Raw genomic sequence first — 144,179 nt, forward strand, 5'->3', positions numbered from 1 at the left:
AATAAAACACTGGTGAAAGAAATCAAAGAGGACACTAATAGATGGAGAAATATGCCATGCTCATGGATCGGAAGAATCAATATAGTGAAAATGAGAATACTACCCAAAACAATCTATAGGTTCAATGCAATCCCTATCAAGCTACCAATGGTATTTTTCACAGAGCTGCTGCTGCTGCTGCTAAGTCGCTTCAGTCATGTCCGACTCTGTGCGACCCCATAGATGGCAGCTCACCAGGCTCCCTTGTCCCTGGGATTCTCCAGGCAAGAACAGTGGAGTGGGTTGCCATTTGCTTCTCCAATGCATGAAGGTGAAAAGTGAAAGTGAATTTGCTCAGTCGTGTCCGACTCTTAGCAACCCCATGGAATGCAGCCTACCAGGCTTCTCTGTCCATAGGATTTCCAGGCAAGAGTACTAGAGTGGGGTGCCATTGCTTCTTCATTTCACAGAGCTAGAACAAATAATTTCACAATTTGTATTGAAATACAATAAACCTCAAATGGCTTAAGCAATCTTGAGAAAGAAGAATAGAAGTGAAGGAATCAACCTGCCTGACTTCAGGCTTTACTACAAAGGCACAGACACCAAGACAGTATGGTACTGTCACAAAGACAGAAATATAGATCAATGGAACAAAATAGAAAGCCCAGATGAACATATGGACACTTTATGTTTGACAAAGGAAGCAAGAATATACAGTGGAGAAAAGACAATCTCTTTAACAAGTGGTGCTGGGAAAACTGGTCAACCACTTGTGAAAGAATGAAACTAGAAGACTTTCTAACACCATATACAAAAATAAACTCAAAACGGATTAAAGATCTAAATGTAAGACCAGAAACTATAAAACTCTTAGAAGAGAACATAGGCAAAACACTCTCCAACATAAATCACAGCAGGATCCTCTATGACCCACCTCCCAGAATATCACAAATTAAAGCAAAAATAAACAAATGGGGCCTTATTAAAATTAAAAGCTTCTGCACAACAAAGGGAACTATAAGCAAGGTGAAAAGACGGCCTTCAAAATCGGAGAAAATAATAGCAAATGAAACAATCGATAAAGAACTAATCTCAAAAATATACAAGCAACTCATGCAGCTCAATTCCAGAAAAATAAATGACCCAATCAAAAAATGGGCCAAAGAACTAAACAGACATTTCTCTAAAGAAGACATACAGATGGCTAACAAACAAATAAAGAGATGCTCAATATCACTCATTATCAGAGAAAGGCAAATCAAAACCACAATGAGGTACCATTTCATGCCAATCAGAACGGCTGCTATCCAAAAGCCTACAAGCAATAAATGCTGGAGAGGGTGTGGAGAAAAAGGAACCTTCTCACACTGTTGGTGGGAATGCAAACTAGTACAGCCACTGTGGAGAACAGTGTGGAGATTCCTTAAAAAACTGAACTGAAATAGAACTGCCTTATGATCCAGCAATCCCACTGCTGGGCATACACACCAACGCAACCAGAATTGAAAGAGACACATGTACCCCAATGTTCATCGCAGCACTGTTTATAATAGCCAGGACATGGAAGCAACGTAGATGTCCTTCAGCAGATGAATGGATAAGAAAGCTGTGGTACATATATACAATGGAGTGTTACTTAGCCATTAAAAATAATCTGTTTGAATCAGTTCTAATGAGGTGGATGAAACTGGAGCCTATTATACAGAGTGAAGTAAGCCAGAAAGAAAAACACCAATACAGTATACTAACACATATATATGGAATTTAGAAAGATGGTCATGATTACCCTGTATGTGAGACAGCAAAAGAGACACAGATGTATAGAACAGTCTTTTGGACTCTATGGGAGAGGGTGGGATGATTTGGGGAATGGCACTGAAACATGTATAATATCATATAAGAATCGAATCACCAGTCCAGGTTTGATACAGGATACTTGGGGCTGGTGCACTGGGATGACCCAGAGGGATGGTGTGGGGAGGGAGGTGGGAGGGAGGTTCAGGATGGGGAACATGCATACGCCTGTGGTGGATTCATGTTGATGTGTGGCAGAACCAATACAATATTGTAAATTCAAAAAAAATTAAACAATAAATAAAGAATCTATGAAATAAACTAGACTGTAATAAGTATTACCTCTATTTAAGTATCTCTCCCTCTTCCTTACTCATAAAATTTTTCTTTGCCATCATTATTACCTCATGTGCCTCTATATCTTTGTACTCATGGGAAGTTTCTATTCTATTGTTTCCAGGTTAGGTTCTGAAATCAGACATCTCTGCTTTGGAGTTTGGCTGCATCATATGCTAGATATTAACTTTGGACAAGTGCATCACTTTGCCTTAGTTTCATCATCTGTATTGTGGAATATCTGTATTGTAAAATTTCTGTGTGATGATACTTGTAAAACACTAAGAAAGATGTCTAGTGTGTAGAAAGTGTTCAATAAATATTAGTTATTATCACAATTATTCTTCAAAGTCTTTCTTTCCACACATTCCTTAAATCTTTTCACAACTATTTATAGCTCGGAGTTGCAACTTAAAATTCTTCACACCCTTCAAATGCAATTATATTTAAATATACCTAATATAAGTTCTATTATTTGGTTTCTCCAGTACCCTCTTGTAGTATAAATACTTTTTGTACTATGACTACTCTATTGTTGTTCTTTAGTCATTGAATCCTATTTGTGAACTCATGGACTGAAGCATGCCAGGCTTCTCTGTCCTACACTATCTCTTGCAGTTTGCTCAAATTCATGTCCATTGAATTTGAGTCACTGGGTCCCATCTGACATTTTGTGAACTCATGGACTGCAGCACACCAGGCTGCTCTGTCTTACACTATCTCCTGGAGTTTGCTCAAATTCATGTCCTTTGAGTTGGTGAAACTATCTACCCATTTCATTCTCTGCCACCCCCTTCTCCTTTGCCCTTCAATCTTTCCCAGCATTAGAGTATTTTCCAATGCATCTGCTCCATGCAACAGGTGGCCAAAGTATTGGAGTTTCACCTTCAGCATCAGTTCTTTCAATAAATATTCAGGGTTCATTTCTTTTTGCACTGACTGGTTTGATCTCCTTTCTGTCCAAGAAGCTTGCAAGTGTATTCTCCAGCACCACAATTCAGCCTTTTTATGATTCAACTCTCACATCTGTACATGACTACTGGAAAAAACATAGCTTTGATTATACCGAATTTTGTCCATAAAGTGATGTCTCTGCTTTTTAATACACTGTCTAGGTTTGTCATAGATTTCCCTCTAAGGAACAAACATATTTTAATTCTGTAGCTGCAGTCACTGTCTGCAGTGATTTTGGAGTCCAAGAAAATAAACTCTGTCACTGTTTCCACGTTTCTCCCTTTTATTTGCCATGAAGTGGTGGGAGTGGACGTCATGATCTTAGTTTCCTGAATGTTGAGTTTCAAGCCACCTTTCTCACTCTCTTTCACCTTCATCCATGGCCTTCTTAACTCCTCTTCACTTTCTGCCATTAGAGTGGTATCATCTACATATTTGAGATTGTTAATATTTCTCCCAGGAATCTTCATTCCAGCTTGTGATTCATCCAACTCATTATTTTGCCTGATGTACACTGCATAGAAGTTAAATAAGCAGGGTAGTGATATACATCATTGTGGTACTTCTTTCCCAATTTTTAACCAGTCAGTTCTTCCATGTACAGTTCTAACTGCTGCTTCTTGACTTGCATTCAGGTTTCTCAGGAGACAGATAAGGTGGTATAATACCTCTATCTTTGTAAGAATTTTCCACATTTTGGTTTTATTCACACAAAGTCTTCATCATAGTCAATGAAGCAGAAGTACATTATTTTCTGGAACACCCTTGCTTTCTCCATGATACAACGAATGTTGGTAATTTGATCTCTGGTTCCTCTGCTTCTTCGAAATTCAGCTTGTATATTTGTAAGTTCTTGGTTCACATACTGCTGAAGCCTACATTGAAAGATTTTGTGCATAACCTTGTTAGCATGTGAAATGAGCACAATTGTATGGTAGTTTGAACATTTTTTTGCATTGCTCTTCCTTGGGACTGGAATGAAAACTGATTTTTCCAGTCCTGTGGTCACTGCTAAATTTTCCAGACTTGCTGATGTATTGGGTGCAGCACTTTAACAGCGTCAATTTTAAGATTTGAAATAGCTTAGCTGGAATCCCATCACATTCACTAGCTTTGCTTGTAGTAATGCTTCCTAAGGCCAACTTGACTTTACACTGCAAGATGTCCAGCTCTAGCTGAGTGACCAAACCATCATGCTTATTCAGGTCATTAAGACTTTACCTTTGTAGTTCTTCTGTGTATTCTTGCTTCTTCTTAATCTCTTCTGCTTCTGTTAGGTCCTTACCATTTACATCCTTTATCATTCCCATCCTCAAATAAAATGTTCACTTGGTATCTCCAATTTTCTAGAAGTTATCTCTAGTCTTTCCCATTCTGTTATCGCCCTCTATTTCTTTGTATTGTTCATTTAAGAAAGTCTTCTTATCTCTCCTTTCTGTTCTCTGGAACACTATATTCAGTTGGATAAATCTTTCCCTTTCTCACTTGCCTTTCACTTCTCTTTTTTCTTCAGCTATTTGTAAAGACTATTCAGACAAACACTTTGTCTTCTTGCATTTCTTTTTCTTTGGGATGGTTTTGGTCATTGCCTCCTATACAAAGTTACAAACTTCAGTCTGTAGTTCTTCTTCAGGCACTCTGCTTACCAGATCTAATCCCTTGAATCTACTTATCATCCCCACTGTAAAATCATAAGGGATTTGATTTAGGTCATACCTGAATAACCTCAGATATCCAGATGACACCACCCTTATGGCAGAAAGTAAAAAGGAACTCTAAAGCCTCTTGATGAAAGTGAAAGCGGAGAGTGTAAAAGTTGGTCTAAAGCTCAACATTCAGAAAACGAAGATCATGGCATACAGTCCCATCACTTCATGGGAAATAGATGGGGAAACAGTGGAAACAGTGTCAGACTTTATTTTGGGGGGCTCCAAAATCACTGCAGATGGTGACTGCAGCCATGAAATTAAAAGACACTTACTCCTTGGAAGAAAAGTTGTGACCAACCTAGATAGCATATTCAAAAGCAGAGACATTACTTTGCCAACTAAGGTCCGTCTAGTCAAGGCTATGGTTTTTCCTGTGGTCAGGTATGGATATGAGAGTTGGACTGTGAAGAAGGCTGAGCACCGAATAATTGATGCATTTGAACTGTGGTGTTGGAAAAGACTCTTGAGAGTCCCTTGGACTGCAAGGAGATCCAACCAGTCCATTCTGAAGGAGATCAACCCTGGGATTTCTTTGGAAGGAATGATGCTAAAGCTGAAGCTCCAGTCCTTTGGCCACCTCATGAAAACAGTTGACTCATTGGAAAAGACTCTGATGCTGTGAGGGATTGGGGGCAGGAGGAGAAGGGGACGACCGAGGATGAGATGGCTGGATGGCATCACTGACTTGATGGACGTGAGTCTGAATGAACTCTGGGAGTTGGTGACGGACAGGGAGGCCTGGTGTGCTGTGATTCATGGGGTCACCAAGAGTCGGACATGACTGAGCCACTGAACTGAACTGAACTGAACTGAATCGCCTTTGGTCTGCAAAGATCAATCTAGTCAGTCCTCAAGGAAATCAGTCCTGAATGGTCATTGGAAGAACTGATGCTGAAGTTGAAACTCCAATACTTTGGCCACCTGATGTGAAGAACTGACTCATTGGAAAAGACCCTGATGCTGGGAAAGATTGAAGGTAGGAGGGGAAGGGGACGATAGAGAATGAGATGGTTAGATGGCATCCCCACTCAATAGACATGAGTTTGAGCAAGATTCAGGGGTTAGTGATGGACATGGAAGCCTTGTGTGCTGCAGTTCATGGGGTCCCAAATAGTAAGACATGACTGAGCTACTGAACTGAACTGAACTGCCTGATGGTTTTCCCTACTTTCCTCAGTTTAAGCCTGAATAAGGCGTTCATGATTCAAGACACAGTCAGCTCCTAGTTTTCTTTGTACTCACTGTATAGGGCTTCTCCATCTTTGGCTGCAAAGAACATAATCAAATTTCACTATTGACCATCTGATGATGGCCATGTGTAGAGTCATTCTTGGTTTGTTGTAAAAGGATGTTTAGTATGACTAGAGGGTTTTCGTTTGTTGTTTTTGTTTGTTCATTTGTTTGTTTTTACAAAACTCTGTTAGCCTTTCTCCTGCTTCATTTTGCATTCCAGGGCCAAACTTGCCTTTTATTCCAGGTATCTCTTGACTTTCTACTTTACCATTCAGATCCTCTATGATGAAAAGGGTATCCTTTTTTGGTGTTAGTTCTAGAAAGTCTTGTAGCTCTTCATAGAATCAGTCAACTCCAGCTTCTTTGGCATCCATGGTTGTCACATTTACTTGATTACTGTCATGTCAAATGCTTTGCTTTTAAAACAAATGGAGATTAGTCTGTTGTTTTTGAGATTGTGCCCAAATTCTGCAATTTCAGACTCTTGCTGACTATGAGGGCTTATCCATTTTGATTCTGGCCCTGAGCAGTAGATAAAATGCTCATCTGAATTAAATTTGCCTATTACTGTCCATTTTAGTTCACTGATTCCTAAGATGTCAATGTTCAATCTTGTCATCTTCTGACTGACCATGTCCAATTTACTTGATTCATGAACCTAACATTCCAGTTCCCTAGGCAATATTGTTCTTACAGCATCGTACTTACTTGCACCACCAGACATATCCACAGGGGAACATCATTTACAATTTGGCCCAGTAGTACATTCTTTCTGAAACTATGCCTAATTGTCTTCACTGTTCCCCAGTAGCATATTGGATACCTTCTGACAGGGTGCTCCTCTTCCAGTGTCATACATTTTTGCCTTTTCATACTGTCCATGGGGTTCTCCAGGCAAGAATACTGGAGTAGATTGGCATTTCCTCCCCCAGTGAAACACATTTTGTCAGAAATCTTCACTATGACTCATCCATTTTGGGCGGACTTTCACAGATTGGCTAACAGCTTCACTGAGTTAGACAAAAGCCTTTGTCATGAGAAGACAGTGGTCCAAGGTAGGGAGGAGAGTAAAACCCAAATAGTGATACAGAAGAGGTAGGAAGAAAGTAAGATTTCATTATCTTTCTCACAATATTTATAGTGCAATAGAGTATGAATACTTATTTTATACTCTGTTACACTATGAATATTGTGAGAAAAAAATGTTGAAGGTCTTATTTTCTTTCTACCTGGGCTTTCCTGTCCTTGCTATCTGTAATGTACACTCTCTCCTCATCATTTTTCTAAATCTTCATCCAAATATTTAACTTCCACAAAAATGCCTTCCCTGCACATGCTAACTTGCACCAATACTTCATTTCACTAGCACATAGTTTAATTTCTGCCTGTATCCATCACTTGTCAGTTATTTACTGCTTCATGCTCCATATTACTGACTCCTTTGGTGGCTCAGATGATAAAGAATCTGCCTGCAATGAAAGAAACGCAGGTTAGATGCATGGGTTGGGAAGATCCCCTGCATAAGGGCATGGCGATACACTCCAGTAACCTTGCCTGGAGAATGCCATGAATAGGAGGAGCCTGGTGGCTACAGTCCATGGGGTTGTGAAGAGTCAGGCACGACTGACCATTAACACTTTTATGCTTCATATAACCCACACTATAAAAATACTCCTCAAAAATAGTTAAGTAGAGGACTTCTCTAGGTACATACATTTAAGAATCAGTTCAGTTCGGTTCAGTCACTCAGTCATGTCCAACTCTTTCCGACCCCATGAATCGCAGCACACCAGGCCTCCCTGTCCATCACCATCTCCTGGAATTCACTCAGACTCACGACCATTGAGTCAGTGATGCCATCAAGCCATCTCATCCTCGGTCGTCCCCTTCTCCTCCTGCCCCCAATCCCTCACAGCATCAGAGTCTTTTCCAATGAGTCAACTCTTCGCATGAGGTGGCCAAAGTATTGGAGCTTCAGCTTCAGCATCGTTCCTTCCAAAGAAATCCCAGAGTTGATCTCCTTCAGAAATGGACTGGGTGGATATCCTTGCAGTCCAAGGGACTCTCAAGAGTGTTCTCCAACACCACGGTTCAAACGCATAAATTCTTTGGTGCTCAGCCTTCTTCACAGTCCAACTCTCACATTCATACATGACCACAGGAAAAATCATAGCCTTGACTAGACAGACCTTTGTCGGCAAAGTAATGTCTCTGCATTCGAATATACTATCTAGGTTGGTCATAGATTTTCTTCCAAGGAGTAAGCATCTCTTAATTTCATGGCTGCAGTCACCATCTGCAGTGATTTTGGAGCCCCCCAAAAATTAAGTCTGACACTGTTTCCACTGTTTCCCCATCTATTTCCCATGAAGTGATGGGACTGGATGCCATGATCTTCGTTTTCTGAATGTTGAGCTTTAAGGCAACTTTTTTGCTCTCCTCTTTCACTTTCATCAAATGGCTTTTTAGCTCCTCTTTACTTTCTGCCATAAGGGTGGTGTCATCTGCATATCTGAGGTTATTGATATTTCTCCTGGCAATCCTGATTCCAGCTTGTGTTTCTTCCAGTCCAGCGTTTCTCGTGATGTACTCTTCCTATAAGTTAAATAAGCAGGGTGACAATATACAGCCTTGACGTTCTCTTTTTCCTATTTGGAACCAGTCTGTTGTTCCATGTCCATTTCTAACTGTTGCTTCCTGACCTGCATACAAATTTCTCAAGAGGCAGGTTAGGTGGTCTGGTATTCCCATCTCTTTCAGAATTTTCCACAGTTTCTGGTGATCCACACAGTCAAAGGCTTTGGCATAGTCAATAAAGCAGAAATAGATGTTTTTCTGGAACTGTCTTGCTTTATCCATGATCCAGCGGATGTTGGCAATTTGATCTCTGGTTCCTCTACATTTTCTAAAACAAGGTTGAACATGAGGGAGTTCACGGTTCACATATTGCTGAAGCCTGGCTTGGAGAATTTTGAGCATTACTTTACTAGCATGTGAGATGAGTGCAATTGTGTGGTAGTTTGAGCATTCTTCGGCATTGCCTTTCTTTGGAATTGGAATGAAAACTCACCTTTTCTAGGCCTGTGGCCACTGCTGAGTTTTCCAAATTTGTTGGCATATTGAGTGCAGCACTTTCACAGCATCATCTTTCAGGATTTGAAACAGCTCTACTGGAATTCCATCCCCTCCACTAGCTTTGTTCGTAGTGATGCTTTCTAAGGCCCACTTGACTTCACATTCCAGGATGTCTGCCTCTAGATGAGTGATCACATCATCATGATTATCAGGGTCATGAAGATCTTTTTTGTACAGTTCTTCTGTGTATTCTTGCCACCTCTTCTTTTTTTAAAAATTTTTTAAATTAAATTTTTTTTTGTACTTTATTTTACTTTACAATACTCTATTTGTTTTGCCATACATTGACATGAATACACCAGTCGTGTTCATGCGTTCCCAAATATGAATCCCCCTCTCACCTCCCTCCCCATAACATCTCTCTGGGTCATCCCCGTGCAACAGCCCCAAGCATCCTATATCCTGCATCGGACATAGACTGGAAATTCGTATCTTACATGATAGTATACATGTTTCAGTGCCATTCTCCCAAATCATCCCACCCTCTCCCTCTCCCTCTGAGTCCAAAGTCCGCTCTACCTATCTGTGTCTCTTTTGCTGTCTCGCATACAGGGTCATCATTGCCATCTTTTTAAATTCCATATATATGTGTTAGTATACTATATTGGTGTTTTTCTTTCTGGCTTACTTCACTCTGTATAATCAGCTCCAGTTTCTTCCATCTCATTAGAACTGATTCAAATGTATTCTTTTTAATGACTGAGGAATACTCCATTGTGTATATGTACCACAGCTTTCTTATCCATTCATCTGCTGATGGACATCTAGGTTGTTTCCATGTTCTGGCTATTATAAACAGTGCTACGATGAACATTGGGGTACATGTGTCTCTTTCAATTCTGGTTTCCTCGGTGTGTATGCCCAGCAGTGGGATTGCTGGGTCATAAGGCAGATCTATTTGCAATTTTTTAAGGAATCTCCACAATGTTCTCCATAGTGGCTGTACTAGTTTGCATTCCCACCAACAGTGTAGGAGGGTTCCCTTTTCTCCACACCCTCTCCAGCATTTATTGCTTGCTGACTTTTGAATTGCAGACAATCTGACTTGTGTGAAATGGTACCTCATTGTGGTTTTGATTTGCATTTCTCTAATAATAAGTGATGTTGAGCATCTTTTCATGTGTTTGTTAGCCATCCATATGTCTTCTTTGGAGAAATGTTTACTTAGTTCTTTGGCCCATTTTTTGATTGGGTCGTTTATTTTTCTGGAATTGAGCTACATAAGTTGCTTGTATATTTTTGAGATTAGTTGTTTGTCAGTTGCTTCATTTGGTATTATTTTCTCCCATTCTGAAGGCTGTCTTTTCACCTTGCTTATAGTTTCCTTTGTTGTGCAGAAGCTTTTAATTTTAATTAGATTTCATTTGTTTATTTTTGCTTTTATTTCCAATATTCTGGGAGGTGTATCATAGAGGATCCTGCTGTGATTTATGTCGGAGATTGTTTTGCCTATGTTCTCCTCTAGGAGTTTTATAGTCTCTGGTCTTACATTTAGATCGTTTATTCATTTTGAGTTTATTTTCACGTGTGGTGTTAGAAAGTGATCTACTTTCATTCTTTTACAACTGGTTGACCAGTTTTCCCAGCACCACTTGTTAAAGAGATTGTCTTTACTCTATTGTATATTCTTTCTTCCTTTGTCAAAGATAAGGTGTCCATATGTGTGTGGGTTTATCTCTGGGCTTTCTATTTTGTTCCATTGATCTATATTTCTGTCTTTGTGCCAGTACCATACTGTCTTGATGACTGTTTCTTTGTAGTAGACCCTGAAGTCAGGCAAGTTGATTCCTCCAGTTCCATTCTTCTTTCTCAAGATTGCTTTGGCTATCTGAGGTTTTTTGTATTTCCATACAAATCTTGAAATTATTTGTTCTAGTTCTGTGAAAAATATCACTGATAGCTTGATAGGGATTGCATTGAATTTGTAGATTGCTTTGCATAGTATACTCATTTTCACCATATTGATTCTGCCAATCCATGAACATGTTCTATTTCTCCATCTATTAGTGTCCTCTTTGATTTCTTTCAGCAGTGTTTTATTGTTTTCTATATATAGGTCTTTAGTTTCTTTAGGTAGATTTATTCCTAAGTATTTTATTTTTTTCATTGCAATGGTGAATGGAATTGTTTATTTAATTTCTTTTTCCACTTTCTCATTATTAGTGTATAGGAATGCAAGGGATGTCTGTGTGTTGATTTTATATCCTGCAACTTTACTATATTCATTGATGAGCTCTAGTAATTTTCTGGTGGAGTCTTTAGGGTTTTCTATGTAGAGAATCATGTCATCTGCAAACAGTGAGAGTTTTACTTCTTCTTTTCCACTTTGGATTCCTTTTATTTCTTTTTCTGCTCTGATTGCTGTGGCCAAAACTTCCAGAACTATGTTGAATAGTAGTGGTGAAAGTGGGCACCCTTGTCTTGTTCCTGACTTTAGGGGAAATGCTTTCAATTTTTCACCATTGAGGATAATGTTTGCTGTGGATTTGTCATATATAGCTTTCATTATGTTGAGGTATGTTCCTTCTATTCCTGCTTTCTGGAGATTTTTTATCATAAATGGATGTTGAATTTTGTCAAAGGCCTTCTCTGCATCTATTGAGATAATCATATGGCTTTTATTTTTCAATTTGTTAATGTGGTGGATTACATTGTTTGATTTGTGGATATTGAAGAATCCTTGCATCCCTGAGATAAAGCCCACTTGGTCATGGTGTATGATCTTTTTAATGTGTCATTGGATTCTGATTGCTAGAATTTTGTTAAGGATTTTTGCATCTATGTTCATCAGTGATATTGGCCTGTAGTTTTCTTTTTTTGTAGCATCTTTGTCAGGTTTTGGTATTAGGGTGATGGTGGCCTCATAGAATGAGTTTGGAAGTTTACCTTCCTCTGCAATTTTCTGGAAGAGTTTGAGTACGATAGATGTTAGCTCTTCTCTAAATTTTTGGTGGAATTCAGCTGTGAAGCCTTCTGGACCTGGGCTTTTGTTTTCTGGAAGATTTCTGATTACAGTTTCAATTTCCGTGCTTGTGATGGGTCTATTAAGATTTTTATTTCTTCTGGGTTCAGTTTTGGAAAGTTCTTCTTTTCTAAGAATTTTTTCATTTCTTCCACATTGTCCATTTTATTGGCATAAAATTGCTGATAGTAGTCTCTTATGATCCTCTACATTTCTGTGTTTTCTGTTGTGATCTCTCCATTTTCATTTCTAATTTTATTGATTTGATTTTTCTCTCTTTGTTTCTTGATGAGTCTGGCTAATGGTTTGTCAATTTTATTTATCCTTTCAAAGAACCAGCTTTTGGCTTCGCTGATTTTTGCTATGGTCTCTTTTGTTTTGTTTGTTTTGCATTTATTTCTGCCCTAATTTTTAAGATATCTTTCTTTCTACTAACTCTGGGGTTCCCCATTCCTTCCTTTTCTAGTTTTTTTAGGTGTAGAGTTAGGTTATTTATTTTACTTTTTTCTTGTTTCTTGAGGTATGCCTGTATTGCTATGAACTTTCCTCTTAGCACTGCTTTTACAGTGTCCCACAGGTTTTGAGTTGTTGTGTTTTCATGTTCATTAGTTTCTATGCATATTTTTATTTCTTTTTTGATTTCTTCTGTGATTTGTTGGTTATTCAGAAGCGTGTTGTTCAGCCTCCCTATGTTGGAATTTTTAATAGTTTTTCTCCTGTAATTGAGATCTAATCTTAATGCATTATGGTCAGAAAAGATGCTTGGAATGATTTCGATTTTTTCAAATTTATCAAGGTTAGATTTATGGCCCAGGATGTGGTCTATCCTAGAGAAGGTTCCGTGAGCACTTGAGAAAAAGGTGAAATTCATTGTTTTGGGGTGAAATGCCCTATAGATATCAATTAGTTCAACTGGTCTATTGTATCATTTAAGGTTTGTGTTTCTTTGTTAATTTTCTGTTTAGTTGATCTGTTCATAGGAGTGAGTGGGGTATTAAAGTCTCCCACTATTATTGTGTTACTGTTAATTTCCCCTTTCATACTTGTTAGCATTTTTCTTACATATTGTGGTGTTCCTATGTTGGGTGCATATATATTTATAATTGTTATATCTTCTTCTTGGATTGATACTTTGATCATTATGTAGTGGCCTTCTTTGTCTCTTTTCACAGCCTTTGTTTTAAAGTCTATTTTATCAGATATGAGTATTGCCACGCCTGCTTTCTTTTGGTCTCTATTTGCGTGGAATATCTTTTTCCAGACCTTTACTTTCAGTCTGTATGTGTCCCTTGCTTTGAGGTGGGTCTCTTGTAAGCAGCATATAGAGGGGTCTTGTTTTCGTATCCATTCAGCCAGTCTTTGCCTTTTGGTTGGGGCATTAAACCCATTTACGTTTAAGGGAATTATTAATAAGTATGATCCCATTACCATTATTTTATTGTTTTGGGTTCGGGTTTATACACCCTTTTTGTGTTTCCTGTCTAGAGAATATCTTTTAGAATTTGTTGGAGAGCTGGTTTGGTGGTGCTGAATTCTCTCAGCTTTTGCTTGTCTGTAAAGCTTTTGATTTCTCCTTCATATCTGAATGAGATCCTTGCTGGCTACAGTAATCTGGGCTGTAGGTTATTTTCTTTCATCACTTTAAGTATGTCCTGCCATTCCCTCCTGGCCTGAAGAGTTTCTATTGAAAGATCAGCTGTTATCCTTATGGGATTCCCCTTCTGTGTTATTTATTGTTTTCCCCTTGCTGCTTTTAATATTTGTTCTTTGTGTTTGATCTTTGTTAATCTGATTAATATGTGTCTTGGGGTGTTTCACCTTGGGTTTATCCTAGTTGGAACTCTCTGTGTTTCTTGGACTTGGGTGATTATCTCCTTCCCCATTTTAGGGAAGCTTTCAACTATTATCTCCTCAAGGATTTTCTCATGGTCTTTCTTTTTGTCTTCTTCTTCTGGGACTCCTATAATTCCAATGTTGGAGCGTTTCATAATGTCCTGGAGGTCTCTGAGATTATCCTCATTTTTTTAAATTCATTTTTGTTTTTTCCTCTCTGATTCATTTATTTCTACCATCCTATCTTTTATTTCACTAATCCTATCTTCTGCCTCTGTTATTCTACTATTTGTTGCCTCCAGAGTGTTTCTGATCTCATTTATTGCGTTATTCATTATATATTGACTCTTTTTTATTTCTTCTAGGTCCTTGTTAAACCTTTCTTGCATCTTCTCAATCCTTGTCTCTAGGCTATTTATCTGTGATTCCATTTTGATTTCAAGATTTTGGATCATTTTCACTATCAATATTCAGAATTCTTTCTCAGGTAGATTCCCTATCTCTTCCTCTTTTGTTTGGTTTGGTGGGCATTTCTCCTGTTCTTTTACTTGCTGAGTATTCCTCTGTCTCTTCATCTTGGTTATATTGCTGCGTTTGGGGTGGTCTTTCTATATTCTGGGAATTTGTGGAGTTCTCTTTATTATGGATCTTTCTCACTGTGGGTGGGGTTGTATCAGTGGCTTGTCAAGGTTTCCTGGTTAGGGAGGCTTGTGTTGGAGTTCTGGTGAGTGGAGCTGCGTTTCTTCTCTCTGGAGTGCAGTGGAGTGACCAGTAATGGGTTATGAGTTGTCAATGGTTTTGGAGTAACTTTGAGCTGCCTGTATATTGAAGTTCAGAGGTGTGTTCCTGTGTTGCTGGAGAATTTGTGTGATATGTCTTACACTGGAACTTGTTGGCCCTTGGGTGGAATTTTGTTTCAGTGTAGGTATGCAGGTGTTTGACGAGTTCCTATTGTTTATTGTTCCCTGAATTCAGGAGTTCTCTGATGTTCTCAGGCTTTGGACTTAAACCTCCTGTTTCTGGTTTTCAGTTTTATTTTTACAGTAGCGTCTAGACTTCTCCATCTATACAGCACAGGTGATAAAACATCTAGGTTAAAGATGAAAAGTTTCTCCACATTGAGGGACACCCAGAGAGGTTCACTGAGTTACATGGAGAAGAGAAGAGGGAGGGGGTAGTTAGAGGTGACTGGAATGAGATGAGGTGGGATCAAAAGAGGAGAGAGCAAGCTAGCCAGTAATCCCTTCCATATATGTGCTCCACAGTCTGGACAGCTCAGAGGTATTCACAGATTTATACAGGGAAGAGGAGAGGGAGGAAGTAGACAGAGGTGGCCAGGAGGATAAAAGAGGGAAATGAAAAGGACAGAGACAAATCTAGCCGGTAACCAGTTCCTTAGGTGTTCTCTACCGTCTGGAACACACAGAGATTTACAGAGTTGGATAGAGAAGAGAAGGGGGAGGGAAGAGACAGCGGCCACCTGGTGGAGAAAAAGGAGAATGCAAAGGAGAAGAGAGTGGTCAAGCCAGTAATCTCGGTCTCAGGTAAAATTGGGTAGCGATGTTTGGGTTTTTAAATGTACAAAATCAACAACAAAAATCAAAAAGCAAAGATTAAAAATCTAGAGTAGAGGTTGGATTTTCAAAAATACAATATTAAAGAAAAGAAGAAGAGGGAAAAAAGAAAAAAAAAACAAAACAAGAAAACCAAAAACAAAAAACAAAAACAAAGCCACAAGAATTATTAAAAAAAAAAAAACAACAACAACAACCACACAAAGACTATATATGGTGTTTGCTTTAAAAAAAAAATAGTATTTTTTTTTGAAAATAATAGTAGGTTATAGAAATAAAAATTAGAGGAGAAATAGGGGACTTAACAGTTTTTAAAAGTTGGGGGAAAAAAAGAGAAGAATAAAAAAAAAAAAGAAATAACAACCCCACAACAGCATCAAGAAAAAACAAACAAAAATATAAATAAATAAAGGAAAAAAAAATAAAAGGAATGATTGTAAAAATAGTAAAGATATATCTGGCTCTTTCTCTGGTGTTGTGGGCAGTGTGCGGTCACTTCCAAGGCAGTTCCCTCTGTTTAACTTCTGTTTGCTGGCCTCTTCAGTGTCTGATTTCCATCCTGACACAGGGGGGCGGTGGTGGACACTTTTTTTTTGGGGGGGGGGGCTCACTTGTTCAGTCGCACTGTGAGGAGGGAAGGATGCTACAAACAAATAGCACTGTCCTGTGCACACAGTGTCTCAGCCCCGCTGGGCCTGTCCCTGCTCGCGGTGCACAAACCACTCTGGCTCTACGTTGCTCAGCTGGGAACCGTCTGAGTCCGGGCCTAGGCTGCGTGCACCTCCCCTGTCTAAGCCGCTCAGGCTGGGCACTCTGATAGCCCTCAGAGGCACTGATAGCCCTCAGAGGCACAGATTCGGTTGGGACTGCTTTTTGTGCCCTTCCCAGGTCCAAGTAGCTCAGGTGTTTGGCAAGTGCGGTCGCTGCGACTTGTCGCCTTTCCTGTCTCTGCTGCTCCGTTTTCTGGGTGTACCGCTGGCACCCCTTGTGAGGCAGATGGTGACTGTCTAGCACCCCCAGAAGTCTTAGCAAAGAAGCCTGCTTGCAGTTTGGAAGGTAAAGTCTCTCTGGGGCTGCAATTGCCCCTTTCCAGCCCTTACGGCTCTGGCTGCCTGTGAAGGGTTAATAGGGTAGCAGAGATGTGCCTGCAAATGGGTCTCTCTGCTCAGGCTTAGCGTCCTTGCATACGAGGCGTTCTGCCAAAGAGTCTGGACACAGCCTTGAGTTTAATGGTCCCTTGCAAACAAGGGAGCATTGCCTTCTTGAGATAAGAAGGAGATGAGGGCTTTGTGCAGACTCTGCAGTAGACAGAGATTTCACTCCCCTTTGCTGTACGATAACATGTATGCACCTGCACTGTACTGAAAAGGCTTATTCTTACAGTCTGGAATTCTGCCTAAGGAGGGCTTTATAATAATAAATGGCAATTAGTTTGCCCAGTTCTTGTCCCTCTGGCCAGAGTGTATGTCTCTTGTGTGTGTCTTGTATGTCTTGTATGTTCTGTTTCATTTCACTCATAGTAACCAACATCTGGCACCCAACGGATGGGGCTCGAGTGAAACCGAAATAGGTAAGAAACCCTGGGGGGATTTTAGATCCATAGCAGGGGAGCTTTCGGAAACATGGGGAATTCGTCACCCTAGCGGAAAAAATTGCTAGGTGAATTCTTGTACATAATCATGGGGAATTCTTCACCCTAGCAGATGGGAACTTTCAAAAGTTCATGGTTCAAAAAACCATGGGGAAATCCTGCTAGGAAGAAATAAATGTTCATTACGGACACAATATGTGAATTTATATATTGAATCATGTTATAGAATTTATGTAATGCTATAACACAAGCTTTGATTTTGCTATCTACTGATAATGAGACTAAATCTAATGCTTTAATGAAGGAAGAGGCAATTTATGAGGATATGCCAAATGTTGGTGTAATTTCTGCATTGCCTGAAAGTAAGGATATAAATAAGCCTCCTTCTGGAAATGGTGAAACATCTGATAGTTCAGAATCAAATTCGGAGGCTTCTTCGGTTTCGTCAGAGGAGGGCAAAGAGATTAAAGAAATGACCCATCTATTCCAGGAATGGTGGAGATCCCGTAAGGAGGAGAAAAAATCTACACCTCTGCTCCTCCTTGTGCTTCTCTTTTCCCCACTGCGGTTGATCGGCCCGACGTGGGCAGGGAACATTATCTGTTCTCCTTTCCTTTGTCTTTGCTTCATGATGATGACCTGTCTGCTCCCCCCTGGTGGGTTTATCGACCCTCCACAATTGTTTCCCATCCAGAGACAACAAGATGGCAATGTGATAAATGTTCAATATGCTCCTTTGGAATATAAATTTTTTAAAGATCTTAAAGCTGCAGTAGCGCAGTATGGTCCTCAATCTCCCTTTGTTTTGGCTATGTTGAAATCATTGGAAAAAGGCAAATTAATCATTCCATTAGATTGAGAATCTATTGCCCAAGCTGTCTTGAAGGGCTCTCAATGGTTGCAACTTCGTAGCTAGTAGGAAGAAGAAGCTAGAAAGCAAGCTCAGATTAATGAGGGACAAACCCCCCCCCCCCCCCCCCCCGGGCCTCACGAGGACAAATTAATGGGAGAGGGCCAATATCGGGCTTTAAGAGAACAGGCTCAATATTCTGATCAGGACTTACAACAAGTCCGCCAAGTCTTTTTATGGGCATGGCGCCATGCGGTGCCTACTGGCCAAGCCCAGCCCTCCTTTGTTAAAACAATGCAAGGCCCTAATGAGCCATATACTGATTTTCTAGCAAGATTGAGGGTAACTGTGGAACGGGCTATAGGGAAGGATGAAATTTCAGAGATATTATTACAAACTTTAGCATTTGAAAATGCAAATCCTAAATGCAAGCATATACTGGGACCTTTAAAGGGACAGGGTGCATCTATAGCTGAATATATCAGAGCCTGCTCGGGAGTAGGAGAAACTGAGCATTAGGCTAATGTCTTTGCTACAGCCTTGGCCAAGGTTATGAGACCACCAAAGGGAGGTAACTGCTTTCATTGTAAAAAACCTGGTCATATTAAAAAAAAAAAAAAAAAGAGTGTCAAAAATTAAAAGCTGATCAAGGTGCAATTCCTAAAGACAGATCTCTTGCTGGGAAAAATAAGACTCCTCCTGGACTTTGCCATCGGTGTGGGAAGGGGTTTCATTGGACTAATGAATGCAAATCTAAAACAGATAAAATGGGCAACCCGATACTGGGAAACTATCCTCCGGGCCTGAGTCTTTGGGGCCCAGGAACAATACCGGGGACTTCTCCTCCTTGCCCTCCTGCCATTCCATCTGTCCAGTTAAAAAGACCTCAGATGATGATTTCGGACTTACGGTCTGCTCCTTCAGGGGGTGCTGCTGCTGATTTGCCACTAGCTGATAATGTTCTTTTGTCACCAGGGGGAGGAATTTATAAATTAAAAACAAATGTATTTGGACCACTGCCTAAAGGCCCTTTTGGCTTGATATTAGGCCATAGCAGCACGGCTTTGAGAGGTTTAACCATATTTTCTGGGGTAATAGACTCTGATTATGTTGGGGAAATTTTAATTATGGTCTCTACTTCTACCACGCTTTCATTGTTAGCTAGAGAACGTATTGCCCAAATACTTCTCCTACCTTATCACCCCTTTTTGGCTCTTCCTAATAAACGAACAGGGGGATTTGGAAGTACTGGGCAACATATATTTTGGGAAATGCTTATCAGAGATTCTCGCCCTGTTCTCTCCTTGATTATATAAGGAAACAACTTTGAGGGACTAGTAGATACAGGGGCGGATATTTCAGTCATTTCTTCTCAACAATGGCCCCGAGGGGGGAAAAAAAAAAAAAAAAAAAAAAACCTTAAATGCTAACGGGACTGGGCTCCATTGCAGATGTCTGGAAGAGTACCCATCCCTTGCAATGTCAATTCCATAATAAAAGATCAGTGTTTGTTAACTTTTATATTGTAAATATACCTATTAATATATGGGGGAGAGATCTTCTCTCTCCTTTGGGGGCTTCTGTAACCATTTCATCGGAAAACTAGTAGCCACTGCTCAAATTCCTTGAGCACTCCCATTAAAATGGTTAACTAATACTCCAAAATGGGTTTAGCAATGGCCATTACCACAAATGAAGCTCGAGGTGTTAGAACAATTAGTACAAGAACAACTCCAACTTGGTCATATAGAGCCTTCTACCTCCCCCTGGAATTCTCCTGTTTTTGTTATAAAAAAAAAATCTGGAAAATGGAGAATGTTAACTGATTTATGAGAAGTTAATAAATGTATTAAACCTATGGGAGCATTGCAATTGAGACTCCCCTCTCCAGCTCTTATTCCTCAGAATTGGTCCTTAATGGTGCTAGATCTCAAAGACTGTTTTGTTTTTTTTTTTTTTTTTTTTTTTTACCATTCCTCTACAATTGCAAGACAGAGATAAATTTGCTTTTACAGTTCCTATTCTTAATCATGCTCAGCCTGTTAAGCGTTATCAATGGACAGTCTTACCACAAGGAATGATAAATAGTCCTACCTTATGCCCAAAACTCTTAGCTCGCTCTTTACAATCCCTTCGTCAAAAATACCCCAATTATATTCTATATCATTATATGGATGATCTCCTATTGGCAGCTCCTAGTATTGCTGAACGTGATGAATTCTTTTTAAAAGTACAAGAGGCTTTAAGACTATACAATTTGCAAATAGCCCCAGAAAAAATTCAAAAAGACTTTCCTATTTCATATTTAGAGACAATATTAAAACAACATAAAATTAGGCCCCAAAAGTTGCAAATTAAAAGAGATCATCTCAAAACCTTAAATGATTTTCAAAAGTTATTGGTAGATATTAACTGGCTACGCCCAGTACTTGGGATTCCTACTTATCAATTAGGACATTTGTTTTCTACTTTAAAAGGAAATGCAGCTCTGGATAGCTCCCGGACCTTAACCCCATCGGATTTACAGGAACTTCATTTTGTTGAACAACGACTGAATGACGGTTTTTTGACTGACTTACATGCATCTCAACCTATTTCTCTTATCATATTTCATACCCCTTATTCCCCATCTTGTGTAATTGCTCAAGAAGAAGGATTAATAGAATGGGTTTTCTTACCTAACAGTTTTTCCAAAAAATTGACTATATATATGGATAAATTAGCCTTCCTTATACAGAAAGGTCGCTATCGTATTTTACAACTATCAGGATGTAAACCACACCAGATTGTTACTCAGTTAACAACTGCTCAAATATCTCGATGTTTACAATTTAAAGAAAACTGGCAAATTTCTCTTGCTTCATATCCTGGCTCATTTTCTAATCATTATCCATCATCTAAATTGATTGACTTTCTCCGGACTAACACTATGATATCTCTTTCCCCAATTGCAGATGTTCCAGTTAAGGGACCCACTATTTTTACAGATGCAAATAAAAATACTGCTGGATATTGGACCCCGGAAAATTCCAAGGTTTCCCCCACTCATTTTCTTCTGTACAGCCTGCTGAATTGTGGGCTATCTATTTAGTTTTACAAGATTTTCCCCAACTTCCTATTAACATTGTTTCAGATTCTCGATATGCTGTTCTCTCTTGCCTACAGCTGCCTCATGTCTCCCTTCCACTGACTCTTAAAACAGTTATTGATAAATTGTTTTACCAAATACAACAATTGTTTTTGCAGCGTTCAGAGTTAATTTTCTTTACTCACATCCGTGCACATTCTGCCCTTCCTGGACCCTTATCATTCGGAAATGCTACAATTGATGTCTTACTTAATCCTATAGAAGCAGCAAAGCAAGAACATCTCTTACAACATACCAACTCCAAAGGGTTACAAAAGCTCACACTATTACTTGAAAACAAGCTCAAAATATTGTTTATTCTTGTTCCATATGTGCACCCTTTGCTTTGCTCTTTTCCCCACCAGGTGTCAACGTAAGAGGACAACAAGCAAATCAGATATGGCAAATAAATGTAATTTACATTTCTTCTTTCGGACAACAAAAATGTGTGCATCATACTATAGACACTTGCACACATTTTCAATGGGCCACTGCATTACATGCTAAAAAGGCTGACACTGTTATTACTCATTTGTTATCTTATTTTGCAGTTATGGGGTTACCAGTTGAGTTGAAAACTGATAATGCACCTGCTTACCAATCCGCAAAATTAGCTCACTTTTTATCTCAATACCATATAACTCACACTTTTGGTATTCCTTACAATAGTCAAGGGCAAGCTATCATTAAAAGAGCTAATCGTACCTTGTGTGATTATCTTGAAAAAATAAAAAAAGGGGAACAAGAGAGATTTATGAAACCTAAAGACATTCTGAATAAAACCTTACTTACCCTAAATTTTTTAAATGTTTGGAGCAAGGGAAATCTATCAGCACCAGAATTGCATTTTCAAGGGAAAGAAGAGGATAAGAAGATCTTGATTACGCCTATTTGGTATAAATATAAAGAGAAAGGTTGGATCCCAGCATCCTTAATATATTTGGGACGAGGGTATGCTTTCATTTCTGTTGATAATTACAGGTTTTGGACCCTAGCAAGATTGATCAAAATCAACAATGGCTGATCCCCGTGTTCAAAAATTAGAAGAGCTTACTATGCAGAGAAGCCTTACCTCCCGTACAAGGGAAGCAACACCTCCTACATGGGGTCAAATGAAGAGATTGACTCAGAAAGCAGAAAAGACATTAGTGAAGGCGGGGCAACCTCTGAATCCTACCAATCTTTTGCTTGCCATGATGGTGGTTGTGACATGTCAGGTAATTGGTGTATTGGCAGGTAATCATACATATTGGGCATATATACCTAATCCCCCATTAGTAAGAACAGTTTCCTGGGGGGAACCAGAAGTGCAGGTATATACTAATGAGACTGCCTTCTTTCCCCTGCCAGCTTGTGGGGGACTAGAACAACTATCTCATCATAAACAATAATATAATATTAATAATTTGACCATGCAGTGGAAGGTATTCCTTTATGTATAGGGGGACACCCTTTTTGTCTATCCACTAAGGAACGTTCTCATCATTCTTATAATACAAGGGGGGGAAAGTATAATAATTACCATTTTGCTACTTTTACTGTGCTTGTTTCCACCAGGGGATTTAACACCTCAACAAAACTGATAGATATTCATAATGGAAAACACATGTCGCTATGTCCTGTTAACTTTTTTGTTCCTTCTCTAGAATCTTTGGAGTGGGAACATTGCCGAGGTCATCGACCCTTTACGGTCATGAATTATTCTGGGCCCATCATTGTAGATTGGAGTCCAGATTATGGACAATTCTTAGAAAAATGGTCAAATAAACCTTTTAGGTGGCATTGTGCAAATACCACTTTGATGGGTAATGGTAACGAAACAGTTAAATGGCAGCAATTTGCACTTGTCCCTCCTCAATTACAATTGCAAGGATATCCGTACATTCAAGGAGATATTTAAAAACTATGGGTGGTTTCTGGTAATCTCACTATCTGGTCAGGAAATTATACTTTGGACAGTGGTGACTCTTCGGGTCCATTCTATGTTAATTTACATGTTAATAAATCTTATTCCACAATGGCACATGTAAAATGTCCTTTGGCATTGTTATATGGGAATTGGACCTAGAATGATACTGTGGGGTCTATGTTATGTGACTATTGTAATTTAACTCAATGTGTAAATGTCTTGGTAGGAAAAATTTGAAAGACAAGCCTTTAACTCCAATTTCTCGCTAGTAATTGTTAAAGCTCAGACAGAAGTATGGTTGCCTACAAATCTGACTCGGCCGTGGTCAGATTTTTTTGCTGTTTCTCATCTAGTAACCGCTGTACAGACTTTGCTACACCGATCTCAACGTATGCTTGCTGTGGTCATTGCTTCGATTCTCGCAGTCGCATCAGTAACTGCAACAGCAGCTGTAGCAGGCCTTGCGTTACACCAAGGAATTCAAACAGCTGATTTTGTTCGGGACTGGCAAAAAGACTCTCATTTGTTATGGCAACAACAGCGAGATTTGGATGCACAACTTGCTACCGACGTGCTCAATCTTCAAACACACCGTTTCCTGGCTTGGAGATCAATTGGCTGTTTTATCTACACGAAGTGTGTTGAAATGTGATTGGAATTCTTCTGTTTTGTATAACACCTGTACCGTTTAACATGAGCCCTTCAAGGGATTAACCGAGACATATAAATAAAAAGAGTTCTAGATGCCCATCATCTAGAGAGATTCCATCTAGCCCCCAAGAGGTGGCTGGATAGCCAATGACGGGTAAGACCCTCAGAGGAGGGCAACCTAAGACAGGCACAGCCGCAAGAGAGGCTAGCGAGGCTGGAGGTTGGCCGCCTACAGCTTTATGCCTTCCTCTACAAAACATCAATACAAATGTCTCGAGGGCTTAAATAAAATAAAAAAGGGGGAGATGAAGGGTTAATAGGGTAGCAGAGATGTGCCTGCAAACGGGTATCTCTGCTCTGGCTTAGCGTCCTTGCATACGAGGCGTTCTGCCAAAGAGTCTGGACACAGCCTTGAGTTTAATGGTTCCTTGCAAACAAGGGAACATTGCCTTCTTGAGATAAGGAGATGAGGGCTTTGTGCAGACTCTGCAGTAGACAGAGATTTCACTCCCCTTTGCTGTACAATAACATGTATGCACCTGCACTGTACTGAAAAGGCTTATTCTTACAGTCTGGAATTCTGCCTAAGGAGGGCTTTATAATAATAAATGGCAATTAGTTTGCCCAGTTCTTGTCCCTCTGGCCAGAGTGTATGTCTCTTGTGTGTGTCTTGTATGTCTTGTATGTTCTGTGTCATTTCACTCGTAGTAACCAACATGCCTGTCCCTGGCGGGGGATGGTCTGCAGCCGGCTATTTCTGTTCCTTCCTTTGTTCTGTGTGCGGTCCTGGCAGTGTCTTATATTTGAGCTTTTCACGTGGTAGCTATCCCACAGTCTGGTTTGCTAGCCCAAGTTAGTTCGTTCTGGTTACGTGCAGGGCATTCCTGCCTGATTCTTACAAATCTCTGCAGCCCACACCTCCCGTGCTTCCCTGCCCTGCCCCCACTTGTTAGTGGTGGATGCAGGCGTCTGTGCTGCTTTTCTGCTGGGGAAGTTACTGTTGGGCTTGTAATCTGTTGGTTTAAATTATTTATTTATTTTTCCTTCCTGTTATGTTGCCCTCTGTGCTTCCAAGGCTCACCACAGACTCGGCAGGGAGAGTGTTTCCTGGTGTTTGGAAACCTCTCTTCTTAAAATTCCCTTCCCAGGACAGGCTTCCCTTCCTGGGATGGAGCTCCCTCCCCACCTCCTATGTCTCTTTTTTCATCTTTTATATTTTTTCCTACCTGTTTTTGAAGACAATGATCTGCTTTTCTGGGTGCCTGATGTCCTCTGCCAGCATTCAGAAGTTGTTTTGTGGTTTGCTCAGTGTTGAAATGTTCTTTTGAGGAATTTGTGAGGGACAAAGTGCTCTCCCCGTCCTATTCCTCTGCCATCTTAGGACCACCCCTCACCACCTCTTCTTAATATCTTCTGCTTCTGTTAGGTCCAGATCATTTCTGTCCTTTATTGAGCCCATCTTTGCATGAAATGTTTCCTAGGTATCTCTAATTTTCTTGAAGAGATCTCTAGTCTTTCCCATTCAGTTATTTTCCTCTATTTATTTGCATTGATCACTGAAGAAGGCTTTCTTATCTCTTCTTGCTATTTTCTGGAACTCTGCATTCAGATGCCTATATCTTTCCTTTTCTCCTTTGCTTTTCGCCCCTCTTGTTTTCACAGCTATTTGTAAGGCCTCCCCAGACAGCCATTTTGCTTTTTTTGCATTTGTTTTCCATGGGGATGCTCTTCATCCCTGTCTCCTGTACAAGGATTCATGGTCCTGACATTCCAGGTTTCTATGCAATATTACTCTTTATAGCCTCAGACCTTACTTCTATCACCAGTCACATCCAAAACTGGGTATTGTTTTCACTTTGGCTCCATCCCTTTATTCTTTCTAGAGTTATTTCTCCACTGATCTCCAGTAACATATTGGGCACTTGCTGACCAGGGGAATTCCTCTTTCAGTATCCTATCATTTTGCCTTTTCATATTGTTCGTGTGTTTCTCGAGGCAAGAATACTGAATAGTTTGCCATTCCCTTCTCCAGTAGACCACATTCTGTCAGACCTCTCCACCATGGCACACCCGTCTTGGGTTGCCCTGCAGGCATGGCTTAGTTTCATTGAGTTAGACAAGGCTGTCGTCCTAGTGTGATTAGATTGACTAGTTTTCTGTGAGTATGGTTTCAGTGTGTCTGCCCTCTGATGGCCTCTTGCAACACCTACCATCTTACTCGGGTTTCTCTTATCTTGGGCGTGAGGTGTCTCTTCATGGCTGCTCCAGCAAAGTACAGCTGCTGTTCCTTACCTTGGACGAGGGGTATCTCCTTACCGCCACTGTTCCTGACCTTCAAAATGGGATAGCTCCTCTAGGCCCTCCTGTGCCTGCTCAGCCACCGCTCCTCGGGTTGTGCGTCCCAGCCTCTGGCCCTGGCCTCAGGCGTGGGTTGCTCCTCCCAGCTGCTGCCCCTGGCCTTGAGCTCGGGGTGGCTCCTCAGGGTCACTGCCCCTGGCCTCGGGCACGAGGTGGCTTCTCCCGGCCGCCCCTGACCTCGGACATGGGGTGTCTCCTCCTGGCCGCCACTGGCCTCGGATGCTGGGTAGCTCCTCCTGGCCGCCGCTATGACCTCGGACACGGGGTAGCTCCTCTTGGCCGCTGCCCCTGACCTTGGGTGTGGGGTGGCTCCTCCCGGCCGTTCCTGCACCATCACAGCCTGACACTCTAGGCCGCTCTCCCTGACTTCAGACGTGGGGTAGCTCTCAGCCACGCTTAGTGTGCTGGCCTGCCGCCGCTGCCTGGCCTTAGTGCACTGGCCTGCCGCTGCCACCTGTGCTTAAGCATTATTTAAACTCAGTATTGTATTATACATTACATGAGGCACATAACATTAGGCATCTACCCTAAAGCAATTCAGTGGACAAATAAGACTCTATGAAAGGCGATAAAATTTAGTATGAATCTTGAGAAGTATAAATATTTTTCAAAGGCAGAGAGGAGAGAATGCTGTTTTAGGCAGAGTAATTATGATGTACTAAGCGTGGAGAGAGATGAAAATGAATTCACAAATGTACATAAGTATATATTATCTGCAATTATTTTGGATTTTAGTAAATACTGAACACTTCTTGTGGGAAAACAAATTGGTACACATATAAGGTAAAATAGTTTTTCAATATGTACAGGGTCATTAAAGTATATATATATGATATTTAGAAAAATATCATATACATAATATATGATATTATATATATATATAAAATAATCTGTAAAACACACAAAACTTTGCACACCTCAAAAATTTGTCTCCTCTTTTGTTTCCTCCACAACTCATAAGACCTATTGGTTCTACTACATGATATGAGTATTATAGGTACATATAATTTACATATCATATATTAAAATTATTTTCCATTCTCTATCCCCACTCTCTAGTCCAAACCACCATAAACTTTACCTTAGACAATTCTAATAGTTTCCTAATAGGTTTCTCTGCTTTTTTTCTATTTTCAACCAATTCACTACACTATAGTGGAATTTTTTTTTTTTTTTTTTTTTTTTTTTTTTTGCTGTAGAAGTCAGATGATGTTACTCTTCTTATTAAAAGTCTTCAATAATGTTTCATCACACTAGGAAAAATACATACTCCTTAATAGGACTTATAAAACCACACTTGACCTAACATTTGCTTACCTTGTCAATTTTATTTCAAGTTTCTCTCCCCACAAGTACCTAAGCTTTACCTATACTATGTCTTTGACTCTCTCAAACTTACAAGTTCTTTATCACCTTTAAGGTCTTCATGTAATGTTTCTTTTTCTCACAAAATTCTTATCTACACACCAACCACTCTGTTCCTTGAAACACACACACACACATACATACATTGTTCCCAAGTCTAACTCCTTCTCATCATTCAAATCTAGGTGTAAATATTACCTCCTCATAATGGCTTCCTTAACTATCTTAGTTAAAGCAGTCCTACTACCAATTCCTTGGTCTACATAAGTCTGGTCCTTTTCTTTATAAGACTCATTACATTTTAAAATTGTGTATTTATTTCTTTACTTAGTTATTGTCTATCCCTACAGAAGGGAACTGGCATGATTTGTACACCAACTTTTACCCATGGATTGTACATGAATCTTATACATAGTAAGCACTCAGTAAGAAATTGTTTCATGAAATAATATACAAGAACATTTATTGTTGAAATATGTATAATATCATATGTGAAACAGAAAAAAAAATACAAAAAAGAAATAGAAAAAAAATGTCCAATGATAAAAAAAAAAACTGCTTAATGAACTATGAAATTGAAGAAAGTGGAGAAAACCACTAGACCATTCAAGTATGACCTAAAGCAAATCACTTAGGACTATACAGTGGAAGCGAGAAATAGATTTAAGGGACTAGATCTGATAGACTAAGTGCGTGATGAATTATAGATGGAGGTTTGTGACATTGTACAGGAGACAGGAATAAAGACCATCCCAAAGAAAAATAAATGATAAAAAGCAAAATGGTTGTCTGAGGAGGCCTTACAAATAGCTGTGAAAAGAAGAGAAGCAAAAAGCAAAAGAGTAAGGGAAAGATATACCCATTTGAATGCAAAGTTCCAAACAAGAGCAAGGAGAGATAGGAAAGACTTCCTCAGTGATCAATGCAAATAATAGATGAAAACAACAGAATGGGAAAGACTAGAGAACTCTTCAAGAAAATTAGAGATACCAAGGGAACATTTCATGCAAAGATGGGCTCAATAAAGGACAGAAATGGTATGGACCTTACAGAAGCAGAAGATATTAGGAAGAGGTGGTAAGAATATACAGAAGAACTGTATGAATAAGATCATCACATCCCAGATAATCACTATGGTGTGATCACACACCTAGAGCCAGACATCCTGGAATGTGAAGTCAAGTGGGCCTTAGGAAACATCAGTACTAACAAAGCTAGTGGAGGTGATGAAATTCCAGGTGAGCTATTTCAAATCCTGAAAGATGATGCTGTGAAAGTGCTGCACTCAATATGCCAGCAAATCTGGACAACTCAGCAGTGGCCACAGGACTGGAAAAGGTCAGTTTTCATTCCAATCCCAAAGAAAGGCAATGCCAAAGAATGCTCAAGCTACCACACAATTGCACTCATCTCACATGCTAGTAAAATAATGCTCAAAATTCTCCAAGCCAGACTTCAGCAATACGTGAACTGTGAACTTCCAGATGTTCAAGCTCGTTTTAGAAAGGGCAGAGGAATAAAAGATCAAGTTGCTAACATCTGCTGGATCATGGAAAAAGCAAGAGCGTTCCAGAAAAAAAAAAACAAAAACACAACATATATTTCTGCTTTATTGACTATGCCAAAGCCTTTGATCGTGTGGATCACAATAAACTGTGGAAAATTCTGAAACAGATGGGAATACCAGACCACTTGACCTTCCTCTTGAGAAATCTGTATTCAGATCAAGAAGCAACAGTTAGAGATGGACATGGAACAACAGACTGGTTCCAAATAGGAAAAGGAGTACGTCAAGGCTGTATATGGTCACCCTGCTTATTTAACTTATATGCAGAGTACATCATGAGAAACTCTGGGCTGGAAGAAGCACAAGCTGGAATCAAGATTGCAAAGACAAATATCAATAACCTCAGATATGCAGATAACACCAACTTTATGGCAGAAAGTGAAGAACTAAAGAACCTCTTGATGAAAGTGAAAGAGAAGAGTGAAAAAGTTGGCTTAAAGCTCAGCATTCATAAAACTAAGATTATGGCATCTGGTCCCATCAATTCATGGCAAATAGATGGGGGAAACAGTGGAAAAAATGGCTGACTTTATTTTTCATGGCTCCAATATCACTGCAGATGGTGATTGCAGCCATGAAATTTAAAGACCCTTACTCCTCTGAAGGAAAGTTATGACCAGCTTAGACAGAATATTAAAAAGGAGGGACATTATTTTGTCAACAACGGTCTGTCTAGTCAAGGCTATGGTTTTTCCAGTGGTCATGTGTGGATGTGAGAGTTGGACTATAAGGAAAGCTGAGGGCAGAAGAATTTATGCTTTTGAACTGTGGTGTTGGAGAAGACTCTTGAGATTTCCTTGGACTGCAAGGATATCCAACAAGTCCATCCTAAAGGAGATTAGTTCTGGGTGTTCATTGGAAGGACTGATGTTGAAGCTGAACCTCCAATACTTTGGCAAACTGATGCAAAGAGCTAACTCATTGGAAAAGACCCTGATGCTGGGAAAGATTGAGGGCAGGAGGAGAAGGGGACGACCGAGGATGAGATGGCTGGCTGGCATCACTGACTCGATGGACGTGAGTCTGAGTGAACTCCGGAAGTTGGTGATGGACAGGGAGGCCTGGCGTGCTGCGATTCATGGGGTCGGAAAGAGTCGGACATGACTGTGCAACTGAACTGAACTGAACTGACCTGCATGAATTATGCTATAAATATAAGGTAAAATATGTGCAGTTATTAAAACATAGCTCCTCTACGCTTTCCTGTGCCTGTGCAGCCACCGCTTCTCTGGTTGCTCCTCCCGGCTGCTGGCTCTGGCCTCAGGCGTGGGTGGCTCCTCCCAGCTGCTGCCCCTGACCTCAGGCTCGGGGTGGCTCCTCAGGGTCACTGCCCCTGGCCTTGGGCGCGAGGTGGCTTCTCCCGGCCACCCCTGACCTCGGACGTGGGGTGTCTCCTCCCATCTGCTGCCCCTGACCTCGGACATGGGGTGTATCCACCAGGCTGCCCCTGAGCTCGGACGCAGGGGTATCTCATCCCGGCCACTGCCCTTGACCTCGGACGTGGAGTATCTCCTCCCGGCCGCAGCCCCTGACCTCGGACACGGGGTAACTCCTCCCGGGCGCCACTGACACACACAGGGTAGCTCCTCTCAGCCACCGCCCATGACCTTGGACACTGGGTAGCTCCTCTTGGCTGTTCCTGTACCGTCGCAGCCTGGCACTCTAGGCCGCTGCCCCTGACCTCGAACGTAGGGTAGCTCCTCTCGGCCATGTTTCTGCGCTTAAGTGTGCGGGCTCACAACTGCCTGCAGCCTTTGGATATGGAATGAAGCAGGGCAAAGACTAATAGAGTTTTGCCAAGAAAATGCAATGGTCATAGCAAACACCCTCTTCCAACAACACAAGAGAAGACTCTACACTTGGACTTCACCAGACGGTCAAAACTGAAATCAGATTGATTATATTTTTTGCAGCCAAAGATGGAGAAGCTCTATACAGTCTACAAAAACAAGACTGGGAGCTGACTGTGGCTCAGATCATGAACTCCTTATTACCAAATTCAGACTCAAATAGAAGAAAGTAGGGAAAACTGCTAGACCATTCAGGTATGACCTAAATCAAATCCCTTATGATTATACAGTGGAAGTGAGAAATAGATTTAAGGGCCTAGATCTGATAGACAGAGTGCCTGGTGAACTCTGGAATGAGGTTCACGACATTGTACAGGAGACAGGGATCAAGACCATCCCCATGGAAAAGAAATGCAAAAAAACAAAATGGCTGTCTGGGGAGGCCTTACAAATAGCTGTGAAAAGAAGAGAAGTGAAAAGCAAAAGAATAAGGGAAAGATATACCCATTTGAATGCAGAGATGCAAAGAATAGCAAGAAGAGATAAGAAAGCCTTCTTCAGAGATCAATGCAAAGAAATATAGGAAAACAACAGAATGGGAAAGACTAGAGATCTCTTCAAGAAAATTAGAGATACCAAGGGAACATTTCATGCAAAGATGGGCTTGATAAAGGACAGAAATGGTCTGGACCTAACAGAAGCAGAAGATATTAAGAAGACGTGGCAAGAATACACGGAAGAACTGTACAACAAAGATCTTCACTACCCAGATAATCATGATGATGTGATCACTAATCTAGAGACATCTTGGAATGTGACGAAGAGTGGGGCTTAGAAAACATCACTACAAACAAAGCTAGTGTAGGTGATGGAATGCCAGTTGAGCTCTTTCAAATCCTGAAAGATGATGCTGTGAAAATGCTGCATTCATATGCCAGCAAATTTGGAACACTCAGCAGTGGCCACAGGACTGGAAAAGGTCAGTTTTCATTGCAATCCCAAAAAAAGGCAATGTAAAAGAATGCTCAAACTACCGCACAATTGCACTCATCTCACATGCTAGTAAAGTAATACATAAAATTCTCCAAACCAGGCTTCAGCAATACATGAACCATGAAATTCCATATGTTCAAGCTGGTTTTAGAAAAGGCAGAGGAACCAAAGATCAAATTGCCAACATCCGCTGGATCATGGAAAAAGCAAGAGTGTTCCAGAAAAACATCTATTTCTGCTTTATTGACTATGCCAAAGCCTTTGACTGTGTGGATCACAATAAACTGTGGAAAACTCTGAAAGTGATGTGAATACCAGCCCACCTAACCTGCCTCTTGAGAAATCTGTATGCAGGTCAGGAAGCAACAGTTAGAACTGGACATGGAACAACAGACTGGTTCCAAATAGGAAAAGGAGTATGTCAAGGCTGTATATTGTCACCTTGCTTATTTAACTTCTATGCAGAGTACATCATGAGAAACGCTGGACTGGAAGAAACACAAGCTGGAATCAAGATTGCGGGGAGAAATATCAATCACCTCAGATATGCAGATGACACCACCCTCATGGCAGAAAGTGAAGAGGAACTCAAAAGCCTCTTGATAAAAGTGAAAGAGGACAGCGAAAGAGTTGACTTAAAGCTCAACATTCAGAAAACGAAGATCATGGCATCTGGTCCCATCATTTCATGGGAAATAGATGGGGAAACAGTGGAATCAGTGGCAGACTTTATTTTTTTAGGCTCCAAAATCACTGCAGATGGTGACTGCAGCCATGAAATGAAAAGACACTTACTCCTTGGAAGAAAAGTTATGACCAACCTAGATAGCTTATTCAAAAGCAGAGACATTACTTTGCCGACTAAGTTCTGTCTAGTCAAGGCTATGTTTTTCCCTGTGGTCATGTATGGATGTGAGAGTTGGACTGTGAAGAAGGCTGAGCGCCGAAAAATTGATGCTTTTGAACTGTGGTGTTGGAGAATACTCTCGAGAGTCCCTTGGACTGCAAGGATATCCACCCAGTCCATTCTGAAGGAGATCAGCCCTGGGATTTCTTCAGAAGGAATGATGCTAAAGCTGAAGCTCCAGTCCTTTGGACACCTCATGCGAACAGTTGACTCATTGGAAAAGACTCTGATGCTGGGAGGGATTGGGGGCAGGAGGAGAAGGGGACGACTGAGGATGAGATGGCTGGCTGGCATCACTGACTCGATGGACGTGAGTCTGAGTGAACTCCGGGAGTTGGTGATGGAGAGGGAGGCCTGGCGTGCTGCAATTCATGGGGTCGCAAAGAGTTGGACACAACTGCATGACTGAACTGAACTGAACTGATAACCATATATATGCACAAAACTGTCATAGCGACAGTCCCTTCTTAGGGGCAGTTTGAGCCCTCATTAAAGTCCAGAGCATAAAATCGCCCCAAATACAATTAAACTTCTAGAGCAGCCTGGCAAGGACTTTAAAATAAGTATTCTGAGGATTCTCAGCAAGAGCTCTGAAGAAACAGTATTCATAAAAAATCAAACAATAAAATATTTCTCATTAGCTTATAAAAAAATAAAAAAAAATAAAACTATGGGTAAAACTTTAAACCAACTGCATTATTTTTCCTGAGTTAGCTTATACAGATGGCTCTTATTAATGTCATTAGCCTTTTTAACTTTTTTTGAAGATTGGGGTCTCCAGGAACAATGTGATTGCTATTTTAATCCTAGAGCTTTTGACACCTCTTGAGTTACAGCAGCTTTAAAGATGGATCCACTGTAACTCTGAATTTTAAAGTTTAAGATCCCACTTACATCATGAGAAATCAGTACAGTAAGATCTGTTCAATTTCTGAACTTCAGGCTTTAGTGGATACTTCTTTAGATGTGGAAATAGGTGAATGTCTTTGAGCTTGATAATGACAGGAACAGCATTTTGTGTTTTACCCACAGTTTTTACATCAGTCCACACTCTAGGATTTGCAGTTTGTTTAACTAATGGGAGAGAAAGAGAAGGCTCCATATTCATAAAAAACAGGCCTGGACCTTGATCAGTATATCCCTCCCCAGAAGGGGTGAGGGAGACTCTGGCATGATCAGAAACTTGTCTGAAAATAGCACAGAGTCCCAGTTGCAGCTTTAAGGACAACTGAAATAATAGCGTTTGGCTCAGCCAGACAGTTCCATTATGGTAGTGGACTAGGGGGAAAGTGGATCAGGGGCTTCAGTGAGCACAGAGAAAGTTGTCCCCGTGTCCAAAAAAAACAACTGATTGGCCCCCCAGAGTTGTTAATACTCTGGATTCTCACGTGTAATTAGGATGGGAGCTTTTGTGGGGACCCCCAGGCACTTCAGTCCTGATTGCCTTCAGAGTCCAACCCCTGGGGCCTATTCCTTGGAGGGCAGTCTCTCCTCAGGTATGGTCCTTTACAAACTGGACATGGAGCCGGGAGCGGCTTAGATGCCTGAGGACAATCCTGCTAGAGATGCCCATCCTTTCCACGGTAAAAACAAGTCCCTCCCTTTTCACCTGGGTCCCTTGGGACTCTTTTCCTCAGGCTGTTTCAGAGCCAATTGAGCAGCAGTGCTGAGTTTCAGTCTTTTGCCTGGTTCTTTGTTTTTGTTTTTGTATATTTTCATCCTAATATTCTCTACCATAATATACTGTCCAAGCCAGCTGCTAAGAGTTGTTTTTTTTTTTTTTTTTTAAGACTGATTTGGTACAAACACCTGTTTTCATAACTCATGGCAGATATCCGGAGCCTACTGAGTGAGAAATCTATCTTTTGAGATCATCCCTCCCTCTATAATTTCAGGATCAACATCAGGAAACTCTCAGAGAGCCTCCCATAGTCTATACTAGGGATCTATCAGGAGCTTTCTTCTCTCCCTTTTCTATGTCAGCCAACTTAGCATAGTTTAAAGTTTTAATGATCACTCACTTGAGTCCTTCAAGAATCCATCTGACAAAGCAGCTCTGCTATGGGAACTGCTTGGCTCCCAGTACGGAGGACTATGTCTTGTTCCCTCTTTCCCCTTGTCTCACATTCAAGCCATTCATGTCCAAAAATAGTAGCTTCCCCCAAAACTCAAGTTTTTGAGTCAGGAGTTAGCATGTGTTTCAAGACATACATTATGTCTCTCCAAGTAAGGTAATAAAATATTTAGTCCTGTCAAGGCTTCTATGTACTTTTTGGGTCCTCTAAATAGTCTTGACCACAATTGGGACTGTTATAATTTCTACTGAGACTGAGGCAACCCATTCTGGAAGGGTGCCCTAATTCTCAGTCTGTTCAGTTGGGAACCCTGAATACAGGGGCAAAGTAAGAGGACAGAAGGGAGCTGAAGGTTTCATATCCAAATCTCACCCCTAGGACATAAATCTGGCATGTCTTGCAGAGAGATAAAGAGCAACACATATCTCACTTCTACCAATTTTGCTTATTTTCTACAGAACTTCTCTGGTTGTAAAGCTGTATTGTAATTAAGACACCCTTCAGCTGGCCAGCGTCCCCCATCTTCCAAAGGATACTGTGGCCATTCAGTATCACAGAAGAAGATCAGGCATGTCTTTTTTAACTCTAGGGGTCATACTTGTCCCAGTTTTTGTTGTTGTTGTTGTTTAATATATCTTAAAGTAGTGGTTCTGAAACTGTTAGCTCCCATCTGTAAGAGAGAAAAAAGTGGCATCCACAGCCATAGTGTTTTTTTTTTTTTTTTTTCCACCAGAGGCATCCCTTCCTGCTCTGTATGGGGGTGTAGACAGACTTTCCACCAAAGCTTTCCTTCCCTGGTCGGACTTAGTCTGTTTCTTAGTGATGCAAGTGCATTTCTCATCCCTCCCAGTTCTACCACTGAGGCAAGGTGGAGATGCACCAAGGGTAGACCTGATGACATCTCAGACTGATTTATTTCCATACCACCAAGACCTTTGTTTGATTTGCCCTTTTTCTCTGATGTCACCCAGCGTGGAGTACAGTAGCTTTCCCAGGATATTTCCAAGCTAGGACTACTAGGGGAAGCATCTGTGTTCCATGTGCCTGTGCACGTTTCCAAGTACAGTCCTGACTGCAATAGAAGCATTGAGTTATAAAGGGATGAACAAAAATAACAACAACAACAAAAACCCAAGGTGTTTCCTCTAAGTGTCGTCACACCAGTATATGTGATACCAAAAGGGTCAGTCAGCGAGCAGGAAAGTGATTTTTGCCTTTCAGCTACTAGGGCCAATCCTTGCAGTTCATTCCCACACAGATTCCACAAAGGAATATTTAAGGAGTTGAGAAAAAAAGCCATCAGAGAGCCTCCTCTGATCCAGTAACAGCACTACAAAAGGAAGAAGCCCACTGTACTTCCAATCTAACCAGATTCTGAAATTGACCACCTCATGAGAAGGGTTGACTCATTGGAAAACACTCTGATGCTGGGAGGGATTGGGAGCAGGAGGAGAAGGTGACGACCGAGGATGAGATGGCTGGATGGCATCACGGATTCGATGGGCGTGAGTCTGAGTGAACTCCTGGAGATGGTGATGAACAGGGTGGCCTGGCATGCTGCGATTCATGGGGTCGCAAAGAGTCAGACACGACTGAGTGACTGAATTGAACTGATCCTCAAAAACATCATGGTCACCAGAAATGCTTCTATCCACATAGATCAGAGACATAGCCTTGCATGAGACTCATTTTCAGGTTTCTGGTCGTAGAGGCAGACAGCCAAGAGAGTGACCTTTAATTTGAGAGACGTTCCTAGAGCTAGGGCTCCACATTGCTCTGAAACATGCTTTTGTAACTTTCGGGTCCTAGCAAGGCTAGGTCCTTCCATACATAGGGTCTAAGTAAAAATTCATAGTAAGAGCATGGATCACTTTCCCTTGAAAGTCTGTAATATGATAGATTATGTTCAGTTCAGTTCACTCACTCAGTCGTGTTGGACTCCTTGCGACCCCATGAATCACAGCACGCCAGGCCTCCCTGTCAATCACCAACTCCAGGAGTTCACTCAGACTCACGCCCATCGAGTCCGTGATGCCATCCAGCGATCTCATCCTCGGTCGTCCCCTTCTCCTCCTGCCCCTAATCCCTCCCAGCATCAGAGTCTTTTCCAATGAGTCAACTCTTTGCATGAGTTGGCCAAAGTACTGGAGTTTCAGCTTCAACATCATTCCCTCCAAAGAAATCCCAGGGTTGATCTCCTTCAGAATGGACTGGTTGGATCTCCTTGCAGTCCAAGGGATTCTTAAGAGTCTTCTCCAACACCACAGTTGAAAAGCATCAATTCTTCGGCGCTCAGCCTTCTTCACAGTCCAACTCTCACATCCATACATGACTACTGGAAAAATCATAGCCTTGACTAGATGGATCTTAGTCGGCAAAGTAATGTCTCTGCTTTTGAATATACGATCTAAGTTGGTCATAACTTTTTTTCCAAGGAGCAAGCGTGTTTTAATTTCATGGCTTCCATCACCATCTGCAGTGATTTTGGAGCCCTCCCCCCCAAAAAATAAAGTCTGCCACTGATTCCACTGTTTCCCCATCTATTTCCCATGAAGTGAGGGGACCGGATGCCATGATCTTCGTTTTCTGAATGTTGACCTTTAAGCCAACTTTTCCATTCTCCTCTTTCACTTTCATCAAGAGGCTTTTTAGTTCCTCTTCACTTTCTGCCATAATGGTGGTGTCATCTGCATATCTGAGGTGATTGATATTTCTCCTGGCAATCTTGATTCCAGCTTGTGTTTCATCCAGTCCAGCGTTTCTCATAATGTACTCTGCATAGAAGTTAAATAAGCAAGGTGACAATATACAGCCTTGACATACTCCTTTTCCTATTTGGAACCCGTCTGTTGTTCCATGTCCAGTTCTAACTGTTGCTTCCTGACATACATACGGATTTCTCAAGAGTCAGGTTAGGTGGTTTGTTATTCCCATCTCTCTCAAAATCTTCCACAGTTTACTGTGATCCATGCAGTCAAAGGCTTTGGCATAGTCAATAAAGCAGAAATAGATTTTTTTTTTTTTGGAACTCTCTTGCTTTTTTCCATGATCCAGCAGATGTTGGCAATTTGATCTCTGGTTCCTCTGCATTTTCTAAAACCAGCTTGAAAATCAGGAAGTTCACAGTTCACATATTGCTGAAGCCTGGCTTGGAGAATTTTGAGCATCACTTTACTAGAATGTGAGATGAGTGCAATTGTGGGGTAGTTTGAGCATTTTTTCGCATTGCCTTTCTTTGGGATTGCAATGAAAACTGACCTTTTCCAGTCCTGTGGCCACTACTGAGTTTTCCAGAATGCTGGTATATTGAGTGCAGCACTTTCACAGCATCATCTTTCAGGATTGGAAACACCTCAACTGGAATTCCATCACCTCCACTAGCTTGATTGATAGTGTTGCTTTGTAAGGCCCACTTGACTTCACATTTCAAGATGTCTGCCTCTAGATGAGTGATCACACCATCATGATTATCTGGGTCGTAAAGATTTTTTTGTACAGTTCTTCTGTGTATTCTTGACACCTCTTCTCAATATCTTCTGCTTCTGTTAGGTCCAGACCATTTCTGTCGTTTATCAAGCTCATCTTTGCATGAAATGTTCCCTTGGTATCTCTAATTTTCTTGAAGAGATCTCTAGTCTTTCCCATTCTGTTGTTTTCCTATATTTCTTTGCATTGATCCCTGAAGAAGGCTTTCTTATCTCTTCTTGCTATTTTCTGGAACTCTACATTCAGATGCTTATATTTTTCCTTTTCTCCGTTGCTTTTCACCTCTCTTCTTTTCACAGCTATTTGTAAGGCCTCCCCAGACAGCCATTTTGCTTTTTTGCATTTATTTTCCATGGGGATGGCTTGATCCCTGTCTCCTGTACAATGTCATGAACCTCATTCCAGAGTCCATCAGGCACTCTGTCTATCAGATCTAGGCCCTTAAATCTATTTCTCACTTCCACTGTATAATCATAAGGGGTCTGATTTAGGTCATACCTGAATGATCTAGTGGTTTTCCCTGCTTTCTTCAATTTGAGTCTGAATTTGGTAATAAGGAGTTCATGATCTGAGCCACAGTCAGCTACAGGTCTTGTTTTTGTTGGCTGTATATAGTTTCTCCATCTTTGGCTGCAAAGAATATAATCAATCTGATTTCAGTGTTGACTATCTGGTGATGTTCATGTGTAAAGTCTTCTCTTGTGTTGTTGGAAGAGGGTGTTTGCTATGACCAGTGCATTTTCTTGGCAAAACTCTATTAGTCTTTGCCCTGCTTCATTCCACATTCCAAGGCCAAATTTGCCTGTTACTCCAGGTGTTTCTTGACTTCCTACTTTTGCATTCCAGTCCCCTATAATGAAAAGGACATATTTTCTGGGTGTTAGTTCTGAAAGGTCTTGTAGCTCTTCATAAAACTGTTCAAATTCAGCTTCTTCAACATTACTGGTTGGAACATAGACTTAGAAAACTGTGAAATTGAATGGTTTGCCTTGGAGACAAACAGAGATTATTCTGTCATTTTTGAGATTGCATCCAAGTACTGCATTTCGGACTCTCTTGTTGACCATGATGTCTACTCCATTTCTTCTGAGGGATTCCTGCCCGCAGTAGTAGATGTAATGGTCATCTGAGTTAAATTCACCCATTCCAGTCCATTTTAGTTCACTGATTCTTAGAATGTCAACGTTCACTCTTGCTATCTCTTTTTTGACCACTTCCAATTTGCCTTGATTCATGGACCTGACATTCCAGGTTCCTATGCAATATTGCTCTTTACAGCATTGGACCTTTCTTCTATCAGCAGTCACATCCACAGCTGGGTATTGTTTTTGCTTTGACTTCATCCCTTCATTCTTTCTGGAGTTATTTTTCCACTATCTCTAGTAGCATATTGGGCACCTATTGACCTGGGGAGTTCCTCTTTCAGTATCCTATCATTTTGCCTTTTCATACTGTTCATGGGGTTCTTGAGGCAAGAATACTGAAATGGTTTGCCATTCCCTTCTCCAGTGGACAACATTCTGCCAGACCTCTCCACCATGACCCGCCTGTCTTGGGTTGCCCTGCAGGCACAGCTTGGTTTCATTGAGTTAGACAAGGCTGTGGTCCTAGTGTGATTAGTTTGACCAGTTCTCTGTGAGTATGGTTTCAGTGTGTCTGCCCTCTGATGCCCTCTTGCAATGCCTACTTTCTTACTCGGGTTTCTCTTACCTTGGGTGTGGGATATCTCTTCATGGCTGCTCCAGTAAAGTACAGCTGCTGCTCCTTACCTTGGACGAGGGGTATCTCCTTACCACCACTGTTCCTGACCTTCAATGTGGGATAGCTCCTCTATGCCCTCCTGTGCCCGCGCAGCCACCGTTCCTCGGGTTGCTCCTCCTGGCCTCCACCCCTGGCCTGCAGCATGGGTGGCTCCCTGGCCTGCAGCATGGGTGGCTCCCTCCGCCCGCCCCCCCCCCCCCGCCCCCCGCCGACCTCGGGCTCAGGGTGGCTCCTCAGGGCCACTGTCTCGGGCGCAAGGTGCCTTCTCCAGCCGCCCCTGATCTCGGAAGCGGGGTAGCCCCTCTCGGCCACCACCCCTGTCCTCAGACGCAGGGTAGCTCCTCTCAGCCGCCGCCCCTGACCTCGGACGCTGGGTGTCTCCTCCCGGCTGCCACTGCCCTCAACATGGGGAGGCTCCTCTCAGCCGCTGCCCCTGACCTCGGACGTGGGGTGTCTCCTACCAGCTGCCACTGACCTCCAACGCAGGGTATCTCCTCTCGGCCGCCACCCCTGGCCCTTGAGCGAGGTAGCTCCTCCCAGCCTCAGCCCTTGACATCGGACTTGGGTAGCTCCTCTGGGCTGTTCCTGCGCCATCGCAGCCTGGCACTCTCGGCCAGTGCCCCTGACCTTGGACATGGGGTAACTCCTCTCGGGCGCGCTTAGTGCGCTGGGTCACAGCCGCCCGCACTTAGTGCACTGGGTCGCAGCACTCTTGTTTGTCTGCCATTGGAAATCTGGGTTTCTTGCATGTCCTGGCTATTGTAAACAGTGTTGCGATGAACACTGGGATACATGTGTCTCTTTCAATTCTGGTTTCCTTGGTGTGTATGCAGAACAGTGGGATTACTGGGGCGTATGGCTGTTATGTTTCCAGATTTTTAAGGAATCTCCACACTGTTCTCCATAGTGGCTGTACTAGATTGCATTCCCACCAACACTGTAACACTTTTCTCCACACCCTCGCCAGCATTTACTGTTTGTAAACATTTTGATAGCGGCCATTCTTACCAGCATGAGATGGTATCTCATTGTGTTTTTGATTTGCATTTCTCTAATAATGAGTGATGTTGAGCATCTTTTCATGTGTTTTTTAGCCATCTGTATGACTTCTTTGGAGAAATGCCTGTTTAGTTCTTTGGCCCATTTTCTGATTGGGTAGTTTATATTTCTGGAATTGAGTTGCAGGTGTTGCTTGTATATTTTTGAGATTAGATGTCAGTTGCTTCATTTGTTATTATTTTCTCCCATTCTGGAGGCTGTCTTTTCACCTTGCTTATAGCTTCCTTCATTGTGCAAAAGCTTTTAAGTTTAATTAGGTCCCATTTGCTCATTTTTGCTTTTATTTCCATTACTCTGGGAGGTGTGTCATAGAGGATCCTGTGGTGGTTTATGTCAGAGAGTGTTTTTCCTGTGTTTTCCTTTAGAAGTTTTACAGTTTCTGGTCTTACATTTAGATATTTAATCCATTTTAAATTTATTTCTGCATATGGTGTTAGAAAGTGTTCTAGTTTCATTCTTTTACAAGTGGTTGACCAGTTTTCCCAGGACCCCTTGTTAAAGAGACTGTCTTTGCTCCATTGTATATTCTTGCCTCCTTTGTCAAATATAAGGTGTCCATAGGTGCATGGATTTATCTCTGGGCTTTCTATTTTCTTCCATTGATCTATATTTCTGTTTTTGTGCCATTACCATTGTGTCTTAATGACTGTAGCTTTGTAGTATAGTCTGAAGTCAGGCAGGTTGATTCCTCCAGTTTCATTCTTACTCAAGATTGCTTTGACTATTCGAGGTTTGTTGTATTTCCATGCAAATTAGGAAATTATTTATTCTAGTTCTGTGAAAAATACCATTGGTAGTTTGATAGGAGTTATATTGAATCTATAAATTGCTTTGGGTAGTATACTCATTTTCACTATATTGATTCTTCTGATTCATGAACATGGTATATTTCTCCATCTATTTGTGTCATCTTTGATTTCTTTCATCAGTGTTTTATAGTTTTATATATATATAAATATATATATATATAATGTCTTCTGTTTCCTTAGGTAGATTTCTTGCTATGTATTTTATTCTTTTTGTTGCAATGGTGAGTGGAATTGTTTCCTTACTTTCTCTTTCTGTTTTCTCATTGTTAGTATATAGAAATGCAAGGGATTTCTGTGTGTTAATTTTATATCCTGCAACTTTACTATATTCATTGATTAGCTCTAGTAATTTTCTGGTGAAGTCTTTAGGGTTTCCTATGTAAAGGATTATGTCATGTGCAAAGAGTTTGAGTTTAGTTCTTCTTTTCCAATCTGGATTCCTTTTATTTATTTTTTTCTGTTTTTCTTGCCAAAACTATGTTGAATAATAGTGGTGAGAGTGGCCACCCTTGTCTTGTTCTTGACTTTAGGGGAAATGCTTTTACTTTTTCATCATTTAGGATAATATTTGCTGTGGGTTTATCATATATGGCTTTTATTATGTCGAGGTTTGTTCCTTTTATGGCTGCTTTCTTGAGGGTTTTTATCATAAGTGGATGTTGAATTTTGTCATATGCTTGCTTGGCATCTATTGAGATAATCATAAGTTTTTTATCTTTCAAATTGTTAATGTGGTGTATCACGTTTTTTGATTTGCAAATAATGAAGAATCCTTGCATCCCTGGTGTAAAGCCCACTTGGTCGTAATGTATGATCTTTTTAATATGTTGTTGGACTTTGTTTGCTAGAATTTTCTTAAGGACTTTTGCATCTATGTTCTTCAGGGATATTTGCTTGTAGTTTTTTTTTTTGTTTTTTAAACAAGAAAATTTTAACAGACAAGTACTTAGTTAAAAGGGACCGTCCCAAGATGGCAGATGAATAGAGCGAGGAGACCACTTTCTCTCACACAGATTCATCAAAAGATCATTTGAATATGGAACAACTTCCAGAAAACAACCTCTGAATGCTAGCTGAGGCCACCAGCTACCCAGAAAGGCAGCCCAATCTCTTCAAAAAAAGGTAGGATAAAATATAAAAGACAAAATGGAGACAAAATATTTAGCGACAGAGATCTGTCCTGGGGAGGAAGTCATAAAGTAAGAGAAGTCTCCACATAGTAGGAAACCCTCTCATAGGCATGTCTGTGGGGAGTTTTGGAACCTCAGAGGGCAACATCACCAGGAGGAAGCACACACACACAGAATATGTGCCTAACTGCAACTGCCAGCAGAGAAGTGGCCCAGATGCTTGTGTCCACCACCAATGAGTTGGGGCTAGGCATAGGGGTTCAGGCTGCATCATCAGTCTTTAGGGTAAAGATCAGGCCAGAATGCCCTGAGGAAATCCTGAGGGAGCTAATGTGAGACAGCAACCCCAACCATGATATCTCCAGAGAGAAAAGAGAGAGAGAGAGAGACCTTTTCTGTGAAGGCTCTAATGCCTCATTGTGACCCCCAGTCCACTCACAGAATAAAGAATTGAGAGATTACCAAAGCAGAGCAAGCCAGCTGACATATAGGGCCCTTCCTCCCCAGAGACAGAGAGGCAGGCCTGAGATAACCAGAGTTGGAAGGTAAGTGACTGCTTCAATCTGGGCCCCAGAGATTGCATGTTACACCAATCTATGAGCACTTTCCCAGTTGCTAACCTTGTCTTCCTGGGATCCTGAAATATTGACATCTGCCAGGAGTGTCACAGACTGATATCTTCTCCTCAGAGGAGACATACGGCACGCCTGGGAATCTGAGTGGCCAGGACCAGGGAGATGAGTAAAATGCATGATCCACCTGAAACAGTGCACTCACCAAGCACCTGGTCACCTGAGCTGCTCAGACCTGGGAAGGACACACAACACACAGTCCATCTGGGTCTGTGCCCCTGTAGAGCACCTGAGAACCTGAATGGCTTAAATATAGGAAGTGCATGAAACACAGGTCACACCTGGGACAGTGCCCTTGCAGATCACCTTGGAGCCTGAGAAGTATAGACTTTGGAAGTACACACCACCTTGGGCTGTGGCAACCCAGTGTAGTCCCTCTACTGTGATCACTTCTCACACATACCAGCACTATTCATATGTAGTGTCACTCCCTCCCCACAAATAACTGAACAGGTGAGCCTAAATAAGTGGACACCTTCGCCCCCATGTGTCAGGGTGGAAATTAGATACTGAAGAGACTTGCAAACAGAGAAAGTAAAAATAAACAAAGAAGGGGGAACCGCTCTGGAAGTTACATGCACAGCAGATTAAAACACTGCATTTAATATACTGGAGACATTTAAGGGGCACGTATAGACTTTGAGAAAAAGTACAAGCAGGAACACGGGACTATATGACACTGAAATGACCCCACATTGTCCACAACAGCTCCAGAGAAATTCCTAGATATATTTTTACCATAACACTTTTATAATTGAAAAAATAGTTATTACTCCTTTAACTTTCATTTCTATAGCCTACTATTACCTTTTCAAAAACATTCATTTTTATAACAAATTCCATATGTTTTTAATTATTGTGATTGATTATATTTTGTATTTTTATATTGTATTTTTGAGAGTCTAATCTCTGTTCTAGGTTTTTAATCTTTCCTCTTTGATATTTGTTATCAACTTTGTACCTCTAAGAATCTAATCTTCACTATCCATTTTCACTTAGAAATTTGATTACCAGCTTGATTACTCTCTCTCTCCTTTTGACTCTCTCTTTTTTCCCCCAGGTCACCTCTATCTCCTACCTCCTCCTCCTCTCTTCCACACGACTCTGTGAAACTCTCTGGGTGTTCCATACTGTGGAGAGCACTTATGGTTTAGATTACTAGCTAGATTGTTCTCTCCACTTGTGGCTTCCCTTTTCTCCTCCTGGTCACCTCTATCTCCCTCCTCTCTCCTCTATTCTCTATATAACTCTGTGAAAGTCTCTGGGAGTTCCTGGCTATAGAGAGTTGTTTCACCAATAAACCTACGTGTTTTAACTTCTATGCTGAATGGATGGAGAAGTCTTAAGGCTACTGTAAGAGAAGGACCAAAAGCCAGAGGCAGGAGGCTTAACTTCAAAACTTTAGAACATCAGAGAACTTCTGACTACAGGGAACATTAATAGACAAGAGCTCACACAAAGTTTCTCCATCTAGACAGAATCCAAGCTTCACGCAAGAGACAACAAGATGCAGTGCAAGACACACCATGCAAATTCTCTGGTAACACTGGAACACAAACCTGAACATTAAAAGACAGGCTGCTCAAATCCATGGCAAACACATACATACCCGAAAACTCACAACTGGACAGTTCATTGCACTCCAGAGATAATAGATATAGTTACACCCATTAGAACACAGATACATGCTCCCTGAACCAGGAAACCTTGACAAGCCATTACTACAATCCCACCCACACTGAGCAGACTCCACAATTAAGAGGAACCACCAACTTTCAGCCTATAGAAAGGGCACCCCAAACATAGCAATTTAAATAAAATGAAAAGGCAGAGAAACATTCAGTACATGAAGGAACATGATAAAGAACCAGTAAACCAAATAAAAAATGAGGAGATAAGGAGCCTACCTGAAAAAGAAATCAAAATAATGATAGTAAAGATAATTCAAAATCTTGAAAACAAAATGGAGTTACAGATAAATAGACTGTGGACAAGGATTGGGATGATCCAAGAAATGTTTAATAATGATCTAGAAGAAATAAAAAGGCATCAATCAATAATGCAATAACTGACATCAAAAGCACTCTGGAGGGAACCAACAGCAGAATAGCTGAGGCAGAAGAGAGGATAAATGAGGTGGAAGATAGAAGAGTGCAAATAAGTGAAGCAGAGAGGATAAAAGAAAAATAATTAAAATAAATGATGACAACCTCAGAGACATTTGGGACAATGTTAGACACCCGTTCATTCAAATCATAGGTGTCCCAGACAAAGAAGACAAAAAGAAAGAGCTTGAGAAAATACTTGAGGAAATAATATTCAAAAAAGTCCTTAACTGGGGAAGGTACTAACTACCCAAGTCCAAGAAACCCAGAGAGTCCCAAACAGAATAAATTCCCAAAGACACATATTAATCAAACTGAAAAAAGATCAAACACAAAGAAAATATATTAAAAACAGCAAGGGAAAAGCAACAAATACCACACAAAAGGATCTCCATTAGGATAACAGTTGATCTTTCAATAGAAACTCTTCAGGTCAGAAGGGAATGGCAGGACATACTTAAAGTGTTGAAAGACAAAGCCTACAACCCAGGTTATTATACAAAGCAAGGATCTCATTCAGATATGAGGGAAAAATCAAAAGCTTTACCACAAGCAAAAGCTGAGAGAATTCAGCACCATCAAACCATCTCTTCAACAAATGTGAAAGAATTTTCTCTAGACAGGAAACACAGAAATGGTTTATAAACACAAAACCAAAACAACAAAGCAAATGGTAACAAGATCATACTTATCAATAATTACGCTAAATGTTAATGGGTTAAATGCTCCAACCAAAAGAAAAAGACTGGCCAAACGGATACAAAAACAAGACAGCTGTATACGCTGTCTACAAGACCCACCTCAAACCTAGGGACACAGACAGACTGAAAGTGAAAGGATGGAAAAAGCTATTTCATGCAAATGGAGACCAAAGGAAAGCAAGAGTAGCAATAGTCATATCAGATAAAATAGATTTTTAAATAAAGATTATGGTAAGAGACAAAGAAGGAAACTACATAATGACCAAAGGATCCAAGAAGAGGGAACAATTATAAATGTATATACACCCAACATCGTAGCACCACAATATGTAAGGAAAATGCTAATAAGTATGAAAGGGGAAATTAGCAGTAACACAATAATAGTGGAGGACAATAATACTCCACTCACACTTATGGATAGATCATTCGAACAGAAAATTAGCAAAGAATCACAAGCTCTAAATGATACCATGGGACAGTTAGACCTAACTGATATCTATAATGCATTTCTCGAAAAAAAAAAAAAAAAAAAAAAACAGAATTCACCTTTTATTCAAGTGAAAACAGAACGTTCTCCAAAATAGATCACATCCTGGGCCATAAATCTGTCCTTGGTAAATTCAAAAAAAATGAAATCATTTCAAGCATCTTTTCTGATCACAGTGTGGTAAGATTAGATATCAACTAAGGATAAAACTATTAAAAATACAAACATATGGAGGCTGAACAACACACTTCTGAATAACCAACAGATCACAAAAGAAATAAAAAATGAAATAAATATATGCATAGAAATAACTGGAAGTGAAAATACAACAACCCCAAACCTATGGGACTCAGTAAAAGCAGTGCTAAGAGAAAGGAGATTCATAGCAATACAAGCCTACCTCAAGAAACAAGAGAAACATCAAATAAACAACCTAACTTTACATTTAAAGAAGCTAGGAAAAGAAGAAAAGAAGAAACACAAAGTTAGTAAAAGGAAAAAAATCATAAAAATCAGAGCAGAAATATATGATAAAGAAACCAAGGAGATTAAAGCAAAAGTAAATAAAACTAAAAGCTGGTACTTTGAGAAGATAAATGACATAGACAAATCATTACCACATTCATCACGAAATAAATGGGGAAAAATCAAATCAGTAAAGTTGGAAATGAAAATGGAGAAATCACAACAGACAACACAGAAATATAAAAGTTCATAAGAGACAACTATGAGCAATTACATACCAATAAAATGGACAACTTGGAAGACATGGACAAATTCTTAGAAAATTATAGCTTTCAAAACTGAACCAGGAAGAAAAAGAAAATCTTAATAGATCGATCACAAGCACGGAAATCGAAACTGTAATAAAAATATCTTCCAACAAGCAAAAGTCCAGGACCAGATGACTTCACAGGTGAATTCTACCAAAAATATAAAGAGCTAACACCTATGCTACTCAAACTCTTCCAGAAAATTTCAGATGAAAGTAAACTCCCAAACTCATTCTATGAGGCCACCATCACCGTGATACCAAAACCAGAGAAAGATGCCATGAAGAAAAGAAAACAGCAGGCCAGTTTTCACTGATAAACATAGATGCAATAATCCTCAACAAACTTCTGGCAAACAGAACCCAACAATATATTTAAAAGATAATGCACCATTACCAAGTGGTCTTTATCCCAGGGATGCAAGGATTCTTCAATATTCTCAAATCAATCAATGGGCTACACCATATTAACAAGTTGAAAAATAAAAACGGTATGATTATCTCAATAGATGCAGGGAAAGACTTTGATAAAATTCAACACCCATTTATAATAAAAGCAGGCATAGAAGGAATATACCTTAACATAATAAAAGCCATATACATCAAACCCACATCAAATACTATCCTGAATAGTGAAAAACTGAAAGCATTTCCTCTAAATCAGGAACAAGACAAGGTTCCCCACTCTCATCACTACAATTCAATATAGTTTTGGAAATCCTAGCCACAGTAATCAGAGAAATACAAGAAATAAAAGCAATCCAGATTGGAAACCAAGTATAACTCTGACTGTTTGCAGATGACAAGATTCTCTTCATAGAAAACCCTAAAGATACCACAAGAAAATTACCAGAGTTAATCAATGAGTATAATAAAGTTGCAAGATATAAAATTAATACACAGAAATCACTTACATTCCTATACACTAAAAATGAGAAAACAGGAAGTGAATGCAAGGAAACAATCCCATTCACCATTGTAACAAAAAGAATAAAGTACTTAGGAATAAAATTACCTAAAGAAACAAAAGACCCATATATTAGAAAACTATAAAACACTGGTGAAAGAAATCAAAGATGACACAGATAGATGGAAAAAATATACCATGTTTATGGATTGGGAGAATCAGTATAGTGAAAATGAGTATACTATCCAAAGCAATCTATAGTTTCAATGCAATTCCTATCAAGCTACCAACAGTATTCTTCACAGAACTAGAACAAATAACTTCACAATTTGGATGAAAACACAAGAAAACCTCGAATAGCCAAAGCAATCCTGAGAGAGAAGAATGGAACTGGAGGAATCAACTTGTCTGACTTCAGACTATATTACAAAGCTGCAGTCATCAGGACAGTATGGTACTCGCACAAAGACAGAAATATAGATCAATGGAACAAAATAGAAAGCCCAGAGATAAATCCATGCACCTATGGACACCTTATCTTTGATAAAGTAGGCAAAAATATACAGTAGAGAAAGGACAATCTCTTTAACAAGTGGTGATGGGAAAAGAGGTCAACCGCCTCTAAGAGAGTAAAATTAGAACACTTTCTAACACCATACACAAAAATAAACTTAAAATGAATTAAAGATCTAAATGTAGGACCAGAAGCTATAAAATTCTTAGAGGAAAACATAGGCAGAACACTCTCTGACATAAACCACAGCAGGATCCTTTATGACCCAACTTCCAAAGTAATGGAAATAAATACAAAAATAAGCAAATAGGACCTAATTAAACTTAAAAGCTTTTGCACAATGAAGGAAGCTATAAGCAAGGTGAAAAGACAGCCTTCAGAATGGGAGAAAATAATAGCAAACTAACAGATGACAAATAATTAATCCTCAAAATATACAAGCAGATCATGTAGCTCAATACCAGAAAAATAAATGACCCCAATCAAAAAACGGGCTAAAGAATTGAACAGATATTTCTCCAGAGAAGACATACAGATGGCTAACAAACATATCCACAAATGCTCAACATCAGTCATTATAAAGGAAATGCAAATCAAACCCACAATGAGGTACCAGCTCTCGCCAGTCAGAATGTTTGCCATAAAAAATTCTATGAATAATAGATTTTCAAGAGAGTGTGGAGAAAGGGAACCTTCTTACACTGTTGTTGGGAGAATGCGAATTGTATAGCCACTATGGAGAACAGTGTAGAGATTCCTTTAAAAACTGGAAACAGAACTTTCATATGAACCAGCAATTCCACTGCTGGGCATACACTGAGGAAACCAGAACTGAAAGAGACACATGTACCCCAATATTCACTGAAGCGCTATTTACAATAGCTAAGACATGAAAGCCACATCAATGTCCACTGGCAGATGAATGGATAAGGAAGCTTTGGTACATATACACAATAGAATATTACTCAGCTATATAAAAAAAAATTACACATTTGAATCAGTTCTAATGAGGTGGATGAAACTGGAGCGCATCATATATAGTGAAGCAAGCCAGGAAGAGAAACAGCAGTACAGTATATTAATTTATATGGAATTTAGAAAGACAGTAAGGATGACCCTATAAGCACAACACAAAAAGAAACACAGATGTAAAGAACAGACTTTTGTATTCCATGGGAGGAGGCAAGGGTAGGACGATATGAGAGAATAGCATTGCCATATGTAAAACAGATGACCAGTGCAAGCTCAATGCATGAAGTAGGGCACTCAAAGGTGGTGGTCTGGACCAACCCAGAAGGATGAGATGGGGAAGGATGAGGGAGGGGGTTCAAGATTGTGGAACACATGTAGACCCATGGCTGACTCAGGTTGATAAGTACCAAAAAGAACCACAATATTGTAAAGTAATTAGATTTCAATTAAAATTAATTAATTAAAAATTTTTAAAAATAACAAATGCAAAAGCTATTTGACATTTTGAGAAAATTTGTGGCTATAAATTAAGATTGAATTTATGAACCAGTCAAATTCTTTTATACACAAAACAACTGTACATGCTCTAGCTCTATAACAAAAATATAGGATTGTTTACTTTTCTATTATGCTGAAGCATAGAAAAAATATATCGAGCTGTGAAAGAGCCTATTTGCATTGTTAATTTGATGATATATATATATAACATTTTTTTTTCTGATCTATAAACTGTATTTTTATATGCAGTTCAGTTCAGTCAAGCAGTCGTGTCCGACTCTTTGTGATCCCATGAATTGCAGCACACCAGGCCTCTCTGTGCATCACCAAATCCCGGAGTCCACACAAACACATGTCAATCGAGTCAATGATGCCATCCAAACATCTCATCCTCTGTCGTCCCTTTCTCCTCCTGACTTCAATCTTTCCCAGGATCAGTGAGTCAGCTCTTCGCATCAGTTGGCCAAAGTATTGGAGTTTCAGCTTCAACATCAGTCCTTCCAATGAACACCCAGGACTGATCTCCCTTAGGATGGATTGGTTGGATCTCCTTGGAGGCCAAGGGACTCTCAAGATTCTTTTCCAACACCACAGTTCAAAAGCATCAATTCTTCTGCACTCAGCTTTCTTTATAGTCCAATTCTCACATCCATACATGATAACTGGAAAAACCATAGCCATGACTAGATGGACCTTTGTTGACAAAGTAATGTCTCTACTTTTTAATATGCTGTCTAGGTTGGCCATAACTTTCCTTCCAAGGAGTAAGCGTCTTTTAAGTTCATGGCTGCAGTCACCATCTAAAGTGATTTTGGAGCCCAGAAATATAAACTCAGCCAGTTTCCACTCTTTCCCCGTCTATTTGCCATGAAGTTATGGGTCCAGATGCCATGATCCTCGTTTTCTGAATGTTGAGCTTTAAGCCAACATTTTCACTCTTCTCTTTCACTTTCATCAAAAGGCTCTTTAGCTCCTCTTCACTTTCGGCCATAAGGGTGGTGCCATCTGCATATCTGAGGTTATTGATATTTCTCCTGGCAATCTTGATTCCAGCTTGGACTTCCTCCAGCCCAGCATTTCTTATGATGTATTCTGCTTATAAGTTAAATAAGCAGGGTGGCAATATACAGCCTTGATGTACTCTTTAGCCCATTTGAACCAGTCTGTTGTTCCAAGTCCAGTTCTTACTGTTGCTTCCTGACCTGAATATAGGTTTCTCAAGAGGCAGGTCAGGTGGTCTGGTATTCCCATCTCTTTCAGAACCTTCCAGAGTTTATTGTGATCCACACAGTCAAAGGCTTTGGCATAGTCAATAAAGCAGAAATCGATGTTTTTCTGGAACTCGTTTGCTTTTTTGATGATCCAGCAGATGTTGGCAATTTGATCTCTGGTTCCTTTGCCTTTTCTAAACCAACTTAAACATCTGAAAGTTCACAGTTCACGTATTGCTGAAGCCTGGCTTGTAGCATTTTAAGCATTACTTTACTAGCATGTGAGATGTGTGCAATTGTGCAGTAGTTTGAGCATTCGTTGGCATTGCCTTTCTTTGGGATTGGAATGAAAACTGACCTTTTCTAGGCCTGTGGCCACTGCTGAGTTTTCCAAATTTGCTGACATACTGAGTGCAGCACTTTCACAGCATCATCTTTTTTGGGATTTGAAATAGCTCCACTGGAATTCCACCACCTCCACTAGCTTTGTTCATAGTGATGCGTTCTAAGGCCCACTTGACTTCACATTCCAGGATTTCTGGCTCTAGGTGAGTGATCACACCATCGTGATTATCTTGATCATGAAGATCTTTTTTATACAGTTCTTCTGCTTCTGTTAGGTCCCTGCCATTTCTGGAGAAAACCACTAGACCATTCAGGTATGACCTAAATCAAATCCCTTATGACTATACTGTGGAAGTGAGAAATAGATTTAAGGGACTAGATCTGATAGACAGCTTGCCTGATGAACTATGGATGGAGGTTTGTGACATTGTACTGGAGACAGGAATTAAGACCGTCCCCAAGAAAAAGAAATGCAGAAAAGTAAAACCGCTGTCTGAGTAGGCCTTACAAATAGCTGTGAAAAGAAGGGAAGTGAATAGGAAAGAAGGAAAGGAAAGATACACCCATTTGAATGCAGAGTTCCAAAGAATAGCAAGGAGAGATTAGAAAGCCTTGCTCAGCGATCAATGAAAAGAAATGGAGGAAAACAATAGAATGGGAAAGACTAGAAATCTCTTCAAGAAAATTACCTAAAGTAATATCAACTTAAATATAAATCTCTCATACTGAGCAGTTTAGTCAATAAAAAATGGAGGAGATTCTAAATATTTATATCTGTCATCTAGTTATTTAGAACTCTAGTACTTTGGTTACCTGATACAAAGAACTGACTCATTAGAAAAGACCTTGATGCTGGGACAGATTGAAGGCAGGAGGAGAAGAGGATGACAGAGGATGAGATGATTTGATGGCATCACTTATTCAATGGACATGAGTTTTAGCAAGCTCTGAGAGTTGGTGATGGACAAGGAAATTTTGCATGCTGCAGTCCATGATGTCACAAATAGTTGGACATGACTGAGCAACTGAACTGGGCTCAGTTCAGTTTAGAAGGAAAATATCAATAGCCAATATTTTAGAAATAAGTACTTTAATTGTTAAATATAAAGTTTCTACAACTCAGATAGGGGGAAAGTTCACATATATATGATAAGAAAATACCTTTTTTTTGCAATTTTTGTATCAAAGATGCAGGCTCAGTTTACCAGTAGTCCCTCATTTACATTATATTTCTTTTGATAACAATTTCTTTTCATGTAAATGGTCTATAAACACAAACATGCACACACTTACTCTTGTACATTCTTGCATGAACATAAACATGCACAAATATACACACAGCTTTCTTATTAGTAATATGTCCCAATGAGGTAATGTGATGACTTATCTGATATCATCAGGAAGCCACCTCCAACTTTGTAACATGCAGCACTGGTGAAGAGCATACCATACACCAACAGAAATTCCCCAGCCAGACCAGAATCAACACCTGGTATAATATAATCCAGAAGCCTATGTACACTAGAGAGTGAGAAGCAAAATTAATATGTTAAGAAATAATTTATAAAGCTAGTAATAAGCTTTGGAATCAATCCATCATTATTGATAGATATTGTTTGATTTATGGTTATTTGAATAAATGAGATATTCTTTTGCATTGATTTCACCTCTCACCTACACAACTTTCAAAGCACAATTCAGATAAATAATCCTTACTTGAAGTCTTCTCTTACTACTATAGTATGGGTTAGAAGTTCCTTCCATTTTCTATCATAGCATCCTTTGCTTATCTTTATAAAGGACACTGGTTTGAGCTCTCTGAGTCATACAGCAAATTCTCACTGACTATCTATTTTACATATGGTAGTGAATATGTTTCCATGCTACTCTATCCATTTTCTTCAACCTCTCCTTGTCCTATGTGACAAGCTAGAGGTGTGGGATGGGGTGGGAGATGTGAGGAGACATATGTATATCTATGGCTGATTTATATTGATGTATGGCAGAAACCAACACAATATTGTAAGTGATTATCCTTCAATTAAAAATAAATTTTAAAAAATGAAAAAAAAAGAAATATGTCTTATTAGACTGGTGTCCATTTTCTATATCCTTCAATAGGCTTTTCTATATCCTCAAATAGGCTTAAATTTTATTGATGGCAAGCATTCATTTTTATCTATTCAAAGAGTATGTCAAGGCTGTATATTGTCACCCTGCTTATTTAACTTATATGCAGAGTACATCATGAGAAACGCTGGACTGGAAGAAACACAGGCTGGAATCAAGATTGCCAGGAGAAATATCAATAACCTCAGATATGCAGATGACACCACCATTATGGCAGAAAGTGAAGAGGAATGAAAAAGCCTCTTGATGAAAGTGAAAGTGGAGAGTGAAAAAGTTTGCTTAAAGCTCAACATTCAGAAAACGAAGATCATGGCATAGGTCCCATCACTTCATGGGAAATAGATGGGAAAACAGTGGAAACAGTGTCAGACTTTATTTTTTGGGCTCCCAAATCACTGCAGATGGTGACTGCAGCCCTGAAATTAAAAGACGCTTACTCCTTGGAAGAAAAGTTATGACCAACCTAGATAGCATATTCAAAAGCAGAGACATTACTTTGCCGACGAAGGTCCGTCTAGTCAAGGCTATGGTTTTTCCTGTGGTCATGTGTGGATGTGAGTGTTGGACTGTGAAGAAGGCTGAGGGCCGAAGAATTGATGTTTTTAAGCTGTGGTGTTGGAGAAGACTCTTGAGAGTTCCTTGGACTTCAAGGAGATCCAACCAGTCCATTCTGAAGGAGATCAACCCTGGGGTTTCTTTGGAAGGAATGATGCTAAAGCTGAAACTCCAGTCCTTTGGCCACCTCATGCGAAGAGTTGACTCATTAGAAAAGACTCTGATGCTGGGAGGGATTGGGGGCAGGAGAAGAAGGGGACGACCAAGGATGAGATGGCTGGATGGCATCATGGACTCAATGGACGTGAGTCTGAGTAACTCCGGGAGATGGTGATGGATAGGGAGGCCTGGCGTACTGCGATTCATGGGGTTGCAAAGAGTCAGACATGACTGAGCGACTGAACTGAACTGAACTGAACTGTGTTCCTGTGCAGGTGGGATATGTGAGCAGATGGAACTTCTCTCACAAATATTTCATATATGTAAGCACATTCTTAAAATGCATCATGTTATTCTTTATTTTCCTGAAACACCAAAGCAAAAGACTGTGGAGCTCAGGACTGCATATATTTTACCATTGTTAGGGAGGTCCTTGGAGAAGGCAATGGCACCCCACTCCAGTACTCTTGCTTGGAAAACCCCATGGATGGAGGAGCCTGGTAGGCTACAGTCCGTGGGGTCGTTAAGAGTCGGACAGCACTGAGCGACTTCACATTCACTTTTCACTTTCATGTGTTTCTTGCCTGGAGAATCCCAGGGAAGGGGAGCCTGGTGGGCTGCCATCTATGGGGTTGCACAGAGTCGGACTTAGCAGCAGAAGCAGCAGCAGGGAGGTCCTTATGTATCGCCTGAAAAAGAAATTCTACACGATTGTTCCTAATATATATTAATTGCAGTGGAATATTGAAAGCAAGTAACTGAATTGTGAAATGAAACAAATAATACTTTTCTTTGAACGACCTAGGTCATTCAGAAAATACAGTGAAATGTGAGCTTTAATTTCTCCAGAAAGTCTTTCAATTCTTTAAACAAGTAAACACATTTTAACTACAATTTTTAAAACATATTCTTCTGTCTTATCACTTTAGTGTTTTACCCAAGAACTGAAATGACTTTCAGATACTCTCTTTATCTTTACAAACCCTAGTAACTCTGAGCTTTGAAGTGTGTTTTGAATCAAGAGACACCAGCCTAAGAGACTGCCTTGGGGAAGATAAGGAAGTGAAACTGGTATGTAGAGTAGCTGACAATAACTTCTCTACCTTGCATTTATGCAGAACCTTAAACTTCTTTTCAAAGAATTTGCACAATCCAGCCTCTACTGTTTTTAGAGAAAGTGCTTTGAAGTTCCTGGTAGTATGAAACATAGGTTCATATTAAAGGTTATAGTTAGCTTTTTGCTTGACTGTAAGTGACAGCAATATCTTCATTTTAAAGTATGCAACTCTCTGAAGTAGACATATAAGCAGCAGAAAGAGGCAGTAGTTTCCTCAAACACTGCAACTAAGAAATCAGTATATCTTCAGTCCATCTTCCATGAAAAGGCAGTGATTTTCCCTAAGAAAATGGTCAACATGTTTGCTTATTCACCTCCCTAAGGTTCCCAGGATGAAAGGAGATATAAATATTATATATATATACATATATATATAATATATTTATTAGAATTAAATATATAATTGATAGGATATTTGTTTCATTCTAACTGAAGAATTAAATATTCAAATGTCAGCTCCAGTAAAAGAACAATTACTGTTTAGTTGCTAAGTCATGTATGACTCTTTTGTGACCCCATGGACTGTAGACCACCAGGTTCCTCTGTCCATGGGATTTATATATAATATAAATATTATATATAACATATTTATTAGAATTAAATATATAATTGATAGGATATTTGTTTCATTCTAACTGAAGAATTAAATATTCAAATGTCAGCTCCAGTAAAAGAACAATTGATGTTTAGTTGCTAAGTCATGTATGACTCTTTTGTGACCCCATGGACTGTAGACCACCAGGTTCCTCTGTCCATGGGATTTCTTAGACAAGAATACTGGAATAGGTTGTCATTTACTTCTCCAGGGGATCTTCCTGACCCAGGGACAGAACCCACATCTTTTACATTACAGGCATTGGCAGGCAGATTCCTTACCCCTGAGCCACTAGGGAAGGCCTTAATTCAGTTCAGTTCAGTTAAGTTGCTCAGTTGTGTCCTACTCTTTGCGACCTCATGAACTGCAGCACGCCAGGCCTCCTTGTTCATCACCAACTCCCGGAGTTCACTCAAACTCACCTATGTAAGAGCAAATACTATATAAAATTTCTTGTGTATGAGGATATAATGCCCACACAAATATTATTTATTGTGCTTTTCTTTGGTGGTCATGATGCCTTTTGTGAATTTTTTTTACATGCCACTGAATGTACAGTTACCACCAAGCTAAGAAGCCTGTAGTAATTTACTTAGCTTTTCTCAGTCTCAGAAGTAAAGGGGGATAATAACTCAGGGTAATGGTGATGCTGGAATCATAAGTTTTATGTAAGAACATACTGTTTAATAAGTGATAGCTTATTATTGTTATTTCAATAGTAATATCATTTCATGTATTTCTTTTGGAGCTCAAAACCATAAACTATGCCCCTCTCAGAAAAAAACAAAACAAAACAAACTGCTAGGTAGTTAGAATAGAAAAGGAGTCCAAGATGGTGGCTAGAGAAAATGGTAACTAGAAGAACCTTGATAAGAGCAAACACAGACACAGACACAGACACAGACACAGACACAGACACACACACACACACACACACACACACACACACACACAAGCCATGAAAAAGGAAGTCAAGGTCAAGTGTGAGAATGTCTGGCAGGAAACTATGCCCATACATGCCACTTTCCCTGATTGACCTTGAGCATATGCCCTACTTGCACCCCCTTCCTGATTGGTGGCAGATACAAGCTCTATTTTTCATGGGCAGATTTAATCAGGTCCCAGGAACTGCCAAGGAGAGGAGACAAAAAATATTATATAAAAAGGGAAATCAACAAGAGTCAGGGTACTTCAGAGGGGTTGGCCTACTCTCACATCTTGGAAATGTACTATCTGTTGCCTGCTTATTAAATCTTGCATGCTTGAGTTGTAACTAGCCTACCATTTCAGATCTTTGCTATGATGAGACAAAGATCAAGGGAAAAAGGAACCAACCTGACATTTTGGTGCAATGACTCAGATCACTGACTGCCTTTAGACAAGGGTCCTTGCCCCTATGATTGGAAGGACCTTGACTTCCTCTAAAGCCTTTTCTATGATTTCTTGCTTCTTGTCTCCTTGAACCCTCTGTGAATAGGCAAGCACCTGTGGATGCAATTGAGGAGCTCTGGTTAGGGACTGGTGAATATTTCAAGATATAGATATCATAAATGAGGCTGTAGCCCCCTTCCTCCCACAGTTCCCAACCCCTATGTAATCCTGTAAGAAATACCACACACTGCCAAGGGTTATAGCATCCTGGAAGTTAAGGCCAAGTTCTTTTGCATACCACTGGTTAAGGAGTACCCAAACCTTTTTGCCTTCTAGTGGGAAGCACCAGGAGAAAAATACCAACAAATGACCTGGACAGTATTACCTCAAGGATTCAGAGGTAGTCCCCACTTGCTAAGACAGGCTCTTAGGTGGGATCTTCTGGACCTGAGACCAAATAGAAAAATATTACAATACAAAGGTGGTCTAGTAATCTGCTCCACAGATAAGAGAGAAGCCCAATGACATGCGATTCAGCTTCTAAACTTTTTGGCAGAATGGGGATATAAAATCTCTCCTGCCAAGGTACTGATGGTCCAGACAAATACCATTTACCTGGGAGTTCAAATTACACACATGTCCAAGAGACTGCCCTCTGATCAGGTACAAGGAATCCTCCAGTTGCCTTTCTCCATAACTCAGAAATAATTGCAAGCTTTTCTGGGGCTAATCGAATATTGTAGAATCTGGAAAATCATCTATGGCCTAATCACCCAGTCTTTATGTGAAAGCCTAAAAGGAGGGGTGATTTGATCCCATTGACGTGGGGACTTCCTCAAAATGAGACAGAGGTTATACCAAAACAGGCTTTAGTCCTGGCACCAGCTTTGAGGTCACTGGACCCAGAGAAAATGTTCCAAACATATGTCCACTAGGAGAAGGGATAGCTTTGGGAATGTTAACTCAAAGGTCAGGACTTGAACCCCAACCAGTGGCTTACTTATCCAAAAGGCTCAACCAAACTGCCCAAGGAAGGGTGACCTCCCTTCTTTTGAAACCTTGAAGCTACTGAAGCCCTCACAGAAGATGACTTAAAACTCTCTCTTGGGGGTATGCTAACTAGTTTTTACCAGCCACCAAGTGAAATAACTTCTGAAAGGGAAAGGCCATTTGTGAATATTGTGCACACCAGGACCCAGGAGAAAGGAGCTGTGACCCCACAAAAGACTGACCCTGTGAGTGTCCAGGAGTACCTGGTGGAGGCATGGATTGGCAATAGCCTGCTGCAGAGTTGGGGGCACTGGGTGCTATAGTGTGTGCACTGGAAATTTTGAAGGAGGTCGGCATTCTCTTCATTAGCTCCATCATAGTTTGGTCTCAGGTCGAACAATAGGGAGAGAGCACAGCACCACACATCAACAGGAAAATCGGATTAAAGATTTGCTGAGCATGGCCCCGCCCATCAGAACAAGACCCAGTTTCCCCCACAGTCAGTCTCTCCCATCAGGTAGCTTCCATAAGTCTCTTATCCTTATGCATCAGAGGACTGCTGCTGCTGCTAAGTCACTTCAGTCGTATCCGACTCTGTGTGACCCCATAGACGGTAGCCCACCAGATTCCTCCACCCCTGGGGTTCTCCAGGCAAGAACACTGGAGTGGGTTGCCATTGCTTTCTCCAATGCATGAAAGTGAAAAGTGAAAATGAAGTTGCTCAGTTGTATCTGACTCCTAGCGACCTCATGGACTGCAGCCCACCAGGCTCCTCCATCCATGGGATTTTCCAGGCAAGAGTACTGGAGTGGGTTGCCATTGCCTTCTGAAAATCACCATCACAGAAAGCTAATCAGACTGATCACATGGACCACAGCCTTGTCTAACTCAATGAAACTATGAGCCATGCCATATAGAGCCACCCAAAACAGACAGGGAATGTGGAGAATTCTGACAAAAGTTGGTCCACTTGAGGAGAGAATGGCAAACTACTTAGTATTCTTGCCTTAAGAACCCCATGAGCAGTATGCAAAAGCAAAAAGATAGGACCCTGAAAGATGAACTCCCTGTCAGTAGGTGCCCACTATGCTACTGGAGAAGAGTGGAGAAATAACTCCTGAAAGAATGAAGATATGGAGACAAAGTAAAAACAGTGCCCAGTTGTGGATGTGACTGGTGAAGGAAGTAAAGTCTGATGCTGTAAAGAGCAATATTGCATAGGAACCTGGAATGTTAAGTCTATGAATCAAGGTAAATTGGAAGTAGTCATGAAGGAGATGGCAAGAGGGAACATTGATGTTTTAGGAGTCAATGAAATAAAATGGACTGAAAAGAGTGAATTTAATTCAGATATCCATTATAGCTACTACTGAGAACAAGAATCCCTTAGAAGAAATGAAGTACCCTCATAGTCAACAAAAGAGTCCAAAATGCAGTACGTGGTGAAATCTCAAAAAAAAAAAAAAAAAAAAAACAAACAAACAACAAAACAGAGTGATCTCTGTTTGTTTCCAAGCAAATCATTCAATATCGTAGTATCCAAGCCTATGCCCCAACCACTAATGATAAAGAAGCTGAAGTTGAATGGTTATGAAGACCTACAAAACCTTCTAGAACTAACACCCCCAAAAGATGTCCTTTTCATCATAGGGGACTGGAATTCAAAGGTAGGAAGTCAGGAGACACCTGGAATGACAAGCAAGTTTGGCCTTGCAGTACAAAATGGGGATGGGCAAGGGCTAACGGAGTTTTTCCAAGATAACGCACTGATCATAGCAAACACCCTCTTCCAACAACACAAGAGAAGACTCTACACATGGATATCACCAGATGGTATCCAATACCAAAATCAGATTTATTATAATCTTTGCAGGTGAAGATGAAGATTCTCTATAAAGTCAGCAAAAACAAGACAAGGAGCTGACTATACCTCACATCATGAACTCCTTATTGTAAATTCACACTTAAATTGAAGAAAATAGGGAAAACCACTAAACCATTCAGGTATAACCTGAATCAAATTCCTTACAATTATAGAGTGGAAATGACAAATATATTGAAGGGAATATAGATAGACAGTGTGCCTGAAGAATGATGGACGGAGGTTTGTGACATTGTACAGGAGGCAGAGATTAAGACCATCCCCAAGAAAAAGAAATGCAAAAGGCAAAATAATTGTCGGAGGAGGCCTTACAAATAGCTGAGAAAAGAAGAGAGGCAAAAAGGAAAGGAGAAAAAGAAAGAGATACTCATTTGAATGCAGAGTTCCAAAGAATAGCAAGGAGAGATAAGAAAGTCTTCCTCAATGATCAGTGCAAAGAAATAGAGGAAAACAATGAGATGGGAAAGACTAGAGATCTCTTCAAGAAAATTAGAGATACCAAAGTAAATTTTCATGCAAAGATGGACACAATAAAGGATAGAAATGGTATGGGCATAATAGAAGCAGAAGATATTAAAAATAGGTGGAAAGAACACGCAGAAAAACTACACAAAAAAATCTTAATGACCCAGATAACCATGATGGTGAGATCACTCACCTAGAGCCAGACATCCTGGAATGTGAAGTCAAGTGGGCCTTAGGAAGCATCACTACTAACAAAGCTAGTGGAGGTGATGGAATTCCAGTTGAGTTATTTCAAATCCAAAAGACAATGCTATGAAAGCACTGCACTCAATCTGCCAGCCAATTTGGAAAACTCAGCAGTGGCCACAGGACAGGAAATGGTCAGTTTTCATTTCAATCCCAAATAAAGGCAATGCCAAAGAATGTTGTAACTACTGCACAATTGCATTCATCTCACACTCTAGCAAAGCAATGCTCAAAATTCTCCAAGCCAGGCTTTAACAGTATATGAATTGTGAATGTCCAGATGTTCAAGTTGGTTTTTAAAAAAGGCAGAAGAAACAGAGATCAAATTGCCAAAATTCGTTGGATCATCAACAAAGCAAGAGAGTTCCAAAAAAAATCTACTTCTGCTTATTGACTATGCCAAAGCCTTTGACTATGTGGATCACAACAAACCGTCGAAAATTCTTCAAGAGATGGGAATACCAGACCACCTGATGTGCCTCTTGAGAAATCTATATGCAGGTCAAGAAGCAACAGTTAGAAGCAGACATGGGAAAACAGACTGGTGTTAAATTGGGAAAGGAGTAGATCAAGGCTGTATATTGTCACCCTGTTTATTTAATTTATATGCAGAATACAACATGTGAAATGCTGGGCTGGGTGAAGCACAAGCTGGAATCAAGACTGCCAGGAGAAATATCAATAACCTCAGATATGCAGATGACACCATCCTTAAAGCAGAAGGGTAAGAGGAACTAAAGAGCCTCTTGATGAAAGTGAAAAAAGAGGAGAGTGAAAACGTCGGCTTAAAATTCAACATTCAGAAAACCAAGATCATGGCATCTGGTCCCATCACTTCATGGCAAATAGATGGGGAAACAATGAAAACACTAATAGACTATTTTTTGGGGTTCCAATACCACCGAAGATTGGTACTGCAGCCATGAAATTAAAAGGAACTTGCTCCTTGGGAGAAAAGCAATGACCAACCTAGACAGCATATTAAAATAGCAGAGACATTTCTTTGCTGACAAAATTCCATCTAGTCAAAGCTATGATTTTTACAGTAGTTGTGTATGGACCTGAGATTTGGACTATAAAGACAGCTGAGCACCAAAAAATTGATGCTTTTGAACTGTGGTGTTGGAGAAAATTCTTGAGAATCCCTTGGACTGCAAGTTCAAACCAGTCAATCCTGAGGGAAATCGTTCCTGAGTATTCATTTGAAGGACTGATGCTGAAGCTGAAACTCCAAAATTTTGTCCACCTGATGTGAAGAACTGACTTATTGGAGAAGTCCCTAATTCTGGGAAAGATTGAAGGCAGGAGGAGAAGAGAACAACATGGATGAAATTGTTGTATGGCATCACTGACTTGATGGACATGAGTTTGAGCAATTCCAGTAGCTGGTGATAGACAGGGAAGTCTAGCTTGGTGCAGTCCATGGAGTCACAAAGAGTTGGACATGACTGAGTGACTGATGTGACTGGTGATAGAACCAAGATCCTATGCTGTAAAGAGAAATATTGCATAGAAACCGGGAATGTCAGGTCCATGAATCAAGGCAAATTGGAAGTGGTCAAATAAGAGATGGCAAGGGTGAATGTCGACATTCTAGGAATCAGTGAACTAAAATGGACGGGAATGGGTGAATTTAACTCAGATGACCATTACATCTACTACTGCGGGCAGGAATCCCTCAGAAGAAATGGAGTAGCCATCATGGTCAACAAAACAGTCCGAAATGCAGTACTTGGATGCAATCTCAAAAATGACAGAATGATCTCTGTTCGTCTCCAAGGCAAACCATTCAATATCACAGTTATCCAAGTCTATGCCCCAACCAGTAATGCTAAAGAAACTGAAGTTGAATGGTTTTATGAAGACCCAAAAGATCTTTTAGAACTAACACCCAAAAAAGATGTCTGTTTCATTATAGGGGACTGGAATGCAAAAGTAGGAAGTCAAGAAACACCTGGAGTAACAGGCAAATTTTGCCTTGGAATGCGGAATGAAGCAGGGCAAAGACTACTAGAGTTTTGCCAAGAAAATGCACTGGTCATAGCAAACACCCTCTTCCAACAACACAAGAGAAGACTCTACACATGGACATCACAAGATGGTCAACACCAATATCAGATTGATTATATTCTTTGCAGCCAAAGATGGAAGAGCTCTATACAGTCAACAAAAACAAGACCGGGAACTGACTGTGGCTCAGATCATGAACTCCTTATTGCCAAATTCAGCCTCAAATTGAAGAAAGTAGGGAAAACCGCTAGACCATTCAGGTATGACCTAAATCAAATACCTTATGATTATACAGCAGAAGTGTGAAATAGATTTAAGGGTCTAGATCTGATAGATAGAGTGTTTGATGAACTATGGAATGAGGTTCGTGACATTGTACAGGAGACAGGGATCAAGACCATCCCCATGGAAAAGAAATGCAAAAAACAAAATGGCTGTCTGGGGAGGCCTTACAAATAGCTGTGAAAAGAAGAGAGGCAAAAAGCAAAGGAGAAAAGGAAAGATATAAGCATCTGAATACAGAGTTCCAGAAAATAGCAAGAAGAGATAAGAAAGTCTTCTTCCACGATCAATGCAAAGAAATAGAGGAAAACAACAGAATGGGAAAGACTAGAGATCTCTTCAAGAAAATTAGAGATACCAAGGGAACATTTCATGCAAAGATGGGCTCGATAAAGGACAGAAATTGTAAGGACCTAACAGAAGCAGAAGATATTAAGAAGAGGTGGCAAGAATACACGGAAGAACTGTACAACGAAGATCTTCATGACGCAGATAATCATGATGATGTGATCCCTCATCTAGAGCCAGACATCCTGGAATGTGAAGTCAAGTGTGCCTTAGAAAGCATCACTATGAATAAAGCTAGTGTAGGTGATGGAATTCCAGTTGAGCTCTTTCAAATCCTAAAAGATGATGCTATGAAAGTGCTGCACTCAATATGCCAGCAAATCTGGAAAACTCAGCAGTGGCCACAGGACTGGAAAAGGTCAGTTTACATTCCAATTCCAAAGAAAGGCAATGCAAAAGAATGCTCAAACCACCGCACAATTGCACTCATCTCACATGCTAGTAAAGTAATGCTCAAAATTCTCCAAGCAGACTTTAGCAATACATGAACTGTGAACTCCCTGATGTTCAAGCTGGTTTGAGGAAAAGCAGAGGAACTAGAGATGAAATTGCCAACATCCGTTGGATCATGGAAAAAGCAAGAGAGTTCCAGAAAAACATATATTTCTGCTTTCTTGACTATGCCAAAGCCTTTGACTGTGTGGATCACAATAAACTGTGGAAAATTCTGATAGAGATGGGAATACCAGGCCACCTCTCCTGCCTCCTGAGAAATCTGTATGCAGGTCAGGAAGAAACAGTTAGAACTGGACATGGAACAACAGACTGGTTCCAAATTGGAAAAGGAGTATGTCAAGGATGTATATTGTCACCCTGCTTATTTAACTTATATGCAAAGTACATCATGAGAAACGCTGGGCTGGAAGAAGCACAAGCTGGAATCAAGATTGCCGGGAGAAATATCAATCACCTCAGATACGCAGATGACACCACCCTCATGGCAGAAAGTGAAGAGGAACGAAAAAGCCTCTTGATGAAAGTGAAAGAGGAGAGTGAAAAAGGTGGCTTAAAGCTCAACATTCAGAAAATGAAGATTATGGCATCTGTCCCATCACTTCATGGGAAATATATGGGGAAATAGTGGAAACAGTGTCAGACTTTATTTTTTTGGGCTCCAAAATCACTGCAGATGGTGACTGCAGCCATGAAATTAAAAGACACTTACTCCTTTAAAGAAAAGTTATGACCAACCTAGACAGTATAGTCAAAAGCAGAGACATTACTTTGCCGACTAAGGTCCGTCTAGTCAAGGCTATGATTTTTCCTGTGGTCATGTGTGGATGTGAGAGTTGGACTGTGAAGAAGGCTGAGCACCGAAGAATTGATGCTTTTGAACTGTGGTGTTGGAGAAGACTCTTGAGAGTCCCTTGGACTGCAAGGAGATCCACCCAGTCCATTCTGAAGTAGATCAACTCTGGGATTTCTTTGGAAGGAATGATGCTAAAGCTGAAGCTCCAGTACTTTGGCCCCCTCATGCAAAGAGCTGACTGATTGGAAAATAATGATGCTGGGAGGGATTGGGGACAGGAGTAGAAGGGGACGACCTAGGATGAGATGGCTGGATGGCATCACAGGCTCGATGAACGTGAGTCTGAGTGAACTCCGGCAGATGGTGATTGACAGGGAGGCCTGGCATGCTACGATTCATGGGGTAGCAAAGAGTCGGACACGACTGAGTGACTGAACTGAACTGAACTGAACTGAGTGACTGAAGTGACTAACTGATCAAAGGATCCTCAGATATCAAGTAATACTTATGGAAATCCAGGACTAGCTATATCTCTAGGACCTGGTTCTCCTGCAAACCCATACAGGCTCTCTCCCCTTTCCTTCTTGCCTAGAAACTTTAGACCATTGGACAAACCCTGAGAGTCATTTTCATAAGATACTCTGACCAATCCTGAGAAAATGTTGTGTAGTGATGGGAGTAGTTTTGTCTTAGATGGGAAAAGGAGAGCAGGATATGCTGTAGTCTCCAATTGCAAGACCATGGAGGCTTGACTTTTACCACAAGAAACTTCAGCCTAGTTGGCTCAATTTTAAGCCCTGACTCAAGCTTTAGAGCTGTGAAAAGGAAATGAGTAGCTCTTTATACTGACTCCAAGTATGCCATTCTTGTACTACACGTACAGGTTTCTATTTGGAAAGAAAGGCGCCAGATAACCACCTGAGAGTCCTCAATTAAATATGATGACTAAATGCCCTGGTTCCTTGAAACAGTCCATCTTCCTGCAGAGGTTTCAGTCTCCCACTGCAGGGGACAGCAAAAAGCAAGTACGGAGGTGTCACAAGAGAAACAAGCTGCCGATCAGACAGCTAAGAGAGCCACATTACAGAGCTGTGGCCTAATAGAGGTTTCCACCCTAGTTCCACAGGCTGCCTTGCCAGAAACTTCTTTATACACAGAAGGGGTACTCTTAAAGCAAAGAGTGAGGGCTTTCAACAAGATCATATAGGGTGGTCCCAAAAGTAGGGATTCTGCTTTCTAGTTTCTGCTTTTTACCCAGTATTAGGTAAATTGAATAAATAGTCTTGGTTAGGCTTCAGAGACAAAGCAGAGCAAGCCTCTGACCTTGCTTTTAACCTATGTGGACACTTCCCTGACTGTGAGTGCAAGCCTTGAAGCACCATAGATAAGATAGGAGACAAATCTTAAGACTGTTGAGCCACTGGAGGGGGTCTGGCCCACCAGGCCCAAGGCTTAACAATATTCCAACTTTTACAAGACCAAGCAAACAGCATTAACATAAAATCAGAGCTGCAGTTTGCTCACAGATGGATGATGATACCAGTTTGCATCCTGGGATTATAAATGGGAACACTGAGCTGCAATTTTTGAAGTCTCACCCACAAAGCAGACATACTGCCTGGGAACTTTTTCCAACTGGAACTTCAAATGTGCTGTGTCATGGGACTTGCCAGCTCTGTTTGAGTCTGGATGTTTTTCAAAACCCAACTTGGTGATGCCCACTGTTTCTATTTCTCATTTTTTTTTAATGCTAGTATATTGAAAGTAAGCTAGATATTGCTCTAATAAATATTGATAATATTTACTTGTATATAAAAAGTGACTTATTTTGTTAAAAAATCCTTTGAATCTGAGATGAAAGTGAGAACTTTGGCAAAACAATAATTGGCACTGTGACCAGGATTTGTGAGACAAAATTCTACTCTTTAAGAAGAAAGAGATTAAGGTTGATGAAGTTTTTATTCCCAGATGGGAATACTCACCTTATTACTCATTAGCTAATGAGCGTGACACATTCACTGGATCGTGTGGGAATCGGAAACTTAAATTAAAGTGGGGCAAACATTTCAAAGTTACTGAATGTGGCTAATGCTGATTGAGAAAGGATAAGAATATGCCACACTAGGTGAGAGGCTGGATCCTCCTCTCTGCCTACTGGAAAGTACATGAAGCTAAGTTAAAATTGTCTGAAGAGAAATTACAATTAGAAAAAGAATTATGTGATTTGTGAGGATGATTATCGATCTTACAATGTCAAAATTATATTTTAGCTGATCAAATCTTCACTTTGTTAGTTGGCTCTCCTTTGAGCTGGCTTGCTGCTCTAACAGTGTCTTCTATTCTAATAGACTTTATTCTCCACACATTTTGAATCATGTCTGAAAATTATTTTTCAACTCATGTATGGACCACGGAATTTTTTGGTAGCCTGTACAGGGACTCGGAGTTTCTTCCCCCATCTTCTCGCCTCTCTTTTCTCATTGGGATCCTCTGCAAACAGGCAAGTGGTTATGAAAGCAATGAGGAACTCTGGCAAGAGTTACCCTCTTGTATGTCCCAAAGACCCCATCACCCACTGTGCCCCAGTAGCTGCCACTCAAATGGATGAGGGTCTCTTTGACTCCTTTTCAATTGAAGACTAGGCCAAACAATATTACGTGGGCACGGGTCAGGCATTTCAAAACCATTAGGCTGCCTGTCAAATGAAGACACCCATGAGAGGATAAATGTGTCACGAAATGGATCAGGCCATAAAGGCATCCACCTCCAGTAAGACAACTTCTGTGTTCTGTGTCAGGCACATAGTATTTGAAGCAAAACATAGAGCCCATCATCCCCTGGCCTTCCTGACAGGATTGTAAGATGGATTCCTCAGCCTCTCTTCCCTGTCACTTTCACTTATTTCCGTTTTGGTCTGTATTGATTTACAGGAGCCTAAGTGTTGTCTTTGAGCTATCCTGAAACAGGAATCCAAGTCCTTGTTCACAGAGCCCAAGAATGAACTTCACAAACACACAAAAAGTCACAGTAGCAAGCAAATAGGATTTATTTTAGAGAAAAGAAAAGTACAAAGCTCTCATCATAGATACTGAGAGAGAGTAAAGTGTTTCCAAAAAGGTGGACTTACAGCAATTTTTATCCTTATTAGCACTGATCTGTACCTTTTTGCTTGGCTCCTATCCTTAAAATATGTAATTTCTAACCAATCAGTTTAAAGGTCAGGATGTTGAACTTAACATCTTTATGGCTTCTCTTGATCCTCAGATTAATTTGCCACCCTTTTTCATGGCTCCTGTCCAAATTACAATGGACGAGATGTATGGGTAAAGATTAATGATCATCAGTTGCTTTTATCTCAGGCATATGGAACATAAGTTAATTACTGCCCTTTCCTGGATTGCAGTGCTGATAATTTATCAGACCAAGGACACATTCAAGGAATTTGGAACAAAGGGTATGGTTTCAGGTTAATGGAATGAGATATTTCTTGAAAGCAAGATCAAGGTCTCATAGTCCTACATTGACTGCTTAGCAATTTTTGCTTCAATCCTAAGAGTACTTTACCATGTTTCAGGGAATCACCAAATTGTAAATCACATCATTGCTACCAGGAATCTCTGTCTCTGCCAGGATCACAAGATGCCTTAGCTGCACGGTTTACAGGGGTGTCACCTCTCACTTTCAGATGTGACTATTGGGACAGTTAGGCATTTTGTGCCATTAGTAGCATGGAGAGATCACTGGGACAAAAGGGACACTTTTCTTTCAGCCAGTGACTCTCAGCACTCCCATTCTATGACATGTAGGCTAAGAGTGGGTTCAGGTGCATTGCAGAAGCCTCTCTCAGACTCACCCCTTGGTTACATCTCAGGAAGTGAAAAAGAAGTGACCCTGAAAAGCTCAGAAGGCCTGGCCCCAATATAAACTCAGTTCAGTTCAGTCACTCAGTTGTGTCCAACTCTTTGTGACCCTATGCAATGCAGCACTCTAGGCTTCCCTGTCCATCACCAACTCCTGGAGCTTACTCAAATACATGTCCATTGAGTTGGTGATGCCACTCAACCATCTCATCCTCTGTTTCCCCTTCTTCTCCTGCTTTCAATCTTTCCTACAATCAGGGTCTTTTCCAATGAGTCAGTTATTTGCATCAGGTGGCCAAAGTATTGGAGCTTCAGCTTCAGCATCAATGCTTCCAATGAGTATTCAGGACTGATTTCATTTAGGATGAACTGGTTGGATCTCCTTGCAATCCAAGAGACTCTCAAGAGTCTTCTCCAACACCACAGTGCAAAAACATCAATTCTTTGCCACTCAGTTTTCTTTATAGTCCAACTCTCATATCCATGACTAATTTAAAAACCATAGCTTTGACTAGACGGAAATTTGTTAGCAAACTAATGTCTCTGCTTTTTAATATGCTGTCTAGGTTGGTCATAGCTTTTCTTCCAAAAAGCAAATGTCTTTGAATATCACGGCTGCAGTCACCATCTGCAGTGATTTTGGAGTCAAAAACTGTTTCCATTGTTTCCCTATCTATTTGCTGTGAACTGATGGGACTGGATGCCATGATCTTAGTTTTCTGAATGTTGAGTTTTAAGTCAAAATTTTCACTCTCCTTTTTCACTTTCATCAAGAGGCTCTTTAGTTCTTCTTCCTTTTCTGCCATAAGGGTGGTGTCATCTGCATATATGAGGTTATTGATACTTCTCCTTGCAATCTTGATTCCAGCTTGTGCTTCATCCAGCCCAGCATTTCTCATGATATACTCTGCATATAAGTTAAATAAGTAGGGTAACAATATACAACCTTGACATACGCCTTTCCCAATTTGGAACCAGTCTGTTGTTTCATGTCCAGTTCTAACTGCTGCTTCTTGACCTGCATACATATACAAACTAGGGGACCAAAAAATTGGCCTCTGAATGGCACACGGATTATAGCACAATCCTTCAACTTTATCTCTTTTGTCAAAAGCAAGGAAAGGACACAGAGAGTCCTCACATTCAGTCCTTCATAGCCCCTAGTCAGAATCCAGATTTGAGGCACTCTTAAGGCATGTGTTGCCTCCCTCTCCCCGACCCCCCTCTGTCTTGCTCTCCATCAGATTTCCTAGACAACCCCCATTTGACCTTTCCTATCCACCTTTTATCTCTATTGTCAGACAAGATTCTGAAGTTTCCTTTGATTTAGGACCTTCTCCTATATTCAAAATCCTGGGGGAATTAAAAAAAAAAAAAAAAAACTCTTTTAACATTAAAAATTCCCCTCCTAACTTCTATCGCTTGGGGAGGGGGCCAAGCTTCCCCCACACTTGAAAGTTCCCTTATCCCCCCTGATTCTTCTTATCAAACAAAGACCCCACTTCCCCAGAAGGACAATCCAAGATTTATATCAGCTGATCTGTCCCTGATATGAGAGTCACTTTGAGCACTACTTGGTCTATTTTTTAGCTATAAAGCTATGACTACAGAAAAGAAAGATGACTTTTTTTGACACAGGATGGCTATGATATTTTTTAGACTTCAGGAAAAAAAAACTGATTATATTGTTTTTGCTTTGTTTATTCTCAGAAACTCCAAAATTGGTTCATTTTGTGCATGCGATTAAAAACAACTAACTTGTTATAAAAGCCTGCCTAGGGAGTAGCTTGAAGTTAACCCTTACCATGTCCTTAAAATACACATCTCACTTTGCCTGTGACCTCAGTCTTGGGCAAATTAGAACCTCAAGCAAAAAAAAAAAAAAAAGAAAAAAAGCTCAAAGAGAAATTTTAAATCTCCAGCAGAAAATTATGAGATCTCTGTCTGTCTCTCTGTCTGAAATTTATGTCGCAATGTGTGTCTTTGTATTTGAATAATATTGCTGAGGTTAATTTTAAATGAGCTTTAATTCAATAGGCTTAAAAAAAAGTAAGCACTTACAAATCAATTACAAGATACATTGGCCTAAATAAATTTCAGGTTCACATGAACTAGGAAATGTTCAATATTAATATCTAATATTAATGTTTGTCTGCTAATCTAATTAGTAGACATGTTGAGTCATCAATATTGTGCCTAGGTTTAATGAAAGCTAAATTTTTCAACAAGGACAGTAACTCCAGTGAAGAAATATTTAACGAAAGAAAGTGCAAATGGGATAACAGATTTTGGATAAACCCTATTAAGAATAATTATGCTTTAGGAATGTCTGTTTAAAATAGTCTCTCCAGATTAGGGTAACTTGAATTTTTAGGGTTGTGCTAAAATAAAATTATGGAAACTTATTAAATAACCATGTCATTTCCAAATAAGATTTTGAAGCATAAACTACTGAACACTAACTTCCTCTTACAGAGAAACTAAAGAGATTTTAGACTATTGATGATAAATTGTGGTGCCATCCTGAGACATTATCTATAAAAAAACAAATGTTTTTAGAAAGCATCACTGGTATTTATGTTCACCAATGTACAGAATGCTAATATAAAGGAAAGTTCATGGTTGCTTAAGCAACATCAGATGTTTTTAGTAAAAAGTTATGAGAAATGAAATTACATTGTATTAAGGGAACAGAAAGTCGGTCTGACTTACAGGTGGCTGTTTTTAAATGAACAAAGTGATTTAAAGATATATATATTTATGGAAAGTGGACACAAAGAAGAGGTTCATGCATAATACAAGTTTTCTAGAGATATTTAACTGCCTTTATTGATGGATTTTAAGTGTTTTTATCTCTAAAGTTATCTGTTCTGTTTACCTTTGAAGTTTTGTGTTACTTTGGTTAAGTGAACTGTTGTTTCACAGTAACATATATGATCCTGCCTGACTGTTGTAAATCCTTTTGATATTTTCGGCAAAACTTCCAAAATTAAATTGTAATGAAGTTATTTTGACCTGTAACTGACTTTGGGGTGCTTCTGAGGGCACCTGAGACATACAAAAGTGAGTATTAAACTGTGTTCATTTGACATGTTAAATTATATGGGAATTATTATTGAAGGAGTGATAAATCTCCTCAGGTTGTATTGTATGGTTGACATTACTAATGTAGCTATCCTAAAATTATATGGAATTCATGAAGATCTGATATGTCCTGATAAAATGTTGTCAATTATAATTCTAGTTATATTAAAGTATTACATGCCATGAAAATGACCAGGTTGCTTTGTCGATTGAACTATAATCAGATTTTAAGCATGGTTTCACTCTGATGCCTTTGCAAGAATATTACTACTTCAAGATTTATGGAAAAGAGCTTTCTAAGATTAGCCAGATAAACATAATTGGTTATTAACAGTAAGGTGATAGCAGACTGAAATTTGGTTTTCTCTCTCTGTTAACAGAACAAAATTTTCTTAGAATGTGGCTTTTGATAATAGATTTTGAATCTCTTTGCCTTTAAGTGATTTACATTTGTTTTTAAAATATTTTGTTACTTTGGTAAAGTACATAAGTATTATTTTACAATGATCTATGAAGATTATGGTACATATAGTTAAAGTTAATTCTGTTTCTACACAATTAACCCCTCATTGTTAGATTATTGCTATCCTGATGTCCTTAAAACATGGCAATAACCTATTATTAAATTGGAGAATTTAAAATGGGTAAGCAATAGCTATAAATCAAACAGTCAGGACTATGGGAAATCCAAGACAGCCACTTGCCTTTTCCCAGCTCCCTGAAAAAACTCATTTTTATTTGATGGGATAAAGCCTTTCCTGGCTGCAGTGTAAATGCCCTCACAACGAAAAATATTTATGTTTCACTAAGAACATTAAATTTTAGTTTGTTACTCACTGCGATGGCACCCCACTCCAGTACTCTTGCCTGGAAAATCCCATGGGCAGAGGAGCGTGGTAGGCTGCAGTCCATGGGGTTGCGAAGAGTCGGCCATGACTGACCGACTTCACTTTTACTTTTCACTTTCATGCATTGGAGAAGGAAATGGCAAGCCACTCCAGTGTTCTTGCCTGGAGAATCCCAGGGATGGCGGAGCTTGGTGGGCTGCCGTCTATGGGGTCGCACAGAGTCGGAAACGACTGAAGCGACTTAGCAGCAGCAGCAGCACTCACTTCTGAGATAGTTCCTTGTTGCTATATTTTTAAAAGTTTAGTTAAGTTGTTAAAAGGACACTTTAAGTTTGTTTCTAAAGCTTATATCAGTAGTCAGTCTTTGGATAAAGATCAGATGTTCCATTATCTACAACCAGGCAACCAAGTCATTTAAGTAAGTCAAATGACCTGGGGATATACTGGGCTATACCTAATGATAGCTCTTGACTCAAATTCTTACTTGTGATCTTACTAATAACTGCTTGCTATATTATTTTCTGTGTCATCTGTTTCAAAAAAAAAAAAATTGTTGTCTCTTAGATTACCAAGTATGTGACTGAGGCACTGATAAAATGATGGATATATAGAGTTCCATATGAGATCAACAATTTTAATAATGTAACTTTAGATATGGAAAAAAGCAACAAGAGGGCATATTTTTCTGAAGCAAGAGGCTTATAAGACAGGTATGGTCTGGAGTCTTTTGCTATTTGTGGGGCCTGGTCTAATAACAGTACATTTAGTGGCCTATCAGAGGAATCTTTTCCAGATCTGGAAAGAACATTCCCAGCACTGTGGGACACAATGTCCATGAAATGCCTCAAAATGATGATAAATCTATGACCCTGAAGGGTCTCTGCCAACTGGAAATTGGCAATTGTCATCTGCCTCTGAAAGTGTGAAAATGAAAGTTAGTCACACAATCATGTTCGCCTCTTTGTGACACCATGGACTGTAACCCACCAGGCTCCTGTTCATGGAATTCTCCAGGCAAGAATACCGTAGTGGGTTCCCATTTCCTTCTTCAGGGAATCTTCCCAACCCAGGGATCAAATCTGGGTCTCCTGAATTGTAGGCAGATTCTTTACCAAGTGAACCACTAGGGATGCCCCTGTCATCTGCATCTACAAGAGTTAAATTATTACCATTGAAAATTGCTGACCTTGAACAGCCCCTGAAAGGAGTTCATGGTAGAGATCAGTAACAAGGCACTGCGTGCTTGGGAAAAACCTGGCAGAACAGGCCTTCAGATAGATGTTTTCAGGTAAAGATTTTAATGAGTCCAAATTCTTGAATCTTCTCATACCTAGAGAAACACTAACATCATGGACCAGTGTCTGCTCCTGTTTCTCCTGGATAGCCTTTCTTCTAAGGCACCTTGGTAGCTCTACTTTTGTGCATCTTTAACCTTGTTTTTGTTTCTTCAAAAATACAGTAAATAAATCTCCAAATGGTAGTACAAGAATGGGAGGTGGGAGGAGGGTTCAGGATGGGGAACATGTATACACCTGTAGTGGATTCATGTTGATGTATGGCAAAACCAATACAATATTATAAAGCAAATAGCCTCCAATTAAAATAAATAAATTTATATTTTTTTAAAAAAGAATACATCCAGCCAACACTCAAAAAAACTTCACCTGATCTGTGAACAAGGCCTGTCTTTCCCTGATTTTGATTTTTTATGGCCAAAAATTACCTGTCTGGTTGGGAGTAAATCCTGACAGCCTATGGAATTGAGCTTTTTTACAATCTCTAAACATCTCTTTAACAGTAGAACTAAACCTTTGTGCTTCTATGATGTGTTGTAGTATTTCAGAAATTCTTGGTCCTACAATTGGCCAACAGAAGCATAAAAGCATAGCCTCTTGCAAAGATGATTTTAATGTTTATTTCCCTGCCCATCCTAGATGTAGAGTCAGATGATCATTATGTTCCAATTTCATGTGTTATCTGTTCTTTGAAAAGAATATTTGTTACTTCATTTTACTAGAAATTATCTGGACTTTGATAACCACACCTGCTTACTGAGAGGCTATGACAAGGCTGTGAAGGAACTGCTTTGTGGGCCAAATTCTCACATTTGGGAACCTGCTTATTGCAGCATTCAATCAACTACTCTGGGTGGACTGTTTTTCCTTAAACCTACAACATTTTTTTTAATAGCCCCTCAATTAGTAGAATATTCTGTTATTAATACTATTACAGTCAATAAGTTAATGGATATAGGGATTAATGTAAAAAAATATAATTGTTACTCATGGTGACACTGCTTCTTTATAACATCACCTGCCACTCAGAAATGATTTTGCTACATCGTTTAACCCCTTGCTTATTTCTTTGAATATCTTGTTTCTTTTGACCATTTGAAATTGTTATTTGTCTTATAGAATTAATAAGATTGCTCATGCTATTTTGCCTTATTCCTATCTCTCCAACCTAAACAATCCTGAAGTCTACTGTTAGGGAAATTAAATGGAAGTAGTCTTGTTCAGGTTTCAGACAGAAGAGAGCAGAACAGACCTCTGACTTTGCTTCTGACCTGCCTGGACACTGCCTTGACTACATGTCTGTTTATGAGTGCACCTATTTGCTACCAGTAAGACTAGTGGCAGTATAGATAAGATAGGGAGTAAGTTTTGGAATTCTTGAACCCCTGGACGAGGTCTGGCCAACCATACCCAGGGGTCAACAAATTCTACAACTCACAAGATAAAAAAAAGAAAAACATCATTGTAATAAAGATTAATGTGAAACCAGAGCTGCAATTTGCTTGCAAACTAATAGTGATATAAGTTTGTGGCCCAGGATTATAAGCAGAAACCCCCAAAAAGACAAATTTTAGGATGAAGTCTCATCACGGAGTGAATGTATGGCCAGGGACCTTTTCCCAACTGGGACATCAGATTGCTGTTACATGAGACTTCCCAGGACTCTTTGAGTCTGGATGTTAGCCACCTCCAATTGGAAGATGTATGTAATCTCCTCTACTGTTGCTATTTCTTTTTTTTCATTTAATGATTTTTGTATAATGAAAGTAATTTAGATAATTATTAAATATTGAAGATGTTTATTTGTGTATAACAAATGGTTTCTTTTGTTAACAAGTCCTTTAAACATGAAATGGAAGTTAAAACTTTCAGCAAAACTTCACCATATTAACAAACTAAAGAATAAAAACCATATGATCATCTCAATAGATGCAGAGAAAGCTTTTGACAAAATCCAACACCCATTTGTGATTAAAATTTAAAAAAAGAAAAAACTCTCCAATAAATGAACATAGAGGGAACCTACCTCAATAGAATAAAGACCATATGTGACCAAACAATAGCAAGCATCACTCTCAATGGTGAAAATATGAGATAATTTCATCTAAGATATGGAACAAGACAAGGATGTGCTTTCTCACCACTATTATTCAACATTGTTTTGAAAATTCTAGCCATGGCAATCAGAGAAGAAAAAGAAATAAAACAAATTCAAACTGGAAAAGAAGCACGAAGCAAAACTGTCATTGTTTGCAGATGTCACGATACTACACATAGAAAACCTGGTAAATGCCACCAGAAAACTACTACTATCAATGAATTTGGTAAAGTTGTAGGATGCAAAATTAATACACAAGAATCTTTTTTATTCATATACATTAACAACAAAATACTGGAAAGAGTAATAGAGAAAACAATCTTGTTTAACATCTCATATAACAGAATTAAATATCTGGGAATAAACCTATCTATATAGGCAAAAGTCGTACACGGAAAACTGTTAGATACTGATGAAAGCAATCAAAGATGACACACAAGCAGATGGAGAGATATAACATGTTCTTGGATTGGAAAACTTGATAATGTGGAAATGACCATACTACCCAAATTTATCTGCAGATTCAATGCAATCTCTACCAAATTGCCAATGTTATTTTTCACAAATTGAAACAAAAATGTTTACAACTTGTATGGAAACAAAAAAGACATTGAATATAAAAAAAGTGAAGCTAGAAGAATCAGGGTCCCTGACTTCAGACTATACTACAAACCTACAGTAAACAAGATGGTACGGTATTATTTTTTAAAAAAAGGATAAAATCCCAGAGATAAGCCCACACATCTATGGGGCATCTAGTCTGCTACTAGAAATAATCCAAAAATATACAATTGAGAAAAGACAGTCTCTTCAATAAGTGGTACTAGGATACCTGGACAGCTGTATGTGAAAGAATGAAACTAGAACACTCCCTAACAACATACACACAAATAAATTCAAAATGGATTTAAAACCTGAATGTAAGGCCACACACTACAAAACTCTTAGAGGCATACAAAGACAGGATATTCTCACATAAATTGAAGAAAAATCTTTCTTAACCCACTTCCTAGAGTAATGAAAACAAAAACAAATGTAAACAAATGGAACCTAATTAAACTTAAACCTTTTCCACAGCAATGGAAACCATAAACAAGATGAAAATACAACCCATAGAATGGGAGAAAATATTTGCAAAAGAAACAACTAACAAATGATTGATCTGCAAAATATATGAACAGTTCATGCAGTTCAATATAAAAACAATCATTGCAATATAAAAAAAATGGCAGAAGACCTCAATAAAGACTTTTCCAAAGATGAGAAAAAGGTGGCCAACAAACATGAAAAGATGCTCAACATCATGAATTATTAGAGAAATGCAAGTCAAAAATAAAATATCATCTCACATTGGTCAGAATGGACATCATTGAAAAATCTACAAATAATAAATGATGGACAGGGTATTGAGAAAAGAGAAACATCTTATACTGCTGGTGGTAATGTAAATTTATGCATCCACTATGGAGAACAGTATGCAGTTTCCTTAAAAAAAAGAAAAAATAATAAAATTAGAATTAAAACTACCTATGACCCAGCAATATCACTCTTGAGCATATACCTGGAGAAAAAACAGAATATGGCAGCAACTTAAATGCCCATCAACAGAGGAATGAATAAGATTTGGTACATATATATAGTGCAATATTACTCAGCCATAAAAGGGAATGAAATCGTGTATTTTGCATAGACCTGGATAGACATTGAGACTGTCATACAGAGTAAAACAAGTAAGAAAGAGAAAAAATAAATATTGTATAATATCACTTATATGTGAAATCTAGAAAAGTGATACAGATGAACTTATTTGCAAAGCAGAAACAGAAACAGAGACATAGAGAATGGACATATAGATACCAGGTAGGGAGGGAGAAGGTGGATGGGATGAATAGGAGATAGGGATTTACATATATAACCTATTATATATAAAAAATAACTAACTTGATGATCTGTAGTGACCTAAATAGGAAGGAAATCCAAAAAGGAGAAGATGTATGTATACATAGATCTGATTCACTTTGCTGTACAGGAGAAACTAACACAATATTGTAAAGCATTTATATGCCAAATAAAGTTAATTTTAAAAACAGAAAAAAGGAAAAGGAAAAACAAGTTTTAAGTGGGAAAAAAAAATCTTTTCAATAAATAGTTTTGAGAAAACTGGGTATTCACGTGCACAAGAATGGCACCAGACCACAATTTGACTCTATATACAGCTCAAAATAGATTAATAACTTGGATGTAAGACATAAAACCATAAAACTCCTAGAATAAAATATAGGCTGTATGTTGTTTTACATTGGTCTTAGCAATATTTTTCTGGATATATCTCTGTAGGCAAGGCAAAATCAATGGATAGGACCACATCAAAATAAAAAGCTTTTTCACAGCTAAGGAAACCATCAGCAAAACAAAAAGACAACTTTCCTAATGGGAGAAGATATTTGCAAGTAATATATCTACTAAGTTGTTAATAGCTAAAATATATAAAAATTCCTAACAGCAAAAAATGAAACAACCTGATTTAAAATGGGCAGAAGAGCTGAATGTGTTCCAAGAAAACGTGCAGATGGCCAAGAGACCTCTGAAAAGGTGCCCAACATTATTTACCATCAAGGAAATGCAGATCACAACCACAATGAGATAATACCTCATGCTGATGGATATCATGAAAAAGGCACTTGCTGTTATTTCTATAACATGAGTTGGTGAGGATGTGGAGATTCCCACTCTTTCTGGGAATGCAAATTGTTTTAGTCACTGTAGAAAACAAAATGAATAAATCTCAAAATATTAAGAACAAGGCCATTGTATAATTCAGTTTTTCCACTTTGGGGTACTTATCTGAAGAAACAAAAACACTAATTCAAAAAGAAATATGCACCTCTATGTTCATTGTAGCACTCAAGTCAAGAGAAGGAAACAAACTAAAAGTCCATCAACAGATCAATGGATAAAGAAGATATGGGGGTGTATATACAATGAAATACTTTGTTGTTGTGTCATCACTAAGTAAGTCATGTCTGACTCTTGCAACCTCATTGACTGTCACCCACCAGTTGCCTCAGTCCATGGGGTTTCCCAGGCAACAATATTGGAGTGGGTTGCCATTTCCTTCTCCAGGGGATCTTCCTGACCCAGAGATCAAACCCAAGTATCCTGCATTGGCATGCAAACTTTTTACCACTGAGACACGACGGAAGCCCATAAATAGATGAATCTTGCCATTTGCAACAAAACAGATAAACCATGAAGGCATTATGCTGAAGTGAAGTAAGTCAGACAAAGACAAATTCTGTATAATTTCAATTGCATGTGGATTTTTAAAGCAAATACAAAAAAACTTTAACCAAACAGAAACAAACCCATTGATAAAGAAAAGAGAATGGATAGCAATTTAACTTTTATTGGTAGCATCTTATAGTGAATACAGAAATTAAAATATAATGTACATATGAAACATACAATGTTTTAAACCACTACTACTCTGTGTGTGCATGTTAAGTCACTTCAGTCATGTGAACCCTACTGTGCAACCCTATGGACTGTAGCCTGCCAGAGTCCTCTATCCATTGGATTCTCCAGACAAGAGTATTGGATTGGGTTGACATTTCCTCCTTCAGGGGATTTTCCTGGCCCAGGCTGCATCTCTTATGTCTTCTGCATTGGCAGGTAGGTTCTCTGGGAAGCCCATTATTGCAGTGATTTTTAATTTAAAAATTAAAAGAACAGGAAGAAACTTTTGGAGAGAATGGATATGTTTACAGTATAGAATGTGCTGGTGATTTCGTGAGTATATACTTATCTTCATGTTTATTAAGCTGTATACATTTAATACATATGGACTCTTTGTACATCACTACTATTCAAAGTGGTTGTAAAAACTTTAAATGAATCGCCCAACTTTAGAAACTTTATGTTGTCACCTTTTTGTTGTTGTTGTTGTAATTACAACTTAGCAATCAACTTTTAATAATATGGAAAAGCATAAATAGCCAAATAATGTAACTATCTCATCTTGGGGAAAAACATGGATGGTTTTGTTTCTGACTATAAGGCAAGTAGGATCATACTAAGATGGTTTCAAAATAAACAGCTGTCTCTTAAGCAAAACAAGTGAAAAGGGAAAATGATGTCTCGCAATCTTGGGCTTTTTATGTTATATATATATTCCTAACATATATCCCTTCAACTGCTGTACATTATTATTGAAGCTGAGGCCATACCTTTGTTTATTTAACTTGTTTTATTTTATATTGCATATAGTTGATTTACTATATTGTATTAGTTTCTGGTGTACTGCTAGGTGATTCAGTTATACATATATCCATTCTTTTTCAGCTTCTTTTACCATATAAGTTATTACAGAATACTGAATAGAGTTCCCTGTACTACTTTGAAATGGCTGAGTAAGATTCCATTGTATATCTGTACCACATCTTTTTTTAATCCATTCACCTGTCAATGGATATTTAGGTTCCTTCCATTTCTTGGTTGTTTTAAACAGTATTGCACCGTCATTGTAGTTTTGGTTTTCATTTCTATAATAACTAGCAGTGTTGACAATTTTTTCATGTAGTTTTTCACCATCTGTACATCTTCATTGGAGAAATGCCTGTTTAGATCTTCTGCCCATTTTTTGACTGGGTCATGTTTTGTTTTGTTTTGTTTTGTTTTGTTTAAATTGATTTGCATGAGCTGCTTGTATATTTGGAGATTAATCCCTTGTGAGTTGCATCTTTTGCAAATATTTTCTCTCGTTGTGTAGGTTGTCCTTTTGTTTTGTTTGCCATTTCATTTGCTATAAAAGGCTATAAATTTAACTAGGTCCTAATTTTTTTTTTATTCTAGTTTTTTTTTTTTTTTTAATTTATTTTACTTTACAATACTATATTGGTTTTGCCATACATCAACATGAATCTGCCACGGGTGTACACGTATTCCCAATCCTGAACCCCCCTCCCACCTCCCTTCTCATACCATCTCTCTGGGTTATACCAGTGCACCAGCCCCAAGCATCCTGTATCCTGCATCAAACCGAGACTGGCGATTCGTTTCTTATATAATATTATACATGTTTCAATGTCATTCTCCCAAATCATCCCACCCTCTCCCTCTCCCACAGAGTCCAAAAGACTGTTCTATACATCTGTGTCTCTTTTGCTGTCTCGCATACAGGGTTATCATTACCATCTTTCTAAATTCCATATGTATGTGTTGGTATACTGTATTGGTGTTTTTCTTTCTGGTTTACTTCACTCTGTACAATTGGCTCCAGTTTCATCCACCTCATTAGAACTGATTCAAATGTATTCTTTTTAATGGCTGAATAATACTCCATTGTGTATATGTTCCACAGCTTTCTTACATTTTCAACCTTCTAGGAGGTGGATCCAAAAAGATATTGTTGCAATTTATATCAATTAGTGTTCTACATAAGTTTTTCGTTTTATAGCAAGAGGCCCCACATTTAAGTCTTTAATCCATTTTGAGATTTTTTTTTTTTGGTATATGATGCTAGAGAATGCTCTCATTTCATTATTTTACCTGTAGCTGTCCAGTTTTCCCAGCATTACTTATGAAGAAACTTTCTTTTCTCTACTGTATATTTTTCATTCTTTGTTGTAGACTAATTGACTATAATTGATGCATGCATTTGTTTCTGGGCTTTCTATCTTGTTTCACTGATATATGTTTCTGTTTTTGTACCAGTACTATACTCTTTTGATTACTGTAACTATGTCGTATAGTCTGAAGTCAGGGAGCATGATTTTTACATTCCCACGTTTCTTTCTCAGGATTGCTTTGGCCATTTGGGGTCTTTTGTGTTTCCATACAAATTTTAAGATTTTTTCTTTTAGTTTTGTGAAAAATATAATCAATATATTAATAGGGATTGCACTGAATCTCTAGATTTCCTTGAATAGTATAGTCATTTTGACACCATTGATTCTTCCAATCCAAAAGCATGGTGTATCTTTCTGTTTGTGTCATCTTTGATTTCTTTCATCAGTGTCTCATTGTTTTCAGAGTACAGGTCTTTTGCCTCCCGAGGTACTTTTATTACTAGGTTGTTTTTTGTTTTTTTGTTTTTTTTGATATAATGGTAAATTGAATTGTTTTCTTCATTTTTCTTTCTAATTATTCATTTCTTAATTTATAGGCATGAAAGAGATTTCTGTACATTAATTTAGCATCCTGTAAGTTTACCAAAGTAATTGACGAGCTCTAATAGTTTTCTGGTAGTATCTTTAGGATTTTCTCTGTGTAGCATTGATAGCTTATGGTGAATGGTGTCAGATTTGTGATCTCCAAAGGAGAAAAATTTGCTTCGGGGCCAAAGAAGGATTTTCAGTCACTCACAACTTCATGCAGCCAAAGATTTATTACAGTGAAAAGAGATATAGAAAGCTTCTGACATAGACAACAGAAGGGGGCAGAGAGAGTATCCCCTCACTAGCTTTAGCAAGGCATTTTACAATTTTTTCAGTTGGTTCCTAATAATCAATCAAAAGAATATCTTAGGATTGTAAAGTTGTTAACAGACCCACTCCTACACATACATCTTAAAATAAATCCAGTACAAGATGGGCCAGAAAGAATAGGTTCCAGTTAAGAAGAAGAAACATGTCCTCAAGCAAGATATATTATTGTTACATAATCACTACCACAGAGATTAAGGAAAAATATATCCTTGAGCAACATGTACTGCTTTGTTTTGTAATCATTAGCTCTGGGCTTAAAGAACGTTTAGTTCAGTTCAATTCAGTCACTCAGTTGTGTCTGAACCTTGGTGACCCCATAAATCGCAGCACACCAGGCCTCCCTGTTCATCACCAACTCCCAGAGCTCACTCAAACAAACACATATATCGAGCTGGTGATGCCATCCAGCTATCTCATCCTCTGTTGTCCCCTTTTCCTCCTGTCCCCAATCCCTCCCAGCATCAGAGTATTTTCCAATGACTCAACTCTTCACATAAGTGGGCAAAGAACTGGAGTTTCAGCTTTAGCATCATTGCTTCAAAAGAAATCCCAGAGTTGATCTCCTTTAGAATGGATTAGTTGGATCTCCTTGTAGTCCAAGAGACTCTCAAGAGTCTTCTTCAACACCACAGTTCAAAAGCATCAATTCTTTGGTGCTCAGCGGTCTTCACAGTCCAACTTTCACATCCATACATGACCACAGGAAAAACCATACCCTTGACTAGACGGACCTTAGTCAGTAAAGTAATGTCTCTGCTTTTCAATATGCTATCTAGGTTGCTCATAACTTTCCTTCCAAGGAGTAAGTGTCTTTTAATTTCATGGCTGCAATCACCATCTGCAATGATTTTGGACCCCCCAAAAAAATAAAGTCTGACACTGTTTCCACTGTTTCCCCATCTATTTCCCATGAAGTGATGGGACCAGATGCCATGATCTTCGTTTTCTGAATGTTGTGCTTTAAGCCAACTTTTCACTCTCCGCTTTCACATTCATCAAGAGCTTTTGAGTTCCTCTTCACTTTCTGCCATAAGGGTGGTGTCATCTGCATATCTGAGGTTATGATATATCTTCCGGCAATCTTGATTCCAGCTTGTGATTCTTCCAGCCCAGAGTTTCTCATGATGTACTCTGCCTATAAGTTAAATAAGCAGGGTGACAATCAATATACAGCCTTGATGTACTCCTTTTCCTATTTGGAACCAGTCTGTTGTTCCATGTCCAGTTCTAACTGTTGCTTCCTGATTGGCAAATAAGTTTCTCAAGAGGCAGGTCAGGTGGTCTGGTATTCCCATTTCTTTCAGAATTTTCCAGTTTATTTTGATCCACACAGTCAAAGGCTTTGGCATAGTCAATAAAGCAGAAATAGATGTTTTTCTGGAACTCCTTTGCTTTTTTGATGATCCTGCGGTTCTTGGCAATTTGATCTCTTGTTTCTCTGCCCTTTCTAACACCAGCTTGAACATCTGGAAGTTCACAGTTCACGTATTGCGGAAGCCTCGCTTGGAGAATTTTGAGCATTTCTTTACTAGTGTGTCAGATGAGTGCAACTGTGTGGTAATTTGCACATTCTTTGGCATTGCCTTTCTTTGGGATTGGAATGAAACTGACCTTTCCCAGGCCTATTGTCATTGCTGAGTTGTCCAAATTTGCTGACATATTGACTGCAGCACTTTCACAGCAACATCTTTCAGGATTTGAAATAGCTCAACTGGAATTCCATCACCTCCCCTAGCTTTGTTCGTAATGATGCTTTCTAAGGCCCACTTGACTTCACATTCCAGGATGTCTGTCTCTAGGTGAGTGATCATACCATTGCGATTATCTTGGTCATGAAAATATTTTTTTTTTTACAGTCCTTCTGTATGTTCTTGCCACCTCTTCTTAATATCTTCTACTTCTGTTAAGTCCATACCCTTTCTATCCTTTATCGAGCCCATCTTTGCATGAAATGTTCCCTTGATATCTCTAATTTTCTTGAAGAGATCTCTAGTCTTTCCCATTTTGTTACTTTCCTCTATTTCTTTACATTGATCGCTGAGGAATGCTTTCTTATCTCTCCTTGCTATTCTTTGGAACTCTGCATTCAGATGCTTATATCTTTCCTTTTCTCCTTTGATTTTTGCTTCTCTTTTTTTAACAGCTATTTGTAAGGCCTCACCTGACAGCCATTTTTCTTTTCTTTTCTTTTCTTTTCCATGGGGATAGTCTTGATCCTTGTCTCCTGTACATTGTCACAAACCTTCATCCATAGTTCATCAGGCACTCTATCAATCAGATCTAGACCTTTAAATCTATTTCTCACTACCACTGTATAATCATAAGGGATTTGATTTAAGTCATACCTAAATGGTCTAGCGGTTTTCCCTATTTTCTTCAATTTAAGTCTGAATTTGGCAATAAGAAATTCATGATCTGAGCCACAGTCAGCTCCTGGTCTTGCTTTGTTGACTATATAGAGCTTCTCCATCTTTGGCTGCAAAGAATATAATCAACCTGATTTTGGTGTTGATCATCTGGTGATGTCCATGTGTAGAGTCTTCTCTTATATTGTTGGAAGAAGGTGTTTGCTATGACCAGTGCATTCTCTTGGCAAAACTCTATTAGCTTTTGCCCTGCTTCATTATGTTTTCAAAGGCCAAATTTGCCTGATACTCCATGTGTTTCTTGACTTCCTACTTTTGCACTCCAGGCCCCTGTAATGAAAAGGATGTCTTTTTAGGTTGCTAATTCTAAAAGGTCTTGGAGGTCTTCATAGAACCATTCAACGTCAGCTCCTTCAGCATTACTGGTTGAGGCATAGACTTGGATTACAGTGATATTGAATGGTTTGCCTTGGAAACGAACGGAGATCATTCTGTCATTTTTGAGATTGCATCCAAGTACTTCATTTCACACCCTTTTGTTGACCATGATGGCAACTCCATTTCTTCTAAGGGATTCCTGCCCACAGTAGTAGATATAATGGTCATCTGAGTTAAATCCACCCATTCCAGTCTATTTTAGTTCACTGATTCCTAGAATGTTGACATTCACTCTTGCCATCTCCTGTTTGACCACTTCCAATTTGCCTTGATTTATGGACCTGACATTCCAGGTTCCTATGCAATATTGCTCTTTACATCATCAGATATTGCTTCTATCACCAGTCACATCCACAACTGGGTATTGTTTTTGCTTTGGCTCCATCCCTTCATTCTTTTTGGAGTTATTTCTCCACTGATCTCCAGTAGCATATCCAAGCCAGGCTTCAGCAATACGTGTACCATGAACTCCCTGATGTTCAAGCTGGTTTTACAAAAGGCAGAGGAACCAGAGATCAAATTGCCAACATCTGCTTGATCATGGAAAAAGCAAGAGAGTTCCAGAAAAACATCTATTTCTGCTTTATTGACTATACCAAAGCCTTTGACTGTGTGGATCACAATAAACTGTGGAAAATTCTGAAAGAGATGAGAATACCAGATCATCTAACCTGCCTCTTCCCTTCGGAGAAGGCAATGGCACCCCACTCCAGTACTCTTGCCTGGAAAATCCCATGGAAGGAGGAGCCTGGTAGGCTGCAGTCCATAGGGTCGCTGAGAGTTGGACGCAACTCAGTGATTTCACTTTCACTTTTCACTTTCATGTATTGGAGAAGGAAATGGCAACCTACTCCAGTGTTCTTGCTTGGAGAACCCCAGGGACAGCGGAGCCTGGTGGGCTGCCGTCTATGGGGTTGCACAGAGTCAGACACGACTGAACCAACTTAGCAACCTGCCTCTTGAGAAATCTGTATGCAGGTCAGGAAGCAACAGTTAGAACTGGACATGGAATGACAGACTGGTTCCAAATAGGAAAAGGAGTACATCAAGGATGTATATTGTCACCCTGCTTATTTAACTGATATGCAGAATACATCATGAGAAACGCTGGACTGGAAGAAACACAAGCTGGAATCAAGATTGCTGGGAGAAATATCAATAACCTCAGATATGCAGATGACACCACCATTATGGCAGAAAGTGAAGAGGAACGAAAAAGCCTCTTGATGAAAGTGAAAGAGGAGAGTGAAAAAAATTGGCTTAAAGCACAACATTCAGAAAATGAAGATCATGGCATCCGGTCCCATCACTTCATGGGAAATAGATGGGGAAACATTGGAAACAGTGTCAGACTTTATTTTTTTGGGCCCAAAATCACTGCAGATGATGATTGCAGCCATTAAATTAAAAGATGCTTACTCCTTGGAAGAAAAGTTATGACCAACCTCGATAGCATATTCAAAAGCAGAGACATTACTTTGCCGACTAAGGTCCGTCTAGTCAAGGTTATGGTTTTTCCAGTAGTCATGTATGGATGTGAGAGTTGGACTGTGAAGAAGGCTGAGCGCCAAAGAATTGATGCTTTTGAACTGTGGTGTTGGAGAAGACTCTTGAGAGTCCCTTGGACTGCAAGGAGATCCAACCAGTCCATTTTGAAGGAAATCAACCCTGGGATTTCTTTTGAAGGAATGATGCTAAAGTTGAAACTCCAGTCCTTTGGACACCTCATGCAAAGAGTTGACTCATTGGAAATGACTCTGATGCAGGGAGGGATTGGGGGCAGGAAGAGAAGGGGACGACAGAGGATGAGATGGCTGGATGGCATCACTGACTCGATGTATGTGAGTCTGAGTGAACTCCAGGAGATGGTGATGGATAGGAAGGCCTGGCGTGCTGCGATTCATGGGGTCGCAGAGTCGGACATGACTGAGCGACCTAACTGAACTGAACTGACCTGGGGAGTTCCTCTTTCGGTATCCTATCATTTTACCTTTGCGTACTATTCATTGGTTTCTCAAGGCCAGAATACTGAACTGGTATGCCATTCCCTTCTCCAGTGGACCAAATTCTTTCAGACCTCTCCAGCATGACCCACCCATCTTGGGTGGCCCCCACAGGGCATGGCTTGGTTTCATTGAGTTAGACAAGGCTGTGGAACTAGTGTGATTAGATTGACTAGTTTCCTGTGATTATGGTTTCAGTGTGTCTGCCTTCTAATGCTCTCTTGCAACACCTACCATCTTACTTGGGTTTCTCTTGCCTTGGATGTGGGGTATCTCTTCACAGCTGCTCCATCAAAGCACAGCTGCTGCTTTTTACCTTGGACGAGGGGTATCTCCTCCCTGCCGCCCCTCCTGACCTTCAACATGAAATAACTCCTCTAGGCCCTCCTGGGTTCACACAGCCACCGCTCCTTGGATGTGGGGTAGCTCCTCCTGGCTGCCACCCCTGACCTTGGGTGGCAGGTAGCTCCTCTCGGCTGCTCCTGCGCTGTCACAGCTTGGCACTCTTGACCACTGCCCCAACCTCTGAGGTGTAAGTCTTAGGCAAAATAGATTATTGCCATAGAAACTCAGGGCTTAAGAAAAAAATGACTTATGTGACTAAGGGGTGAAATGTAGGAAAAAAAAGAAAAAAAGTTTGTCCCTCCTCCTCAAGGGCCCTGCACTCCTTGTCAATCTATAAGCATTAACTCTCTCATTATCATGTCATAGACAACAACAGTTTTACTTATTTTTCCAGTTTGAATTTCTTTAATTTCTTTTTTGATTGCCAAGGCTAGGACTTACAAAACTATGTTGAATAATAGTGGCTAGAGTGAACATCCTTGTCTTGTTACTGATATTAAAGGAAATGCTTTCACCTTTTCATTGAGTATATTAGTTGTAGGTTTGCCATATATGATTTTTATTATGCTGAGGTAGAGTCCATTTATGCCCACTTTCTGGAGAGTTTTTAACCATAATTTGGTGTTGAGTTTTGCCAAAAGCATTTTCTTCATATTTTGAGATGATCATATTGCTTTTATTCTATAATTTGTTAATTTAATGTATTATATAAATGTATACCTTTGAAATATCACATAATAATATCTTATACTCATTATCTCCAAACTGAAGTTTATGTATCATATCCAGAAATGCAACACCTCCAGAAGTCTTTACAATGGTTTATGACAGAGATTTCATTCTGGTCTCATACCTTCAACATACTATGAAAAAAAAAAAAAACAATTTTAATTTTTAAAACTCTTGCTGTGCAAATTAAATCTGATTTTGCATGGATCTCTATATCATATCAAGTATTATTTATCTGCAGTGTAGTAACGGCATTATGGGAAGTGCTGTCTGGCATTTGCCTTATATCAACGCCCCTCAAATTTTAAAGTGCACACAAATTAACTACAGATCTTCTGAATATGTATATTCTTACTTATTACATCTAGATGGAGCCTAAAATTCTGCACTTTCATACTGCTTCTGGCATGTAAACTTTATTTTGTGAAGGATGAATTTATATTGCTAAAGAAATCTAAAGAATGGGAAAGTGTTGATATTTTTATGTCTGATTGTATGTAAATAAATGATCATTAAACTCCATCTATTGTTTATATGTTGAAGATTTTTCATAATAAAAAGTTTTAAATAAAAAGTTTAAATAATGATTTAAAAATATATGCAAATATTAGGCCTAGCATAGGCTCAATACATATCTTTACTTGACTGACCACCTAATCAATAGCAATTTAAATAGAAAACATACATTTTATGTATTCCTGAAATGTAGAAGGACCTTAGAGTGTTATTTTATACAGTGTGATTGGGGATTAGTATTCTGAAAAAGATAGTTAAGCAAGTGCCCCACTAAAACATAAATATTATGGCCTAAATTATTTTTTTTTTACCCTTAGAGGTTATCTATTTATTTTATATATCTCCCTAGATAATAAAGTGTAAAATATAACTGCTCTGTAACTTTTGTTTAACAATTATAGCATGGTCACAGTCAATGAGTTGAGGTACAGAATAATATCATGAAACCTGAAAACTAAAGAACAGCTTCAGATAAACTGAATTAATGGAAACCAAAAAAGTGACTATTGTATATGATTAATGTATTTGGGCAATGTAAATAAAGCTTTCAATACTTCTGTCAATCTCTAAACTAGATACTGGGTATTATCTCCAAACTTCAGTTTTCATGTATAGATTTTTGCCATAGTAAAGAAAAGCATGCTTACGATTCAAGTGTTAAAAATACAAATTAATATTGACTCATACTCTCAAACTATTCTCTGAGTAGTGAAGGCAAGGGAGCAATTTTTTTTTTTTAATCTCCCCTGATAATTTTATAGCACACAATATTCTGATAAACCTTTGGTTCAATACTGGCCAACCAAGAAAGGATCTACTGATGATATTTTTTAGTTTGTTAAGAGCTATGATTAGCTGTGTATTATGAGAAAACATGGGTGGGAATTACAAACCAACCTAAGATAAGAGATTCGCTATGGATGAACATTTTTCTTTCCTCTCTCTGTGCTTCCATTATTACTGTTCAACAATACTATGTTGGTGACAAGCAAGCATATATTCAACATAGTGTCCTCATGTTTTTCTCTGCTTTCTCCATTATAAATATTAAACATGTCATAATATTTTCTCATTTGATGTAACTCCTCACTAGTGAAAGGTTGTTGATGAACCACACAAAGACACCGGGATCCTTGGCATCCAGACAAGAATTCAATCCAGGGCCAGAGACGAGTCTTGATCCCTCAGAGCTTTTGTGTAATAAATACTTATTAAAGTATAAAGGAGATAGAGAAAGCTTCTGATATAGACATCAAAAGAGGGTAGAAAGAGTACCCCCTTGCTAGTGTTAGCAATGTAGTTATATACTCTCTAATTAGTTATTATAGTGAATCCAAAGAATGTCTGCAGTTTGTAAAGATCTCACCAGACATACTCCCATAATTTACATTTTAAGATAACAGGATTAGCTAGAGGGTTTAGTCCAGAGACTGCCTTCAGGCAGGATACATAATCCTAAGGAATGTAGAGGGAAAAAAAAACTTTGTCCTTTCTTCCTCCATGAGAATTCCAGACCCTTCTCTCCTTGGGGACCCCTAGACTTCTTGTCAACCTACCTAGGAAATGACTCTTTCATTAGAAAACATAAATAAATACATTAAATAGAGACTATTTCAGATCTTCTGATTAATTATTTCATTAATTTCTTATTTCCAGCTAGTACATTATTAACAGTATTCTTAATGTGGGAATAGTAGACAGTACAAAATCATAATTACTGCTATCAGCAATAAGGTTTCCTTTTACACTTTCATAATTAAAACATTTGAAATACCTTAAATAATATTTTTCTGGCTTGCTGACAACTGTGATTTTGGAAAATGTATTTATAAATATGTGATTTGTATGAAATACTAATATATGAAATCTGGATATACAAACTCATTTTCCTCCTAACTCATAAGCATTTATATTTTTGAAGAACTGGAGATAGTTTCAACAAATTATTATTGGAATAACAGAAGTGTTAAGTAATTGATTTGCTAATTATCACTTCCTATTTATGAGACATTAGCTCCAGACCTGATCTTTGTTTCTTGCACACGTGAAGAAAATACAAAATATATCCTGAAGTAATAAAATTATCAGAAGGCATTGAAAAGAACAATGGACTGAGAGACAAGAAAACCTAGATTTTAGTTGCTGCTCAGTCACTAGTTCTTTGGCTGCCCTGATGTCTCAGTAGTAAAGAATCTGTTTGCCAATGCAAGAGACACAGATGCGATCCCTTGGTCAGGAAGATCCCTTTGAGAAAGAAATAACAACACATTCCAGTATATTTACCTTGGAAATTTCATGGACAGAAGAATCCTGACATGCCTGACAGTCTACGTGGGCACATAGAGTCAGACACAACTTACTAACTAAAAACAACAACATTGCTTTGGGGCTCGCTTCTCTAACAACTTCTTCATCTGGATAATTCATTCAGTAAATGTTTACTAAGAGCCAAATATCTGTTTATCAATGCACTTATTGATTTAGCTACAAAAATAAATTTTATAAGAAATATCATCAAATTTGTCATTGTTGTTCAGTCACTCGCTGTCCAATTCTTTGCAATCCCATGGACTGAAGCATGCAAGGCTTCCCTATCCTTCACTACCTCCAAGAGATGTTCAAACTCATGTCCATTGAGTCAATGATGCCATCCAACTGTCACGTGCGTGTACGTTCCTTGGTTCTTTGTCTTGTCACAACAAAGATTTGGAGTGATGGACATTAAAGCCCTCGGTGTGTCACAGCTCTCGGGTCTCGGACAAACCGTGTTATAGCTCTTAGGCAAATCAGTGTTACAGCTCTGTTTTATTCAGAAGATAGTAGGAGAATCCATCCTCGAAGCGTGAGGGCATGCCAACCCAAAGACTTGAAGAGAAGAGAGTGGAGGAGCGCATGGGAGAGAGAGGGAGGTGGGGGGAGAGAGAGAGAGAGAGAGCACATGCACGCGGGAGAGAAAGAGAGAGCAAGTGCGTTGGCTCCTCCTTTTATATGTTTTTTCTTCCACCTGGGCCTGCCCTATGCAAATTGGGCTTAGCCAGTAGTGCTGTTTGTTCTACCTGAAGTCTTCACTCTGGTCCTCGGACCTTCTTTTGTTTCATTTTCGTGGGCTTTTCCCTTCGTTGTCTTGTAGCCACCGCCATTTTGGACTCCTTTTCCCTATTCTACCTACCTAACACAACCATCTCATCCTCTGTCACTCCCTTCTTCTCCTGCCCTCAGTCTTTCAAAGCATTAGGGTGTTTTCAACAAGATCATTCTTCATCTATCAGGTGGCCAAAATATTGGAGCTTCAGCTTCAGTACCAGTCCTTCCAATGAATATTCAATGCTGATTTCATTTAGGATTGACTGGTTTGATCTCCTTGCTGTCCAAGGGACTCTAAAGAGTTTTCTCCAACTCCAGTTGAAAAGCATCAATTCTTTGGTACTCAGACACCTTTATGGTCCAACTTTCAAATTCATATATGACAACTGGAAAAACTATAGCTTTGACTATACAGACCTTTATGGGAAAGTGATGGCTCTGCTTTTTAATACATTGTCTAGGTTTGTTATAGATTTTTTTCCAAAGAGCAAGTGTCTTTTAATTTCATGGCTGCAGTCACCACCATCTGCAGTAATATTATAGCCCAATAAAATAAGGTCTGCCACTGTTTCTATTGTTTCCCCATATACTGCCATGAAGACTGGATGCCATGATCTTCATTTTCTGAATGCTGAGATTTAAGACAACTTCTTCAGTCTCTTCTTTCACCTTCGTTGAAAGGTTCTTTAGTTCCCCTTTGCTTTCTGCCATAAGGGTGGTGTCATCTGCATATCTGAGGCTATTAATATTTCTCACAGCAATCTTGATTTCAGCTTGTGCTTCACCCAGCTTGGCATTTCACATGATGTACCCTGCACATGAGTTAAGTAAGCAGGGTAACAATATGCAGCCTTGATGTACTCCTTTTCCAATTTTGAACCAGTCCATTGTTCCATGTCTGGTTCTAACGGTTGCTTCTTGACCTGCATACAGGTTTCTCAAGAGGCAGGTAAGGGTGGTCTAGTATTTCAATCTCTTTAAGAATGTCCCCCAATTTGTTATGACCCACACAATCAAAGGTTTTAACACAGTCAATGAAGCAGAAGTAGACATTTTTCTGGAATTCACTTGTGTTTGTTTGTTTTTTTTTTCTATAATGCAACAGATGTTGGCAGTTTGATCTCTGGATCTTCTGCCTTTTCTAAATCCAGCTTGTTCAAACGAAGTTCTCAGTTCATGTACTGTCAAAGCCTAACTTGAAGGAATTCAAGCATTATCTTGCTAGAAAGAGAAATGAGTACAACTATGTGGTAGTTTGAACAATATTTGGCGATGCCCTTCTTTGTCACTGGAACAAAAATTGACCTTTTCTAGTCCTTTTGCCACTGCTGAGTTTTCCAGATTTGTTGGCATATTGAGTGCAGCACTTTAACAACATCATGTTTTAGGATTTGAAATAGCTCACTTGGAATTCCATCACCTCCACTAGCTTTCTTCTTAGTGATGCTTCCTAAAGCCCACTAGTGTTCACATTCCATAGTGTCTGGCTCTGTTTGACTAAACAATTGTGGCTGTCCAGATCATTAAAACTTTTTTGTACAGTTCTTCTGTATATTCTTGCCACTTCTTCTTAATCTCGTCTGCTCCTCTTAAATCCATACCATTTCTGTCCTTTACTGTGCCATCTTTGTGTGAATTGTTCCTTTGATATCTCTAATTTTCTTTAAGAAATCTCTAGTCTTTCCCATTCTATTGTTTTCCTCTATTTATTTGCATATTTCATTTACAGAGATTTTCTTATCTCACCTTGCTATGATTTGGAACTCTGCATTCAATTGTGTATATCTTTATTCTTCTCCTTTGCCTTTGACTTCTCTTCTCAGGTATCTGTAAGACTTCCCCAGACAATCATTTTGCCTTTTCACATTTCTTTTGCTTCGGGATACTTCTGGCCACTTCATCCTATACAATCTTATGAACCTCCATCCATAGTTCTTCAGGCACTCTGTCTATCAGATCTAATCCTTGTATCTATTTGTCACTTCCACTGTGTAATCATAAGGGATTTGATTTAGGTCATACTTGAATGGCCTAGTAGTTTATCCTACTTCAATTTAAGTCTGAATTTTGGAATGAGTTCATAATCTGAGCCACACTCAGCTCCTGGTCTTGTTTTCGCTGATTGTATAGAGCTTCTCAATCTTCAGCTGCAAAGAATATAATTAATCTGATTTTGACATTGATCATCTGGCAATGTCCATGTGAAGGGTCATCTTTTGTGTTGTTGAAAGAAGGTGTTTGCTATGACCAGAGTGTTATCTTGGCAAAACTGTTAGCCTTTACCCAGCTTTGCTATAAAATTAGTGTAATAAAAAGAGCACTGGTTTGGGAGTGAGGTGTTGGTCCTTATTGCAACTTATACTAGATAATTTCTAAGATCACTTCCAGTTCTAACAGTCTAGTTTTTAGTCTGAAAGTTCTGAAAAGTTTGTATACATCTAGTACTATTCCCTGGTGTGGAGTGACAGTTCCTAAGACTTCTAACTGACCATATATGTAAATGGAGTTTGTAGCAGCCTAAGTAGTATAATACCAAAGATTCAAAGAAGGCAACCTCTTAGAAAACAGCCTTAGAGCCAAAAACTAATATAGCCTGAATTTACAATAGAAATGTATTCATTTGGTCTCTTTATAGTACAAATACTCATGGAAGCGGTAGTACTTCAACATTCACCCATAAATCCATGGATGGATAAGTATATCAGAGATTTAGCAAGCAGCAGGTTTTCAATAATGCTGCATGAATAACATTGAATAGTCAAGAGCTGCAGAAATGGAGGCTTCTCTGAAAATAAAAAATGAAATAGAAAACAAATGATGTTATGAAAGAAAACTTCCGCCAATCTCCAAATTTCCTGAAAACCAAGACTTCAGCATTTCAATAATTTTCACATAGAACAATCAAGTGATATTTGGTTTGGGCTGCAAACTATTTATGTGATACTGCATATTTAAGAGGAGCAATAACTTTTCTTTTTGCTGAAGAGTCACTTTAGATGCCATATATATATATATATATATATATATATATATATATATATATATATATTATCATAAGAAGACTTTGCAGGAACTTCCCTGCAAGTTCAGTGGTTAATATTTTAATGCTTCCAACACAGGGGGTGCAGGTTCAACCCCTGGTCAGGGAGCTAAGATTCCACATGCTGCACAGCATGGTAAAAAGAAAAAATATATTAAAAAATAACATTGCAAGAACATTATATTATTTTTCTATGCAACAACTTTTAAGTTTCATTAGGTCCCATTTGTTTATTTTTGTTTATATTTTCATTACTCTAGGAAATGGGCCAAAGAATATCCTGCTGTGATTTATATCAGAGTGTACTGCCTATGTTTTCTTCTAAAAGCCTTATAAATATAGATATTTGAATATACTATTTGCTAAGCCCTCTGTGATATTTTATGGAGAATAGAATGTTACATTAAGATCTAGTCTTTCTTAATATTAGGGAAATTAATCTCACCTAGGATTATTTCTCTAAAACACAAGTAAAATGTGATATATGGTTCAAATAATGTTATAAGAGCTCAGGGAACCTAGAAATGTGAGGGATATGAACAAGTGGCAAGGGTAGAAATAGCAGGAGAAGGGACCTGTTAACTGCTCTATATGGATAACTACTCAGCCTGATCCCACATAGCTTGTAAAAAAATGTAATGCAACCCATGTTCAAATTTTTCAGACTGGGTGGCTGAAAGCATTATTCTTTAACTGAGTGAAGGTAGCTGGGAAAGTCACACAAAGCAAAGAAAATCCAAATATTTAAAAAGATTTTTTACGAATTTTTAACATCAGAAATATTTTGTATTGTGGTATAGCCAATTAGCAATGTTGTGATAGTTTCAGGTTAGCAAGAAAGCAAGTTGGGATGAGCTATCACAGGTTTTGAGACAATAATCACTATCAGCACTAAAAGGAAAAGACTTCTACGAACATTTTCTTTGAATGAAGACTAAAAATCTTTAGTCTCAAAAGCGTCTTAAATATTTAAGTAACCTTGTGTAAAGCTAATTTACTTAGTAGCAGAGAGATTCATAAATCAACTGTGCACTAGAATCTTGTGTAGGTGAACATGTTCTGTCCTATAAAAGTTGCCCATTAGCTTTTTAAAATTTATTTATTTTAATTGGAGGATGATTAACTTACAGTATTGTGATGTCCTCTGTCAAACATCATTGTGACTTATCCATAGGCATACATGTGACCTCTCCCTCCTGAAACCCCTCCCACCTCCTTCCTTGAGTCATCTCTCTAGGTTGTTGCAGAACACTGCCTTTGGGTTTCCTGCATCATACATCAAAATCGACTGGTTATCTATTTTACATACAGTAATGTATATGTTTCAGTGCTACTCTCAAATTATCCCACCCTCTCTTTCTCCTATGTATCTAAAAACCTGTTTTTATGTCTGTACCTGCACAGAGAATAGTGAGCACCATCTTTCTAGATTCCATATCTATGCATTAATATGTGATACTTGTCTTTTATTTATAATTTATCTCACTCTGTGTAATAGGCTCTAGGATCATCCATCTCATTAGAAGTTACTCAGGTGTTCCTTTTTATAGCTGAGTAATATTCCAATGTGCATATGTACAACAACTTCCTTATCCATTCATCTCCCGATGGACATCTAGATTGCTTTCATGTCCTAGTTGTTGTAACTAGTGCTGCAGTGAACATTGGTACCAGGGTCCAGCCCCAGTTGGATCCAGGGTAATCGAAGTGTGGACGGTGTTGGCGATAAGGAAAGAGAGAGAGGAATAGAACAGAGGCTGATATTCCTTTGTTTACACAGAAAGCCAATAAAGCCCCAAGACAAGGGACTTGCACCATTCACGTAGGCCGCAGGTGCCCTCCCGGTCTCCTGAGGGAGTGAAGATGCAGAGCACCTTCCTGTTCAGGTCTTAGAAGCCCAGGCAAATAATCAAACATGGAGGGCCCCTGTGCTCCAAGGGATCAGCCTGAAAAAGAGAGTAAGAGAGAGGGAAAGGAAGAAAGAAAGAAAGAATGACATGGGGGAACCAGGCTTTTGTGGAACTGGTCCTGGTCTGTCTCTTTATTTTTCAGGGAAGCTTTTATACTTTAAGTTGTACATAGAGATAAATGGAAAAAACAGAGTCACGTAGGGTCAGCTGCTCTGACTCTTATCTAAAGACAGAGTGTTTTTTGCATACCTTTGTTCTTACAAGGGTCTTACATTTGTTTACAATATCTTCTGGTCTGGAGACCAATTAGCATTTTATGGCCCCATCTTTCTTTCTATTGATAAAGGTTAGTCAATCAGAAAACTTGTTTTCCCTTAAAATATGCTTAGTCTTAAGATAGTGATAAAGTTACATTCTTACATAGCAAGGATAGGACAATTTATAATAAAGAAAGAGGAGTACAGTGATTTATAACAAAGAGAAAAATTCATTAACTCAAAGGTCTAGTATTGCTAACATCAAAACTACTATATTCTTTTTCTACATTCCAATTACATTGATTAACATACTCCCAGGTTCCTAAGGGTACGGAGGCCTGGCGGCAATCATTAACTCAGCAATGAAACCCTTCACCAACATGATTTTTATCTTTAGAAAAGCCTTATGCTAACTAAGACTTTCAAAATACTCCAAACTCTCTGTACTGTTTATGGTTGAGAGGTTGTGAACAATCCTGTGTGAAGTAGCAAGAGTGTGGATAAACCTGTCACACAAGCTAGACTGCCAGCAGAGAGGTTTGAGCTGAGACACTCCTTTTATATGCAGGAGACTATTAACTGGAACTCTAAGTTAATTTTCCAGAGAAATGTGGTCGGGGATAGCCCCTGTTAATGTCAGAAGAGTGTAATATAACAGAAAGATTTTGGTTTCGGGGGTAGATGTTCGAGCAGATCCAGGGGACCCCTTTGAGTCCTGATCCACCTTGCCCATCAGACCTCTTCTGCATGACCTTGTCATGGGTGGGGTCGGGGAGTCCCTCGAGTCCTGATCCACCTTTGCTCGTCAGGTCTCTTCCTCATGACCTTTGCCATGGGTAGGATCTCCTGTGCTGGCTCCTGGCACATTGGGGTACATGTGTCTTTTTCAATTCTGAATTCTTCAGCGTGTATGCACAGTAGTGGGATTTCTGGGTCATTGGGTAGATTTATTCCTAGGTTTTTAAGGAATTTTCATACTGTTCTTCATAGTGGTTGTATCAACCTTCCTGAGATCAGACTATACTACAAAGCTACAGTCAACAAGACACTATGAAACAAACACAAAAACAGAAATATAGATCAATGGAACAAGATAGAAAGCCTAGAGATAAATCCATGCACCCATGGACAACTTATCTTTCAAAAAGGAGACAAAAAATATACAACGGTTAAAAGAACCTCTTCAACAAGTGCTGCTGGGAAAACTGGTCAACTTTGTGTAAAATCAATATGGAAATCAGGCTGATTATATCCTTTTCAGCCAAACATGGAAAAACCCTATACAATAAGCAAAAATAGGATGGGGGATTGACTGTGGTTCAGATCAGGAACTACCTATTGCAAAATTCAGATTTAAATTGAAGAAAGCACGGAAAATTAATAGACCATTCAGGTATGACCTAAATGAAATCCCTAACAATTATACAGTGGAAGTGGCAAACAAATTCAAGGGATTAGTTCTGATAGACAGAGTGCCTGAAGAACTATGGATGGAGGCTTGTAACATTGTATAGGAGGCAGTGATCAAAACTATTAACAAGAAAAAGAAATGCAAAAGGCAAAATGTTTGTCTGAGGAGGCCTTTCAAATAATTGAAAAAAGAAGAGAAGCAAAAGGCAGTGGAGAAAAGGGAAGATGCACCCATCTGAATGCAGAGTTCCAAAGGACAGCAAGGAGAGATAAGTGAACAATGCAAAGAAATAGAAGAAAGCAACATAATGGGAAAGACTAGAGATATCTTCAAGAAAATTAGAGATCCCAAGGAAAAAATTCATGCAAAGATGGGCACAATAAAGGACAGAAGCGGAATGGACCTAAAAGGAACAGAAGAGATTAAGAAGGGGTGGTAAGAATATACAGAAGAACTATACAAAAAAAGGTCTTAATGTCCTGGATAACCATGATGGTGGGATCACTCACCTACAGCCAGACATCTTGGAGTGTGAAATAAAATGGGCTTTAGGATGCCTCACTATGAATAAAGCTAGAGGAGGTGATGGAATTCCAGCTGAAATATTTCAAATCCTAAAAGATGATGCTGTTAAAGTGCTGCATTCATATGCCAACAAATTTGTAAAACTCAGCAGTGGCCACAGGATTGGAATAGGTCCGTTTTCATTCCAGTCCCACATAATTGGTTGGATGGCATCACTGACTCAATGGACATGAGTTTGACCAAGTTTAGGGTGATAGCAAAGGACAGGGAAGCCTGGTATGCTGCAGTCCATGGGGTCACAAAGAATTAGACATGATTGAGCAACTGAACTACAACAACTATGTGCAAAATAATAAAGTTAGAATATTTCTGAACATCATACACAAAAATAAACTCAAAATGGGTTAAAGACCTAAACTTCAGACCTGAAACTATAAAACTCTTAGAGGAAAACATAGGTAGGACACTCTATGACATAAATCACAGCAAGATCTTCTATGACCCACATCCTACACTAATGGAAATGAAAACAAAAATGAACAAATGGGACCTAATTAAACTTAAAAGCTTTTGGACAGTGAAGAAAACTATAAGTAGGGTGAAAAGTCAACCCTCAGAATGGGAGAAAAAAATAGCAATGAAACAACTGGCAAAGAATTATTATTCTCCAAAATATACAAGCAGCCCTTGCAGCTCAAGGCTAGAAAAAAGAGCAACCCAATCAAAAAGGGGGCAAAAGAACTAAATAGCTTTTTTTCCAAAGAAGACATACAGACGGCTAATAAACACATGAAAAAATGCTCAACATCGGTCATTATTAGAGAAATGCAAATCAAAACTACAATGAAGTATCATCTCACACTGGTCAGAATGTCCATCATCAAAAACTCTACAAACAATAAATGGTGGATAGGGTGTGGAGAAAAGGGCACCTTCTTACACTGTTGGTGGGAATGCCCATTAGCTTTTATAAAAATAAATTGCATTGTTGGCAAATACTTGATAACTAAAATAAAAAAAATGAGGAGTGTATACAGGCAGTATATGAAGAATTATATAGATCTGACTTCTCTCCAGTTTTAGAAGTCAAAGACTTTGTTTGCTTTTAAAGGCAAATCTTAACAGTTAACTTCGGTGTTGTTGTTCAGTCAATAAGTTATGTCTGATTCTTTGTGACTCTATAGACTGCAGGATGCCAGACTTCCCTGTCCTTCACTATCTCTCAGAGTTTGCTCAGATTCATGTCCATTGAGCCATTGATCATATCTAACCATCTCATCTTTTATCACCCTCTTCTCCTTTGACCTTCAATCTTTCCAAGCATTAGAGTCTTTTCCAATGAGTTGGCTCTTCAAATCAGGTGGCCAAAATACTGGAGTTTCAGTTTCAGCTTCAGTCCTTCCAATGAATACTCAGGGTTGATTTCCTTTAGGACTGAGTGGTTTGATCTCCTTGCAGTTCAAGGGACTCTCAAGATTTTTCTCCAGCACCACAACTTGAAAGCATCAATTCTTTGGCTCTCAGCCTCCTTTATGGTCCAACTCTCACATCCATACATGACTACTGGAAAAACCATAACTTTGGCTATATGGACTTTTGTCAGCAAAATGATGTCTCTCCTTTTTAATATGTCGTCTTGGAATGTCACAGATTTTCTTCTAAGGAGCAAGAATGCTTTAATTTCATGGCTACAGTCACCATCTGTGATTTTCAAACCCAAGGAAATATATCACTGCTTCCACTTTTACCCCTTCTATTTGCCATGAAGTGATGGGGCTGGATGCCATGATCCTAGTATTTTGAGTGTTTAGTTTTATGCCAACTTTTCCACTCTCCTCTTTCACCCACATCAAGAGAATCTTTATTTCCTCTTCATTTTCTGCCATTAGAGTAGCATCATCTGCATATCTGAGGTTGTTGATATTTCTTCTGGCGGTCTTGATTCCAGCTTGTGGTTCATCCAGCCTGTCATTTCACATGATGTACTCTGCATATAGTCTGAGCACCAGGGAAGTCCTAAGTTAAATAAGCAGGTTGGCAATATACAATCCTGTTCTACTCCCTTTCTCAATTTTGAACCATTCGGTTGTTCCATGTCCAGTTATAACTGTTCCTTCTTGACACGCATACTTGTTTCTTAGGAGACAGGTAAAGTTTCTAGTATTCACATATCTTTAAGAATTTTCAACAAGTGTTTTGATCCACACAAATTCTTTAGCATAGTCAATGAAGCAGAAGTATATGTGTATATATATATGTTTTTTTTTTTTTTCTGTAATTCCTTTGCCTTCACAATGATCCAAGGAATATTAGCAATTTGACCTCTGATTCTTCTGCTTCTTTGAAATCCAATTTGTACATCTGGAAGTTCTCAAGTCACACACATACTGCTGAAACCTAGCTTGAAGGAATTGAAAAAAATTTACTAACATGTTAAATGTCCACAGTTGTAATGTAGTTTGAAAATTTTTTGCTCTTCTTTGGGACTGTAATGAAAACTGACCTTTTCCAGTCCTGTGGCCACTGCTGAGTTTTCCAAATTTGCTGACAAATTTGAGAGCAGCACTTTATCAGCATCATCTTTTAGGATTTGAAATAGCTCATCTGGGATTCCATCATCTCCGTTAGCTTTGTTCATATCAATGCTTCTTAAGGCCCACTTGACTTCACACTCCAGGGTGTCTGGTTATAGGTGAATGACAAAGCTATCATGGTTATTTGCAATATTTAGAATTTTTTTATAGTTCTTCTGTATATTCGTGCTATCTCTTCATCTGATCCTTATCATGTCTGTCTTTTATCATGTTCATCCTTGCATGAAATATTCCCTTGTTATCTCCAATTTTCTTGAAGAAATCTCTAATATTTCCCTTTCTGTTTGTTTCCTCAATTTATTTGCACTGTTCAGTTAAGATTTTTTTTTTTTTTAATCTCCCATGCCTCTCTGGAACACTGCATTCAGTTGGGTATATCGTTCCCTTTCTCCTTTGCCTTTCACTTCTCTTTTTTACTCAGCTCTTTGTAATGCCTCCTCAACAACTAGTTTGATTTCTTGCTTTTCTTTTCTTTTAATTTGGTATGATTTTGGTCACTGCCTCCTGTATAATGTTATGAATCGCTGTCCACAGTTCTTCAGGCACTTTGTCTACCAGATCAAATCCTTTGTATCAATCCATCATCTCCACTGTATAACCATAATGGATTTTATTTAGATCATACCTGAATGGCCTAGTGGTTTTCCCTACTTCATTTTAAGATTGAGTTTTGCAATAGGGAGCTCATAATCTATGTAACAGTCAGCTCCAGGTCTTCTTTCTATTCTTTCTGCTGACTCTATAGAGCTTTTCCTTCTTTGGCTGCAAAGAATGCAGTCAATCTTATTTTGGTATTATCCATCAAGTGATGTCCATGTGTAGAGTCATAGCTTCTGTTATTGGAGAAGAGTGTTTGCTATGACTAGCATGTTTTCTTAACAAAACTCTATTAGCCTTTGCCCTGCTTTATATTATACCCCAAGGCCAAACTTGCCTTTTACTCCAGGTATCTTTTGACTTCTTTGCTTTTGCATTCCAATCATCTATGATGAAAAAGAGGGCTTCCCTGGCAGCTCAGCTGGTAAAGAATCTGCCTGAAATGCAGGAGAAGTCTGTTCAATTCTGAGTCAGAAAGATCCCCTGGAGAAGAGATAGGCTACCCACTCCAGTATTCTTGGCTTCTCAGGTGGTTAAAAAAAAATCTACCTGTAATGCAAGAGACTTGGGTTTGATCCCTAAGTTGGGAAGATCCCCTGGAGAAGGGAATGGCAGCCCACTCCAGTATTCTTGCCTGGGGAATTTCCTGGACAGAGCAGTCTGGCAGGCTACAGTCTATAGAGTTGCACAGAGTCAGACACGACTGAAGCAACTTAGCACTCCCTATAAAGTCTTGTAGGTCTTCATAGAACCAGTCAACTTCAGTTTCTTCATCAACAGTGGTTTGGGCATAGACTTGGATTACTGTGATGTGGAATGGTTTGCTTTGGAAGTAAACTGTGTTGATTTTGATATTGCACCCAAGTTTTGCGTTTCAGATTTGTTTTCTGACTATGAGAGCAATTCTAATTCTTCTGAGGAATTCTTGCCCACAGTGGTAGATATAATGGTCAAATGAATTAAATTCACCATTCCAATCCAGTTTAGTTCACTGATTCCTTAGTATTGAATAAATACCTGGAATGTTAGGTCAATGAATCAAGGTAAATTGGATGTGGTCAAGCGGTACATGGCAAGAGAAGGATACAAATGGGTGAAAACTGTCAAACTTGATTTGAACAGTTAACCATTGGATGAAAAGGCAAGCACAATTTCAGGGGAAAAAAAAGGCAAACAGAGAAGTGAAGAAAAGATGGCAAGAATTAGAGTATTAAGTTAAACCAGAATTAGAAAATTTAACTCTAAGAAAGAGTTTATATTTGCAAGGTCTAGCTTGCTCCACCATAATAGAAATAGTTCCTGTTAAAGTATCACTATAAACCTCAGCAGCATCAGCAAAAGGTAAAGTAATATCTACCTCTGAAGATGTAAGATTTAAAAAGTCAGTGACTCCTTTGTTAAATGAAGGCCAATAGTAATTCTTAGTGTAGCCAGATTGAGAAATTTTAGAAATACTTGGCCATATGAATACTGTTCAAATGTTGAGTCATTTACTTATTTGTTCCAATATTTTTCAAAACTTTATCTGAACCAATGGCTGGCTATGACATTTAGTGATAAAACAAGATCTTCTTATAAGCATCTTTAAATCACAGATATGGTATATCAAATGAATGAACATCAAGAAAAAAGAAAAGGCTCTATTCAGTCCAGATATCCAACTTTATCATCAGGACTACATAGTGGAGCATCAAAGAATAGAAAGACGGGACTTATTCAACCAAGACAGTCAAGCTGATAATACCTTTCTCTTTATCATGAATTGCATACTTTGTTCCAAGTCATATGGTCTGGAAATTGGATATCGGCCACATCATTTTGCTATACAATACTCAGTATGGAGATTATTTCCTGATTTTCGTGGTTATGCCCAACAAGATGCTCAGGAATTTCTTTGCGAGCTTTTGAATAAAATACAACATGAACTAGAGATAACTGAGAACCTTTCTGGAACTTGTTACTGGAATTTCAAGAAAGATACCAATGTAGTGGAAAAGATATTACTTCCCAGGCATGTCTTGTCACTGAAATGTTGGACAAGTTCACAGAAACTAAAGATTCAGAATGAAAATCCTACATATAACCAGGGTAATTCAAAGTGTAGAAGGTTTTCCTCAAAACCAGTTATGCTCACAGAAGCTGCCAAACAGTTTATCATTTGCCACTTACCTCAGGTTTTCAGAATACATCTGAAATAATTCAGGTGGTAAGGACATAAAAATTGACAGAAGATTGGTATTCATATTGGCTTTGAAGAAATCTGAAACCTGGGACCCTAGTGTTGCAGGGAATATTTGAAATCCCTAAGACTAGAAAGCTTTATCTACAGCTTAGTACACCATGGGAAAGAATTTGGCTCAGAACATTACACCACCTACTGTTATAATTCTGAAAGAGGATACTGGGCATACTGTAATGATTCCAAGCTAAATATGTGCATTATGGATGAAGTATGCATGGCTCAACCTTACATCTTGCTTTACAACAAGTGAGTTACTGAGACTAGTTATTCTAAACTCTTGGCTCCAGAACTACTGTCTGGTAGTCAATATCCCAAAGAAGAAGCTGGTACCTCTAATGAAATTCTTTGTTGTTGTTGTTCAGTTGCTCTGCTGCATCTGACTCTTTGCAACCCCATGGACTACAGAACATCAGATTTCCCTGTCCTTCACAATATCCTGGAATTTGCTCAAACTTATGTCCATTAAATAGGTGATGCCATCCAACTATCTCATTCTCTGTCATCCCTTTCTCCTCCTGCTTTCAATCTTTCCCAGCATCGGGGCCTTTTCAAATGAGTTGGTTCTTTGCATAAGGTGGCCAAAGTATTGGAGCTTCTGCTTCAGCATCAGTGCTTCCAGTGAACATTGACGGTTGATTTCCTTTAGGACTGACTGGTTTTATCACCTTGCTGTCCAACTGACTCTCAAGAGTTTTCTCCAGCACCACAGTTTGAAAGCATCATTTCTTCAGCCATCAGCCTTCTTTATGGTTCAACTCTCATACCCAGACACAACTGCTGGAAAAATCAAAGCTTTGACTGTATGGAATTTTGTCAGCAAACTGATGTCCCTGCTTCTTAATATATTAAACATGTTTGTCATAGGTTTCTTTCTAAGGAGCAAACGCCTTTTGGTTTTATGGCTGCAGTCACCATTCACAGAGATATTGGAGACCAAGAAAATAAAATCTGTCACTGTTTCCAATTTTTCCCCTTTTATTTTTCATGAAGTCATTGGACAAGATTACATGATTTAAGTTTTTTGAATGGTGAGTTTTAAGCCAGCTTTTTAATTCTCCTCCTTCACGTAAATCAAGAGGTTTTTTTAGTCCCTCTTTGCTTTCTGTCATTAGAATGGTATCATCTGCATATCTGAGGTTGTTATTATTTCTCCCAGAAATCATGATTCCAGACTGTGATTCATACAGCCCAGCACTTTGCATGATGTACTCTACATAAAGTGGGTTTCCCTGGTGGCTCAGTGGTAAAGAACCCACCTGCCAATGTGGGAGAAGCAAGAGACCTATTTTCAATCAATGTGCCAGGAAGATCCCCTGGAGAAGGGAATGGCAACCCACCCAAGTATTCTTGCCTAGAGAATCCCATGGACAGAGGAGTCTGGGACACTACAGCCCTTGAGGTCACAAAGAGTCAGACATCACTGAAGTGACTGAGCATGCACACACTCTGCATAGAAGTTAAATAATCAGGGTGATAATATACAGCCTTGTCATACTCTTTTCCCAATAGCACTCCAGTCAGTTGTTCCATGCTCATTTCTCTTTTTTTTTTAATATAAATTTATTTATTTTAATTGGAGGCTAATTACACTGGGATGACCCATGCTCATATCTAACTTGCTTCTTGGCGTACATACAGGTTTCTCAGGAGACAGGAAAAGTAATCTTCTATTTCCATGGTATTTTTCACAGAACTAGAACAAAAAATTTCGCAATTTGTATGAAAACACAAAAGACCCTGAGTAGCCAAAGCAATCCTGAGAAAGAATAGCGGAGTTGGAATAATCAACCTGCCTGACTTCAGACTATACTACAAAGCTACAGTCATCTATACAATATGGTACTTGCACAAAACCAAATGTAGATCAATGGAACAAGACAAAAAGCCCAGAGATAAACTCGTGCACCTATGGGTAACTTATTTTTGACAAAGGAGGCAAGAATATACAATGGAGAAAAGATAGTATCTTCAATAAATGGTTCTGGAAAAACTGGACAGTTATGCGTAAAAGAATAAAAATAGAACACTTCTTAACACTATACTCAATGATGAAATAAAAACGGATTAAAGACCTGAATGTAAGACCCGAAACTATGAAACTCTTAGAGGAAAACATAAGTAAAATATGCTTTGACATAAATCACAGCAAGATCCTGTATGACTGATCTCCTAGATTAATGGAAATAAAAACAAAACAGACAAATGGGATCTAATTAAACTTAAAAGCTTTTGCACACTGAAAGAAACTATAAACAAACTGAAAAGTCAGCCCTCAGAATGGGTGAAAATAATAGCAAATGAAACAACTGACAAAGGATTAATCTCCAAAATATACAAGCAGCTCATACATCTCAATGCCAGAAAAACAAACAACCCAGTCAAAAAGTGAGTAGAAGACCTAAACAGATATTTTTGCAAGAAGATATACAGATGAATAATAAACACATCAAAAGATGCTCAACATCACTCATTATTAGGGAAAGCATATCAAACTTACCATCAGGTATCAACTTACACCAATCATCAGGCCCATCATCAAAATATCTACAAACACTAAATGATGGAAAGGGTGTAGAGAAAATGGAACACTCTTGCACTGTTTGTGGGACTATAAACCGATACAGCCACAGTGGAAGACAACATGGAGATACTTTAAAAAGCTAGAAGTAAAACTACCATGCTGCTACTGCTGCTTCCTGACCTGCATACAAATTTCTCAAGAAGCAGGTCAGGTGGTCTGATATTCCCATCTCTTTCAGAATTTTCCACAGTTTATTGTGATCCACACAGTCAAAGGCTCTGGCATAGTCAATAAAGCAGAAATAGATGTTTTTCTGGAACTCTCGTGCTTTTTCCATGATCCAGCGGATGTTGGCAATTTGTTCTCTGATTCCTCTGCCTTTTCTAAAACCAGCTTGAACATCAGGGAGTTCACGGTTCACGTATTGCTGAAGCCTGGCTTGGAGCATTTTGAGCATTACTTTACTAGCATGTGAGATGAGTGTAATTGTGTGGTAGTTTGAGCATTTTTTGGCATTGCCTTTCTTTGGGATTGGAATTAAAATTGACCTTTTCCAGTTTTCTGGCCACTGATGAGTTTTCCAAATTTGCTGGCATATTGAGTGCAGCACTTTCACAGCATCATCTTTCAGGATTTGAAACAGCTCAACTGGAATTCCATCACCTACACTAGCTTTGTTCGTAGTGACGCTTTCCAAGGCCCACTTGACTTCACATTCCAGGATGTCTGGCTCTAGATGAGTGATCACACCATCATGATCATCTGGATCATGAAGATCTTTTTTGTACAGATCTTCTGTGCATTCTTGCCACCTATTCTTAATATCTTCTGCTTCTGTTAGGTCCATACCATTTCTGTTCTTTATCAAGCCCATCTTTGCATGAAATGTTCCCTTGGGATCTCTAATTTTCTTGAAGAGATCTCTAGTCTTTCCCATTCTGTCTTGTCCTCTATTTCTTTGCATTGATCTCTGAAGAAGGCTTTCTTATCTCTTCCTGCTATTCTTTGGAACTCTGCATTCAGATGCTTATATCTTTCCTTTTCTCCTTTGCTTTTTGCCTCTCTTCTTTTCACAGCTATTTGTAAGGCCTCCCCAGACAGCCATTTTTCTTTTTTGCATTTCTTTTCCATGTATATCAACAAATGAATGAAGAAACTGTGGTACATATACATAAGGTAATATTCAGCAAAAGAGAGGAACACATTTGACTTATGTATAATGAAGTGGATGAAACTAGATCCTATTATACAGAGTAAAGAAAGTCATAAAGAGAAAGACAAATATTGCATATTAATGCTAATAAATAGAATCAAGAAAAATGGTGGTGATGAACTTATCTACAGAGCAGCAAAAGAGACAAAGGCTTAGAGAACAGACCTGGAACATATTTGGGGAAGGAGACTCTGTGATGAGTAGAATTCAAAGAGTAGCATTGAAACATATACATTACCATAAAATTAAATAGCCATTGGAAATTTACTGTATAATGCAGTGAGCTCAATTCCAGTGCTCTGTGACAACCTAGAAAGGTTGAATGTGATGGGAAGTGAGAGGGAGGTTCAAGAAGTAAAGAACATATGTATACCTTTGGGTATTTCATGTTAATATATGGCAAAAAAAAAAAACAAAAAACACACATAATATTGTAAAACAATTATCCCCCAATGAAAAATAAATAAATTTTTAAAAAGAAAGTCATTTTGAGAAACCAAAGCTGTACCTCTGACTGAATCAACAACTTTGGCGCCAAGAAAAATCCCATAAACGGCTTCTTATCCCTGAGGACTTGACTACAGTCCAATTTGATTTTGGTTCTGCAACCAGCCCATATGCCAAGAGACCCTGGAAAAGGCACATATACCCATGTGTCAGATAAATAGACCTCAGTCTTGGCTGTGGATCCTGAAATGATTCATGAACTAGCTCTAAGTCCTCTCTGGCACATACCAGGAGCCCTTGGAAACATTAATTTGGACAGTTACCAATGGACCAAGGAAATTTTGTGAATATCCAGGAGTCCAGTAGAAAAGTTCCATAACATCTTCAGAGGAAAAACATTCAACTGAAGCAATTGAATAGGATAAGAGGAATAGTTCAACTTACACCCCAAAGCCAAGAGAGATTTTTTTCCAACCCATGATTTTACCTGTAGAGGAAAGTGAAAGCATGTAAGTTAGCACTTTTTATCTCCAGGTATATAGGATCTTGACAAAGAGGCCCACTTCTTCTAGTCATATCCAGAATACTCGTGTGCTGCACAACTAAAGGGTGAGAAGGGGCTGTAAGAGTGGAGGATAGGGTTCTTAAAATGTATCAAAAAGATGCATATTCTACTAACCACATCATGAACACTATCGAGAAGCCCACCCATGAGCCACTGGGGATTTTTCAACTACCAGATCCCCCAGTTGGTCCATACATACTCTCAGCACTGAGCCTGCTTTCCACACAAACACCCTCAGTCCACGGCAAGCATATTGGGCATACTTTTTATGTGCTTTTGGAGATGGCTTCTGAGCATGCACAAAAAGCTGACCCAAACATGATGGCATAGAAGAAACAAACATAAAATTGAACATCCAGCAGTTTCCTTAGGAAAGTAAAAAAGGACAATGTAAGCATTCATCTGGATTAGAAAGATCAAAATAAGGCATACAGTATTAAGAATTAAGAATTTTACCACAAAAAACAGCAATAACTGTGAAGCAAGTGTACACATAAAAAAGAAATGTGCATGCATGCTAAGTCACTTCAGTCATGTCTGACTCTTTGTGACCCCTTAGACTATAGCCCATCAGGCTCCTCTATCCATGGAGATTCTCTGGGTAAGAATGCTGGAGTGTGTTGCCATGCTCTCCTCCAGGGCATCTACCTGACCCAGGGATTGAACCTGGACCTCCTGCATTGGTAGGCAGGCTCTTTACCACTAGCCCCACCTGGGAAGCCCATGAAAGAACTGAAAAACTCTCAAGATCCATAGCATGACTGATGGAAGGTATTTCACTTCAAAAGTAAATCAATAAAGACTAGAGGAGGTGACAGATATCTCAAATATGAAAACAGCAAAATAACACTTCAAATAACATTAAAGAACTAAGGAACATGGCACCACCAAAGGATCACAGTATTTTCCAATAACCAGTCTCAAAGACATGAAGATCTGTGATTTATCTGATAAAGACTTCAAAATAGTTGTTGTAAAGAAGTTCAGAGAGATTAAAAAAAAAAAAAAAAAAACAAATGAATGAACCACAATAATAATAACAAAAACAGAGAAAGACAATTCAATGTACTCGGGAAAAATACTACATAAACAAAGCGAGAAGTTTAACAGAGAGACAGAAATCATAAAAATGCCAAATAGAAGTTCTAGTGTTGAAGAATACAATGAGTTAAATGAAAAATGTAATAGAAATCAACAAAAAATTAATGAAGCAGAAGAAAAAATGATGTAGAAGACAAATCTTTTGAAAAAATCCAAGCAGAAGAGATCAAATAAATGAGTATTAAAAGCTGAAATGAAATATGAGATACCATTTAAAAAATCATCTATGAAATACTGGATTCCTAGAAAGAGAAGAGAGGCAGAAGGCAGCATAAAACATTTTTGAAAATATTTAAATTTAAAAAGAGGAGATAAATGTATGCTGCTGCTGCTGCTGCTGCTGCTGGTGCTAAGTCGCTTCAGTCGTGTCTGACTCTGTGTGACCCCATAGATGGCAGCCCACCAGGCTCCCCTGTCCCTGGGATTCTCCATGCAAGAACACTGGAGTGTGTTGCCATTTCCTTCTCCAATGCATGAAAGTGAAAAGTGAGAGTGACGTAGTTCAGTCGTGTCCAACCCTCAGCAACCCCATGGACTGCAGCCTACCAGGCTCCTCCTTCCATGGGATTTACCAGGCAAGAGTACTGGAGTGGGTTGCCATTGCCTTATCCAGATATATGTATACATACAGCTAATTCACATTGCTGTACAGCAGAAACTAACAGAACATTGTAAAGTAAATATACTTTGGTACAAATTAATAAATAAAGTAAAGAATGATTAATAGCCAGCCTCATCCACCAATTCCCTGTGAAAGCCTCACAGCTGGTCTCGGGTCCAGATCTTCCCACTAACACCCAGCAGGAGCTGTGTTCAGGCCTTGAAGATGGTCCCAGAGGCAGCCCCAGACCAGTGCCCTGCAACAGCCATGGCCCCAATATAAAAGGAGAGTGCAGACAGCCACAAAGTGGACAACCCTTGAGTGACTGACCCTGATGACAAGAAGAAATTGTGCTTTTGATCCCTACAAACATTTGCTAAATAAGACTACATTTTCAAGACTGGAAGAGATAGTTGATATATCTAATACATGTAAACAAACACAATGAATTAAGTAAAATGAAGAGACAGAGGAGCACATTCAAATTGAAAGAACAAGACAAAACTTCTGAAAAAAATGCTAAACAAAACTGAGATAACGAACCTATTTGATAAGAAATTTTATATAATGGTCATAAAATCCTTACTGAACTTGGGAGAAGAATGAATTAACACAGTGAGAACTTCAACATAGGGGGTATAAAATATGAGAAAGTATCACACAGAAGTTATAACTGTACTATAAAACACTCTAGAAGGGTTAAACAGAAAACTGGATGAAGTAAAAAAACAATTAAGTTGGAAGACAAAAAATAGTACTCAACCAGACATAACAGCAAGATATTTAAAACAGAATTAAAAAGGAGAGATAATACCTGAAAAAAGTATTTGAAGTGGTTGAAAACTTCTAGGGAGTAAAATAGATCTCTGGGTCTGGGACATACAGAAAGCTTCAAATAAGAAAAACCAGAAAAGATACATGTCAAGACACATTATAATTAAAATGATAAAAGTTAAGAATAAAAGAACTATCAAAGCATCAAGAAAAAATAAAACAACTTATTACATACAAAAGAAACCCTACAAGGCTATCAGAATAAACATACAGACTGGTAGAGAGGGAAATAACATTCAAAGTGTTGAAAGAAATAAAGTTTTAACCAAGAGAGAAACTATAAAAACATCCAGAAAATAATGAAAAAAAAAATAGCAATAAGTATATACTTAAGTACATGCTTACATAAAATTACCTCTTTAAATTTAAATATATTAAATTCACTAATCAAAAAGACATGGAATGGCTTAATAGATTAAAAATAAAGGTTGGACACATTTATATGTCCCATACAAGACACATAAATCAGGGGAAAGGATGCACAGACTGAAAGGGAACAATTTAAAAGATATTTTATGCAAATAAAAATGAAAAGAAAGTTGGAATATCTGTACCATGTGAGACAAAATAGATTTTAAAACAAAGACTTTAATGAAAGAAAAACAAGAGTATAACATAGTGATAAAAAGGTCAATGTAGCAAGACATAAAATTTATAAGTGTATATACACTCAATAGGTCTTCCCTGGTGGCTCAGATAGTAAAGCGTCTGCCTGCAATGCAGGATACCTGGTTTTGATTCCTGGGTTGGGAAGATTCCCGGGAGAAGGAAATGGCAACCCATTCCAGTATTCTTGCCTGGAAAATTCCATGGACCGAGGAGCCTGGTAGGCTACAGTCCATGGGGTCTCAAAGAGTCAGACATGAATGAGTGAATTCACTTCATTTCATACACTCAATAAAGGAGCAACAAAATATCTAAAGCAAATATTAATGGATATAAAGGGAGAAACTGAAAGCAATACAATGCAGTAGCAGATTTTATCACCCCACTTATATCAATGGATAGATCATCAAGACAGAAAATCAAAATGGATATATTGGCCTTATATGATGTAGTAAACAAGATGAACTTGAAAGATATGTACAAAACATACTATTCAAAAGCATCAGAATACACACCATTCTCAAAAGTGCATGAAACATTCTTCAGGATAGATTATAAATTGAGACTCAAAACAAGTCTCAATGAATTCAAGAAGAGTGACATAAAATCAAGCATCTTCTCTGACCACAATGCCATGAACCTAGAAATCAATCACACACAAAAAAGGAAAAGACTCAAAAATATGGAAATTAAACAACATGTTACTGAAAAACCAATGAATGATCAAGAAATTCAAAGAAGTGTTTAAAATACCTCGATAAAAATAAAGACAGGAATCAGTTCAGTTCAGTCACTCAGTCATGTCCGACTCCTTGCGACCCCATGAATTGCAGCACACCAGGCCTCCCTGTCTATCACCAACTCCCGGAGTTCACTCAGACTCACGTCCACTGAGTCAGTGATGCTATCCAGCCATCTCATCCTCTGTCCTCCCCTTCTCCTCCTGCCCCCAATCCCTCTGAGCATCAAAGTCTTTTCCAATGAGTCAACTCTTCACATGAGGTGGCCAAAGTACTGGAGTTTCAGCTTTAGCATCACTCCTTCCAAAGAAATCCCAGGGCTGATCTTCTTCAGAATGGACTGGTTGCATCTCCTTGCAGTCCAAGGGACTCTCAAGAGTCTTCTCAAACACCACAGATCAAACGCATCAATTCTCTGGTGCTCAGCCTTCTTCACAGTCCAACTCTCACATCCATACACGACCACAGGAAAAGCCATAGCCTTGACTAGACGGACCTTAGTCGGCAAAGTAATGTCTCTGCTTTTGAATATGCTATTTAGGTTGCTCATAACTTTTCTTCCAAGGAGTAAGTGTCTTTTAATTTTATGGCTCCAGTCACCGTCTGCAGTGATTTTGGAGCCCAAAAAAATAAAGTCCGACTCTGTTTCTACTATTTCCCCAACTATTTCCCATGAAGTGATGGGACCAGATGCCATGATCTTGATTTTCTGAATGTTGAGCTTTAAGCCCACTTTTGCACTCTCCTCTTTCACTTTCATCAAGAGGCTTTTTAGCTCCTCTTCACTCTCTGCCATAAGGGTGGTGTCATCTGCATATCTGCGGTTATTGATATTTCTCCCAGCAATCTTGATTCCAGCTTGTGTTTCTTCCAGTCCAGCGTTTCTCACGATGTACTCTGCATATAAGTTAAATAAGCAGGGTGACAATATACATCCTTGACGTACTCCTTTTCCTATTTGGAACCAGTCTGTTGTTCCATGTCCAGTTCTAACTGTTGCTTCCTGACCTGCATATAGATTTCTCAAGAGGCAGGTCATGTGGTCTGGTATTCCCATCTCTTTCAGAATGTTCCACAGTTTATTGTGATCCACACAGTCAAAGGCTTTGGCATAGTCAATAAAGCAGAAATAGATGTTTTTCTGGAACTCTCTTGCTTTTTCAGTGATCCAGCGGATGTTGGCAATTTGATGTTCTGTTCCTCTGCCTTTTCTAAAACCAGCTTGAACATCAGGAAGTTTATGGTTCACGTATTGATGAAGCCTGGCTTGGAGAATTTTGAGATAGGAATAAGACATACCAAAATCTATGAGATGAAGTAAAAGTGATTCTAAGAGGATGTTAATAGCAATATGGGCTTACCTCACTAAACAAACAAAAAATCCAAACAAACTTTTGAAATTTACACCTAAAGGAACTAGAAAAACCAAAACAAAGGCCAAAATTAATAGAATAAAGGAGATAATAAAGTTCATAACAGAAATAAAGAGACTAAGAAAACAATTACAAAGGTCAACAAAGCATAAGATCTGATTCTTTATAAAGATAAACAAATATTTGACTAGACTTACTAGAGAGAGAGGATGCAAATAAATATAATCAAAAATGAAAGAAGATATATTATATCTGATACCACAGAAATATAAAAGATAAAAAAAAACTACTATGAATAATTTTACACCAACAAATAACACAACTGAGAAGAAATTGATAGATTACTAGAAAAATACATTTTCTGCCAATATTAAATCATGAAGAAATAAATATCTGAACAGACTGTTTACTAGTTAGGGGATTAAACCATTAATCAGAAATCTTCCAGCAAACAAAAGCTCAAAAGCAAACATCTTTACTGATAAATTCAACAAAACATTCAAAGATGATTTAATATCTATCCTTCTCACACTCATCTAAAAGATGAAGAGAAAGAAAACCTTCATAAAACATTTTATGAAGCCAATAGTACCCTGATATCAAAATCAGACAAGAACTGTATAAAAAAGAAAATTACAAATCAATATCCTTGGTAAACATAAATGCAAAAATCCTCAACAAAAAATTAGCTAACTGAATTAAATGATACAATAAAAGAATCATATAACATGATCAAGTGGGACTTGTTGCAGGGGTGCAAGGATGATTCAACATTTGCAAATCAATCAATATGCTATACCACATTAAGACATAAAAGGTAAAAATATCTAATCAGCTCAAAAGATACAAAAATTATTTGCAAGATTCAATGCACATTTCTGAATGTGAAAGACTTACATGCTGAAAACTAGGAGACATTGTTGAAAGAAGTCCCCTGTATATATTGTCTACAAGAGACCCAACTCAAACCAAGGGACACATACAGAGTGAAAGTGAAGGGCTGGAAAAAGATATTTCATGCAAATGGAGAACAAAAAATGAAGAAGTAGCAATACTCATATTGGATACAATAGACTTTGAAATAAAGACCGTGAAAAGAGACTAAGAAGGATGATACATAATGATCAAAGGATCAATCCAAGAAGAACATATAATAATTATAAATGTATATGCACCCAACAAAGGAGCACCTCAGTATGTAAGGCAAATGCTAACAAGTATGACAAGGGAAATTAACAGTAACACAATAATAGTAGGAGACCCCACTCACACCTATGGATAGATATACCAAACAGAAAATTAGCAAGGAAACACAATCTTTAAATGAGCCTATGGACCAGTTAGACCTAGTTGTATCTACAGGACATTTCAGCCCAAAGCAATGCATTTCATCTTTTTCTCATGTGCACACAGAACATACTCCAGGATAGATCATCCTAGGCCATAAATCTAGCCTTGGAAAATAAAAAAAAAAAAAGAAAGAAAGAAAGAAAGAAAGAAATCTTTTCAAGCATCTTTTCTGATCGCAATGAAGTAAGATTAGATATCAACTACAGGGAAAAAGCTATTAAAAATACAAACACATGCAGGCTAAACAACACACTTCTGAATAACCAACATAACACAGAAGAAATAAAAAAATGTATAGAAACGAATGAAAATGAAAACACATCAACCCAAAACCTATGGGATTCAGTAGAAGCAGTGCTAAGGGAAAGGTTCATAGCAATACAAGCTCACCTCAAGAAACAAGAGAAAAATCAAATAAATAACCTAATTTTACACGTAAAGCAAACCCACCCCAGTACTCTTGCCTGGAGAGCCCCATGGACAGAGGAGCCTGGTGGGCTGCTGTCCATGGGGTAACACTGAGTTGGATATGACTGAAGTGACTTAGCAGCAGCAGCACACCTAAAGCAACTAGAAAAAGAAGAAAGGGAGAACCACAGGGTTAGTAGAAGGAAAGAAATTATAAAAATTAGAGCAGAAATAAATGAAAAAGAAACAAAGGAAACTATAGCAAAAATCAACAATATTAAAAGCTGGTTCTCTGAGAAGATAAATAAATCATCTCCCAAAAAAAGGGAGAAGAATCAAATCAACAAAATTAGAAATGAAAATGGAAAAATCACAACAGACAACTCAGAAATAAAAAAGATCATAAGAGACTACTATCAGCGACTATATGACAATAAAATGGACAACTTTGAAGATATGGACGAATTCTTAGAAAAGTATAACTTTCCAAAACTGAACCGGGAAGGAACATAAAATAAGAACAGACCCATCACAAGCATGGAATAGAAACTGTAATCAAAAATCTTCCAACAAACAAAAGCCCAGGACCAGACAGCTTCACAGGTGAATGCTATCAAAAATTTAGAGAAGAGCTAACACCCATCCTACTCAAACTCTTCCAGAATATTGCAGAGGAAGTTAAACTCCCAAACTCCTTATATGAGGCCACCATCACCCTAATATCAAATCCAGACTAAGATGCCACAGAAAAAGAAAAGTACAGGCCCATATCACTGATGAACATAGATGCAAATATCCTCACCAAAATTCTAGCAAATAGAAACTGACAACATATTAAAAAGATCACACATCATGACCAAATGGGCTTTATCCCAAGGATGCAACAATTCTTCAGTATTAACAAATCAATCAACGTAATACACCACATTAACAAATTGAAAGATAAAAACCTCATAGATGCAGAGAAAGCCTTTGACAAAATTCACCACCCATTTATGACCAAAACTCTCAGGAAAGTAGGCACAGAAGGAACATACCTCAAAATAATAAAAGCCTTATACTATAGTGAAGTTAAGTTGCTCAGTTGTGTCCGACTCTTTGTGACCCCTTGCACTGTAGCCCACCAGACTCCTCTGTCCATGGGATTCTCCAGGCAAGAATACTGGAGTGGGTTGCCATTTCCTTCTCCAGGGGATCTTCCCAACCCAGGGATCGAACCCAGGTCTCCCACATTGGGGGCAGATGCTTTAACCTCTGAGCCACCAGGGAAGCCCCCTTATATTATAAACCCACAGCAAATATTATCCTCAATGGCAAAACATTGAAAGCATTATCCCTAAAGTCAGGAAGAAGAGAAGGGTGCCCACTCTCACCACTACTATTCAACATAGTTTTGGAAGTTTTAGGCAGAGTGATCAGAGAAGAAAAAAAAAAATTAAAGAAAGAAAGATTGGAATAGAAGAAGTACAACTCTCACTGTTTACAGATGAAACGATCCTCTACATAGAAAACCCTAAAGACACCACCAGAAAATTACGAGAGCTAATCAATGAATATAATACAGTTGCAGGATATACAAATAATACACAGAAATCCCTTGCATTCCTATATGCTAACAATGAAAAAACAGAAAAAGAAAATAAGGGAAAAATTCCATTCACCACTGAGATGAAAAGAATAAAATATTTAGGAATAAATCAATCTAAAGAAACAGAAAACCTATATATCAGTTCAGTTCAGTTCAGTCTTTCAGTCATGTCCAACTCTCTGCAACCCCATGAATCGCAGCACGCCAGGCCTCCCTGTCCATCACCAACTCCCGGAGTTCAGTCAGACTCACGTCCATTTTCATTACAAGGGCTGCTGCTGCTGCTAAGTCGCTTCAGTCGTGTCTGACTCTGTGCGACCCCATAGACGGTAGCCCACTAGGCTCTGCCATCCCTGAGATTCTCCAAGCAAGAAAACTGGAGCGGGTTGCCATTTCCTTCTCCAATGCATGAAAGTGAAAAGTGAAAGTGAAGTCACTCAGTCGTGTCCGACTCTTCGCGACCCCATGGACTGCAGCCTACCAGGCTCCTCTGTCCATGGAATTTTCCAGGCAAGAGTACTAGAGTGGGTTGCCATTGCCTTTAGGAAGTCAAGAAACACCTGGAGTAACAGGCAAATTTGGCCTTGGAATGCGGAATGAAGCAGGGTAAAGACTAATAGAGTTTTGCCAAGAAAATGCACTGGTAATAGCAAACACTCTCTTCCAACAACACAAGAGAAGACTCTACACATGGACATCACCAGATGGTCAACACCGAAATCAGATTGATTATGTTCTTTGCAGCCAGAGATGGAGAAGCTCTATATAGTCAACAAACACAAGACCAGGAGCTGACTGTGGCTCAGATCATGAACTCCTTGATACCAAATTTAGACTCAAATTGAAGAAAGTATGGAAAACTGCTAGACCATTCAGGTATGACCTAAATCAAATCCCTTATGATTATACAGTGGAAGTGAGAAATAGATTTAAGGGCCTAGATCTGATAGATAGAGTGCCTGATGAACTATGGAATGAGGTTTGTGACATTGTACAGGAGACAGGGATCAAGACCATCTGCATGGAAGAAAACTATAAAACAATGCTGAAAGAATTCAAACATGACATAAATAGATGGAGAAATATATCATGTTCATGGATCAGAAGAATCAATATAGTGAAAATAAGTATACTACCCAAAGTAATCTATAGATTCAATGCAATTGTTATCAAGCTACCAATGGTATTTTTTACAGAACTAGAACAAATAATTTCACAGTTTGTTTAGAAATACAAAAAAAACAAAAACAAAAACAAAAACAACAGACCTCAAATAGCCAAAACAATCTTGAGAAACAAGAATCGAACTGGAGGAATCAACCTGCCTGACTTCAGACCATACTGCAAAGCTAGTAATCAAAACAGTATGGTACAGGTACAAAGACAGAAATATAGATCAATGGAACAAAATAGAAAGCCCAGAGATAAATCCAAGCACCTATGGACACCTTATTTTTGACAAAGGAAGCAATAATATGCAATGGAGAAAAACTTTCTTGAACAGGTGGTGCTGGGAAAACTGGTCAACCACTTGTAAAAGAATGAAACTTGAACACTTTCTAATATCTTACACAAAATAAACTCAAAATGGATTAAAGATCTAAATGTAACACCAGAAAATATAAAACTCCTAGAGAAAAACATAGAGAAAACACTCTCTGACATAAATCACAGCAAGATCCTCCAAGAACCTCCCCCCCAGAGTACTGGAAATTAAAAAATAAATAAATAAACCATTCAGTTCAGTTCAGTCACTCAGTCATGTGTGATTCTTTGCCACCCCATGAACCACAGCACACCAGGCCTCCCTGTCCATCACCAACTCCTGGAGTCCACCCAAATCCACGTCCATTGAGTAGGTGATGCCATCCAACCATCTTATCCTCTGTCGTCCCCTTCTCCTCTGCCCTCAAACTTTCCCCGCATCAGGGTCTTTTCAAATGAGTCAGCTCTTCTTATCAGGTGGCCTAAGTATTGGAGTTTCAGCTTCAAATTCAGTCCTATCAATGAACACCCAGGACTAATCTCCTTTAGGAAGAACAGGTTGGATCTCCTTGCAGTCCAAGGGACTCTAAGGAGTCTTCTCCAACACCACAGTCCAAAAGCATCAATTCTTTGGTGCTCAGCTTTCTTCACAGTCCAACTCTCACATTCATACATGACCACTGGAAAAACCATAGCCTTGAATAGATGGACCTTTGTTGACAAAGTAATTCCTCTGCTTTTCAATTCGCTCTCTAGGTTGGTCATAACTTTCCTTCCAAGGAGTAAGCGTCTTTTAATTTCATGGCTGCAATCAACTTCTGCAGTGATTTTGGAGCCCAGAAATATAAAGTCAGCCACTGCTTCCACTGTTTCTCCATCTATTTGCCATGAAGTGATGGGAACAGATGCCATGATCTTAGTTTTCTGAATGTTGAGGTTTAAGCCAATGTTTTCACTCTCTTCTTTGACTTTCATCAAGAGGCTGTTCAGTTCTTCTTCACTTTCTGTCATAAGGGTGCTGTCATCTGCTTATCTGAAGTTATTGATATTTCTCCAAGCAATCTTGATTCCAACTTGTGCTTCCTCCAGCCCTGCGTTTCTCATGATGTACTCTGCATATAACTTAAATAAGCAGGGTGACAATATACAGCCTTGACGTACTCCTTTTCCTATCTGGAACCAGTCTGTTGTTCCATGTCCAGTTCTAACTGCTGCTTCCTGACCTGCATACAGATTTCTCAAGAGGCAGGTCACATGGTCTGGTATTCCCATCTCTTTCAGGATTTTGCACAGTTTATTGGGATCCACTATGATTAAACGCTTTGGCAGAGTCAATAAAGCAGAAATAGATGTTTTCCTGGAACTCTGTTGCTTTTTCCATGATCCAGCGGATGTTGGCAATTTGATCTCTTGTTTTGCGGCCTTTTCTAAAACTAGCTTGAACATCTGGAATTTCATGGTTCACATATTGTTGAAGCTTGGCTTGGAGAATTTTCGAGCATTACTTTACTAGCATGTGAGATGAGTGCAATTGTGCGGTAGTTTGAGTATTCTTTGGCATTGACTTTGTTTGGAATTGGAATGAAAACTGACCTTTTCCAGGCCTGTGGCCATTGCTGAGTTTTCCAAATTTGCTGGCATATTGAGTGTAGCACTTTCACAGCATCATGTTTCAGGATTTGAAATATCTCAACTGGAATTCCATCACCTCCACTAGCTTTGTTCGTAGTGATGCTTCCTAAGGCCCACTGACTTCACTTTCCAGGATGTCTGGCTCTAGGTGAGAGATCACACCACCGTGATATCTGGTTCGTAAAGATCTTTTTGTATAGTTCTTCTGTGTATTCCTGTCACCTCTTCTTAATATCTTCTACTTCTGTTTGGTCCATACCATTTCTGTCCTTTATCGAGCCCATCTTTGCACAAAATTGTTCCCTTGGGATCTTTAATTTTCTTGAAGAGATCTCTAGTCTTTCCCATTCTATTGTTTACCTCTGTTTCTTTGCATTGATCACTGAGGAAGGCTTTCTAATCTCTCTTTGCTATTCTTTGGAGCTCTGCATTCAAATAGGTATATCTATCCTTTTCTCTTTTGCTTTTCACTTCCCTTCTTTCACAGCTATTTGTCAGGCCTCCTCAGACAGCCATTTTGCTTTTCTTCATTTCTTTTTTCTTGGAGATGGTCTTGATTCCTGTCTCTTGTACAATGTCACGAACCTCTGTCCATAGTTCATCAGGTACTGCCTATCAGATCTAGTCCTTTAAATCTATTTCTAACTTTCACTGTATAATCATAAGGGATTTGATTTAGGTCATACTTGAATGGTCTAGTGGTTTTCTCCACTTTCTTCAATTTCAGTCTGAATTTGGCAATAGGAGTTCATGATCTGAGCCACAGCCATCTTCCGGTCCTGTTTTTGCTGACTGTATAGAGCTTCTCCATCTTTGGCTGCAAAGAATATAATCAATCTGATTTTGGTGTTGACCATCCAGTGATATCCATGTGTAGAGTCTTCTCTTGTGTTGTTGGAAAAGAGTGTTTTCTATGACCAGTGCATTCTCTTGGCAGAACTCTATTAGTTTTTGCCCTGCTTCATTCTGTACTCCAAGACCAAATTTGCCTGTTACTCCATTTGTTTCTTGACTTTCTACTTTTGCATTCCAGTCCCCTATAATGAAAAGGACAAGTGGGGACTAATCAAACTTAAATACTTTTGTACAATGAAGGAAACTATAGGCAAGGTGAAAAGACAGCCTTCAGAATAGGAGAAAATAATAGCAAATGAAGCAACTGACAAAGAATTAATCTCAAAAATATACAAGCAGCTCATGCAGATCAATTCCAGGAAAATAAACCACCCAACGAAAAAGCTGGGCCAAACAACTAAACAGACATTTCTCCAAAGGTAACAAACAGATGGCTATCAAACACATGAAAAGATGCTCAATATCACTCATTATTAGAGAAATGCAAGTCAAAACTACAATGAGGTACCATCTCACCCTGATCAGAATGTACACAATGGAATATTACTCAGCTATTAAAAAGAATGCAGTTGAATCAGTTCTAATGAGGTGGATGAAACTGGTGCATATTTTACAGAGTGAAGTGTCAGAAATAGAAACACCAATACAGTATATTAATGCTTATATATGGAATTTAGAAAGATTGTAAGGATGACCCTGCAAGTCAGCAAAAGAGACACAGATATAAACAACAGACTTTTGGACTCTGTGGGAGAAGGTGAGGGTGGGATGATTTGAGAGAATAGCATTCAAACATGTATATTACCATATGTGAAATAGATGACCAGTCCAAGTTTGATGTGTGAAACAGCGCACTTAAAGCCAGTGCACTGGGGCAACCCAGAAGGATGGGATGCGGAGGGAAGTGGGAAGGGTTTTGAGATGGAGGAAGCATGCACAACCGTGATTCATGTCAATGTATGGCAAAAACACCACAATATTTTAAAGTAATTATCCTCCAATTAAAATAAATATTTGGAAAAAAAGAAAAGAAAACTAAAACACAAACTGGAAAACAAAACCAAAGCAGAGTGCCAACTGGTGAATAAAACAAAGAAAATGAAACAAACTAACAAACGATGTAAAAAAGAAAAAAGAAAAAAGAAATGGAAGAAAATAAGAGGTCGACAGGCAAAGTTAAATAGAAGTATATAAAATAATTTATTTGTATATATATATATATATATATATATATATATATATAATATATAAAAGAACAATAAGAAAAGCAAACAAAAATTCCAGAAAAATTAAACAAATCTTACAAGAATGTAAAATCCAATGTAGAGTTAGAAGTATATAAAGGAAATAAATAGTGTAATTTTAAAAAGGAGTTTTCAAAAGTTTACATACAGTTAATAGTAAAAATAAAATTAACAACCACAGCAAAAGAAGAAAAAAAAAAATCCAGAGCCAACTTCAGAAGAAATCAAAATATAAGAAGAATAATAAATGTCTTTCTGGGATCTCAGGTATCAGCATCATTTCCCTCCCTGTGAGTCACAGTCCACCACTGCCTTCCTAGAATGCCCTCCACTACTAAGCTGTTTTTTGGACTTGCTATGGGGACAGCTCAGAGTCTAATCTGGCCCTATTCCTGGCTGTTCTTGCCTCCAATGTTCACAGCTGCCAGAACTAGTGTGTTTTCTTTTGTGGGAGCTCTCATTGTCCTTTTGTACATTTCTTAGACACAGAGTCCACCTAGTTGATCATGTGGATTTAATCTGAAGCTTATACAGCTAGTGAGAAGCTTCTGGATCATCTGTTTTAGCCACACTGCCCATGCAGTTCAATTGTGGTTTTATTATCACCACTGCATGTGGATCATCTATAGGAGTTTGCTCCTGAGGCTGGCCCTGGAGGACTTGAGTCTGTTCCACTGAGGGCCATGTGGGGTGGTGGTGCAACTATTTGGATCACAGGGACCCTAGAGAGGAAATAAGGTGCTATTAGTGTTAGCAGCAGCAGCAGCAGCAGCAGGGGTTTTCCCAGCTTCTGACTCTCTGCCCCAGTGAGGATCAAACATGCAGGCAGTGTAGCTGCTTACATTGTGAGGACCCTGACATTGCCAAGTGTGCAGGGATGCCAGCAGCCTCAGGCACAGGAATTATGCTACTATTCAAGTCTTTTTCTAGCCTCTGGCATCTGGAATTCAAAGGGCCTCCCTTGCTAGTCCTTCACTGTTGCTTGGCGCAGCAGGCCCTCAAAGGTCTCCCTGTGGCTGGGGTCCTTCTCTATTGTTTATTTATTAATTTATTTTTATTCTCTATTGTTTAAAAGGCCACCCTCTCTGGGATCTTTCTCTATTGATCAGTTTCCTGCATTGACAGTTGAGGAGAGAGAGAGGCTACAGTGATGGCTCCATCCCCTGCACATGACTCAGACGTATTGCCTTGACTCTATGACTGCCTGGTTTTCCTCAAAGGCATTCCCCAATGCGAACTCCTCCCTCACATCCCCTCAGTCAGTTTCCCTCCAGTCAACAGCAGACATAATCGTGGGGTTGTTCTCCATTTCCTACGCTCCAGCTCCCAGCCTCAGCACATTCCATGGGACTTGTGTACCAGTCCGGGGTATGTAGGGCTGTGACAAATATTGTCTGTGTGGTTCTCATTCTATTCAGACTGTCACAGATCAGCTGTTGCACTCTCCTACAGGCTCAAATGCTTCCCCTCTGTCCAAACAATTGCCTCAATGTGTGGATCTGACACCTGTTTCAATTCCCCACTCCCCAGGTACAGTTCCAGTCCTGTTCACTCTCCTCTTTTTCCTTTCCTTGCATCATCCTAACAAGTTTTGTGTGAGTCTATATTCCCTTCCAATGGTCAGGAACTCTTGCCCACTCTCAGCTGGTGTTCTGTGAGATTTTCTGCATCTGAAGGTGTGTTTCTGATGCACTCATGGAGAGAGATGTGCTCCACATCCACCTACTCCTCCACCATCTTGTCTCTCCTCACCGCTAACAGTTTTATGATATACCATGATATATTTTGAAATAAAAATCTGTAGATAAATTTGATTGATACAATAATACATTCAGAACCTGAAAATTTGGCAAAATAATACCAAGGAAAGATTATAAGCCTTAATTAATGACCCAGTTAGCTCAGTTGGTAAAGAATTCACCTGCAATTCAGGAGACCTTGGTTTTATTCCTGGATCAGGAAGATCTTCTAGAGAAGGAACAGACTATCCACTCCAGTATTCTTGGGCTTTCCTTGTGGCTCAGTTGATAAAGACTCCACCTGCACTGCAGGAGACCTGGGTTCAATCCCTGGGTTGGTAAGATCCCTTGTAGCAGGAAAAGTCTACCCACTCCAGTATTCTTGCCTGGAGAATTCCATGGACTGTGTAGTCCATGGGGTCACAGAGTTGGACATAAATGAGTGACTTTCACTTCATGGTAGTGAGTGAGTGAATGAAAGTCGCTCAGTCGTGTCCAACTCTTTTCAATCCCATGGACTGCAGCACACAAGGCTCTCCTCTGTCCATGGGATTCTCCAGGTAAGAATACTGAAGTGGGTTGCCATCCCCTTCTCCCACTTCATAGTAACTCATATTCAATAAAATTCTGGAAAAAAAATGAAATAATTTAAGCAGTTCTTTAGAGCTCATTTTACTGAGATTCAATCCAATTTAAACACTGCAAAGGTTCTTATAAGTTCTAAAGTATAATGTAAATGTTATCTTATATAAAAATGTGTACTTTGTTTTATACCTTGCAATATATTTTTTATTTATTATCTGACATTCTCTTCAAATTCTTGGAAGACAAAGAGGCAGAAATTATGGCTCAATAAGCAAATGTGATTTAGCCTATGTCAGAAACCAAGGCTCTTGTAGCAACTGTTAAATAAGGGCTCACACTAACCTGAAGAAAAAAAATATATATATATATATCAAAGGACAGTGAACTATGTCTAGTTTCTAGTTAATGAACTTGGTGCCTACTGTTTTGTCTGAAATATGCCCTAGTGCTACACGTGGGAGCACACATGTTTATGTGTTACCACTGAAGTACGATTTTGCCTGTGCAGTACTATTTTGTTAATAAGGTGTACTATCACTCCTGGGATTAAAAAAAAAGAAGAAGAAATAAGGCTTTAACTATGATACATTTCTTTTGACTTCTAGTTCATTGTTATTTGTATTGTTTGTCTGCCTCTCTAATAGAATATGAGGAAATAAAACACTGTTGATTCCCACAAAGAACATTTATTATGCAATAATTTATATTTAAGTCAATATTACCCACTCATGTGGAAACTATATATGCTAAATAACATGAAAAATGATTTGAATTGGCAGCTGATAATTTGGGTATTGCAAACAGAATTATTAAGTAATACACGACAGGAAACACACACACACACCCCATCCAATCCAAGTTTGTTTCTCATCTTCATTAGACTGAAGTTGGACCTGTTTCTCTTCCCCACCTTCGAGCTTTTGTTTAAATCACCCCGACCAAAAATATCAAATGACCTACTATCTGCCACATTATATCCTTTCCATTACAGTAAATCGTTATTCCTGACACAAATTTTCTTCCAAATATACACCAGTAATTTCTCAGATTCTTGAAGCTTTGCCCATATCATTTTTATATCATTTATATTTTACACAAGATTGGAATTATTTGCATATATCCATTTCTCCTAATAGACATCATGCTACAGAACAGTTTATTAATCATTCAGAAAACCCCAAGCAGTTAGTCCTGTGTGTGTGTGTGTGTGTGTGTGTGTATATACACGCATATATATGTGCATGTATGTGTTATATGTTCCATAAGTATTTGTTTTTTAATCTCAGATTTACTCTCTCTACGAAGATCACCTAAAAATGTACCTTTGAAGTATTTTACGATCGAAAGAATATTTTTCTTCCTGGCCTTAGAAGTCTTTTGAGGACTGGAGACAGTAAAATTTTCTATATGTCCCCATATCATACAGAAGCCATACATGGGAACTCAGAAAACACTCCTGACAGCTAGAGTGTGGGACAAGATGAACTCCATGATAAAGGCAAGTTTTTGGTTTTGTAATTATTTTCTGTGATTCCCTTGTAAATGGCATGTAAACTTTCATGATAGCAGATGATATTTTCACTTGGCTGTTATCAACCTCTTTCTATTCGATCAGTCAGATATTTTATTCAATATATCCTTTAAGAAATAAGAACATTTCAAACTGTAACTATTAGCATCTCAATGAAAAAATGGATGTCTTACAGTCTAAAAGATAGAGTAAGTACTTAGATAGAAATATTCTATAGATACAGAAGAGTTTGTCAATGATCAGTATTCTATAACCAAGAATATTTGACATAAAGTTAATCCTGTCCATTTTATCCAAACTCTCAAACTTTACACAGTCTCTTTACTTTTGAATGATATCTGTGAGAAATAATTACTTCCATGAGAATTTGATAAAACTTTGTGTTGACCATGCCATTCAAGTTTTTTCATAATAAATGTAACTTTCTCTTCTAAACAAGAGGTTCAGATATCAACTAAAGAAGAAATGAAAAGAATCACACAATGTTAAGTATCAGTAAAAGCATTTCTGTTTGAGAATTACAATGGCATTATAGAGAATCAACTAGCACTAATATATGGGCTTCCTTGGTAGCTCAGATGGTAACAAATCCACCTATAATGCAGGAGACCCAGGTTCGATCTCCAGGTCGGGAAGATCCCCTGAATAAGGGAATGCCAATCCACTCCAGTATTCTTGCCTGGAGAATCCCATTAACAGTGGAGCGTGTTGGGCTGCAGTCCATGGGGTTACAAAATGTCAGACAGACTGAGAGACTAAGCACACAAGAAATACTTATATATACTCTATGTTTCAAAGTGTTCACATAAACATGCACGATGTGATATCTTACAGAGAAATTGACTTTAATAGATATCACTGTAGGATTTAGGTTTATTCAAGTAAAAACAACTCATAGAACATTTTATTAGAGTAATGAGTTAATAACATGACCTCTTTTCCATTGAACACAATGAAGCATTTCACTTAAATAAGTGAAATCTGTTTAAATTACTAAGACATAATCCATTAAAAGAAATCATTCCCATCATATACAGTGGCATAAATGCAGTATGTTTAAAATGTAATATGATGCTTTAGTTGCTAAGTCGTGTCCAATTCTTTGGAACCCCAAAGAGGCTCCTGCCAGGCTCCTCTATCCATGGGATTTTCCAGACAAGAATACTGGAGTAGCTTGCCATTTCCTTCTCCAGAGGATCTCCCTGAACCAAGGATCAAACCCTGGTCTCTTGCATTGTAGGCAGATTCTTTACCAACTGAGCTACCAAGGAAGTACTAATATGGGGGCATCTTATGTATTCAGTTCAGTTCAGTTCAGTTCAGTCACTCAGTCGTGTCCAACCCTTTGCGACCCCACGAAATGCAGCACGTCAGGCCTCCCTGTTCATCACCATCTCCCAGAGTTCAATCAAACTCACGTTCATCGAGTCAGTGATGCCATCCAGCCATCTCATCCTCTGCCATCCCTGTTTCCTCCTGCCCCCAATCCCTCCCAGCATCAGAGTCTTTTCCAATGAGTCAACTTTTTGCATGAGGTGGCCATAGTACTGGAGTTTCAGCTTTAGCATTATTCCTTCCAAGAAACAACCATTACAAGAATGTAAATATAAAATATTGTGGGAAGAAAGGCAGAGATACAGACTAGAGTGGATAAAGGAAGCAAGGATGTTTGGGCATATTATTTTATACAGGAAATTCATGTCATACTTAAAATTTATTAGAAGGTATTCTGTTTCCTTAATATGGAAGACAATTAATATGTATATTTCACTCAATATGATTTTCAATTTTCATAATGAACAAACATTTTCTCTACCATCCTTTAAAGATAAACATAGAACCATAGCTTTAGAAAAGCTGAGTTTTGGATGTGCTTCTTATTGGTGCTTCTAAAGATACAGAATAATCTGCCTAGTGATAGCAAAATGGAGCTGAACAAACTATAAAGTGTTCCATGAAAAATATAGTAAAGAAACAAAGTAAAGAAGATAAAATTTCCTGTCACTCAATTTCGTTTTTGTTTTTGATGATTATGATGCTGATGTTGAATTTATATTTAAATAAAGATGTTAAAATGAATATTGCAATATAATACAGAAGAAGAAAATGGCAGGATGAGGGAGAAATTTTGCTTTAAAGTATTCCAAAATCATATTTACCATTTCTAGAATTTCATTCAAGAACAGTTAACTTGGCCATCTCCAGTTATATAGGGATTCTCTTAACAATAGCTCTTTTTATTCACTGCTTTGACTTTTTTTTTTTTTTGGAATCCTAAAATTTCTGTGTAAAACTCAAATTTTCTTCAACATTTCCTGTGCTGTAATGGTCATGTCTGACTCTTTGCAATCTCATGGACTCTAGCCCACCAGGCCCCTCTGTTCTTGGAATTCTCCAGGCAAGAATACTGGAGTGGGTAGGATCTTCCTGACCCAGGGATTAAATCCAGATCTCCTGCAATGCAGGCTGAGTCTTTGCCATCTGAGCTGCCAGAGAAGCTGTCATGTATTAATGAAAATAATTTGCCTATATCTTGCTGTAACATTCTTCTCACAAAGGTGATGATGTTTCTTTCAGAGTGTGCTAAAGTCTTTCAGCATTTCCTCTTGGACTTTATTTTATATACTTTTTGGCATTTTGATTATCTTTTCTAAGTTACCACTATTTGATTTTATATGTTTCAACTGTGAATATTAAAAAGTGAATTTACAAGTCCAAAACTGTCTCAGTGAATGGTGAGTACAATAAAATGCTTATCTTGGCTACTAGTCAAGATGCCCTATTTTTTATATGTTTCTATATTGTGTAAAATTCATATTCATAATTTAATTTTAAAACAATATAACATATGCAAAATTAAACTTACTGATGATTATATTTAGCTCATTTATAAATCAGTCTTATAGATTATTATAACTTCATTACTATTATTCATCCAATCCATAGCAAATTACTCATATATAATAGACTTGGTAAATACTTATTGAATTAATAATTAGTCAAACCAATAATTAGGAGTTCCATGAGAAATCAACAAATCACCAGCTTCAGAATCTCCGATCTTGATCTGATTCATCTTCATTTACCCATTCCACACTGCTAGGCTTCCAGGAAGTTATATAACCTTCTGACTTAGAACGACTGTATTTCACACCAGAAGGCATTGTATAATCACCTGCTGAAAAGTGGAGAAAAATGAAAAGCAACAAAATTTATCAGAATTACTTACACTAGACTGTAACTAAAGGAAAATAGAGGAAAAAATTTGAGTTACATTTAGTTATACAAAAATCTAGTATACTCTCATTTCCCCCATGTATTCATAAACTGAGTCAGGGAGACAAAGAATAGGGAATAAGCTTAGGAAAATATTTTAACTCTGAATTCAATGAAAAGCCCATATCAATATTGTATATCAATAAAAGAATATCACCACCATTCAGAGGTGCACCTATAAACCTGTGCCTACTCCTATTCACCTTCTCTAGAAAGATACTAATAGAGATAATGAGGATGTGCTTAGAATGAAGTTTGAATTTTAAAATAATGATCACATTTAACATACATGAAATTTCAAATAGTTTTCAAAGAAGCTATTTAAATAGCCAGTCAATAGCAATCGAGGTGCAAAAAAAAAAAAAAAAAAAAATGGTTATCCAGGCTTTTTAATGTCAGTGCTATTTGTAAAACCTGAAATTCATTCTTCTTTCAGTTCAATTCAGTCACTCAGTCATCTCTGACTCTTTGCGACCCCATGAATCGCAGCACGCCAGGCCTCCCTGTCCATCACCAACACCCGGAGTTCACTCAGACTCACGTCCATCGAGCCAGTCATGCCATCCAGCAATCTCATCCTCTGTCATCCCCTTCTCCTCCTGCTCCCAATCCCTCCCAGCATCAGAGTCTTTTGCAATGAGTCAAAACTTCGCATGAGGTGGCCAAAGGACTGGAGTTTCAGCTTTAGCATCATTCCTTCAAAAGAAATCCCAGGGCTGATATTCTTCAGAATGGACTGTTTGGATCTCCTTGCAGTCCAAGGGACTCTCCACAGTCTTCTCCAACACCACAGTTCAAAAGCATCAATTCTTCGGTGCTCAGCCTTCATCACAGTCCAACTCTCACATCCATACATGACCACTGGAAAAACCATAGCCTTGACTAGATGGACCTTAGTCGGCAAAGTAATGTCTCTGCTTTTGAATATGTTATCTAGGTTGGTCATAACTTTTCTTCCAAGGAGTAAGTTTTGTCTTTTAATTTCATGGCTGCAGTCACCATCTGCAGTGATTTTGGAGCCCCAGAAAATAAAGCCTAAGACTGTTTCCACTGTTTCCCCAACTATTTCCCATGAAGTGATGGGACCGGATGCCATGATCTTCGTTTTCTGAATGTTGAGCTTTAGGCCAACCTTTTGGCTCTCCTCTTTCACTTTCATCAAGAGGCTTTTGAGTTCCTCTTCACTTTCTGCCATAAGGGTGGTGTCATCTGCATATCTGAAGTTATTGATATTTCTCCCAGCAATCTTGATTCCAGCTTGTGTTTCTTCCAGCCCAGCATTTCTCATGATGTATTCTGCATATAAGTTAAATAAGCAGGGTGACAATATACAGCCTTGACGTACTCCTTTTCCTATTTGGAACCAGTCTGTTGTTCCATGTCCAGTTCTAACTGCTGCTTCCTGACCTGCATACAGATTTCTCAAGAAGCAGGTCAGGTGGTCTGGTATTCCCATCTCTTTCAGAATTTTCCACAGTTTATTGTGATCCACACAGTCAAAGTCTTTGGCATAGTCAATAAAGCAGAAATAGATGTTTTTCTGGAAAGTTATTGCTTTTTCCATGATTCAGTGTATGTTGGCAATTTGATCTCTGGTTCCTCTGCCTTTTCTAAAACCAGCTTGAACATCGGGGAGTTCACGGTTCACATATTGCTGAAGCCTGACCTGGAGAATTTTGAGCATTACTTTACTAGCATGTGAGATGAGTGCAATTGTGCGGTAGTTTGAATATTCTTTGGCATTGCCTTTCTTTGGAATTGGAATGAAAACTGACCTTTTCCAGTCCTGTGGCCACTGCTGAGTTTTCCAGATTTGCTGGCATATTGAGTGCAGTACTTTCACAGCATCATCTTTCAGGATTTGAAACAGCTCAACTGGAATTCCATCACCTCCTCTAGCTTTATTCATAGCGATGCTTTCCAAGACCCACTTGACTTCACATTCTAGGATGTCTGGCTCTAGATGAGTGATCACACCATCATGATTATTTGGGTCGTGAAGATCTTTTTTGTACAGTTCTTCTGTGCATTCTTGCCACCTATTCTTAATATCTTCTGCTTCTGTTAGGTTCAGACCATTTCTGTCCTTTTTCGAGCTCTTCTGCTTCTGTTAGGTCCAGACCATTTTTGTCCTTTATCAAGCCATCTTTGCATGAAATGTTCCCTTGGTATCTTAATTTTCTTGAAGAGATCTCTATTCTTTCCCATTCTGTTCTTTTCCTCTATTTCTTTGCATTGATTGCTGAAGAAGACTTTCTTATCTCTTCTTGCTATTCTTTGGAACTCTGCATTCAGATGCTTATATCTCTCCTTTTCTTCTTTGCTTTTCACCTCTCTTCTTTTCACAGCTATTTGTACGGCCTCCCCAGGCAGCCATTTTGCTTTTTTGCATTTCTTTTCCATGGGGATGGTCTTGATCCCTGTCTCCTGTACAATGTCACGAACCTCATTCCATAGTTCATCAGGCACTCTATCAGATCTAGGCCCTTAAATCTATTTCTCACTTCTGCTGTATAATCATAAGGAATTTGATTTAGGTCATACCTGAATGGTCTAGCGGCTTTCCCTACTCTCTTCAATTTGAATCTGAATTTAGTAATAAGGAGTTCATGATCTGAGCCACAGTCAGCTCCTGGTCTTGTTTTTGTTGACTGTATAGAGCTTCTCCATTTGGCTGCAAAGAATATAATCAGTCTGATTTCGGTGTTGACCATCTGGTGATGTCCATTTGTAGAGTCTTCTCTTGTGTTGTTGGAAGAGGGTGTTTGCTATGACCAGTGCATTTTCTTGGTAAAGCTCTATTAGTCTTTGCCATGCTTCATTCTGCATTCCAAGGCCAAATCTGCCTGTTTCTCCAGGTGTTTTTTGAGTTCCTACTTTTGCATTCTTGTCCCCTATAAAGGAATTGTTAATTGCTGATATTCCTGGCAACTCTGACAATGAAAACTGCATATTAGAAAACCTTCATCCACCAAACTATGGACACTCACTGATTCTTTCTTTGACAACATAATGTGATGTAGATAATAAGCTATTGTGAGAGGAGGTCCTAGTTGCCTGAAGGAAATTGTAAATTCTCCCCTTTTAAAGGATATAAAATAAATGAAGAATACTCCTTTCATCTTACTCCCATTACATCTCCATTTACTTCTCCAGGGACTATAAATTATTTACAACACACAATTTCAAGTGGAAATCTTGTCATTCTGTTCATACAATTTCAAAAGTTGTTTTTCAAATGTTGATGAAGGAAATAACTCCTGAAAAGCATTAGAGCATTTTACTCCATATTTTAGGACTAATGGAGATTGTTTCCAATTTTAAGAGAATCATCAGTAAGGAATTCCCTATAAATAAGAGAGCAAGAAGAAGAAATTATATATATATATATATAACAAAAAAGTTTAGCCTTCTGTTTCTTCTCATATGGAAGGTGAGAAGAACAAGGTTATGGTTAATAAATTGATTTTTGCTCTGTCTTATTTAATTTATTGGTTAAAGAGAAAATAATAGTGAATATTGGGAACCATTTATTTTCAAGTTCATCTATGTCTCTGAGATTTCTAATATGAAGGGAACAGCTGTTTAATTGGCCAGATGGCAAGAAATATCTTTTAAGTTAGAAGCAACCAAAAAAGGCCAAAACAACCATGTGACTGACTGAATAAAAGTATCCATTGACTTATGTGTTTTGTCATATTTTTCCAATTTGGGGGGAAAAAAAGCAATCTAGGTATAAACACAATCAAGGTGGGGGGACAGAAAAAAATTTTTTCTAGAATGGTACACAAACCATCAACATTTGAGCAAACACAAATGCATTTTGTGTCAGACTTCTATCAAAGAAAAGAAATACCACCCTCTCTGAACTTTTGAATAACTGACTAATGTCACAAGGGAGAGAGAAGTTCAAATGTATTCCCAAATCCTGCATAATAATGCCAGGTTCACTATTTCAGATGAAAAAACTATTAACTCTATAGTCTTTGAACAGTAAACACATCCAAAGCAGACTATTGACTACAAATATAACTTTTAAATTAGGCAAAATAACGTTTCTTGTCAGCACATTTGCTGTTAGGATCCAAATATTATAGGTAAAATAATTTCCATGTTCATAAAACATATAAGTGTCATCTGCCCCTTTACACAAAGGCATTGTAATGATGGCATGCTCAATAACATTGGTTTTACACTTATTTATTCACAATTCTTACCGAATTCCTTTTGTAACCAATGGCTTATATCAATATTTATTTTTATAAGATTGAAAACTTAAAAATTAAATGCAGGCACATGTTATCATTTATTCTGGAGTTACTGAAAGATAGGACAACTGACCATGGTTCAGGATGCAGTTCTCAACAAGGAATGAGAGTGAAACTAACAGGTCCACATGTGACAAAGGCTATGATCCTGCACTCAATTAAATTAACTGTTTGAGCTAACTCAATAAATGAACTTAAATTAGTTGAACATGTGCATGTTTGTCAATCAAATTAGAATGGGTTGATATGAATAGGAAAATAAATATAATAAACTTATCATAAAAGTTCAAATGATGAGTTTTGATAGCTATGAGGGTCTCCAGGCAAGAATCTTGGAGTCGGTACCCATTCCTCTCTCCAGGGGATCTTCCTGACCCAGAGGTCGAACCCACAAAAGGACCCCAAATAAAAACCATTAATGGCAGGATCACTGTTGGTTTATCGACTAAGGCTATAGGAGGTTAGAGAATTTAATTGTTTTAGTCAAATTATTTTAGGGGAAGTATAGTGTAGTTAATGATTTCATTATACACACATTATTAAGTTCTGTCAAGTATTTTTAGAATTTCTAAAAGCAAACAAACCCACTATTTCCAACTGACTTAGAATATTGATATGTGCATATATAATAAATTCACACAAGTGGCTGAAAATTGACTTCTAATTTTTATATTAAATACTTTCAAACTTTATTTTATGAGGAAAAACTAAACAAGTGAGGCTTTCATCAATTAATTTGATAGAGTATTTCTGAGTGTTACATTGTTAACAAAATTATCAATTATTGAAACTACTGGAAACTGGAAACATGCACCTGTACATGTGTCACATTGTATGTAATGGAAAATATGGTCAATGTCACCACGATGAAAACATTAAGAGGGACAACATCTATAGTTATATTATTGCAAACTTACTAGTGAATGACTGGCATTGTTTATCCATTCTTTCAGAACCATCATGTGATGAAGAATAGGTATCTTTCTAAAATGAAAAGAGAAAATGAATTGTTGTACTCATAAAAACTGCTTGCACAATTATTAATGTAGTTTGTATTTGTTAAAACTATATTATTCACTGTTATTTTTCATCCCTTATTTATGAATTGATAAGAAAATGTAAAACAATAATATTATTTCTCAAAATAAATGTATTAATGTTACAAAGATATTCAAGAATAAATCTGCCAAAACATATTTCTTATTCCTTAAAAGCATCCCTGAATTACATGGAAGTGAATTAATAAGTATGATCTGTGACAAGCTCAGAATCTGGAATGAAAATCAAGCCAACAATTAAATAGTTGAAGTGCAATAAAATTAATCTTCTTCTTAATGCCAAGTAAAACAAGAGATAGCTAGTAATGCACACCTGACAACTTTTGCTGAGAGAGTTTGTTCAATTTCACCCTTCAGAATCATTTTCTTAACACAGATTTGTTCTTAGGAACAAAGTGGTGGTTGGCATCATCTATAGTTCTAAAAGACCAGGTGTACAGACCATTAAATTATTGCATTAAATAAGCCACCTTAAATATAGAAATACATAATACGTACAACATACAAACTCCCAATTTCTTACTCTTCCCACCCTAAAAACGACAATTCTATTTTCTGTTTCTATGAATTTGACTACTCTAGATATCTCCTAATAGCAGAGTCAAGCATTGTTTATCTTTTGTGACTGACTTGTTTAATTTAGCACAATATCTTCAAGTTTCATTCATATTGTAACATGGGTCCTAACTTCCTTTTTTTTTTTTTTTTTAATCTAAATGGTATTCCATTGTATGTATGTGCTATGTTTTGTTCATCCACTAATGGATACTTGTGTTGCTTCCATCTTTTGGCTTGTGAATAATGCTGCTATGAACATGAGTATGCAAACATCACTTCAAGACCTCACTTTCAATTATTTTTATATATACTCAGATTTGGAATTGCTGGGTCATATATTAATTCCATGTTTTAATTTTTTGAGGAACCATTATATTGTTTTCCATAGTGGTTGCATCAGTTTACATTCCCATCAACAATGCACAAGGATTCGAATTTATCTACATCCTTGCCAACGTTTGTTATATTCTATGTATTACTTTTTAAATAGCAACCATCCTAATGGATGTGAAGGGCATCATGTGGCTTTGATTTGCATTTCCGTAATGATTTCTAGTATTGAGCTTCTTTTTATATTATTGCTAGCCATTTGAAATATACATATATTCTATAAAGAAATAAGAGTTCTGTGTTTATTCTGGATAATATCCCCCTAGAATATATAATTTGTAAATATTTTCTCCCATTTCATAGATTGACTTTTCACTGTTTATTGTTTACTTTGATGCATTTATTTTTCAATCTAATTTATCTGCTTTTATTTTTCTGCTTTGCTTTGGAGTCATGTCAAAGAAATCATTGCCAAATCCAATGTCATGAAGATTTTCCCCTACATTTTTCCTAAGAGTTTTACAGTTTTTGCAATTAAATTTAGGTCTTTAATTTGTTTTGACATAATTTTTGTATATAGTATAGGGTAAGGACCCAACTTCATTATTTTGCCTCTGGATATACAGCTTTTATATCACCATTTGCTGAAGAGACTGTCCTTTCTCCATTGAATGATTTTAGCACCCTCATCAAAAATCGTTTTTCCATATGTATAAAAGCTCTTCATTATATTCATAATTACTTTTCTTATGACCTCACAGTTTTCCAGCTAAAGAACAACATTCTCCACATTTGTCTTCCCACATGCTTAACCCAAAATGTATCAGTTCTGTTATAGACTGAATGTATGTGTTCCCACATAATCCATATGTTGAAATTCTAATCCCTAATGAGATAGTATTTGGAGATGGGGACTTTTAGAGACATAAGTGTGAAGCCTTCATAAAAGGATTAATGCATTTATAAAACAACACATGTGATAGCTTCCTCTCTGCTTTCTAACGTGTGAGGATATGGCAATAAGATGGCTGTCTGTAACCAGGAAAAGAGCTTCTACCGAGAACTTGACCATGCTAACACTCTGATCTTGGATTTCCAAGCTCCAGAACTGTGATAAATACATTTCTGTTATTTAAGCCACCCAGTCTATGGTATTCTGTTATATCAGCACAAACTGAGAAAGATAAATTGTGGACAGGTCACCTGACACCTTGAGATGATTCTAAATTGTATTGTGACTATCCTTTAATTCTAATGTTTTTTTCTGAAAATTTTGATACATCATTGAAGTTATTTCTCATATAATTCAGAAAGCACATTCACATCACATTTTACTACTTTTTTTCTATAAGTCAAACATATGCACGGTTTTATATTAATTTACAGATTCATAAAGTAGATTTCAAGCCAGTAAATTTACTTACCTAAGATCATATAGTAATCAAAGTAAGACTAGACCTAGAATTTCCTTTTATAGTTTTGTGTTCTCACTACTATATTGCCTTCTAGTCACATGGTAGTGATTCAATATATATATATTGTTTGACTGCTTAAGTTATAATTATTACTCAAAAACTACTTCATAAAACCAATAATCTTGGAAAAACAATTGCTTGTGAGAGTCTCCTTAACTCTCAGTTGTTATTGAGAAACCATTAATCTCTTCTTTATATTGCAGGTTAATGTAAACATAAGTATGATACATGTAAACAGGAATTTATGAAATGCTGTAGAAGAACTTCAATATAATGATAAGGAAAAAATTACACTACAACTAAATGCAGAAAAATAAACTAAAATTGTCCCGTCAGATATTTTTAATCCAAAAAGAAAAAAGCAAAAACTGAAGAAAGGGAGGGTGGGAGACAAAATAAGAAAAGGAGGGAGGGAAGAAAGAATAAAGAAAAAGAAAAGGAGAGATAATATAAGAAAGAGAGAGAGGCCAACCCACATGAAGCACTTTTCACAGTAGATAATATAAAAATGCAATAAATAGTTCTGATTTTCTGCAAAAATTTTTTTTTAATAATGATATATGATCTACCAAGAGCCAAGTGTGCATGCCTATGTTTACCTTGACTACTTAATTGAAAAAGGCAAAAATTTAGAACTTCAAAGCATAAAATAATTAATATTCCCTTTTTTGTTACTAAAAGAGCTTCATGGTAAGTCATTTCTATTAGTTCTTCTCTCTGTAATGTATAAAAGTAGGCATGGATACACAAACTAGTAGTTAGACTAAGACAGTTAAATATTGCTGCATCTTTAAAACTTGACAGAGGTTGAAAGCAGGGCTTACTACATATGCTGCACCATCAACATGGCTTTTTTTTTTTTCTAACAAAAATGGTTTACATTAAATCTGAGTAAGACAATTAGAGATATAGAGGGTACAGGGAGGGGGAAGAAGAATGAAGTTAATACAAATGGAATGATAGAAACTTCCATTATGTTTCATTACAATAACTGGGTGAGAAAATTAAAGTAGTAAATTATAGAACACAGTTGTCATGATAGAGCAAAGAAGTAGATAAGTGTAAAAACTATGTACTTAGTAATAAGACTTTCAAGAGTCTGGTTCCCAAGAATATAAGGGGTGAAACATAGTGCTGACTTGACTTTAAAATAAATAAGTAGCTTAAGATAATGAGAAATGTAGGGATCTAAAATCATACTACACCCAGAGAGATGTCAAATAATAAAATCAAACTAATTTAATAAAAATTAATAAATATAAATGCATTAATTAGTTTTAGGTGGTAAAAGAAAATAGTTTAATACAAAATATCAATACCTTTAAACTAGTCTTTCAAGTAACCAGGAGAAAGAAAGATAATTGTAAAAGAATTAATGTATTATGCTTACTAGCCAAAGTAGGTAGACCTGTTCCCCAATTTTGATCATTAGTTCAAAAAGCTACACAGGTTCTTCCTCTTTCTTCTTCCACATCCAGCTGGTGCTGGCTTTTCTCCAGCAGTTTCAGAAAGGCAAGCCACAAATAATAGTTCAGGAATAATTTCTGACCAAATGAAATGTTTTACTCAGAAACTGTTCCCAGAATAATAGGAACCTAGCATGTAAAAGAGAGCCAAAATTATGTCACTATGCCAGAAATAAATATTTCATGAATGAACATGTATCTGTATCATTAATGATGACTAATTAATCAGCTCAGTTCAGTGGCTCAATCATGTCCTACTCTTTGTGACACCATAGACTGCAGCACGCCAGGCCTCCCTGTACATCACCAATTCATGGAGTTTACTCAAACTCATGTCCACTGAGTTGGTGATGCCATCCAACCATCTTATCTTCTGCCATCCCCTCCTCCTCTCACCTTTAACTTTCCCAGCATCATGGTCTTTTCAAATGAGTCAGTTCTTCACATCTGATGGCCAAATTATTGGAGTTTTAGCTTCAGCATCAGTCCTTCCAAAGAATATTCAGAACTGATTTCCTTTAGGATGGACTGGTTGGATCTCCTTGCAGTCCAAGGGACTCTCAACAGTCTTCTCCAACACCACACTTTAAAAGCATTAATTCATCGGTGATCAGCTTTAGTTATAGTCTAACTCACACATCCATTTGTGACTACTGGAAAAAACATATCTTTGACTCTATAGACCTTTGTTTGCAAAGTACTGTCTCTCCTTTTTTTTTAATTAATTAATTTCTTTTATTTACTTATTATAAATTTATTTATTTTAATGGAGGCTAATTACTTTATGATATTGTAGTGGTTTTTGCAATGCATTAACATGAATCAGCCATGGGTATACATGTGTCCCCCATTCTGAAGCCCCCTCTCGCCTCCCTCCCCATCCCATCCCTCAGGGTCATCCCAGTGCACCAGCACTGAGCACCCTGTCTCACCCATTAGCCATGTACTAATGATCTATTTCACATATGGTAATATACATGTATCAATGCTATTCTCTCAAATCATCCCACCTTGTCTTCTCTCACAGAGTCCTAAAGTCTGTTATTTACATCTGTGTCTCTTTTGCTGTCTATATATAGGGTGATCATTAACATATTTCTTAAATCCATATATATATGCTGTCTAGGTTGGTCATAGCTTTTCTCTCAAGGAGCAAGCATCATTAAATGTCTTGGCTGCAATCACCATTTGCAGTGAATTTGGAGCCCAAACGTATAAAGTCTGTCACTGTTTCCATTGCATCCCCATCTATTTACCATGAAATGATGGGACCAAATGCCATGATCCCAGTTTTCTGAATGTTGAGTTTTAATCCAACTTTTTCATTCTCCACTTTCACTTTCATCAAGAGGCGTTTTAGTTCCTCTTCACTTTCTGCTATAAGGGTGGTGTTATCTGCATATCTGAGGTTGTTGAGATTTCTCCAAGCAATCTTGATTCCAGCTTGTGCTTCTTCCAGCCCAGCATTTCTCATGATGTACTCTGCATAGAAGTTAAATAAGAAGGGTGATAATATACAGCCTTGATGTACTCCTTTCCTGATTTGGAACCAGTCTGTCATTCCATGTCTAGTTCTAACTGGTGTTTCTTGACCTACATACAGATTTCTCAGGAGGCAGGTAAGGTGATCTGGTATTCACATCTCTTGAAGAATCGTTCCACAGTTTGTTGAGGTGCACACAGTCAAAGGCTTTCGCATAGTCAATAAAGCAGATGTTTTTCTGCAACTCTCTTGCTTTTTTGATGATCCAACAGATGTTGGCTATTTGATATCTGGTTCCTCTGCCTTTTCTACATGCAGCTTGAACAACTGGAAGCTAACAGTTCATGTACTATTGAAGCCTGAGTTGGAGAATTTTGAGCATTACTTTGTTAGTGTGTGAGATGAGTGCCATTGTGCGGTAGTTTGAGCATTCTTTGACATTCCCTTTCTTTGGGATTGGAATGAAAAATGACCTTTTCCAATCCTTTGGCCAATGCTGAGTTTTCCAAATTTGCTGACATATTGAGTGCAGCATTTTCAAAGAAACACCTTTCAGGATTTGAAATAGCTCAACTGTAATTTCATCACCACCACTAGCTTTGTTAATAGTGATGCTTCATAAGGCCAACTTGACTTCACATTCCAGGATGTCTGGCTCTAGGTGAGAGATCGCACCATTGTGATTATCTGGGTCGTGAGGATCTTTTTGTATAGGTCTTCTCTGTATTCTTGCCACCTCTTCATAGTATCTACTGCTTCTGTTAGGTCCATACCATTTTTGTCCTTTATCGAGCCCATCTTTGCATGAAATGTTCCCTTGATATCTCTCATTTTCTGGAAGAGATCTCTAGTCTTTCCCATTCTGTTCTTTTCCTCTATTTCTTTGCCTTGATCACTAAGGAAGGCTTTCTTATCTCTGCTTGCTATTCTCTGGAACTCTGCATTTAGATGCTTATATCTTTCCTTTTCTCCTTTGCTTTTCACCTCTCTTCTTTTCACAGCTATTTGTAAGGTCTCCCCAGACAGCCATTTGCTTTTTGCATTTATTTTCCATGGGGATGGTCATGATCCCTATCTCCTGTAAAATGTCATGAACCTCGCCCATAGTTCATTAGGCACTTTATCTATCAGATCTAGTCCCTTAAATATATTTCTCACTTCCACTGTATAATCATAAGGGATTTGATATAGGTCATGCCTGAATGGTCTAGTGGTTTTCCCTACTTTCTTCAATTTCAGTCTGAATTTGGCAATAAGGAGTTCATGATCTGAGCCACAGTCAGCTCCTGGTCTTGTTTTTGTTGACTGTATAGAGCTTCTCCATCTTGGCTGCAAAGAATATAATCAATCTGATTTTGGTGTTGACCATCTGGTGATGTCCATGTGTAGAGTCTTCTCTTGTGCTGTTGGAAGAGGGTGTGCGCTATGACCAGTGCATTCTCTTGGCAAAACTCTATTAGCCTTTGCCCTGCTTCATTCCATATTCCAAGGCCAAAATTACCTGTTACTCTCAGTGTTTCTTGACTTTGTACTTTTGCATTCCAGTCCCCTATAATGAAAAGGACATCTTTATTGTGTGTTAGTTCTAAAAGGTCTTGGAGGTCTTCAGAGAACCGTTCAACATCAGCTTCTTCAGCGTTACTGGTTGGGGCATAGACTTGGATTATTGTGATATTGAATGGTTTGCCTTGGAGATGAATGGAGATCATTCTGTCGTTTATGAGATTCCATCCACGTACTGCATTTTGGACACTTTTGTTGACCATGATGGCTACTCCATTTCTTCTAAGGGATTCCTACACGCAGTAGTAGATATAATGGTCATCTAAGTTAAATTCACCCATTCCAGTCCATTTTCATTTACTGATTCCTAGAATGTCGACATTCTCTCTTGCCATCTCCTGTTTGACCACTTCCAATTTGCCTTGATTCATGGACCTGACATTCCACCTTCCTATGCAATATTGCTCTTTACAGCATCAGATCTTGCTTCTATTACCAGTCACATCCACAACTGGGTATTGTTTTTGCTTTGGCTCCATCCCTTCATTCTTTCTGGAGTTATTTCTCCAGTGATATCTAGTAGCATATGGGGCACCTATTGACCTGGGGAGTTCTTCTTTCAGTATCCCATCATTTTTTTCCTCTTCATACTGTTAATGGGATTCTCAAGGCAAGACTCCTGAGGTGATTTGTTATTCCCTTCTGCAGTGACGTTCTGTCAGAAGAACACAGAAAGAATTGTACAAAAAAGATCTTCATGACCAAGATAATCACGATGGTGTGATCACTCACCTAGCGGCAGGCATCCTGGAATTTCAAGTCAAGTAGGCCTTAGAAAGCATCACTATGAACAAAGCTCATGGAGGTGATGGAATTCCAGTTGAGCTATATCAAACCCTAAAAGTTGATGCTATGGAAGTGTTGCACTGAATGTACCAGCAAATTTGTAATACTCAGCAGTGGCCAAAGGACTGAAAAATGTCAGTTTTTATTCCAATCTCAAAGAAAGGCAATTTCAAAGAATGCTCAAACTACCACACAATTGCACTCATCTCACACGCTAGTAAAGTGATTCTTAAAGTTCTCCAAGCCAGGCTTCAGCAATACATGAACCATGAACTTCCAGATGTTCCA

General features: G+C 38.6%; 1 protein-coding gene and 1 pseudogene across 1 annotated transcript in view; one reads left to right on the plus strand and one right to left on the minus strand.

Annotated features, from left to right (window-relative positions):
• The first annotated feature begins 22,096 nt into the window (after positions 1 to 22,096).
• Positions 22,097 to 111,987, plus strand: LOC128069507 (ubiquitin carboxyl-terminal hydrolase 44-like; annotated as a pseudogene).
• Positions 111,988 to 130,675: 18,688 nt separating this feature from the next.
• LOC128069508 (sodium/hydrogen exchanger 2-like) overlaps positions 130,676 to 144,179 on the minus strand; it is a 127,264-nt gene continuing 113,760 nt past the window's right edge. The window contains exon 9 of the mRNA XM_052662679.1: positions 130,676 to 130,806. Coding sequence (XP_052518639.1) covers positions 130,676 to 130,806 — 131 coding nt within the window. The remainder of the gene's footprint in view (positions 130,807 to 144,179) is intronic.

This window comes from Budorcas taxicolor, chromosome X (assembly GCF_023091745.1).
Source record: "Budorcas taxicolor isolate Tak-1 chromosome X, Takin1.1, whole genome shotgun sequence".
In the NCBI taxonomy this organism is placed as follows: Eukaryota; Metazoa; Chordata; class Mammalia; order Artiodactyla; family Bovidae; genus Budorcas; species Budorcas taxicolor.